This window comes from Rattus rattus, chromosome 15 (assembly GCF_011064425.1).
Source record: "Rattus rattus isolate New Zealand chromosome 15, Rrattus_CSIRO_v1, whole genome shotgun sequence".
NCBI lineage: Eukaryota > Metazoa > Chordata > Mammalia > Rodentia > Muridae > Rattus > Rattus rattus.
Window position 1 is genome coordinate 28,875,255 of NC_046168.1, and position 131,392 is coordinate 29,006,646.

The 131,392-nt window shown below is 41.1% G+C and overlaps 2 protein-coding genes and 1 non-coding gene across 4 annotated transcripts in view; 1 reads left to right on the forward strand and 2 right to left on the reverse strand.

The window, feature by feature from the left end:
• Kctd1 (potassium channel tetramerization domain containing 1) overlaps positions 1-1,796 on the forward strand; it is a 93,337-nt gene extending 91,541 nt beyond the window's left edge. For both annotated transcript variants that reach the window (XM_032885612.1, XM_032885611.1), the window contains exon 5: positions 789-1,796. In XM_032885612.1, coding sequence (XP_032741503.1) covers positions 789-947 — 159 coding nt within the window. In that variant the 3' untranslated portion in view covers positions 948-1,796. The remainder of the gene's footprint in view (positions 1-788) is intronic.
• Positions 1,797-13,601: 11,805 nt separating this feature from the next.
• LOC116885049 lies at positions 13,602-13,733 on the reverse strand. The gene has a single exon (XR_004385935.1). It is a non-coding gene; the product is annotated as a small nucleolar RNA SNORA17 (small nucleolar RNA).
• Positions 13,734-22,520: 8,787 nt separating this feature from the next.
• LOC116884949 (transcription initiation factor TFIID subunit 4B-like) lies at positions 22,521-121,262 on the reverse strand. The gene is made up of 9 exons (XM_032886154.1): positions 121,032-121,262; positions 120,364-120,475; positions 115,062-115,231; positions 110,527-110,657; positions 105,403-105,528; positions 101,629-101,685; positions 93,145-93,249; positions 38,478-38,586; positions 22,521-22,681 (listed from the first exon to the last, which is right to left on the reverse strand). Exons 1-9 carry the CDS (start codon positions 121,192-121,194, stop codon positions 22,521-22,523), a joined length of 1,134 nt encoding a protein of 377 aa, XP_032742045.1. The 5' UTR covers positions 121,195-121,262.
• Positions 121,263-131,392: the final 10,130 nt, after the last annotated feature.

Here is a 131,392-nt window from a genome sequence, read left to right on the forward strand (position 1 = left end):
TGAAAGTTGGTGATGAAAAACAATAATTTAAGAGTGGAAATGTAGCCCAGTGGTAGAGTGCTTGCCTAGCATACACAAGATCCTGGGTTCAATCCCCAGTGCTACAATTAATTAGAACTAAGATTGCTTTGCTTAGTGATATTTAGGGGTTTGCTTGCTTGTTTTCAGCCAAACTCTCACCCTGTAGCCCAGGCTAGTTCCACAGTCTTGGTCCTCCTGCCTTTGCGTCCCACATTACTGACATTTGCAGAGTTATTTAACAACATCCTACTCCACTCCAAAAGAGAAACGAAGCAAGTTTATTTTAAAAGTTCTGGTCTATGTGTCCCTTTCCTTTAGTTCTGTGGAATTTAATTATATCCAATGCACTGTCTGTGGCATTGCTGAAAAGCAGAATGCACCCAGCTTCCTGTGCTCTCCTATCTCAGAGGTACAGGGATGGCTTCCTGCACCAGTATCAGACATGTGCCAAATGCAAGGATCCGGCTAGCATTAGACTTCGGAGTTAAACAGTAGGTCATGTAGCCTACACCAGACCTTTACAGCATCTTCTTGTTTGCAGCATCGGGGCTCAAAGCACAGTCTTGTACATGCTGGGCAAACACTCTACAACTCAGTGACAGCCCCTGTTAGAAATAGATTAATTTGGGGTATATTTTCCAATGAAAACCCATTGCCTTCATTCTTGAATGTGCATGAATTGAGCTTTGGAACACATCTTTGGTGTCTTTATGGAGTCGATGAACTTGCCTTGCCCCTAAGGAGACTCCCGTTTTGTCTTTCTCTAGGTCCTGGAGCGGTTGCAGCAAAGAGGATTTGAAATTGTGGGTTCCTGTGGAGGAGGTGTGGACTCGTCCCAGTTCAGTGAATACGTCCTCCGACGGGAACTGAGACGGACACCCCGAGTACCCTCCGTCATCCGGATAAAACAGGAGCCACTGGACTAAACAGACATATTTCTTATGCAAAAAGAAAATATACACAACCAATAACAATATGAGAAAAGGGACATTTGTGTGCAGCTGGACAGTAAACCAAGCTCTGAACCTAAAATTGAATAAAAGACGTTTATATCCACTAGAAATCACAACCTGTATTCATATGGGAACAATTGGAATCATGATATCCTCAAGATGTAAAAAAATATATAAATATATAAATATATATATGTCAAAAGGTAGGAAATGCGGAGAGAGAGAGAGAGAGAGAGAGAGAGAGAGAGAGAGAGAGAGAGAGGGAGGGCGCTGCAGTGGGTGCTGTGATGACCATGGATGTCCTGGGCCTGTGGGGTCTCTGTCCAGTAAATAAGCCATGAGCAGGGAGGACAGAGTCTCCTCGCAGTTTCATTGCCAACTGCCATCCATCGTTTCTTTATCCTTTATCTTTCTTCCTTTTCTTTTTTTTAAACAAACAAAACAAATCACCTTGGCTGGTGTTTCTTTGCAAGTGGAGGTTTCATGTCTGGTCAGGTAGGGACCAGGAGGGAATTCAGAGAATTGCTTAAGAGCACACCGTACCGGACGTACAGTAGACAGGACCTCTGAACTGCAGTCCGCACAGGACTGACACTCTGTCCACCGCACGGCCGCGACATTTCCTTTGTTTTAAGCTGATCGTTTGGCAGAGGGGCCAGAGTTATTACTTGCTAGAGATCCCCAGTTTCAGTCTGCTGCTTTCCTACAATTTTTTCAGATTTTATAATGTATTAAATACAATAAACTCTGTTTTAAAAAATGAGATCTGTGTAGAACACACGTGTTGGGATGAGAATGAATTAAAATGAAATTTTTCCTTTTTTTTTTTTTCCTCTTGTGTTGAACATCAAAAGTCAGTCTTACCAGCTGGAGCTAGCTTTAAAGTCGAAAGCACAGAAAAGATGAGGATGTGGCCACTTTGTTCTAGACAGTTCTCTTCCAACTTAGCCAGAGTTTCCTATGCTTTGTTGAGTAAGATAAATCACTTTGTTTCTTCCTCACGAGGAGAATGAGAATGGAAACCAGAGCCTCATGCAAGCTAAGCATGAATTCTGTACCCCTGAGCTACATCCTCAGCCCCGTCTCTGGGCCTCCTCCCTGGAGGAGTTTCATGTGGCCCATGTAGGACTCGGAATCACTGTCACCCAAGGTCTTGACCTCTGATGCTCCTGCCCCCATTTCAGATTCTAGGACTACATGTTTGCACCACCATACCTGGACTCAGTCTCTGTTCCTGCAAACTTCTGAGTCTCACTTAGGTGTCTTGCTGCCGAGGTGGCCAGACAATTATTGGGTGGGTGGCCTAGCACATGTTCTTGCTTGTCATTCTGGGATCCTCAAGTGCACACTGGTCTCGGCTGGTCTGCCCCTGCTTTATATGATATCATCCAGGGAACTGGCAGGGCTATGATGTCCAAGGCAGCTTCTCCGGGTGGCTGCCAGTCGCATGGCCGTGAGGCTCCCTGTGGCTAAGACCTCTTCATCGAGTTGTCTCCTTAAGTACTCTGAGAAGCAAACTGTGGAAAGTGCAGTCCTGTAAGAGGCCACGCCCCAATCTGGGCTGTGGCTCTGTTCTGTTTTCTGAGAAGAAGGACATAAAGGCCACCTGCTGAGGAGAATGACAACAAACTTGCAGCTTTACCAGTGAGAAGGGAAAGGCTAGAGCCAAAGCAATCACTTTCTGACCAGCCAGAAGGGTACAAACCCGGATGCCCATCTTATTCAGAGCTAAGTCCTCAGCCTTTTCGGGGCACTGGTGACTCCAGTCTCTTCCCTGCTACCTTTCTCTCTTACTTCCTCCTTCCAGACACCCCATCCGCCTGGCATGCTGCTGAGATTGGCAGGTAAGCTATAACGTGGTTTTGGTGGAGCGATGCTCCTCTGGTGATGAGCTATTTCCATCCCGAACTCACCTTCCTGTTTTAAATTAAAAAGTCTGCGCCCGAGGACAGCAGTAATGAAAATATCATTGCTACTGGGATGAAAAGTAAGCGCTAATGTCTGCTGCCCCTCTCGGCAGCCCGAGCGTTGAATTTCTTTAGTGATTGCCAACAAGGCTGCCACATTCTTCCATAATGTCCTCTCAGATGAGACTAATAAACCACAGGATCCGACACAGGCAGCCAGGGCTGCCCTGCCAGCTGCTCTGGCATCCCCGTACGACTGCAAGAATGAAATTTCATCCTGGTTCTTACTAGCAATCTATTTTCATTAGACAAGACAGCCCCGAAACACTAAAACAAGGGCCCTGCTCTGGGATTCCACTGGTGACAATCAAGTTTGCATTCGGCGCTGGGGAGATGGCTCAGTCAGTAAAGTATGCCTTGCGAACGTGAGGATGAGTTTGAGCCCCGGAACCCATGCAAAAGGTTAGGCTCGGCCACAGCACACATAAGCCCGGCACTGGAGAGATGGGGACAGGCAGATTCCTAGAGCTTGCTGGCCAGCTGGCCTCATCAAGTCAGCAAAGCTCTAGGCCATGGAGAAACCCTCAAACAAAAAGGCTGAGAAGCGTCACTCTGCCTTCACACGAGCACACATGCACCCGCGCACACACGAGCACAGCACTTGATATTTACCCAGCGCCGTCTGCAGTTAGAACCGCCTCCCCCACAGAATTGTGTGCCCCAACTGTGACTTCTAAGTTTTTAAAGACAGTTTATGAGACTCCAGCCCCAGGAGACTGAGCTCAGGGGAACCGATTTCCTTTTTCTCTCGATGTTCTTAGTTCTAGTAAGTTCTCCAGATCCTCACTACTTCAGAAGCAGTGGATAAGCCGGCCACAGCCTTGGAGTCCCTCTCCCTTCTCATTCTCCAGTATACGCTTCATATGCAAATCTGGCCACCTGCACTTATAGCAGCCCAGACAGCTGTGGTCTGTCCTCCTGGAGGATCCGATCAAGCATTGCATGTGATAGACTCCTTCTGAGAAGTTTTCCCTTGAGAGGAGAGCTCTCAATGTCCCCACGTGGACCCATCTAAAGGGTCCTTCCTTTAACTCACTTCCTTGCTGACACAGTATAAAGGCTTGGTTGGATCTGCCTAACGGGTCCCTTGGTAGAGTCAGATGAGGATTTTCTTCTTCTGCACTTCGTAGCTGGTGCCGCGTCCTTCCTGCCTCACATCCCAAGACTTGCCTTGGTCCTTGTTAATGAGGACACTTTTGCTTTGGTTGCTGGTTTAGCCTGAGGCAAGCTCTCACCATATAGCCCTCAAGGGGCTGGAACTCACTGTGTGGAGCCTGCCTCTGCCTTCTGAGTACGGGAATAACTGTGCCACCACAGCTGGCCAGTTTTTGTCTCTTGCATAAAGTGGCCTCCACCAGATGTAAAACTTAGTTTTTCTCTTTATAATTGTTAATTAATCTATAGGGTATTAGTATAAGACTATATGAATCTACTTTTCCTCCACATACACTTCTAATGGTTTTACCATTCGCTGCCAGTATTTTCAATTTATTTTTACCTTCTTGGTTATAAAAATCTTAAAAGTGTACTTCTTTGAATAGCCAAACCATTGATTTTTAAAATAACTTTTTTGTATAAAAGAAGAATACATTTGTTAATCCTGGGGCAGACAGACCACTGTCTCTGACCTGCCCTTTCTTAAGAAATACTTTGGAAAAATAGAGCAAGCCCAAACTGGTTTCCAAACCGTTTCTCCCTAGAAATAAAAAGCACGCACCACCGTGCACTGAGCATGTGCAGTGTGCCAGGAGCTACACAGCCTTTTCCACTCCAGTGCTTCATTTCATCGTCTTGGGACTCGGGTGTTACATTGTTTCTCAAGTAACTAAGACTCTGAGATGTGAAGTAAACAGCACAGTGGAAGTTAAGGTTCCATTAAGCTTTTACAGGACGGCTCAAAAGAAACCACAGCATCGAGGGAAAATAAGTTTCAAGCGGAACATCAAAGGAATACAAACAGACTCTTTTTTAATTACATCTATTTTATTTATGTATTTATTTGTATGATGTTGTGGTGTGCATACCTGTAGTGTGGAGGTCCAGGAATAAGTTGTGAGAGCCAGTTCTTGCTTTCCACCATGTGAGGCCTGGGGCTTGCACAGCACCTGGCTTTTCAGACTTGATGGCAAGGACCTTTGTCTATTGATCCAACTCTCTGATCTTAAAGTGGATTCTTTAAGAGTTATTTCTATTTTTATCACATGTGTAGAGGTGCCCTGAGAGGCCAGAATTCCAGATCTCTTGGAGCTGGAGTTATAAACCACCTAACGTGGGTGCTGGAAACCAAAGTTCACTTACTTTTTTCAAGAGCAGAAAGCACCCTTAAACACTAAACCATCTCTCCAGCCCCTAAAGTTGGTTATCAATATATTTGTTCCTTAGTTGGGAAATGTATTCCTAAGGACAAACACTTTGGGCATCTTGTGCAATAGGCTGGACCCTTCATTTTGGTTCTACTTTGATGGTCATGGCACGGTTTCTGCCCTAGCTGCTGAGGTGTAGTGAGCAGGGTTCTCACACCCAGTGGCAGAATGCGGGTGTTTACAAACCTAACTGTAGTCCAAAGCACACTGGGCGCACTTCATTTCCTACTTACAAGCCATGGACTAGAAGTGTGCCAAAAAATAATCAGGGGTCACATTTAGGGAAAACAGAATCAGAGAAAACATCTTCAGGCAGCGGGCTGCAGGAAGGATGTGTTAGTAGGATTTGCATAGAAGAAAGCTATCTCTGAGCCTGGGATAAGTCAGGGATAAAACACTGTGTAGGGAGATAAAATGAATAGGCTAGAAAAGAGAAGCAGAATCCACTGGTGGAGGTGGAATTGAACTTGAGCCCAAATCCCACCTTCTGGAAAGTCACGGAAGGTGGCCCTACTCATCTAGGGCAGCCGTTCTCAGCATGTGGGTCAGATTTCCTGCACTACAGATATTTACATTACAGTTCAAACTTAGCAAATTATAGTTATGATGTAGCGACAAAGTAACTTTGTGGTTGGGGTCAGCACAACCTGAGAAGCTGTTATTAGAGGGTTGCAGCATTAGGAAGGTTGAGAATGTCTAGGGGCTCTGCAGGCCTGACTGGCTAGGAAGAGTCTGTTGATGCGAAGGACAATTAAGTGGTTGCTTTTCTCTACCCATCCCTCCATAATCTACAAACTGGGCTAAGAGCTGGCAACCATTTGGATGTTTGAGAAAAGGAGTCATTACCTTGGATATTAGGGAGACACTCGGGTGCCTCTGAGGCCAGGGAAACCATATCAGCTACTAACAAGAGGCATAAACTGTGTGGCCCATACAGAGAGCCGCCCCTCCTCAACTGCGGGAAGCTGCCGCTGTAGAAGACTGGGGTGCATTTCAAACTACTTTTCTGTGAAACCTAGAAATCAGGATGAAGAGACAGCTCAGCACTTAAGAGCACTGGCTACTCCTGCAGAGGACCCAGATTGGATTCCCAGCATCCACGTGGTAGCGCACCATAGTCCGTAACTCTGGTTCCAGAGGATCTAGCGCCCTCTTTTGGCCTCCATGGGAACTGCACACACATGGCACACAGCCGTACCTGCAAGTAAAACACTCCTACTCATACAATAAAAATAATAAAATCTCAAAATACATTTTTAAAACATAGAAATCTACTTTTGTGTGTGAAACACCTAGATGAGTAAGTATAGCAAAAAAAAAATTGTCCTTTAAAATATATAGGTCAAGCAAAGCATCTGCAGACTACCAGTTTATAACACGGTTATGAAATAATAAAACAATTTTAGACATTCTATAACATTCCACTGAGTGGAACTTCATGGTGACTGCATAAGAAGTGATGTCTGAGGGCATAACTTTCATAAAACGATAAAAATTTCCATGCTAACTCTTTTTTTAAAAAAAAGATTTATTTATTTATTATATAAGTACGCTGTAGCTGTCTTCAGACACACCAGCAGAGGGCATCAGATCCCATTACAGATGGTTGCGAGTCACCATGTAGTTGCCGGGAATTGAACTCAGGACCTCTGGAAGAGCAGTTAGTGCTCTTAGCCACTAAGCCATCTCTGCATGCTAACTCTTTAACATACCAGTTAATATAAAGATTGGAATCCTGGCCTAGTTCCTGACAACAATAGTAAGCTGCTTTACATTAGAGTTGTGTGCCGGGAAAGACACTGTCTAAGGGACTCGCCCATCTGTGTTCTGTCATTCCTCCTAGAATCCCAAGAACTCATTTAGCCTTATCATCTCAATTTTACATATGAGAACGTTGGTATGTATAAAGCATTGCCAGAGTCCACAAGAAACTTGAAACAATGTTTACATATATACATACACACACACACATATACACACACACTCGCACACATGCACACATGCACACACGCACACCTTTTGAGTAACAAACTTGGACTAAACTCTGGTTTTCCAATTAGTACAAAGGTGATTGTCCCCCTTTGCTGGCAACTCTGTCACTACACTATATGACCTTAGAGGAAAATATCTAAACAAGAATTACATCCTTGAGCACCAAATGTGAACTTACGAAGCTCTGAAGAGACTTGGCACTGACTCTGTCAAGCAGCTGTCTTCTTCAGTGGTTTACAAAAGGGATCTCAGTGTTCCCAAAGTGACGTGTTCAAAAGACACGCAGAGTTACGGGTTCTGGATCGGCACCAGTGCCCTCTCTTCCCCGTGGGTTCCAGAATCTCAGCCAGAGACTCTTTTAACAACGTCCAACCAGATGATGCTTGGATCGGACAAGCCTAGGAAGAACGGGAACGGCATCGTGCCCCTCCACCCCCTTAGAGTATCAAGAACCTTAAGGATCTTCTGGGCCACTTTGTGATGTGCCTTTTCCTGACATCATTGATGTCCCTTAGACAATGCTCAGTGCGTTAGCTTTCCTCCGTTCTAACAAAATACCTTCAATAACCAACGGTAAAAAGGAAAAGGCTTATTTTGTTTCGTGATTCAGAGATTCTGGTTCATAGCACTCGGTCCTGTTGCCCCGGACATCATACAGGAAACTTGTCACCTGACGGCAGCCAAGAAGCGAAAGGAAAGAAGGGACTGTATTCCGACATCTCACTTACGTGTACATCTCCAGGGACCAAACTTCCTCCCACGAGTGCCACAGGCTGGTGCCCAAGTTGGCGACATGCGGTCTTTGGGGAACAGACAAGTCAGCTGGTCTCTGTCATTCCTTTGAAAGCCACATTAAATCGAATGTTTTCAATGGGGGTTTTGGTAGGGAGTGATGATTTGGGGAAGCATTCAACCAAAACTTATCCCAACTGCCTTTACCCTTTCTAAACTCGGTAAGAGAAGAAGCTGATCATGAGACAATAGCCTCGTTATAGAATCAGCACAGAATACACCCAAATGCCTCTACCACCTGACAGTAGGTGGGCAGGGATCTAGGCACCCAGGGCCTCTATTTGCAGTCACTTTGAAACTTAAATGCTATTTCAAACTTTTAGAATCCGCAGGGATCTACAAGCCTAACCTTTTACCACCGCGTTTTTTGCTATGCTGTCACGCACGTTGGAGTCAGAGTGTGCAACCAGCCTGCCTCACACAGTTCTCCCTAACTCTGAGCGTGATTCACACCGTGATTTGCCATGATTCCCAATCCTCCTGTCAGGAGAAAGAACAGAGTGTACAGGCATTAAATCAGACTCTTGACTAATAGAACTGGCAAGGCTAGAAAAAAAAAAAAAAACCCTAAGAACACTCCATTGTGAACTTGGGGCCTCAACAGGGAAAGCAGGTCCTAGAAGCCAGAGATCAAATCCTTGTCACGGAAGAATTAGTTGGAAGAGCAGTAAGACCAGTAGGGACAGTTGATTGCATTAAGTGTGAGGTAGAGTTAAAGGCTCATGCAAAGGTCTGAAACTCATCTAACACAGCAGACAGGGCTACTAGTCCGCAGTGATGAGCAGCTAGTAAGAGAACTAGTAAGAGAAATGGTCAGAAGCAGATAGACCAGGAATATTAAAATGTAATTTCCTAATCGATGCTTTTTATTTAAGACATCTCACTATTTAAGGTTTTATTGTGGCTCGGCCTGGAAGGGGACACCTTTAATCCCAGCACTCTTGAGGCAGAGGCTGGCAAAGCTCCAGGAAATTGAGGCCAGCTTAGTCTTAATAGTGAGACACATCACACACAAGGGGGAAGAGACGGTCGTTCTGTAAGGCATACCTTCCAATGTTTGGTCTCTTAAGTACATTACATACAGAGAATTTGAAATTCTAACTTGTCAGCATATTCATAAAAACAACATACTTATGGCTCTTTAAACAGAGTAGATGTGTTTCTACAACAGAAAATCGATCCGCATAGCCCTTCTCTACTGACATTATAGTTTTCAAAAACAGGTTTTTTTTTTTCATAGTTCTAGGTGGGAAGGAAAAAATAAACACACACATATACTGTTGTAGAATTGGTTCATTGCTTGTATTATGTTAATTGGGGGGGGTCCCTCCCACTAGCTGGGCAGGGAGGCAGAGGTGGGACTTTTAGGATTCTCCCAGGAGAGGAGAAAGCAGAATCACCATGCCAGAAAAGGAATAAGATCCAGGCTTGAAGCTGCAGAAGAGAAAGCACACAGTGGTGTGCCCCACCCCTACCGGGTCTATGGTAGTGAAAGTTTTAGAGTGGCTCAGCTACTAAGCTGATTACGGCATATTAAATACAAGGCTGCATGCCTCTCTCTCTCTCTCTCTCCCTCTCTCTCTCTCTCTCTCTCTCTCTTTCTCTCTCTCTCTGTGTGTGTGTGTGTGTGTGTGTGTGTGTGTGTGTGTGTGTTTCATTCAAGAATTCAGAGCAGGTGTTAGAGCCAATTAATCACACACACACACACACACACACACACACACACACACACACACACACACCCCTCTTTGTCTCTCCATCCCAGCTACCACTTCCAATGACCTGTGCATTCCATTCTTCCTACGTGGTCCATTCTGCAGGCTCTCGGTCATGTGCCTGGCAAAGTCTGGCCCCTGCATTGCAGCCCAGCTGCTCGGGCTGTAGGTGTTTCCTTCTTGCTTCATCCCAAGTATGACATTCAATGGCCTCTCCAACCTAACACTAAAGACTCTCACCCCTTCTCTTCTGCTGGTCACCACATAACCTGCGTTTTACATGATTTCATCACATATCCGTAAGTGTTTCGGGATACAGTTATCTTCTGGTGGATTCAATCACCTGCCACCCGCACTTCAAGACCCTTCTGTCTATCACCAGATCTCTACTTCCTCCCAGCAAAATGGCCCATCTCTTCAGATCCAAAGCATTCTGTTTGTATTATATATTTACTAATCTAACAGCCACCCTCAAGATCTCCAGCGGGAGAAATCTGGCTTACCTTCAGTATCTAGCATGGGTTAAAGAAATATGGCTTTTGTACCTTAGAACTCTAACACAGTTCGAATCGAGGACCATCTGAGCCGTCCTTCCCCCTGTCTGTGATACCGTGCTTTGTGGTGTCTACTCCACCAAACTGTAAACTTCATGAGATCCAGATCTGTCTATGTCTTTACTGGTGGCACTAGGCTGCCCAGTTGTAAACAGAAAATCTTTAATTTCTTCAAAAGTTTGAGGAACAGGAATAAGATGCTCAAAGAGGGTCCAGTACACAGCAAAGCTGAAGGAAAGAAGGGCCTGTAAAGGTTTGTGTTGATGAATCGATGAAACAAGAGCTCCTCCTAGGACTGAGAAAATGGGACTCGAGTTTCTCTTTCCATTGCTTGGGAAGATTGTTCATAATCTTCTTCTTTTTAATTAAAACTGGATCTTACTGTACAGCTCAGCCTATCCCGGAACTCACTGTGTAGACCAAGCAAACCTCAAACTCACCGAGATCCCCCTGAACGCTGAGGTTAAAGGTATGTACCACTCAGCCTGGTTTGGTTGTGCATACTCTTAAGCACTAAATTACATAAGAATAAATTTGGGGCTGAAGAGAAGTCTTGGTGGTTAAGAGCACTTGTTGCCTTTGCAGGGAACCTGGGGTCTCTCCCAGGTTTACAACCATCCAGAACTCTTGTTGCAGGATCTGACACCCTCTTCTGACCTCTGCAGGCACCAGGCATGTAGAGTACATATATACATAGGCAAAACTCATACACATAAAATAAGATAAATAAATCTAAAAACGACTGTTTAAGAATACACTGAAAGCAAGAGGCACACAATAGGGAGTCCACTTATTAGTAAAGTAAATCTTTTCTACACTTTGGTCCTTTTAAATACTTTAGATTTTGCCAGTTAAAGGCCAGAGGGGTCTCCCACATTGAGCAACATAGACTAATAAACTTACACTTCCATTTGGAATAACTAAAAATACTAGTTAGTGAGACCTTGACTACCACACGCCAAAGGAGAAGTACCTCAGAGGGGCGAATGGTAGGCCTCCAGGCGCCCTGGCACCTTAGGGAGGGTCCACTCAGGGTGCAGAGAGAGTTAAGCGAGGCAAAGAACAGAGATCTCTGAAGCAGGCAGGGTCAGAGCTGGGACTCTTGGACTAAGGCAGCTTGAGTTCACAGACCAGGGGTCTCATCGCTGCGACCAAATGTTTAATAAGGAGCAACATTTTGGCTCTCAGTTTAAGGGTACAGCACATCACAGCAGGAAATCCCAACAGCAAGAATCTCCCTTTGTGGCAGCAGGAACATGAGTTGTTCGCTCACTCAATCTGGGCAGATCAGGAAGTTGAGCTACTCTTACTGACAAGATGGACAAGATGTGTCTTACTGACACAAATCATGTGTCAAAGCAAACTGCTCTCCCTTTCGCTGTATTTTATCAGGCATTTGGTCCCAGCGATGAGAAAGGTGGAGAAAACTTGCTAAAGAGGATTGGAGACATTGCTTTGATGGCCCAACCCTATGGTTGCAGGCTTAGGCACTGGCTTACAGGATGCAGGGAACCACATGGGTGCAGGCTTTGCCTTACATCCCCGCTGACTTCCTGTTCAGTCTGTTTCCTCCAGATAGGCTCTACCTTCTAAAGATCCCAAAACTTCCGAAACAGCAGCACGATCTGGGGACCCAGTGCCCAGGCGTCTGAGCCTGGGGAACATGCAAACCATAACAACGCAGAGGGAGTGGAGAACAACGCAAACAACATCTCCCCGGAGCCTTCAGTCAGTGCTGACCCAGCCATGGAAATGGCACAAGGGCAGGCAAACAACTGCGTGGAAAGATTGGAGACAGCGATACCCATATGGGCCTTGACCCATTAGGCCAGGTGAAAAGGCTCACTATTTGCAGTTATTAACTAAAGTATCCAGAATGCCACAACAGTAGGAAAAATTTACCCTGGACTCACCTAAACTCTAGGCTCACCTAAACAAAGCTTGATTGCATGTCCCCAAAGGAGCAAAGCCTTTCTAGGAAACTCAATTCTATTCCAAAAGGCAGTGAAAGGATCCTTATAGGGACACACACACACACACACACACAGAGAGAGAGAGAGAGAGAGAGAGAGAGAGAGAGAGAGAGAGAGAGAGAGAGAGTAAAATGTGCAGTACCTGACATCTCACCAGGGGAGCAGTAACCTATACCACCTGTGGTATCGGGTCCTTTTGTTCATTGCTGTGATCAAATAAATACCCGATGTGAAGAAACTTAAAAAAAAAAATACTTATTTGGCTTAAAGTTCAAGGGGATGCTGCCCAGTGGCAAGGGAGACGTAGTGGCAGAAGCATGGGGCAGCTGGTCAACTTGCATTTGCAGTAAAGAAGTGGAGAGGACAGGAAGTGGGGCTGAGCTAAAGCAAGAACTCCCTCAGCTGGGAACAAAGTGCTCCAAACATATGAGCCTACGGAGGACACTTCACATTTAAACTCCCGACATTCGGGGACATAACAAGATACTGTGTCCCAAAAAAGAAATATTAATACCAAAAAATGCTGTTCTCTCGAGTGTGGCAGCCAGTGAGGGACAGGGCCAGTTCTCCCGCTCTCATGACCCTGGGGCCAGCTCTCCCACCTGCAATAGGTTGCAAGGAATGAAGCAGGAGAAGGGCGTCCCTCCTCCATACCACTGCACAGGAGACAAGTGGCAGGACCAGCTCTCCCATGTTTATACCCTTGGGCCAGCTCACTTGCAACTCCCATGATGTGCTGAACCTGCTCTCCCAAGTACTGAAGCTGCCTAGGGCGGGGTCAGCTCTTTTGCTCTCAGGGCCAGCTTTCCCATGATGCCTAGGCAAGGGGTGGAGCCAGTTCTGCCCAGCTCTCAGACATCAACATGTCCACCAGCGACCACTCACCTGGCCTTTGGTGATAACAGGCTTCTGCTGCTGCTGCTGCTGCTGCTGCTGGGTCACAGACCCAGCCATGGCCCCAATGGCAGCACAGGTCAGGATTCCACCACGGTGTACCAGGAGGCATCACCAGCTATTTACATCAGGCTGAGCCTCACTCTCCTCGAGTCTCTAATTCAGCCTCTCTTCACTGGACCCACATCCTTCCGTTTCTCTTGCACTTCTCCACCATTTGCTTCTCAGGGGCTCTGAGTGTCCGGGTTGCCTCAGGAGTGGCCTCAGGCCCATGTATTGTGGCACCTGGCAGGGATCATTCCGAGCATGGTCTGCCCTCTCCCCAGGTCTGCACAGCACCGGACTGGTAGCCGTCTCGGGCTTGCTTTTTTTCAGGGAGCGTTAGTCTACTTATCGTTCCGAAGGTCACAGGTCAGAACGCTGAGTGTAGACACAGCCTCTTTCCTCTCTGCCGCCGACTGATGCACACATGACAAGGCGGTGACACCTGCAACTCCTCCAGGGGCTGGGAAGCACGATGTTTCTTTTCTGTGAGCCGTTCTCTCACATAAACATATTTTGGTTTTGGTGTGTTGGTTTTGTTTTCAAGACAGGTTTCCCTGAGTCGTCTTGACTGTCCTAGCGCTTACTCTGTAGACCAGGCTGGCCTCCAAGTCAGAGATCAGTCCACTTCCGACTCGCACGTGCTGGATTAAAGGTGTGCGCCACCACCACCTGGCATCCCTGACTTTTAACCTTAGAATAACTTTGAAAAGCAGTTTCTTCTATTCCGTAGTGTGGGTGATGGGGAGCAGGGTGGGGGGTGGCTAAGATAGGGCCTCACTCTGTAGCCAAGACTAGCCTGGCACTTTTCATGTAAACCCAGAATGGTCTCAGTGTGTGGCAATTCTTTTACCTCAGACTCCAGACTGCTAAAATTATAAGCTAGAACTACTGTGGTTACTTTGTGTTTCTTTCCAATGACAAGTATTTTTGTTGTTGTTGTTGTTGTTTTTAAATAAGGTAGGTGGGAAGGAAGAGAAGAAAGGATGGAGGAAGAAAGAAAGGGAGGGGAGAGGAAGGGGAGAGGAAATGAGATGCAGTAATTCTGGCTGGGTTAGCTTCAGGCTGGGCTGCGGTTACTGGCGAGGTGAGGACTGTGGTGTAACTGCAGAGTGACTGAGAGTGGTGAGGTAGAAAGGCAATGTCTCCCTTGGCCCCTCCTGTCTGAAATGTACACGATTTCACCTACCACGTGAAATTGCCTCTGCTTCTTTCTCTAGCTTGCTGGCTTCCTGAGACTAGGAGCAGGAAGGCACTGATGTGCTTTGCCTCAACTTGCCCACTGGACACTGGAGTTGCCCACTGTTGGGCTGACCGTACAAGTAGAGTCATTTCTGACATTCAGTTTTATTTCACAGCCAACCGTTTCCTAACAACCTCCATCTGAAAATGTTCAAACCAACAGAAAAACCAAACTGTTACGAATAACATTACACACTGTTCATCTGGATCCATGAGCGAACGTCCAGCCACATTTTCTACCCGTTGTGCACTGGTTTTCCTGAACTACTGAGAAATAAATTACAACCATCATGGTAATTTTGTCCAAGGTACCTCTAGGTGACATGACCCTAGAGCAAGAACATGCTCGTAAAATGTTGACAAGAAGTCTAATATCAATGTGACATTTTCTCTCGTGCACATGCATACACACAATGGTCAGTATCCAGATGTTCCCAGTTATCCAGAGCCCCTCAGTTATCCAGAGCCCCTCAGTTATCCAGAGCCCCTCAGTTATCCAGAGCCCCTCAGTTATCCAGACTTTCTCAATTGCCTCCATTTTTCAGAATGGCTTTGTTTTCTTTGCAGACTCTGGACTCAGTCAAGGATTAAACAAATCACTGTCGGGTTTTTAAGAACTTTCAGCCCACACTAAGTGTGGGTGTCTGAATTGGTAACTCAAAGAATTTAGTAAATGTCAGATAAATGAAAGCTTGGTTCTGCACTTAATCCAAAAGTAACAATCTATCAGTAAAGCCTTGAGCTGCAGACATGCTACTCCAAGGGCTGGAAGCCTTGTCACCAGGTCTGAATTAGGGCTGTAACTCACTCAGAAATGATGTAAGAATCACCCGCTTCCTTTATAAATGCTGTTTGCTGGGAGCTTGTGGGTGATATGGGAAAGACATCTGCTTACAAAACTTCTCATCATGTACATAGGCACGGAGAGCATTGTTTCCAGAGAAGAAGTATCTCGACGAATACCCATCTTGAGTATGTACGGTACTAGCACCCTGGTTCCTGGTCAGTGAGGCGTGAGCACACAGCTCTGGTTGCTACAGCCTTGAGCCTCTCCTGACACGATGCCTTTCAAGATGCACTGTAAACGCACGTCTTGGCATCCTCAGAACCACAGAGACTCAGAGCCATGCGTGGATGAGGATTGTGTCTTCCCTACCCAGACAGCGATCCCTGTCCCGACTTCCCCTTTAATGACCTGACTGTGCATATCTCAGTTCATTTAGACTTTGGACTAAATAGTTCAGGGTCCATCTGTTTAGAAACAGGAGCGCCTGTGTCTTGGCTTTGCTACTGGAGAGCGAATTGTGAGCATAGCCACACTGGCAAAGTACTCACAACCATGTGCTGTATTCAGTTAAGGAGACCGCATCATCTGCCACAAATCTGCTGCTAGACAGCTGCAAGTCACTGACTGTCACTTTTCACACGTCCTTGCTCTCTCCAGGAACACTGTCATTCGTTCCCTCCAGCTCCAGATGTTCTCCAGAACAAACGAGAAAGCCCAGCACATAGGCCAGCCTGCAAGTCCTCCTCCCTGCACTGCAGATCGCCACCCCGGCAGAGATTCTGTTTTATCCTCACAGTCTACAAATAGTTTGTCTTTTAAAATGTGGCTTCAATTTGGTCATATTAGTGCACTCCAAGGAGCAGATTTCGTCTAGGCCTTGGCTTCAGGGTCTTATCCAGCTTGAGAAAATGACCATTTTTTGGGGTTGGGGATTTAGCTCAGTGATAGAGCGCTTGCCTAGGAAGCGCAAGGCCCTGGGTTCGGTCCCCAGCTCCGAAAAAAAAGAACCAAAAAAAAAGAAAGAAAGAAAGAAAGAAAATGACCATTTTTGAGGAAATAAAGACCTTGCTGTGGTTCCTAGTGAGATTTCACACAACTAGTATTTGTCTTGAATATCTGCCCACTGGGTGCTTTGAAGGCTGTTACTCCCTTCAAGAGGATTCTATGGCCATGTTCAGCTTCACCTCAGCCACTGGCTTAATTGGTGAGAACATTATGGAAGTTCTGCCTACAAGTTACTCTGACTAGAAATGTTCCCACAACCTAAGCCTCAGAGGTTCCACACAGCCATGCACTCACCCGTTGACTTAAGTTCCTGAACATCTATTGTGACCAGAACTGGACTGCAGCACCAGTTCCTCAAAGATGAAGATGAATGGAGGGCCCTTACCCTGTTTCCATTGCCAGATGCTGGGATGGTAACTTTGCTGACCCAACTGATCAAGAAACATGCAGGGCATGAGTGGGCCATGCCTTTGGATGTGTGTCTGCAAGAGAATTTGTTGACTTGGGAAGGCTCACCAGGAGCAAGCAGCAGCCCATGGTTGAGTCCCTAACTGAACAAAAGAAAGGAGGAGGAAGCCCGGCATTCCCTTCTCTCTGCTCTCCAGATCACTGAGAATGAGCAAGCAGCCACACATTACCCCTGTCACAACTGCCAACTGCCTTTTGCATCATGGCAGACTGTCCCCTCAAAGCCAAACACACGCAAAGGGAAACTTCTTCTATGGGTGTTTCTCATTGCGTATTGGTCACCAAGACAAGAAAACACTCAGATGCTCATGCCATTCTGCTTAGCAAGTCCACTAGGGGTGAGAGGGCTCCTTAGGCTGGCCTGTAATAGCTGCTTTCTTTGACCAGCGATGTGTGAACACTTCGGACAGGATTTAACACACTCACCTCAGAGTGACAGATTCACAAAGTTCATCCCTGGCTTGTGCACACAGGAAACAGGTTCTGGGAAGAGCTTCTTGGTGGAGCTGCCTATAAACTGTGCAGGGAGCTCAAGAGATGCTGCTGCCAGGCAGGCTGCCTGGTGCCTGGGGGTGTGGCTGCCCGAGTCGGCGAGTTTCCATAAATAGACCCATGCTCCTGTGAGTGACCACATCAGATTTACTGGCACAAGCTGCATTTGGCGGAACCATTTCTTTGGTCTGTCATCAGAACCCTGTGTAGAGTGAAGAGATACACATTCACAGCTCCCCAGGAAAAGTCCCTCGACAAAAGAACGTACTGAAACAAGAGCAGTGCAGCCGAGCCTGCAGCCTCGGCAGAAGCCGTTCAGACTGCTCTGTGACAGAAGGAGGGACGCCGATGTTGATAATGAGGAGTCAGAGAAGGCCTTGCAGGGGTTGAAGTGAAATCCTAGATACCACCAAGAAGACAAGGACTGGGGGTAGGAGGGAAAGTGGGGCTTTTCCCTTCTCAAAAGAGAAGGGGAAGATGGAATGGGGGAGGACTTGCATAAATGAGTACTGGGAGGAAAAGAAGGGTTGATACTGGGTTGTAAAGTGAATAAATATATTTTTAAAGTTGTAATTCAAATACATGCATTCAGCTCAGACTCCATAAATATTAATGTAGTTTGTTCTACGATGGTCACCTGTTCTTTACAAGAAACCTCAGGAAGGAGGCAACAACAACAAAAAAAAAATTAACTCTTGAAACCAAAAAGGAGGAAGGAGAGAAGGAGGAAGATGAGGAGAAATAGGAGAAGGAGAAGGAGGAGAAGGAGGAAGAGGAGGAGAAGGAGAAGGAGGGGAAGGGGAAGGAGGAGGAGGAGAAGGAGAAGGAGAAGGAGAAGGAGAAGGAGAAGGAGAAGGAGAAGGAGAAGACAATGACCACAAAGGATGGTGACTGGGAAGTAGAAGGTTCAGGGGCAATAGCTCATACAGAACACAGACGCTTAAACAAGTATGGCACTGAGCTTGCCAACAGCAAGTTCCCTGTGGGGTATGAACAGGAAACCTATGGGGAGAAGTTAGAAAGAGAACCAGGCTGGCCTTGAACTCATGACCCTCTTGCCTTAGCCTGCCAAGTGCTGAGGTTGCATGTTTATGCCAGCTAAAGGGAACACTTTTGAATGTGATTCCTAGGCCCTACCCACTGACTGAGCATCCTGTAGTACACCCCAGAAAACTGTACCCAGTTAGCCCAGAGACCCAGTGAGCCCAGCATGAAAACCAGGAACTGGCAATAAGGAGCCTGGGACAATTTAGAGCAGAAATGCAAGGTAACCCAATTTGTTTTTAAGGAACACCATTTGGGATAGAATGAGAAAGGAAACGGAGCAGACAGAGGCTGCAAAAGAGATCAATCTGTCTTAAGAAGAGATGATAAATGGAACGATTGGGGCAGAAAAGACGGGTGAGTGCACGGGATATTTCCAAGATAGAAGCAAAAGGCTTTGGTGAGCGATGGGATGTGGGTGACAGAGAGAAAGATCCTGAAGTTGCTACCTTGGGCTCTCATGTGATTGAGACCACTTGGGATGGGAGGAGGGTAGGGGGAGGAACACGAATGCAAGACACAGCTGCACTTGCAGGCAGGTAAGGAGATTCCTCAACTGCATGTGTCTTGAACAGCAACTGGACGTGGATGGGGTGTCAGATGTGGGTCCTGAGTGGAGGCATGGTGACTGGTGAGTAATGGAGAGAGTGCAGAAGAGGAGTGGTTTATGCTGGGGCAAGCTGCCAACTTCAGACACGGAGACCCAGAAGGAATGACTAAATGAAAGGGAACACAGTGTGGAATAGAGGTGGTTTGTGCTGCAGGAATTTCAAGGACAGAATGACAGTGCCCAGCAGCTGAGAGATGGGGTGAGAGAGAAGGCTGAGTTAGGAAAGAAAGCACTGTGATATAAACATGACGATCAGAGTTCAGTCCCTAGGCGAATTTAGAAAGCTGGTTGGGTGGTGCACTCTTGAAATCCCAACATCGAGGAAGCAGAGGTGTGCAGAGTCCCTGGGCTCACTTACCAACGGTCCAGCCTAATCGGTAAGGCCCTGGTTCAGCTGAGCTATTCTGTCCCAGAAAGGCAGTTAGCAATTAAAGAAGACACCCAAGTCTGACCTCTGATGTTCACCCATTCACACATGTGCACCTGTTCACACGCGTGTGCTTGCACAAGCATGCACGCCCGAAAGGGTAGTCAGATAGAAGACTGGAGCCCTCATCAGATCTGTCACTTTTAGGCTACGTCCAATCTGAGGAAGGTTCTCTGGACAGCTCTCAGAGCCCACTAGGTTAAGAAGTGGATCAGAGGCCTAGATCAAAGCGAGGTAGCAACTGCAGTCAACTTTAACACCTCATGAAGAAAAGCGCCTGGGTTGCAGCCAGAGGAACAGCACAGGGGACCCTGTTGAGCCTCTTCCTCCCTCTTGACATTTTATTTTACAAAAATGTCATACCTTACCATGAATTATTAAATGTAGCTATCATTTCCTATATTCTATATATTAAGAAGCATTGGAAATATTCACTACTTTGGAAATTTCCAAAAATGTCCATATCTATCTTATGCCGTCTCATTTCTCATAGTAAGCATTTTAGCTCTGGGATTATATGGAGTTCACATAATATTTACATGTTGATCGTGTGGTGATGAATCTTCACTGTCAACTTGGCTGCATTTGCAGTCACCTAGAAGATACACATCTTGGTATATCCATGGGAACAGTTCTTGAAAGGTTAACTGAGGGGGAAAAGAGCCACCCTGTTGTGAACCAGGTGTCCAATGTGAATAGAATGTGAAAAGGGAGGAAGAAAGCCTGGTAACTCTAGCAATTCAATTCCATCACTGAGCCTACAAATGTAAACACCACTATTTAACAATAAGTTTTAGACAAATGTCACATATTCTAGGCTGGCCTCGAACTCCTCATGTAGCCGAAGATGACCTTGCACTTCTGATCCTGTGGTCTCTACGTTCCAGGACTGAGATGATAGGTATGTGCCACCATCCATACATGTGGTGATGAGGAATAGAACTAGGGGCTTTGAGCATGCTAAGCAAGCATTCCAGGACCAAGCCCTAGCCCAGGATAATCTTATGTCCAAATCGCACACTATCCTGACACCATGGGCCAAAGGTCTTTCATGTGTTTTTCACATATGTAGGGCACATAGCCAAACCTGCCTTGTGTATAGCAGGTCCTCACTGACAGTCCCCGAGTGGACCGTCTGCGGCGCTCTGCTGTCAGCAAGTGCCATTCTGCTGCACCTTCAGGACACTGGGCTGGATCTCCCCTTTCTGCTCCTCCCTGCATTCTCTTTCTCCTCCTCCTTCTCTCCCTTTCTCGTTCTCTTCTTTTCTCTAACCTTCCTGCAGGACTTCTTTAAGCTTATAAAGCCAGGACATTGGGCAGAATTCTTTCAGATGTCCTAACTTTCTTTAAGATGTGTGTGTGTGTGTGTGTGTGTGTGTGTGTGTGTGTGTGTGTGTGTGTGTGTGTTGTATTCTATGTGATTCTATGTGTGCAGGTAGGGGACATGGAGAAGACAGAAGTCAAGTGTCTTGGACTTTTTTTTTTTCCTAATGCTTCCTGAGCCTTACCTTCCTCTTCCAATGGAAGGTTGTGAGAATAAAAGTCTGATTATATCTCTCTCATATATATATATATGATATACATATATGGTATATATGATATATACAAATATATCTCTATCCTTGATTACTATTACTGTTTCATTTCCTCAGTAGGAGAGTCTGAATCAATGGTTTGAGGAGAAGTCTGGAACTCTCAAAGGCTGCCAGAACAATTGAGACATGGGCACCCAGGTAGCTCATCCTCCAAGATGCCTCCTTCCCGAGTTCCATTCTTCTTAGAGTTACAGAATGGAGTGCTGTGGGAGAAAAGGGATAATGTACATTTTCAAATTTAAACTTCTATTTTTTGAGAATTTCATACATGAGTACTGTGTTTATATTTTGTTTTATCCTTCCCTCTTCCCCTCTCTAACTCCTCTTACGTCCCATCTCAAGTTCATTATCTCTTCTTCTACAGTAATTTTAAACACACACACACACACACACACACACACATCTCTTACTAAGTCTGCTTAGTATTTCTCACATACAGGTTTGTCTAGGACTGAGCAGTTCTGATTGGACAACCTCTCATGGACTCGTCCCTGGAGAACAGCTGGCCCTCCCTCTCTCTGCAGCCCTTGACTGCCTATCACACTTCATCAGGCATTGGAGCCTTATGGAATTCCCCCATCCACACTGATATGTTGACATTCTGTATATTTTTTATGAGTGCATAAAATACTGAAGTAGATCATTGTAAAGCCTATGAACCTAATAGGAGACAGTAAGACCCCGTCCTTGAATCAGAGAAGCAGGCAATCCCACTCACCAGGGGAAGTATAACGCCCCTGCCCTCATATTCTGGACCCTACATGACCCAGGCTTTCTTCTGGGCTTCATCAGGAAGAGTGTTCTGCAGTCTTCTTGGGCTAGCTGCTTACCTTCTACATGAGAGGCAGAGAAACACCAACCTCTTCAAAAAGCATCTGACCCTACTCATGTGACAGCTCATCCATCTAGCTTGAAAGAGGGTCAGGAGAGCAGGGAAGCAATGACTAAGAGACTCTTTCATAGTAATGATGCTGCAACCCCTCAGCTTTCACCCACACTCTGCCCTAGGCATGGATTTGAAATGGCATTACCCCTAAGGTACAACAGAAACTCAATGCTCACAATGTTATCATGGGCCACAGGCAACCTTCTAGAACACTCTTCATGGGCACAGAGCTCAGGGTGTGGTGGAAATAGGCTGGTCCAGAAGTACACAGCAGACCTACTCCTTCATTGGTTGGCAGAGAAACTGACAATCCCCAAGCCTAAGTTCCCATTGAAAAGTAAAGATAGTCAATGCCCTCACTTTCCAGGACCTTAGTGAGGCTCACAGGCAAATCTGGGGGTGTTAGAATTGGATAGAACCACTTGAAACGAGAGGAGGGGGAATCGCCTAAGAGCCTCTGTGCCTGCAGGACACTGAGAAGGCCTGAGCTGGCTGGGAGCTGCCGCTCTCTGGATACACCTATGGTGTCCCTGGCATGGGCTGGCAGGTTACTACATGATCCAGCCGCACACCTGCTCTCAGCCATTCTCTCTCACAGTTTGGCCAGTGCCAGGCAGATTGGGACGAACATGTCCTGACTGAGACTCCATGCAGATCCCGAGGTTCTTCCGTGATCTGGCTGATAACAGGCCTCACTCCTACGGCCTCTCTAGTGCACAGCGGGCCCTCGGCTCAGGGGAAGCCCAGGCAGGCATGGGTGTGGGACATTTGCTTCCACCCTCCAGATGGACAGTGGGCACGAGGATTTGCAGGTAGACACTGGGGACACCGAAGGCATAGGCTGCCAGGCAGTGGAAGCCTAAGAAGGAGAGCGAACGGCACCTGCCAGGAGACAGGTGTGGCTACAGAGACTTTAAGTCTGATTTAGGAAAGTACTAGGCAGTACCAATGACATCCGGAGCCTCAGCGTATGGTCCTGGAGTAGGGTTTAGGAGATCCAGATGTCTTCTCTACGCTGGGCAGCCAAGTCATACCACCTCCCCAGGCTTCTGTAAACCTCCACATTGATGGAGTTGGGCAGAATCCCACTTCGCCCATGAACACACCTCGCCCCAGCTTCCGCCGTAGTGACAAACGGCAAATGCCTCGTCTTCCTGGAATGTTAACTTCACTCGGGAATTAGGAGGTAGTGAACGGTTTTTCACTTTCCAAACACTTTTGTGAATTCTAATTCGCATCCCATATGATCCACTTATTTGAAACATGCAATCAAATGATTTTGAGTACTCTCCCAGTTATGCGACCATCACCGCCATCCATTCTAGATCAGAGCTAAGGAAGAGCGAATGTTCCCTCAGCCACCACCTCCCAGCGCCTCCAGCCCTCCCTGCCTTGGCAACTACTAAGCTACTTCCTGCCTCTATAGATTTTCTCCTTTGAACATTTCATACAGATGGAATCATTCACGTGTGGTTTTGCAGGGATAATTATTACATTAAAACAAATAGTTCTGCCATGAAAGGCAGGCAGAAGATTAGACTCAGTTTAAATTACAAAGGATTTCATTCAAAGACATCCCCTTGCATCTGGCAGCTTCTTGCTAAGCCTAACTTTCCTTCGGACAGCAATTCACTCTCCCCTCTCCCTAGGGACAGTTCATGGAGGAAAGGATTTTGATGACCATTTTACCCCCATTCTGGCTTCAACCTTAGAAGACCCTGGAGCTCAGAGAGCACATCTAGGAAAATCTGTCAGTGACTTTCTCTCCTGATCATCTTTCCTTAGATCCCTTCTCTGTGGACACACAGAGTCTGTCCTTAGTCATTGAGAAAATAACACCCTGTCAGTCTTCCAGATTTCCATTTGTCAGTAAGAGGCTAAGAGATTGGAGCCGTTTCCTGCTTACTCACCTCAGAACATTTTCCCGGCCTTTTGGGAGGGGCTGCTTCTTGATCATTTACTGAGATATGATGTTCACACATCTTTCTGGAGAACACAGTGTTGAATTAATATAAGTACTGATCTGTTTGGGATGTGAGATGATCACATGGGATAAAGTGTTGGGAACATCTGTTCTTTGTGCCTGGCTACTTGAGAGGAGCATTCTAATCTTTTCGTTCACTGCAACGGCACAGAGGGCCATGGTGTGGGCAGTGCCAGTTCAATGAGTACTTTCTGGAAGAAAAGAAATGCCAGAAAGAGTGGAACATGGAGATGGAAAGAGAAAAGAAGGGAGAAAAGGAGCAAAAGATAAGGCAAGGGAGGACCACCTAGAAATCAAGCCATTACCATCTGTGGTCACTCAAATTAAAATGGCACGGTAGGCCCATAGGAAGTGGAACTATTAGGAGGTGTGACCTTGTTAGAGGAAGTGTGTCTCAGTCTCTTCCTGCTGACCTTGGATCAAGATGTAGAACTCTCAGCTCCTCTAGTACAATATCTGCCTGCATGGAACCATGCTTCCCACCATGATGATAATAGACTAAGTCTCTGAACTGTAAGCCAGCCCCAATTAAATGTCCTTTATTAGAGTTACCATATCATGGTGTTTCTTAATAGCAATAGAAACCCTAACTAAGATAGCATTGTTTGATGAAATAACCCCTGAACTTGCTTTTTCATACATCTTTTCTGACACAAATAAGGACAACAACACTAAAGACCTGAGAATAGAGAGGTGGGATGCAGGTTGAAGAGGTGTGAGGGGTGCCCTGAGTTACTAAACCTGACACAGGTGCTTCTCACACAGGAAGGGCTTTGGCATCTCTTTGCTCTTTAGACCTTTCTAGAAGTCAGTTGAGGATTCTTTAGGCTTTTTTGGTGAAGGAAACCTTAGGTGGAGTACAGTGCTCCAGCCTGCACTGGGTCCCTATAGCCGTGTCCTCGACAACCCTGCTTGACATTGGTTATTCTCAGGGACACAAACAACCAGTGGACATCACAAGGAGAACAGTCAGTGAGTTCCAGGGTCTGTCTGTCTGCTCTATGGCATCCTGCTTAAAACAATGTCTGGCGTTGTGCCATGACTGGATCCCAGACTGAGATCCTACCTCCCATCACTCTTCCTTTTTATGGAGTATGAAATGAGCCTGACTAGTTAAATCTCTTCCTGTAGGGGGCAGATCAGCAGTGTGTCTGCCCTTCTGAAGACCTGACAGTCAGAAGGCCTCTCAGGAGATCTGCTGCACCCTGGGCAACAGGAGGCAGGCTCCAGACAGAGACACCCACGCCAGCTAACACCAACGATAACCAGATGGCAAGAGGCAAGTGCAAGAACATAAGCAATGGAAGCCAATATACTTTGACACAATCAGAACCCAGTTCTCCCACCACAGCAAGTCCTGGATAACACCAACACACCTGAAAACCTGATGCTGACCTAAAATCTTATCTCATGAAGATAGTAGAGTCCTTTAAGGAGGATATAAATAGCTCACTTAAAGAAATACAGAAAAAACACAGGTAAATAGGTAGAAGCCCTTAAAAAGGAAACAAATAAATCCCTTAAAGAAATATAGGAAAACGCAATCAAACGGGTGAAGGAATTGAACAAAGCAGTCAAGACCTAAAAGTGGAAGTAGAGACAATAAAGAAAACCCAAACAGAGGCAAATCTGGAAATGAGAAACCTAGGAAAGAAGTCAGGAGCTACAGATGGACACATTAACAAAAGAATACAAGAGATAGAAGAGAGAATCTCAGGTATAGAAGATACTTTAGAAGATATTAACACAACAACCAAAGAATATACAAAACATAAAAAACTTCTAACCCAAAACATCCAGGAAATCCGTGGCACAATGAATAGACCAAACATAAGAATAATAGGAATAGAAGAGAGTGAAATTCCCAGCTCGAAGGACCACAAAACATCTTCAACAAAATAATAGAAGAAAACTTCCTCAGCCTAAAGAAAGAAATGGCCATAAATGACCAAATGCTCTGGCCTACAGAACACCAAGTAGATTGGACCAGAAAAGACACCTCCCCCATCACATAATAATCAAAACACTAAATGCATAGAAAAAAGAAAGAATATAAAAGCTGTAAGGGGAAAAGACCAAGTAACATATAAAGGTAGACCTATCAGAATAATAACAAGATGTCTCAACAGGGACCCTAAAAGCCAGAAGAGCCTGGACAGAAGTCATGCAGACCCTAAGAGAATACAAGTGCCAGCCCAGGCTACCATACCCTGTAAAACCCTCAATTATCATAGATGGAGAAATCAAAATATTCTATGACAAAACCAAATTTAAACAATATCTATCTACCAATTCAGCCCTACAGAGGATTCTAGAAGGAAAACTCCAACACAAGGAGAGTACCTATACCAAAGAAAAGACAAGATATTAATCATCTCACAACAAAGCTAAAAGGAGAGAACCACATACACATAAAGCCACCTACAACAACAAACAGAACAAAGTATCATCTGTCTTTAATATCTCTCAATATCAAAGGGCTCAAGTCTCTAATAAAAGGACATAAGCTAATAGACTGGATATGCAAACAGGATTCAGCATTTTGCTGTATACAAGAAACACACCTCAATGACAAAGACAGACACTACCTCAGAGTAAAAGGCTGGAAAAAAGACTTCCAAGCAAATGGTCCCAAGAAACCTGCTGGAGTTGCCATCCTAATATCCAATAAAATACACTTTCAATAAAAAGTTATCAAGTGAGATAGGGAAGGACACTTCATATTCATCAAAGGAAAAAATCCACCAAGAGAAAGTCTCAATTCAGAACATCTATCCCCCAAATGCAAGTGCACCCACATTTATAAAAGAAAATATACTAAAGCTCAAAAGACATTGAACCCCACAAAATAATAGTGGGAGATTTCAACACCCCACTCTCACCAATAGACAGGTTATTAAAACAGAAACTAAACAGAGACTCAATGAAACTAACACGTTATGAACCAAAAGCATTTAACATATATTTATAGAACATTTCATCCTAAAACAAAAGAATATAACTTCTTCTCAGCACCTAATGGTACCTTCTCCAAAACTGACCATATAATTGGTCACAAAACAAGCCTCAACAGATACAAGAAGATTGAAATAATCCCATGCATCCTATCAGATCACCATGGACTAAGGCTAGACTTCAATAGCAACAAAAACAACAGAAAACCCGCATACTCATAGAAACGGAACAACTCTCTACTCAATGATAAATTGGTCAGGAAAAATATGAAGGAAGAAATTAAAGCCTTCCTGAAGTTCAATGAAAATGATGACACAGCATACCCAAACTTATGAGACACGTGAAAGCAGTGCTAAAAGGAAAATTCATAGCACTAAGTGTTCTTGTAAAGAAATAGGAGAGATACTACATTTGTAACTTAACAGCACACCTGAAAGCCCTAGAACAAAAAGAAACAAACACACCCAAGACGAGTAGAAGGCAGGAAATAGTCAAACTCAGGGATGAAATCAAGCAGATAGAAACAAAGAGAACAATAGAAGAAAGAATCAACAAAACCAAAAGCTGGTTCTTTGAGAGAATCAACAAGATAGATAAACCCCTAGCCAAACTAACTAAAGGGCCCAGAGACATTATAAAATTAACAAAATCAGAAATGAAAAAGGAGGTATGACAACAAAAATGGAGGAAATTAAAAAAAATCATCAGATTCTACCACAAAAGCCTATACTCAAACTAACTGGAAAATCTGGATGAAATGGGTGAAAGTTAATACCAACACTCCTCAAATAATTCCATGAAATAGAAACAGAAGGAACACTACTTCATTCGATGAAGCCACTCTGATAAGACCTAAAACACTCAAAGACCCAACAAAGAATACTACAGCCCAATTTTACTTAGGACTATCGATGCAAAAATACTCAAAGTTCTAGCAAGCCAAATTCAACAACACATCAAAAACATCATTGACTATGATCAAATAGGCTTCATCCCAGGAATGCAAGGTTGGTACAATATAAAAAATGCACTAGCATAATCCACTATATAAACAGAATAAGCAAAGTCAAAGAAAAAAATCACATGATCATCTCATTAAATGCTAAAAAAAATCATTTGACAAAATATAATGCCTCTTCATGTTAAAAATATTGGAGAGATCAGGAACTAAGGCCTATACCTAACCATAATTAAAAACAACAGCCAATATCAAATTAAATGGAGAGAAGCAATTCCACTATAATCAGAGACAAGACAAGACTGCCCACTCTCTCTGAATTTATTCAGTATAGTACTCGAAGTTCTAGCTTGAGTAATAAGACAAACAAAGAAGATCAAGGAGATACAAATAGGCAAAGAAGAAGTCAAGGTATCACTATTTGCAGATGTTATGATGTGTACATAAGCAACACCAGAAATTCTACCAGAGAACTTCTACAGCTAATAAACAACTTCAGCAAAGCGGCCAGATATAAAATTAAGTCAAACAAATCAGTAGCCTTCCCTTATACAAATGATAAATGGGCTAAAAAAGAAAATAGGGAAACACCCTTCACAGTAGTCACAAATAATAGAAAATACCTTGGTGTGACTCTAACCAAACCAGTGAAAGATCTATATGACAAAAACTTCAAGTCTCTCAGGAAAGAAGCCAAAGAAGACCTCAGAAAATGGAGAGATCTCCCATGCTCATGGATTGATAGGATTAACATAGTAAAAATGGCCATTCTACCAAAACCAATCTACAGATTCAATGCAACCCCCATCAAAACCGCAACACAATTCTTTATAGACATGGAAAGAGCAATTCTCAGTTTCATGTGGAAAAACAAAAAACCCAGGATAGAGAAAACAATTATTAACAATAAAGGAACTTCTGGGGACAATCACCATTCCTGACCTCAAGCTATACTATAGGACAATAGTGATAAAAACCGTACGGTATTGGTACAGAGACAGACACAATAATCAATGGAATAGAATTGAAGACCCAGAAATAAAACCACACACTTCTGGACACTTGATCTTCAACAAAGAAGCCAAAAATATACAATGAAAGAAAGCATCTTCAGTAAATGGTGCTGGTCTAACTCGCAGTTGGTAGTAGAAAAATGAAAATAGATATATATTTGTCACCTTGCACAAAGCTCAAGTCCAGGACCTCAACGTAAAATTAGATACACTGAATTTAATAGAAGAGAAAGTGGGAAAGAGTCTCGAATTCATGGGCATGGGGGAAATTTTCCTAAATAGAATTTCAATGGCTCAGGTTCTAAGATCAAGAATTGATAAATGGGACCTCATGAAACTGAAAAGCTTCTGTAAGGCAAAGGACACAGTTAATAGGACAAATTGGCAACCTTCAGTTTGGAAAAAGCTTCACTAACACCGCATCCAGTAAAGGGCTGATGCCCAAAATATGTAAAGAACTCAAGAAGCTAACCTCTGAAAAAACCCAAACGGCCCAATCAAAAAATGGGGTTTAGAGCTAAACAGAGAATTCACAACAAGGGAATCTCAAATGGTGGAGAAGCACTTAAAGAAGTAGTCTAAGTCCTTTGTCATCAGGGAAATGCAAATCAAAACAACCCTAATCAAAAACCTTACACCAATCAGAATGGCAACACCCAAAAGATGCCCCACAATACCAAGGGGCACGTCGTGTTCCTCTATATTCATATTGGCCTTATTTGTGATAGCCAGAAGCTGGGAACAACCCGGATGTCCCATGACAGAAGAATGGAGACAGAACACGTTATAGACATGGCCACGAGGATTATCTCCTAGGGACGCTAACCCCAATGAAGCTAGCAGCCAATCGTAACGGACATAACCCAGCCTCTGGTGTGCCAACCAAGCTGTGTCCACACATCATGGCCTCACAGTGTGAGGAATCTGTAATGGCACAGGCAGGATCTGCAGAGCTTTGCTTTGGGGTGGGAGTCACAGGACGCTTTCCTTTCACATCCCACTGAGTCTTCAACACTGGTGAGCTTAGCCATGACCTAAGTGGGTCTGAGGCAGACGGTGTAAGGTACCCCAGACATAGGTAATGTTGTACAGATGGGCACTGACTTCTGGGAGCTCAACCTGTCTTTATTAATTGATCCTCCCTGAGTTAAAAAAATTAAGCGCACATGCACACACGTATGTACATTTGTACACACATGCACAATATGTTTTATGCTTTTATTGGTACGGACACAAATATGGCAAGCTTGGCATATACTTCCCTCGTGTGTGTGTGTGTGTGTGTGTGTGTGTGTGTGTGTGTGTGTGTGTGTGTTGGACATGAGTGAATATGATTATGACATGTACACACTGAATACATGAATATTATCCATTTTGCTTCCTGGATTGAAAGCAACTGAAACAAACATTTCTGTAGGCCCTCAGCCCAGTGATTGCTGAAGAAGCTGGTCCTAGAGCACACCACTCAAAGTGCCTAGGACAGTCACAGTCTGAAGCCAGTTCTTTTGAGACTGAGCCAACGACTCCCCCTCTGGTGTTCAATTGCTCAAGCAAAGGAAACCCTCTGTGTTAGGGCTGAAATAATAAATTAGAGATGAACTGTTTTAACAGAAGCTGAAGCTCCCCCACAAGCATAATGTCAAGAGAAGGAGGCAGGGCTGGGAACAAATGCTTCAAATCTGTCGGTTCTGGATGAACACACACAGGTACACCCAGGGACTAAGAAGCTGGTATTTGGTGACTGCTCTGGACTAGGAGAAGATTTGGCTTACGGGGGCCATGTAAAGAAGAAGTACATTCCCACTTAGCTGTAGAGAAGGGATGCCTCTCCGTGGAGTTTTCCCTGGGTTCTGGACAAGCCGGCTGACTCTGGCCAGGTGCGTCCCATGCAGTGAGAATGCTGGCATTCACAGCATGTCTGGATAGGCTCCCAGGCAGGAGCATGCCTCCACAGTGAAGGAGGACCCACACTACCTCCAGGGCCCCAGAGCAAAGATAAGTACGAGGCCTTGTTCAACCTCCAGATCTTCATAACAGTGAAGGGGTGGGCCAAGAATAGAATCCTGCCTTGGGACCAGTGTCGCAGCATCAGGGGAAGCAGGGAATTAGTCTAATCCAACCAATCATTACTTTCTCTGCCTAGACCGGCACAGACTTTACTTTTGTATTGTTGTATGATTGCTATTTTACTTGTTCTTCAAACATAAGACTAAATATACATGTATATAAAACATACATATATATTGGTAAATTTATATAATACTAAATGTATAATACTACATACATATAATACTAGGATGCTTCTAGGCCACACAGAAAATACGACTTGGTCTCTCTTGGCCTTAATTCACTCATCTGTAACATAGGAATCATTCCCTTTCCACACTTCAAAAGTATGCCGTGTGTGGGAAATGGGAAGACAAAGATGATTCAATCGGGAGAATGAGGAGATGGCAAGTAGATGAGGAGCTCACAGGCAAGTCTAAGGTCAGGTTTGGATTCACAGAACCCAGATAAGGGCTGGATGGGCATGGCATGCCACCCATAACTCCAGTGCTTAGAAGATGGAGACAGGACAGCTCTCACACGCTGGCTAGACTCACCTGAATCCGCGAGCTCTGGGCTTAGCTGAGATTTCCTGCCTCAATATAAGCAATCAAGGAAGACTTCCAGTAACAACCTCGGACTCTACATTAATAGACACACATGTATGTCCTCATACACATATTCTTTATTAAAAATACTTTATAGTATCATTCCAGAACCCATGGAGAATAGAGTTAATATTGCTAACTCAAGATTTGTACCTTGTTCTCTAATTTGAATGGATAATATAATGTCATAGCTTATGCATGCGATGCCAGCACCTGGAAGGTTGAAGCAGGAGGATTGAGAATTTTAGGCTAACCTCAAATGTAGTTAAGGTCAAAGCAAGCATAGATTACATGAGAACCCATTTCTTGATTTTTTTTTTTTTTTTAATGAGGTAAATAACATCAGGCAAAAAATTAGCAATGGTACGTAATAAAAGTCAGTCCTTCTCATCCCCAACAAAACCTTTAAGGAGATGCTTGGCCGTTGAGCCAGTTTTCTGGTGAATACACTGTCATGAATTTCCATTTGTGTCCTTGGGCCTGGATGAGCCTCTTGAAGACTAGAGTGTGCCCACTACCCACCCTTCTGTCCCATGCCCTCCACTCTAGAAGCTGCTCTCAAGCACGCTGACTCAGGTTGACCAGTGACCTCATGCCATGGCCAAACTGGCAGAGCTGTGTCCAGCAACATAGAACGATGGACTTCCCAGTTACTGGATTGAGCAATGTGAGGGGAAGAAAAATCCTGGGGTCTTAGATATGCGTGTCTGAGCCCTCTTGGTCCTGAGCGGTCTGGAAGGGGGAGTCCTCTCCTGCAGATACACCAGCTGGTCCATAGTGAGCGACACCCAAAAAGAATGACGAAAGGGAGCCCCTGGAGACGGAGTTTATCATTCTTTAAGCCTGACTGTTTCAGAGATGACAGGGCCTGAGGGTCAACCAAGAAGCACTAGCCTGGCTTTGACAGAGTTGCTAAAACGCGGATTCACTTTCTGCAATCGCTGTTCACAAGCTATTGCCCCAGGAAGGGCAAGCTCCCCAACACACTTCTCAGCGCTTCACCTGATGTTCATGAAAATGGAAGAGGAGGTGCCTTGAGCCATGGACCCAGGGGATTTGAAGCAAAGGTGGAATGGGCAGCTCCCAGTGCCAGGGATCCTGAAGGCCACTAGAGTGAAGCCATAGTCGTCAAAGTTAAACAGCAGGGTGCGTGGTCCCAGCAGCCAAGTGACAGGTGTTTGTCATGGACAGATGTGCACTCCCCCTCCTTCTGCTCTAGAAGCATTTCTAGAAATGTTTTCTTCTTTCTAGAAGCATTTCTTCTTTCTAGAAGCATTCCCATGGTGCTCTTGTTACTCTTGTCAGTTCTGTGTGGCCAATAGCCTCTCATCGCCTTGAATCAAGACTCATCTGCCACACTCAAGTTCACCATTGTCATGTGGGGTAGGGATAGGATTTATAGTTTAAATTTTCTTCTTTTATCCCAGTGTCGGGGCTGAGCCCCTGGGCTTGCCATTGCGAGGCATATTCTCTTGTCGCTCAGCTAAATCCCAACACCACGATTTATGGCTTGAAAGTGGTAGTCACCAGGGGCTTAGGGTAGAGTTTGGCACATTCTCTTAACTGCCCTACTTTGACAGATCTTCATTAAGAGTAGTTTCCCTGGACACACAGCTTTGAACCCAACACCATGACCATTACCTCCAGCCCTGCGCCTGCTCCTTAGTGCTGACCACGATGGGAAGTCCAACCCTCCTCCTTGTGTTCTCCTCCAGCCTTGGCATTATTGGCCTCCACTGCAGCCCTGCTTGTCTGCTAAAGCTTATCCCAGATACATTCCCTGTCATGCTCAGCATCTTTCTTCTCTTAGCTCTGGTAAAGTTGGGTGATTCCAGAATGGGTTGTGGCCATTAAGACTCATTAATTAATTAATATAGACAAATTAAAAGCTTAGAGATGCCTTGCTTCATGAAATGTGTGGAAAACACACTCTACTTTATAGGCTGTGACCATGAAAAATTGTTCAATTACTCTAAAATTGCTTATTGGTGTATAAAATCTTCATCTATACAGTTTTTTTTTTCTTTTTTTTTTTTTTGGAGCTGGGGACCGAACAGGGCCTTGCGCTTGCTAAGGCAAGCGCTCTACCACTGAGCTAAATCCCAACCCCATACAGGTTTTTTTTTAATGCATCACATATGTAGTAGTTTAAAATGTCAACGACAGGATCTAGAAACACCTCAGAGATAAATTTCCAGGCATGCCTGTTGAACAACTCAGGAAAAGTACCTTAAATGTGGGTGGCCACACCCCTTGGGCAAGCATCTTGAACGAGAGAGAGAGAGAGAGAGAGAGAGAGAGAGAGAGAGAGAGAGAGAGAGAGAGAGAGAGAGAGAGAGAGAGAGAGAGGAGGAGGAGGAGGAGGAGGAGGAGGAGGAGGAGGAGGAGGAGGAGGAATGGAATGGGTTGAGTGCCAGCATTCTTTACTCGTGTTTCCTGACTGTGGGTACAGTATAACCAGTTGCATCTTGTGTGTGGATACAGTGTAACCAGGCACTTCCTACTGTGGATACAGTGCAACAGCTGCCTTTAGCTTGCACTGCCCTGACATCCCCACTGTGATAGACTGTACCCTCAAACATCCAGCCAAGTAAAACTCTTTTTTATAAGTTGCTTATATCAGGTATTTTGTTACTGAAATAACATAATTAATGTAACATTCTATATGATATATATTACAAGTTATACAAAGGTAACTTTATTGTTTTGCTTAATACTCACCAAAATTCTATGAGACGGGTGACAGACATTTCTCTCACAGAAGTAAAGGACACCAATAGTATCCATTCAGTAAACAGTGTGAGAGAAATTCAAATCCCAGTTTGATCTCACACTTCATAGTCCCCCCCACCCACCCATGAGCTTCCGTCACAGCCGGAGGACTTGTTTGACGTGGTATGATGGTAACAGAAAAGTGCCTGGTGGCAGGGCAGAGTCAGAGAGCGGCGAGCCAAGGCCAAAGAATGAGCCCAGAGCCAGAGCAAAGCGGCTGGAGTCGGTAGACACTGTGAGGGCTGAACCAACTTGAGAACACTGAGGTACACGGAGAAAGAACCTGGAAAAGGTTCAGCAAGGCATATGTCTGAATCTGAATGATCCAGGTGACAGGGAGGTACTACATAAACACACATGAGAGAGCAACAAGCACCTCAAGCGAAAGGACTGAGGAAAAGATGATGCGCAAAGCACATATAGAAATGACTGTGTGGGAGTCGGACCCTTTTAATGGGAGGGATAGAGGCACTCAGAGAAGGTCATGAGGGGAAGAAAGACAAAACGTGACATGTATTATCTTACGTGCAGAAGGACCACTTGCCAGGAGAAAGAGAATGGGTAGAAGAGGGGAGGAGGGGCAGGGCAGTTATGGGAGGAGTGATATATATGTTTGAAAATGCCATAATGAAACCCATTATTTCTACCAGCTAAAAATGAATGGCAAAAAGATAATACAGATGCACTGTGAACTTGCGTGTGGTGGGATTCCGGAAGCCAAACACAATCACATGAACTATACAGAGAAGACTGGAGAATTTAAATGCCAAAGCTAGCAACTTCTGAAACGATATGCCAGATTGAGAGCACAGTTGTTCCTCCATACCTGAGGGGGATTGGAACCAAGACACTCCCAATCCAACCATTACCGAAGTCCATGGGTGCTCAAGTCCCTTCCATAACATGGCTTGTTAGATGGGTACTGTGGTACAGACCAGTAGTCCCAGCTACTTGGGCAGCTGAGGCAGGAGAAATGGTTAAGCTTAGAAGTTCAAGACCAACCTAGGTAATATAAAAAATAAAATAAAATGACTTAGTATTTGCATATCTGTGTACACTTTCCTTCAGACTGTTGGTCACCTCCGGGTACTGGTGGGTGCTATGGGATCTGAGCTCAAACTCACTGTCTCTTGCCTCAGCCTCACTAGTTCAAGGACTACATTTATGTGCCACTCTGCCCAGCACACAGTTTTTTCGTTTGTTTGTTTGTTTTGGTTCAGTTTTTTGCTTTGTTTTGGTTTGGTTTTGGTATATAAACCTACATTTTTTTACAAAAATATGAAGGAGGCACTCATGAGATTGAAAGTTAAGTAAGAGAAGTTGTCTTTCTGGGCATAGTGGTGCACACCCATAGAGTCAGCACTTGGCAGACTGAGGCAGAAGGATCACAAGTTCAAGGCCAACCTAGGCTATGCAGCAAGACCTTGTCTCAACAAGTAATGGTCATGAGTTTACAGTGGATGCTGGGCACTCAGCACTACTCAGAAGTGCACTGGATCACCATTCTTTTGTATCCTGGGATTGGCAATCAGCATGGTCAGAACCTCGGGACACCCCTTCCCCCTCCGTTCTAAGCATTGCCAGGTAGCTTTACGGCCAAGATTACAGTATTCTGTTTGCCTCTTAGAAACAGGAAAAGACCTGTTTGCCCTGCCTCTTTCTGCTCTGTCTCCCCTTTCTTCAACAGCTTTCCCATATGAAGCACATTCACAGAAACTTTCCCTGATTGATCAAGAACGACTTACGTTTGAGGGTGCTTGGTATTGGAGTGAGGGACTTAATGTAGAAAAAAGAGGGGTAGAAAGAGACGATGGAGTGGTGACATTGGTAAATGACCCAAAGACCGGGTCCACAGTGAGTGAAGTTATAACAAAGTTCACCATTGCACCCTACAAAAATGAGGACTTCTACTCCCTACACCAGCACTGGGTAGGGGAGCAGAACCCTCTCTGAGCATCCAGTGCCCTCCCTGGACTGTGCCCGGTGAACGAAGGGAAGACGGAGGGTTCTGTGGCTCTGCCACTCACAGTCTTGTGAATTTCTCCCATGAATTACAAATGCCCCCATCCTGTTGAACCTGTCTGGTGCTTGCCTCACCTAATACCAGACATTGCTTTGCCTTCATTCATCCTCAAGCAAAACCTGTCATCTGTCTCTCTTTTGGCAAAAAGACAAGTCCACTCCTCCCAGGCCATTCACTTTGGCAGGGCGGTGGTGCATGAGGCATTGCAGGGCTCCCTCTCTAGGCTTTGAGAGGCCCTTGATTTAGAAAGCTGGGCACCATTCACCCATGCAATTCCAACCATGCAAACCAGCAGCACAGATCCCAAACCCAAACAGAAAAAATTACCCATCTATCCACCCACTTCCTGCTAACAGCATCAGTTATGAGTGTGGGCCATCCTGTTGTTTCAGTAAATTTTCAGAGCTCAAGCACTCCAGGTCTAACTGGGCCTTGACTCTACAGAAGACATCGTAGTCTGCTGTATTAAGGCCTCACTCAAGTTGATGAAAATCTGAGATTGTTAGAACCAGGACGAGGAAGAGACTCCCAGGACTCTGCTTTAGTGATCTTGGCCTTGTTCCTTCAGACCCTACGGGGAGGGATCCAGCACTGGCCCCAGAAGTGAGCTCCCAGCAGGCCAGGTGTTTCTGTTTTGTTGTGCAGACTCCCTGCTTGGCCTCTTCAGCCCTTTCTGGCCTCCTCCCTGGGGACCCTTACCAACCAGGTCAGTGAAACAGGAGATGACCCATGTCCAGGAATTGTGGCACGCCCCTCCCCCCATGGATGTTGCCCAGATGGGAACATCTCAGACTGTGAATGTGGCAGCAAAGGGGCTGAACGTCACACAGGCTGATTTTCAGTAAGAAAGAGTGGCCCTCCATCTGACTTTAGAATGGATTCTCTCCTTGGATACACTCCCTGCAGCATACTCCAGAACAGATTCCACTTGGCCCCATCCCGAGACATGGCCCAGAAGTAACATATTCCCCCTCCTGTCCTCCAGGCTCACAAGGCTGGGCCATGAGTGACGTGGCTATCACCTGATCTTGGAGTCCAGCCCTATCCTGAAAGTCCAGCCACACCTTAGAAGAGGCCCAAGGTGCACAGCTGGTCCTCTGGTCGCCTCTGACCTCTACAGAGTTACCTATGGCCTGACCATCACTCAGGCCTTTTCTACCAGTGACTGTCACAAATGCAGGAGCACCGCAGGCCTGAGAAAGAGCATTAAACATCACATTCACAAATGCATAGCCTAGCCAGCAAGTATGTAACTTCAGACTCACTCAGGTGGCAGTCTCTAGTGACACTCTGAGGGGATGCCTCCTCTCAACCTTCACTCCCACAGCAGGCAGCTGAGGCTTCTAGACCACCAGACCCCTACCTCCCAACCCCCACAATGCTGCAGTTAGACAGCTGCTGGTCAATTGTCCTGTAGTGCTAGAGGATCACACTAGAAGTCCAGGGGACTGGGGTAGGAGGATTTAAAGGAAAAGGTCTATTCATATTGACTATGACCCATGTGACCTTGCTTGAGGAGTGGAAGGGGTGTGCTGCTGGCAGTCTTTCTGCTGTGGCCACTCCCTATCCCTTTTGAAGTGATGACTGTCACAGCATATTGCCCGTGGGGTGAGAGAAGGGGACCTATGCAGGCTGTACTCTGGGAAGTACTGCAGTGACTCACAGGGGCTTAGGAGCCCAGGGAGTCTTACTATAGAACTCACTGGAACAGCTTCACTAGGGAGCATGACTCAAGTGCTCTTGCAAGGTTTATGAAGCAAATAAATGGTTCTGCACCTGGAGTTCCACCCAACCATGCTGGGGAGGCACCCTGGGGTACAAATGACTGACTCAAAAGTTGGCCTGTGCTGCCACCAACAGTCAGAGGACAGCCGCCAGGTCCTTCCAGAGCTGGTGTGACTTCTGCTGATTCCAAAGAAGCTAAACAAAGACAGCCAATCCCTGCTGATGGCTTTGTAGATACCCTGACATCTGCCACCAGCTACCTGATAGTCAAGATGCTGAGTGCTCTGGGAGGGGCCCTGCAAGTGCTAAGACCTCTGTGCGGACATAGCTTCTGTCTTCCAATCTCTAAGGGACATGTGTGTCCTTCTGTGTGTTGTAGCGAAAAGGTTCCTGCTGTAAGTCTCCAAACACCAGTAACCTGGGGGATCAACTGCCCAACCCTTCATGTGAGACTATGTCTACTCCCTACCCTAATCCCTAAACCACCTGGGAGGAGAAGATGGAATGAGGTTGTAGAGTCCCAGGAAGAGGGTAAGGATTCTCCAAATACTATGGGCTCTGCAGGGCATACCTTCAAACCCTGACACGCTTAGACATGGAACAGAGAATGATACTGACTGGGAGCAAAAGGAGGTCACATAAAGACTCAGTCTCGACACGGGAACCATGTGCGTTTGCATCTGAAAGAGAACAGTAGTCAAGAGAATTAGCATCAGGGGATTGGTGGGAACAGACTATCCCTACAAGGCAAGTTGGGGGTGGGGCAGAAGTGAAAATGGAACAGAGGGTGAGGAGCAAGACCAGGAAGGGTGGCTTAAAGTTCCAAGGTCCTCCAACCGTGCTTCAAAGGAGAAGTACGATCGGATGTGATCTTCATGCACACAACCAGAATTCAAAACACATCAGCCGTCTGACTTGAAATTCCTCTCAGGTTGGTGAAAGCCTTCCTGCGTCCCCTTCCTAACCACTGCGACGGCTTTGAAGGCCAGAGCTCTGAAGTCCAGCCTCAGTCGAGTGCTCCCTTTGCCTTTTCCCTCTACGGACACTGAATAAGCAGAGACGCCGTGCTTCTTTCTGGCAGGTTGAAAGCGGCCTGCCATTATTCCAGTGACCTATCAAAGACCAGATCACTGGGTGACCACGGCAGGAATGGTAAGAAATCACAGGCAGAAGGGACACAAGGCACTGTTTCTTGTGGTCAACCTGCCAGGCTGTAAAAGTGTCTAGAATCAAGAGGATCAGAGACACGTGCTCTGTGACAGATAACCAGGGGGTCTGATTGATTCAACCCAGTTCACTCCTGCACTCCTTACCACGGCTTACAAAGGCAGTCACTCCATACAGCACCAGATATGTCCCAGCCTTCGCAAACTAACAACTCCCCCAAGAAAGATACACCACGGCACCTTAACCCTGCCAGGAAATCACACTCAACCTGAATAATGTGTGTTGTTTATTTTGCCATACAAAAGAGTGTGTGTGTGTGTGTGTGTGTGTGTGTGTGTGCGTGCGTGTGTGTGTGTGTGTGTGTGTGTGTGTGTGTGAGTGTATGTGTGTGTGTAATGGCAACTTGAGGACTTGAGGAAGTTGGCTTTCTTCTACCATGGTCAAACTCAGGGATCAAACTCAAGTTAGCACAGCTCTTGTCATCAGGCAACTTTACTCACTAAGTCTGGGCCCAAGCTTAGTAAACCCTTATTCTGTGTGAAGAAGATAAACTGAAAAAAGGAGGAGGCAGACAGTCACAGGGATGGCGGTCGAGGCCAACATCCCCCAGTGCTTGGCTCTTACTTCACCCTTGGCACACTGTGTTCTAACCAGCTGCCCACCTCACCAGGGCGGAGGTGCTCCTTTGGCAGGTCTGCCCTTCTCTATCCTGGACTCTGTTGTATGAGGTGCTCCGTCTGGTATGGAGGCCATCAGAGTGTGCCGCACGGATGTAAGGTCAATGAACACGAGAAGGCATGGAGTGGGGATGGTAGCACCCCATTTTGAGGTTGACTGGAAGAGTGGTGTGAAATGATCCAACTTACAAACAGGAAACCTATGGAGCACAAGGGGGGGTGGGTGGCTAAAGTTTAACCCTGTAGCTGGGGAAGGGGATCAGCTTGTTCCAGGGTGAACAAGTGCTCAGATTCAGGCAGCTTCCAGGCCTAGTCCTGAGGGCACAGGGGCCTGTGAGCAGCCCAGGGAATGATCCAGACCGTGCCAGCCCACTTTCTGCTTTGTCGTGGCCACGTATAACGCTTTGGCTTGGATCGTTGCCTCCTGTGGCCCATGCACTCCAGGCTGGCTTGACAGCATGGGATGAGATTAGTGGATAAAGTCTTTAAGACACAGCGGGGAGTTAGGTGAGGGATCTACCCTTACAGGAAGTTCTGGGACCTCACTCAGCCCCTCCCTGTTTCTCTTCACTTCCTGCCTGTCACGTTGGGAGCACTTGTTCCTATTATGTGTCCCCAGCACTGCCTTGCTCTGATTCCAAGAAACAGGGCAACCATTCAAGGACTGAAACTTGAAATATGAGCTATTATAAATCTTTCCTCTTTTTAAATTATCTTAGGTATTCCATTACAAATCGAAGACACACAGATATCATTTGCTCACCTGTAAAATGAGTCACTTACATTAGTGTCTAAAACTCCTACCACCCCAAAAGCCCCATACAGTTCTGTGGTTAGTAATAAATGACTAGAACACTTTCATGCAGGACCACTACTGAGCATAAGCAAAGCAGTTTCTAAAAATCAGAGTGACTCATGAATCAAATGGAAAATTCAGTGGGGGAAACTCTCAAGAACATAATAATATTTTTTAAATCATAATTCCATGCTATAAATTCCCCAAAAGCCCATTTAAAAATGAAAATCTTTAGTTATTATCATCACTACCAGCGTTACTATTACAATTACTTTCATTTCCATGCTGTCTGATTTGGTTGGAAAACTTGTGTGGGAAATTTATGAGAGGGTTGGGGAGATGGATCAACAGGTAAAATTGTTTGCTATACAGGCATAAGGATCCCCAGCGTCCACTGTAAAAGCTGAGCCTGGCTGTTGGAGCCTGCAGTCCCTGTGCTGGATAGGTAGGTGGGGACAGGAGGGGATAGTAGTTCCAGTCCTGGACTGTAGGAGGGTGGGGGGCAGGAGCGGACAGCAGTCTCAGTCCTGGACTGTAGGAGGGTGGGGGGCAGGAGGGGACAGCAGTCCCAGTGCTGGACTGTAGGAGGGTGGGGGGCAGGAGGGGGCAGTAGTTCCAGTGCTGGGCTGTGGGTGGGTGGGGACAGGAGGGGACAGCAGTCCCAGTGCTGGGCTGTGGGTGGGTGGGGACAGGAGGATTCCTGAGACATGCTGAACAACGGTAAGCTGCAGGTTCAGCCAGCCCTGTCGTAGGAATAAGCAGAGAGAATGCTGAAGAATGGATCCTCCTGTGGCCAGAGCCATTCTGATAGGAATTAAAGTGGAAAGGCATGTGTGCATGTGTGTGTGGTGAGATGGCTGTGTAGGCTTGCCACCAAGCCTGGGGATCTAAGTTCAAGCCCTGAGACCCCAAAAGTAGAAAAGAACAACCTACCATAAATCGTCTTCTGACCTTCACACACACGCACACACTGCACACAGACACACACACACATGCACACACACAGACACACACACACATGCACACACTGCACACACACACACATGCACATACTGCACACAGACACACACACACATGCACACACTGCACACAGACACACACACATGCACACACTGCACACAGATATACACACACATGCCACTGCACACAGACACACACACACATGCAGACACTGCACACAGATGCACACACACACTGCACACACTGCACACAGATACACACACACATGCACACACTGCACACAGATGCACACACACACTGCACACACTGCACACAGACACACACACACATGCACACACTGCACACAGATACACACACATGCACATACTGCACACAGACACACACGCACATGCACACACTGCACACAGACACACACACATGCACACACTGCACACAGATATACACACACATGCCACTGCACACAGACACACACACACATGCACACACTGCACACAGATGCACACACACCACTGCACACACTGCACACAGATGCACACACACACTGCACACACTGCACACACACATACACACACATGCACACACTGCACCCAGACACACAGACATGCCACTGCACACAGATACACACACATGCACACACTGCACACAGACACACACATGCACACACTGCACACAGACACACACACATGAACACACTGCACACGGACACACACACATGCACACACTGCACACAGATACACGCACATACTGCACACAGACACACACACATGCACACAGTGCACACAGATACACACACATGCACACACTGCACACAGATGCACACAGACACACACACACATGCACACACTGCACACAGACACACACACATGCACACACTGCACACAGACACACACACATGCACACACTGCACACAGACACACACGCATGCAAATAAATATAAAAATATAAAAGACACGTGAGGACCTGCTTAGACACAAGGCAAATAACGCTAATGTCTTCTCTGACCAAAACAAAACTAGAGGGCATGGCATGGCGTGGCACCGTGGCAGAGGCGGCATTTCTCTTCGTGTGAGGGTTCTTCCTTCATCTGAGTGCCCAGTGCACTTCAAATGCAGTTGAAGATCGCAGTCAGCATTTCATCTTTGCCTTAGGTCTATAACCAGCTCCTAAACATATCTGGCTTAGAAACCAACTTGTGTTGCCAGGTTGCTAATGATATTTTAAAAATCGTACTAGAATTTGTAATAAATTAAATTTATTCTAGCACCGTGTCTTTAGGCCAATGACCCTCACTCTCTAGGTTTGTGTTCCTGGGTCTGAATCCTGACTTTAGCCAAAGTTCAAGAGTGCTTTAAGATTCTGGATGCGGTCTGACTCACGCAGTTATGTAGTTACTGACAACGCTTTCATACTGAGAAGTCCAGGTTTACTATAAGTTAGTAAGAGCATATCTGTACTGAAATTCTCAGCATGTATAACACATATGTAAATTGTCTGGACATATTGCTAAAATTCAGATTCTGATAGAGTCACCAAGTGTTTACATTAATAGCAGTATTCAAGGTGACATTCAGAGTGCTGACCCATGGATCACACACTAAGTGACCTGCCTGACAGACAAAGGTTTCCTCCACAAAACACTGCCAAGATGTGTCCATGCCTGTGGTCAGTCTTTCCTTATGCCTGTGACACTGCCACCTAGCCAGGTTGTCTGCAACGAGGACTGTCTCTTGACTCCAGAGTAGTCATTTTTAGCCTGGCCAGATATCAAAGAGATCATTTAGTAGAAAAGCACTCTCGAAGGCACGGGTGTTCAACAGGAAGAACATTTCACAGGCTGAGGATTGAAGATGATATACATGCAGGGAGGGGTGGGGGACACGCAGTAGAGAATTAAGGCATCAAGCAAGGACGTTGGTCATAGACACAGAGACCAAGCACCTGGGCACCAGAGTTGGAAGAAAGAGATTCAGATACTGCAGGGAGGGACAAATGGTGAGCAAGCTGGGCTGATGAGAGGGCTCAGCAGGTAAAGGTGCTTGCTGCCAAGTCTGAGGACCTGAATTTCATGCCTTGGGACCTACACTACTGAAGGAGAGACCCGACTTCCATTGTTATGTTATTCTGACCTCACACGTATGCCAAGATTCACACCACACTAAACAAACATACAAGCAATGTAAAGCCATCACAGGTGGCTACAGTTTGTGCTCTGTGCAGAAAGGGTTTTGTGCTCTTCGAAGCCTGACTTAGACGTATAGAAACCATTTCAAGAGTGGTATGTTCTGTAGCCTTCCACTAAATGCTGTGAATGTGGACGTCTTGTGTGTCCACTGTACTTTGAAACCCCTCTTTTACTTTAGCCATGATTTTACTACAGAAAATAGGGCACAAAACAAAAACAAAACCAACAACAACAACAACAACAACAAAAACCCCTAAATTTAAAGGATGTTTTAAATGTAGACACATTTATGGTCACATTTACCTCCAGACAGTAAGATCCCATTCCAGACCATCCTGTCACACTAAGGGTGGCCAATGACACTAAAAGGCAATAGAAGAAGAATGGAAGGGACAGGCCTGGCCGCTTAACCCTGAAATTAACTCCTAGAGTTCTAGAGGCTAGAAATACAAAGTCAAGAGTGAACCAACCTGAGTGTTGTTGGCTTAAGATGGCTGTCACCTCACTTGTCTCCACGTAATCTTCACTCTATCTTCATCCCAATCTCATCTTAACAAAACATCAGTTGCCAAGCAGTGGTAGCTCACACATTAATCCTAGCACTCAGGAGGCAGGTGGATCTCTGAGTTTGAGGCCAGACTGGTCTACAGAGCAAGTTCCAGGCTAGCCAAGGCTACACAGAGAAACCCTGTCTCAAAAAAGCAAAACAAAGCAAACAAACCGGCAAACAAACAAAATCCCAAAACCAAAAACCAAACCAAACCAACCAAAAAAAAAGGGGGGGAGGATTGGAAGAGAGGAAAAAGAAGGCAGCAGATTATACAGGGTCTGTCCTCATGGCTTCATTTTAACTCTACTTTAAACCCTCGTTCTCCAAATACAGCCAGATTCTGAGTTAGTTGGAGCTTAGGCTTTCAACACAGGAACAGCTGTGTGTGTCACAATTCAGTCCCTAACCTTGCCATGTTCTTCCTTGAGATGGCTGCTTGGCTGATACCACGGCTAGGTATCACTATAGCAATTGCCATGACAACACCGTGAACCCTGCAACAGTATGGTCAATTAGATACAGTTACAGTTGGCCATGAAGGGATAGCAGGGCTAATTAGTAGATTAGTGTTGGAGGGCGGTGACATGCCTTGTGGTTTTATTGCCGGCCCTGTCTTGTTCAACACGTTTGTAGACAAGGAATGAATGCAGAAGGCATGCTTATGAAGTCATTGGAAGACGTAAAGCTGAAGCTGGGAATGGTGGCACAGGCTTGCAATCCTAGCATTCAGAATGCAGAGAGGGAGGATTAGGAGTTCAAGGCCAACCTCGGCTACACAGCAAGCCAAGCCAGTCTGAGTTAGCGAGACTTTATCTCAGAACAAAGACAACTTCTGGCCGAGAGGCATAAGGAACTACATAGTTGCCTGAATAGTTTTAACTCAAATGTCCTCATCAACCACAGCGCAAAGTCCTGGAAACATCTGCTAGAGTAAAGACTAAGTTGCAATTCCTGAAAGTAGCAAAGGGCTGGGATTGTAAGGAGGCTGTAGTGTCGGGTGCATGGCCTTTGCTGTGACCACTTATGGAGGAATTACGACGGCAATTGGATATGGGGCTTGTGCTATTCACAGAGGCCTCTGATGCAGCCTGTAAATCAGATGAGGGGGAGACAGAGGTGTTTGTCTGCTGTTTCTTACAGCTGGGGAACTGAATGAGAAAGAAAGGTCAAATCAGATCTGTTAAGAAGCCCCTCCCGAGACCCATCATCTTAGAACCAAGAATCAGACAGTGAGGAGAGAACACGGTAAAGTTGATAGAAAAGACTCCTCAGCTGCACTGGAGAAGGAAAATCCATGATGGACGTAGAGAGGAGCCTTTGCAAGGACCCAATACAAGGAACTGTGTTAGTCAGGAAACACTTGGCACCCGAGCTGATTGAATTGAGAAAGGCTTTTAGACAAGCAACGAAAGATCCTGCAACAGCCTAGTTGACACCATTGGGCCTTGATAACATTTATTTTTTAGCATCCTCTTAGCCATCCAAAGCCGAGTTGAATGGATGACAGTGAGCATTCAGAGAGGCCACCCAGACCTTAAAGGTTCTGCTAAGTCTCTGTGTCTTATACACTTGGGAAAGTGCATGCAAAAACAACAAGGGCGGCCATTAAAAGAGTTTAAATGTAGGCACTCCAAGGACTAGGAAAAGGCTGGGTGGAAACCCCAGTACCAGGGGTGGGCTATCTCCTGCTGAAAATTCATGAATCATAAAAGCTACTGATATTGCTACTGGATTCATGCCGGAACTAGATAGCCACCCCCTATTGCTAAAGGTATTTCCAACTTTAGCTGCAGGACATTTTAAAAATCAACCTGAGACTGAACTAGAAGCTCCCTCCTACTCGGCTTCCATCGTGCTGCAAGATAGCATGCAGGTTGCTCAGGGAGAACACTCAGTAATAGTTCTGCTTGGCTATGTGCCCTGCGTGGCTGTAGTAGCAACAAGCAAGGCAGGATGTACCCACTGGTGAAATAGTGGCACAACTGCTTTGGGTGGAAAAAAATTCATATTAGACTCAAGGTTTGCTTCCTAGGAGAAAACTCACATCTGCTAGTGTGTATTCAGGCTATAAACCTGTGGCTGGGAGGGTCATAGGCCCCAGAAGGGAGCCAGTGATAATATTTTTAAAGTGCATGTGCTGTACACACGTTTATGCTCAGAGGTCACTGTGTTTGTCAGTTTTAATCGGACATGGAAGTGGAAGGTACATTATAAGGAGGACTCCTTTTTCTTAATTTATTTTTTATTGGATATATTTCTTTATTTACATTTCAAATGCTATTCCCTTTTCCAGTTTCCTGTCCATAAGCCCTCCATCCCCTCCCCCCATTCACCTTCCTTTACCGCCGCCCCCCCCCCCGACATTCCCCTGCACTGGGGGTCCAACCTTGGCAGGACCAAGGGCTTCTCCTTCCACTGGTGCCCAACAAGTCCATCCTCTGCTACATATGCAGTTGGAGCCCAGGGTCAGTCCATGTATAGCCTTTGGGTAGTGGTTTAGTCCCTGGAAGCTCTGGTTGGTTGGCATTGTTGTTCATGGGGTTGCAAACCCCTTCAGCTCTTTCAGTCCTTTCTCTAATTCCTCCATTGGGAGTCCTGTTTTCAGTTCAGTGGTTTGCTGCTAGCATTCGCCTCTGTATTTGACATGCCCTAGTTGTATCCCTCAGGAGAGATTTATATCCAGTTCCTGTCAACGTGCACTTCTTAGCTTCATCAATCTTATCTAGTTTTGGTGGCTGTATATATATGGGCCACATGTGGGGCAGGCTTTGAATGGCTGTTCCTTCAGTCTGTGCTCTAAACTTTACCTCCATATCTCCTATGGATATTGTTTCCCCCTTTTAAGAAGAAGCGAAGCATCTGCATTTTGGTCATGCATCTTCTTGAGCTTCATGTGGTCTGTGGAATGCATCTTGGGTAATTTGAGCTTTTGGGCTAATATCCACTTATCAGTGAGTGCATACCATGTGTGTTTTTCTGTGATTGGGTTACCTCACTCAGGATGATATTTTCTAGTTAAATCCATTTGCCTATGAATTTCATGAAGTTATTGTTTTTGATAGCTGAGTAGTATTCCATTGTGTAGATGTACCACATTTTCTAAATCCATTCCTCTGTTGAAGGGCATCTGGGTTCTTTCCAGCATCTGGCTATTATAAATAATGTTGCTATGAACATAGTGGAACATGTGTCTTTTTTGTATGTTGGAGCATCTTTTAATCAAACTCCTAAGAAGAAATGATCAGTGTAGTGACATCCTAGTCTGGTACTCAGCCAGAGACCGAGAAAAATAATCAGACATTTTTATCACCTTCTCAAAGACTCAGGGAACATTATGAAGATGGGGCAGAAAAAAAGCTACAAGAGGTAGTGTTGTACAGCAATTTCCTCTGCGTTGAAACATTTCATCCTAGATTGACACTTGTTAAGACTTAAGAAATAAAGCTTACAAATCCCAGTGAACAATGCACAAGTCTCAGGAAGTTCCTGAAATTTATAAAATTCACAAGATCCCCTAACTAAGATTATACAAAGGACCTGATGAAGAACTTTCTTGAGACTAGAAGGGCCATGCAAAATAAAGTTTTCTGAAGATGTTCACTTGAAGATACACACACACACACACACACACACACACACTTTTTTAACCACAATAAAGACATTTCTCAAAAAAAGATCAATTTATGGAGAATTTTGTGTCTGACTTTAAATGGAAAAGAAAGGTAGAGCAAGTAATGGGCAGTACCTTTGCAGATCAAAACATTTTAAGTTTCTAGTCTAAGGAGACACAAAACACAGTCATATCTTAACAAACTTTAGATTTTCACTATTTCTGAAGTCATAGATTGAGAGTATAAAACCTATTAAAGATATAAAATCATATATAGTGTACTTCTATAGTTGGCTGAAGGGTGTCCTTCCAAAATTCATGTCCACTGGAAACTCAGAATGTATTGCTGGACTAAAGAGAATACTTGCAGATGTTATTTCTAAGAGTCAAGATGAGGCCATTTTAGACTAAGCACAGGCCTATAGCCTGAATACAGTACCAGATATGAGTTATCTCCTGAGAAGCAAACCTTGAATCTAAAGTCCTTTCAGGAAGAGAAGACATAAAGACTCAGAGAATCCACGTCAGGACGGGAAAAGTTCTGTCACAAGCCAGGGCCTACTAGTAGCCAAGAGACAATTAAGGAGTCCTCTAGAACCTGAGGAGTGAGTGTGGTCCTGCTTGGACTGAAGCCTTGCATTTGGACTTCTGACTTCCAGACCTGTGAGAGAATAAGCGTCTTTTCCTTTCTGATTTGGCTTCTTTTCCTACTGCTGTGATTATATACTCTGACAAAAGCAACTCAAGGGAGAAAGAGCTTATTATGACCCATAGTTCAAGGGAGTCATCCATCACAGTACTGAAGCCAAGAAGGTAGTGATTTGAAGCAGCTGGTCACATTCCTTCCACAGTCGGAAGCGGAGAGTAATGGATGTAAAGTGTGTTTCTTGGCAGCTCTCTCCACTTAAAGTGAAACTTTAACTAAAAGCGAAGATTTCTCTGGAGAGTGCAGGCATGGTGCTAGGGCAATAGGTGAGAGCTTACATTGGATCCGCAAGCACAAGGAAGAGAGAGCAAGATAACTTTCCATGGCTTGAGCTATTGAAACCTCAAAGCTCCAAGTGATATACCTCCCTCCAACAAAACCACAGCTCTCAATCCTTCCCAAACAGTCCTACCAACTGAGGACCAAGTATTCAAACATAGCAGTCTATGGATGCCAGTTTCATTCAAACCACCACAGGGAGACCCGCTCAGCCTTAGGATTGGAGTCTCAACACAAAAAGCTTTAAAGAGCCAACCAGCAAGTCCTTTCCTTTCCTTGAAAAGCCTTCATTAATATCACAACCAGAAAAGGCTCTGAGTCCCATGGCACCAACCTCAAGCTTACATTTTTATACAAGCTTTCAATTTGCTAAATAATTTGTATAGATAGAATTGTGATCACTTTTCTCCAACATTACTTCAACATGTAAAGACTACTGTTAGTACTGAGACAGAAAGGGCATATCCATCCTGTCCCTCAGGTAGGCAAGATGAAATCGTTTAAGCCGATCTGTGAGCTACTTGAGGGAATGAGAAACATGGCCTCCACACACATTGAGTGACAGAACCGCACGACTCTCTCTCTCTCTCTCTCTCTCTCTCTCTCTCTCTCTCTCTCTCTCTCTCTCTCTTCACACCTCCCTGATGTCTCCTGTGGTAATGGACAAAGGCCAGAGTGCTGTGTTAATAAATTGAAAATGCCTATGCTATTGACCAGAGAGAAATGCACCCCAAATACTGACAGTCATGTATTTTCAGGTTTCTTATGTTTTTATTTGCCAAATTCCTCAGTCAGACTATATTGTTCAAGGGAAAAAAAATCTTTGAGCTAAAAAGTTTACAGTTCCTTTTTTGTAATTTCTTGAATCACAAATTGTGAAGAATTTATGTAGACCAATGTTCTCTTTTAATTTCGGAAGTTTGGACATTATGAATATATGACTAAACTCTTCCTTGTTTTCAATGTTATCTCCCCTCCATGATTTTAAAGTCAGCCAAAGTAAATGCTTGCTCTACCTTATAATTAATATCAAGCAGTATGTTTCTGAACACTCTATTTTTACCTAAAATCTTAGGATATTTAACTTAAAACTCTCATGAGGGCCAGTGATAGAGCTCAGCCAAACAAACTTTGGCAAGCTTTGATCCCACGTAAAGATGGACAGAAAGGATGCGCTCCAGAATGTTGTCCTCTGACCTCCACGTGATTATTGTGGTACACATTTAAAAGAATTGAGACAAATTTTAATTTTTTCACTGGACATGAATGCTGCACTTCAGTAACATACTTCTCCTCTAAGGAGTCTCTGAAAACCCAGTCTCAGGATTGTTTTTGAAAGAGTATACCTGGCCATAAGCTAGTATTTATGCAGGCATTCCATATTTCTAAGAGAGCACCCTTCCAGACACATACTGCATCCTGCTTCTTTGTCCTGCATGTTATCTCACCAACAGATTATTAGAGGCTTGATAAGTGAGTAGTTGGGTATGCAGGCAATCCCACCTATAAATCTCAGAGAAGAGGTTGGAGTGATCTTGAATCCAGGTTGGCTCACAGTGGTGGGGGAGGATACTAGTGATGCTTCAGAGTCACAGACAACACAGTGGGTCCATCCAGTGACTGACCTTTCTTCCGTCTCACTGCCACCCTCCTCCACCAGTAATAGGCATAAGATACCCCTCTTCTGTTGTCCTTACGGTGCTTATTGGTGGAGGAATAGTGGAACCTACAGACAGATTTTGGTAGATTCTAATGAAACCATGTAATTTATAAAATGGCAAACAAATTCATGAAATTTACGTAAATTTCAAGTAAAAATTGTTTTTCCATGAATACTATAACAAGATTCTACTAGCAGACCTGAACTGGAAAAATAGGTAGGTGGACTTTAGAGTAATGGAATTGTGAACACAGGTTAAGTCAGTATGCGGTCATGTGCAAGTAAGAGGGTAAGAACATAAGGACTGCACAGAGTGGTATGTCTGAAACTAATAAACAAGGATAGATCTTGAGAAGGGTTGGAGGTCCTGGGGAACCTGTAAGAGAAGCATTTTGGTGTGTCCTTTTATACAGTTTCAATGTGCCCTATATGTTACTATAATGTTTCCAATTAAACACTTGGAAGGAATGGCAATAACTGCTCCCAATCCTACAGGGAACAGTAGACAAAGACTTGAATGGAGATGTCTTAGTTAGGATTTCTATTACTGTAATGAAACACCACAAAAACAAGTTGGGGAGGAAAGGTTCATTGGCTTACACTTTCACATTGTAGTTCATGGTTGGAAGAAATCAGGACAGGGATTCACAAAGGTCAGGATCTTGGAGGCAGGAGCTAATGCAGAGGCCATACTTACAGGCTTGTTAAGCTTGCATTCCTATAGGACTCATGACTACCAGTCCAGGGATGGCACCACCCACAATGGGCTAGGCCCTCCTACATGCACATCAATCACTAAGAAACTGCTCTAACAAGTTTGCTTATAGCCTAATCTTATGGATGCATTGTTTTAAGTTGAAGTTCCTTCCTCTCAGATGACTCTAGCTTGTGCCAAGCTGACATAAAACGATCCAGAACAGTGGGTAAGGATTGTGATAGTTAATCTGAGTTGTTAACCTGGCTTAATTTACCCTCCCTAAAGAAACAGAACGGATATGTTCATAAAAATGTTCTCAGAACATTTTTCAGAGAAGGGAAGATCCATCCTTGATGTGGGCTGCATCATCACACCTGCTGGGGGGGGGGGTTCCTAGACTAAATAAAGAGGGGGATGAACACCAACCAGCATTTGTGTCTGCTTTGACTGAAGACAGACATCATGTGACCATCTATCTCACCTTCCTACTGCCATGCCTCCTTGCCAACCTTGATGGATTGTCATATCTCTTACACCATGGGCCAGAGTAAACATTGCTCCTGAAGTGACTTCTTGGTAGGTATTTTGACACAGTAACAAGGAGCTCCTATAGGGTTGGAGCTGTGGCAAGACTGAGTTCAATCATCAGCACCCATCCTCTACACACACACACACACACACACACAGAGAGAGAGAGAGAGAGAGAGAGAGAGAGAGAGAGAGAGAGAGAGAGAGAGAGAGAGAGAGAGAGTCAGACTTTTCTTGTGGCTTCCTGCATCAGTCTCAACGCAAAGGAATTTAGCCAAAGTACATAGTTGGGTAGGACAAAGCTGTGTCACTTAAAATCTCCAAATAACAATAAGCATTACTCCTGTATTACGTCCGTTTTATTTGATAGGCTGATCTGAACGACTTACACAGTCACATAGTCTTTACTAAATTCTCACAGTTACCCTATAGGCCAGGTACCTTTTTTTTTTTAAGATGAGGAAACAAAAGTAAAATATTTTGCCCAAGGGAAGTGGCACAGGCTTTTTATTGCTGTTGATAAAACACCATGAGCAAAAGCAACTTGAGGAGGAAAGAGTTTATTTTACAGTTCCACATTACAGTCCATCACTGAGGGAAGTAAAGGCAGGAACAGGACAGGAACCTAGAAGCAGGGGCTGAAACAGAGGCCATGGTGGAGGAGTGTCGGTTACTGACTCACTCAGCATGCTTTCTTATAGTACTCAGGGCTACCAGCCCAGTGGTGGCACCACCCCCAGAGAGCTGTTCCACATCAACCATCAACGAATAAAGTAAACCACAGGCTTATCCACAGATGAATCTGGTAGGGGCATTTTCTGAACTGGGGTTCCCTCTTTTAAAAGGACCCTAGCTTCTGTCAAGTTGACATAGAATTAGTCAGCAGAATTGGCTGTGATTAACAAGAGACCAGAGCAGCTAAAGTAAAACCTTTGTTTTGTGCTGACAATTGATAATGGTCAACTGCAGCTGAGAAATTAGTGGTGATTTAGAAGAGACTGGCATCACTGAGGTGAAATCTTTTGGAAAGTGTTTCCTCAGGGTCATCACACAGAACCTGTATTCTTGAGGCATCCATGGCTGTATCATGTGCTGAAGTTGTCAGTTTAAGAGTTACCCAGGTAGTACTGGTTTGAAGGTGTGCAGGGTTCACAGACAGCAGCTGAGTCTTTCTACTGGGTGGTAGTGCAGCAGTCCCTGAGGAGAGGCCATTGAAGGTACAGATTTAGTTACAGTAGAAGATCCAGGAGAGAAGAGCTCGTGGAGAGATGTTGAGGCTTGGCACCATGTGACGGGGTCCGAGTCCTTGAAGAGAGCCCTGTAGAGGCCAGTGGCAAAGACTCCAGCATTTTGCAGATGCTAGTACCACTACATGAACACCAAGGACGTGCTGTAGAGTGGAACCAGCCTGAAATAATGAGAGATACCGTGTATGCTGCAGACTAGGCAATAAACCCCAGGAAGCTAATCCATCAGAGGCACTCCCAGAAACCTGTCTCTGATGTGATTCCGGAGCTCACCAAGTTGACAACCAAGAGAGAGAATTACAAGAAGAACGGTACAAAGTAAAAACTGTCTACTGGGTTATATTTAGACACGTGACACAATATGCTTATGCCCTGCAGAATGTAAATGGAACTTTTGAGGACAAATTTGTACACACACTTAACGGATTCATTCTACAACATACAAAGTTAAAATTTCAAGTCGGCATGTACCTTGGCCCTGTTATTTTCCTAAAAATTATGCAGTGACATTGCTGTGTTTTCTGCTGGAACCATGACATCACTAGTATGAAGCCATAAGTACACTGCTCTTGACAAAATTTTAATGAAACAAAACTTACGCCACGTAGAATTTTGAAGAATTTTATAGGTTTTAAAAATGTTTGTTGGGTCAGTGAAATGGCACAGCAGGTTAAGGACACTTGCTGCCAAGCTGATGATCCGCTCTCCAGCCCCACATAACAGAGCCAAGTCCTTGAAATTGTACTGACCTCTACATGTGCATGCCTATAAATCATTCACACATATAATAAATACAAAAAATCTTCCCAATGCTTCAGTAAAGTGGAGGAGGGGGAGGAGGAGGAGGAAGAGGAGGAGGCGGGGGAGAGGAAGAAGAGGAAGAGGAGGAGGAGACAACGATGCCTGGAGTTAGAGAGATGACCCTGAGTAGGAGTGTCTGAGCTGGATCCATAACACTCACGTAACAAAACAAACACCACCACCACCAAGAAAAAGGCTTGTTAATATTGTGTATTAAACAATGCATCCGAAGAGCAAATCTACCCGAGGTCTCCATCTTGCCAACTGTGTATATCTTGTATACACATTTGTCTTTCTCTGTATAAGACAGGTCTTGAAACCTGTACAATACAAGTTTCAAAATGCACATCAAGGAACTTGGGAACTGGCTCAGTGGGTAAAGCGCCTGCTACGATGAGCATAAGGACCCAAGTTTGGACCCCTAGTACCAACATAAAATGTTAGCCATGGTGGTACACTCCTGGAATCTTAGAGCTCAGAGGTGAGGAAGGAGAGAGCCACAGGGGTTGCTGGCCAGCCAGTCTAGACTTGGTACCTTGTTTTCAATTATAAGATGGAGAGATAAGAGAGGAAGACACCTATATATACATACACTACACATACGTATATCACAAAAGGTTTTATATTAAAAATTTTGGAAAAGAGTATCTTGGTAAGAAAAACTCAATGGACCAAGAAAAGCTTTCAGAATAACTATGTTTAGCTTTCTTTTTGATTCAAATAGTGGGCAAAATTACAACTATTTCAAAGGAAGTGATATAGAAACTTAGATCTAAGTGTGATTCCAGAACCCAAATGTCCACAGAACCCAAATGCAAATAAATAAGACTCTCACTGCCAGGCAGACCCGTGTCCTCCAGGGCCGGGCTGCTAATAGGAACTGGTGCAAAGGCAGGGACTGAGAAAAGCTTTGTTTGTTTTTAATCATAAAATAATTATTTTAATGATGTATTTGAAATAATTTTAAACATCTGATCAATAAGATTACACAAATGTGGGAATATGCTGAACTTTACAAAAAATAAAGCTAAGCATTTAAATACACAACTTTGGGTATAGATCTCTTGGTAAAGTTCTTTTTAAAGCATATACATAATTTACGGCATTTCACATAACTTGCTAAAACAAAAATTGTGGCCAATTAAAGTCTTACAATAGTATAGAATGTGGCCATAACAGTCCCTGTGGGAAGAACAGGACGGAGAGTGACATACTGGAAATGTTTCCCCGGGAGAATTTGGCATTCTTTTGTATGTGATTTCAATTTCACCATTATTTTTGTCAGCTATAATATACACAAGTAGACTTAAAAGGGAGAGAGGAGGTTCTTTGAATACCAGGTTCCTCCTCAGAGGTACATAATGCACTGCTCGCATTTACAGACACCCACCCCAGAAGAGCAAAATGCTGACAGCACCTCTTAAGTACACAGTTCAAAGGGACTCCTACTGGTCAAATGCTCTGACCAGCAGTTAGAAATATGAAAAGTACTGGATGCTTAAAACAGGGTAACTGGGAAAGAAAGAATTCCTTCTTGGGAATTAAAACAATACAAAAACAAATCATCCTTTTGAAATATTGTAACTAAGTATCTGCCAGGCTTTCCTCTTTGGTTGACCTATGATTTTTTTTTTTCCATCACTAAAACAAGGATGAGCTTTGGAATTCCCAGTGCAGCCGTCTCTCCTTGGAATATGGTACACGCATCAGTTTCAAGATGCCATTTTCATCCCTTGTCAATTTGAATGCAAGGCCTCATTCTTTCCAGTATGTTCTAGCTTTTCCACATTTCAGTGAGGTATTTGTTTTAAAACTTGGCTGACAAGACGGCCCTCACTAGGTATTGGAAATACTGCAGTGGGAAGCCATGGACTCAGCGACCTCAGACACCAATGGTCTCCACGGCTGTGCAATTCTGGCTCAGCTAACAAGTGGGCTCTGCCTCTATGTGTAGCTTGTCACACGTCAACCATGGATGGTGACTTCAGCATTAGCTGAGTGAGCTCTGACTGCAGACCATGAAGTCTAACGCTAGGACACAGGTTCAGTACAGGGTGCATTGTGACTGTGTCTCCTTTACTGTACATGCAGACGCAGCCTGCATCAGAGGAAGGCACCTCATTGCTACCAAGTGGAAAAACAACAAAAGCAAAGGAAGGCGGGTAAAAGGGAGTCCCTAAATGCAGGTCAGTAAGTGATACTTCTGCATTCCCATTGGCAAGAGTCCACAGAGCATACAGACAAAATGTAGTGAAAGCTTGTCAGTGTGAACAGCGGTCCTCCATACTGGTGACTACTTTCCAGAGCAGATTTCAGAACAGGGAGACAGCGAGCGCGCTCCACGTCTTCTTTGGCAGTAAACAGTTGCGTTGGATGGAGTGATCACTTAAGAAGGGCAAGGTACAGGGCTCGAGAATACTTCATCTCTCTTTCCTGTTCCATACAGAATATCAAGTCCCTGAGGCTGACTCTTGTGATTCTTGGACGAAGCAATGGTTTGGTGGCTGTTAGGCTGGAAGTCCCGGAAGTAGAAGGGTTCTCTTTGAAGCTCTAAACAGGGAAATAACAAGAAGTGTTTAAAATAAGGACTTTCGTAAGGGAAAGAAAGCCTGTTGCTGTGGCACATGTGGCACTGTCCATTGAGAAAGTATTATGAAGGCACAACCCACTGAGGTCATGGCCTCATTCACTCCTCTCCTGACCTGGCAGAGCCTGGAAGAGAGATCTCGTCTCTTCTCTTCAGGTGCTCCTTTCCTCCATTCCCCTGCCCCCCCCAGGTCAGACTTCCCACTCAAAAGACTTTACAAAAAACTTCAAAGTGATGGGTGAATTTATTATTTTGATCATGGTGCTGAAGGGTTATATACACGTAAAAGGCCACTGCCACACAGCAGTCTTTTGTGCGTCAATTGTAAAAATAAACATAACAAAAGCCCATTATGGTTCAGATCTCATCAAGTTACAGTGCCAAAAAATCTTTAATGGCTCCCCAGAGGCCAGAGCTCCACTTGAAAATTTGTCTCCTTTCCTTTATACAACATTGCAACAAGGTCTGTGAGGGCTGCCTCCCACTGCTTAGACCACATAGGAAAATGATTCTGGCCTCGGGAAGTCATGTGTCATAAGCCTCACAGCAAGGTGGAATAGGATTTCATTTTTAATTTGATCTGAAGTCAGTGTCATTAGCCACTGTGCTGTGTGGTATTATTGATGGTGCCAGGTAAGCACCATCCGGGTTCCGTCCAATCGCACACTTGCTGTTCTCTTTTACAATGGACTTTAGTTACATGCAAAGGGCAGAGATCTCCAGAAGGCCACTCAAGGGCAATCTATTCATCTAATGAGATTTATTAAGAAGATCATGCTGTACAACAGTGATTCATAGATGGTTCCACCACACAAACTCACCAGACCATAAACTAAGGAAAATGATTATTATTTATGGCCCCTCTGGAAGACCAGCATGGACTATCCATAGTATTTTGTTGTTGAAACAGAGTCTCACTATTTAGCTCTGGTTGGCCTGGAACTCACTGTGTAGGTCAGACTAGCCTCAAACTCAAAAGATTTATTTCCCTCTTCCTCCCAAGTGTTGAAGTGCTGGCATCTAAAGGCATGTACTACCACACCAGTCTAATATTTCTTAACTGAGTTTACTAATTATAAACAGACCAGCCAATGTGAGATTCAAATTCATCTAAGAATGAACTGAAAGGCGGTATTCCTGCAACAAGACAGTTCCTTAAACATTGACATCTATGAATTATTTTGTCAAATTTTTCTTTTTAAGAGTTTACTTATTATTATTATTGTTATTATTTTTGGCTGCATGATGTGGGACTGAGTGAACAGCACATGCCTGATATGGTATGTATGTGGAGGTCAGAGAACAGCTGTGGAATTGGCTCTTTTGTATATTTATGTGGGTCTCAGAGCCACATTAAGTACTTAATGCCACTTAGATGACGAGGGCAACAACAACAAAAAAGGCAACCAACAGTCTTACCGAGTTTTGCCAGCAACCAGCCCTCTACAGGTGCAGAACTGCAGGTGCAGTAGTGGCACACACACTTTGGCAGTAACCAACAGCTCTGTGATTGGACCCATTCAACAAGATCGATACCATGTCTGGTACTAGAAACAGCTAATTATTCAGTACTAGAGAAATTATAGTTATTAAAATAGAATCTACAACTAACTAAACTAACTACTAAATCCCTAACAATAATCCCTAAACATTGTGTTTTTATAAGGGTAGACTTCAGCCCTCATCAAGGGAATCTCTTTGCAATAGTAAGGGACCACTGCAGAAAACCACAACCAATAAAAATGCAGAGTTGTGGAGTCCCGTCCTAACAGGTACATCTACAAATGTGAGCAATGATGACACCAATAAACAGGTCAAACTAGATGGGGAAAAGCCTATAAGGCCTCAATCCAACACAAAGAACTATGGATAACTGAGAAAAGAGCACAGCAATTGGCTGTCCAGTGCCAAACAGTGATTCCTAAACACACACACACACACACACACACACACACATACACACACACACACACACACACACACACACAAAAAACAATTATTGAAAAAGAGAGGCCATTAATTTTAAAAAGAGCAGGGAAGAATATGTGGAAGGATTTGGAAGGAAGAAACATAATTCAATTATAATCTCAAAAATGAAAAATAAAGCCAGGCATGGTAGTGTATTCCTTTAGTCCCAGCACTCAGTGGGGAGAAGCAGGTGATCTCTGAGTTGGAGACCAGCCTGGTCTACACAGTGAGTTCCAGGGCAGCCAGGACTATACAGAAAACCCTGTCTTAAAAAATACCAATTAATTAACAGATCAACTGATTATAAAGACGTTTAAATTGCTACCACACATGTGTGCATGGTATATATGAGCGCTGGTGAGCGTACAGCACATCAGGTGTTCAGGTGTCAGGAGTAGGCTCGCTCCTTCTACCATGGATTCCAGGGATCAAACCAGGCTTGCTGGACTTGCACAGCAAGGCACATTCACCCACTGCATCATTTTGCAAGCCCCAAATGAGAATTTCTTGGAATGATAACTGTTTAAAGGGAAACCCTCGTGTTGTGTGGGGGTGTGGGGTGTACTATCATAGCCGGTACATCATAGCAGCAAGGCCTTTATAGAGAAATAGCTGTGTTATATCAAACACAGAAGAGAGTCGAGGGTCTGCACGTGATTTCGTTCAGCTGGCATTGATTACACCCCTTTCTCAGAGAACGATGTCACCCAAACTGAGCATGCCTTCTAGTCTTCAGTAACATTCTGAGGACAGATAACCCCACAGCAGGCCAGCGTGATCACTGAGACTCTCCAGGGCACATACACCTTTTCGCCCTTTACTTCATTTTTTAAAACTTTATTTTGTTTTGAAATGTATTTTCAGGATGGCTCAATGTATCCATATTTGGTACAAGCCTGAGCCTTGTGTTTGGTCCCTGGAACCCATGAAAAGGTGAAAGGAAAGAACTGGCTCTTCAAAGTCGTCTTCTGACTTCCATGTGAAAGCAGACCATGCATACCCATGCACGTGCATCACGGACATACATTCAATAAAGAATTAATTTTGTAAAAATTGAAGTATAAAAAACCATTTTGACAGGATTGGTGAGTTTGATAGGATGAAGCAAGCCTGTGGAGACTTACACAGAGGTCCTTAGGTAACATGGGAATCAAATCTTCCCATTCTGTTTTAATAACACTAAATTTTAATTATTCCCTTCACAATTTTGGTTTGTTTTGACAGGGCAGGGCATGGTGTATACAGACTACAAAACATCAAGGTCAAAACCAGTCAACCTAATTTCATGATATTCATATCATGACTTTAGTCAAACACATTTTCTTATAACATTCAGTTTTTGAGAGCTATAACATCCTAACCACATCAGTCCTTTCATTAGGTTAAACTTGCTCATAGGACCCTATGGGAAGCCCATGAGGAGGAAGGATGCAGAGTATGATCTGTGCATGTCCAATTGGTGAACTGTGACTGAGCAAGCATGGCAGTCCAGTGAACAACCTGGTGTCTTCCTTTTCTGTGACCTTTGCCACTCAGGCATCCGAGAGACGACACTTTACTGCTGTCAATTACTATCACTAAAAACGATTTCTGCAGGATGGTCTCAACAACTCAGCTTTGGAAACAACAGATACATACAACAGCAAGTCAGTAAAATGCATTATTGACAGTGGCAGGCAATCTTGCTTATAAGGGTTAGAGTTATTTAAAACTTTAGTGCATTCCAAGGAAGTAAAGAAGGAAGAAGAGAAGGAGGTAGGAAGGAAGGATAGAAGGGAAGGAAGGATCTGATAAGCTCTCTACCCAGAGCCACAGATTTTTATTTAACCTTAATAACTTCTATAATATATGTCTGCATTCACTCTGCCTGGTGTTACATTTATCATAACTCTCTACTTGGAGTCAGTGACCAATTTTTCCATATTTAAGTTCCGAACCATGGATGAAAATCCCCACATGATTCGGGTAATCTCTTTACTCTCTTCTTTCTAAAAACAAACTTAATCACATTTTAATAATACCTGTCATTAAGAAGTAGCTTGTCTAACTAGGATTTCATCCAAAATTTTCTGTGGAGCCCATGTTAGAAGGAATATGAGTATCCTGAAAGACTTTCTAAACAACTTTCTTTAAAAAGCAGCTTTTAATTTCTAACTCTCTGATCTGCCATTACTTATCACACAGCAGGGGACCTACAGCCTGCCAGCCCAGGCTGCTTCCATGTTTCTTTGTTTGAATTCCCACCCTTGAGATATCACATGACTTAACATGGCACTGGCCTCCTCTTAGAAAATAAAACTTTCTCTCAATTCTTAGGATTACTAGTGGTTTCTAGCCCACAAGTTGGTTCACCATCTGTTGTTGTAAAAATACAAAAAATAAAAAAGTAGAGTTGTCTTTTATCCCCACTTAGGTCTGGCACCTCAGTGCCCCAGGATATCTGCTGGATATCTTGCCAGAAGCACACATTCCAATTCTGTGGTGGCCCAGACCAGCTGCCCCATACTCCATTACACTTAAATCTACATATGAAAGACCACACAACACATACACACACACACACAAAAAAAAAAGGGAAGGAAGGAGGAAAAGAAGATGCAGGAGGAAGGGAAGATGGATGGATGGACAGATGGATGAATAAATAGATGATCTTGTATAGTTCGGGTTGGTGCTCAAATCACCTCAAAGCCTAGGATAAACTCTGATTTGGGCCTTCCTATCTGAACTTCCCAAATGTTAGGATCGTAGCTGTCTGCCTCCATGCCTAGTTTATATGGTGGTGGGAATCAAACATAGGGCTTTCAGCAAGCTGCCCCAGACTTACTGACATAGCTACATTTTCAGCTCAAGAAAGGTTTTTTTCAGTCATAAATGATATATTTTTGCTAATTCTAACTCTATACATATATATTTACAGTGTTCACACCCCTGCCTGAACCATGTTTACATCTTACCTAAGTCTTAAAGCTGACTAGTGAGTATGTCCCAGCAATGCTGTCTTTATGAAAATACCTAGAAATGTCATTTTTACCAAAAGGCACACACGTTTATATTTTGTACTAGTATTCACAGTAGTCCTAACTGGAAACACAGTGGCTATTGTAAGTGGGGTAAGTTATAACAACTGAGAGGAGCCAGGACACAAAGAAACAACTACTGTACGGTGACCTTCTTGCCATGTTTCCAGACAGGCAAGCCTGCAGGAGTAGGGGTCAGGGGTCAGGCAATGAGTCTTCTTGGGGATCCAAGGAGCTGGGAGGACACAGCCATTTTCTAAGACCCCATGATGCTTCCTTCTTATCTGATTACTGTCTAGGCGGGACCATTCCCTGTCTAAAACCTGAGTCAGCTTATGCTTTGGCTTTGTTTCTTTTGTACCAAAGTGGTGTTTTGATTAAAAAAAAAAAAAAAATTAAACTGCTAGCAAAAATCCCATCTCATCTCTGTAGGAAATTAAAAGGAAAGTGCAAAAGGGGGAAGAGAAGATGGTAAGATGGTTAAATGCTAAGAAAATAGAGACCCACTTATCTGGGCTAAAGAACAAAGGGCTACGGTCCATGTCTGCCACATGCAATCCTGAAGGATCCCAGGGAAGAGCTGTACTACAGCTGCCAGGCCAGGGTTGAAGAGGAGGTCACTGCAACAGGATGCAGTGGAAGGCCTGAGGCAACGTTATAAATGAAACAAACCCCAAAGGACACTCCAACCCACCACAACTGTCTTTCATAATTCACAACTTCACTCGCTTCCCCCAGATCATGACTGACTTAGAAAGCCAGATTCTTGAAACTGAAAAGTAAATGCCTACTGTTCTGTAAGTGGGGTACTTAACAATAGTTAACGATGCTGACCAGTTAGTTAATAAATGACCAGTTAGTTAAATAAATGCCTAGTGTTCTGTAAGTGGGGTAGTTAACAATAGTTAACGATGCTGACCAGTTAGTTAATAGATGACTAGTTAAATAAATGCCTACTGTTCTGTAAGTGGGGTAGTTAACAATAGTTAACGATTCTGACCAGTTAGTTAATAAATGAATAGTTAGTTAAATAAATGCCTACTGTTTCTGTAAGTGGGATAGTTAACAATAGTTAACGATGCTGACCAGTTAGTTAATAAATGACCAGTTAGTTAAATAAATGCCTACTGTTCTGTAAGTGGGGTAGTTAACAATAGTTAACGATTCTGACCAGTTAGTTAATAAATGACCAGTTAGTTAAATGCCTACTGTTCTGTAAGTGGGGTAGTTAACAATAGTTAACGATGCTGACCAGTTAGTTAAATGCCTACTGTTCTGTTAAGTGGGATAGTTAACAATAGTTAACAATTCTGACCAGTTAGTTAATAAATGACTAGTTAGTTAAATAAATGCCTACTGTTTCTGTAAGTGGAGTAGTTAACAATAGTTAACGATGTTGACCAGTTAGTTAATAAATGACCAGTTAGTTAAATAAATGCCTACTGTTCTGTAAGTGGGGTAGTTAACAATAGTTAACGATTCTGACCAGTTAGTTAATAAATGACTAGTTAGTTAAATGCCTACTGTTCTGTAAGTGGGGTAGTTAACAATAGTTAACGATGCTGACCAGTTAGTTAATAAATGACTAGTTAGTTAAATAAATGCCTACTGTTCTGTAAGTGGGATAGTTAACAATAGTTAACGATGCTGACCAGTTAGTTAATAAATGACCAGTTAGTTAAATAAATGTCTACTGTTCTGTAAGTGGGATAGTTAACAATAGTTAACGATGCTGACCAGTTAGTTAATAAATGACTAGTTAGTTAAATAAATGCCTACTGTTTTGTAAGTGGGATAGTTAACAATAGTTAACGATTCTGACCAGTTAGTTAATAAATGACCGGTTAGTTAAATAAATGCCTACTGTTCTGTAAGTGGGATAGTTAACAATAGTTAACGATTCTGACCAGTTAGTTAATAAATGAATACTTAGTTAAATAAATGCCTACTGTTTCTGTAAGTGGGATAGTTAACGATTCTGACCAGTTAGTTTCACAATGGCAAAGCCATAGTAATCAGAAAATTCTTGGTTACTGAATGACTACTTGTACTCATCAACACTAAACCTGCCTCTTAGTTTTCCTTTCCTCCATGCCTCCAGGTCCTTTCCCCAAGTTCACTCAGTTCAACAGTGCCAAAGCTAAATGAAAAATTAATTCAGGGAGAATATAGAAGAAAAACTTTGGATCATATAGAGTGCACTGTTTCTGAAACAGGACTCCCCAATCCACTTCTCACATGAGGATATTCTTTTATATGGATTGTTAAATTGGAGAAACAACCAGCTCACCAGATGCCTAGGCAAACCTAGTATCAGCACCCTCTACAACAGACCATGTGAACTAGCGTCACAGATTTGCTAGGACTACATTTGTTCAGTGAACAAAGCTTCTCATTTCTGTAACAAAACAGCAGAGATCCTTTTATTCTTATAAGGAGAAAGTGAGTTCCAGTGGTTACAGCTTTAGATGCAACATCATTTAACAATGCGGTGACTTGGTGTGCCAGGATGGGGTGACACCCAGAGGGGGTTGGGGGATGGGCTGTGGTGAGTGGTGGGACTGGGAAGTGGGCTGCGATCAGGATGTAAAGTGAAAAAATAAATAAACGAAAAAAGAAACAATGACTAAAAACAACCAGTCATAGAAATTTTTATTCCCATCTACATAATGGAGCAGGTGGTATAAAAAAAAAATTAAAGGTCTTTCAACTTTTCCTTAAGTTCTATCACTTCTACACCAAGTTAGAAGCCAAAACAAGAGCTGGGTAACCAGAGTGGCTTTAAGAGTCCTGCCATACTTCTCTCACTTCATGCAAACCTTTATCCAAATGTCACCACTCTTACAGAAGGATGGAAAAACTCTTAAGTGTCAGAGGTCAGGAAGAACTTGAGCAAAACAGTGTCACCTGGACAGGACGGGACAGGACAGGTACATAAGAACTCACAGCAGCATGGGGGTGGGGTGGGGCTCATGAGCTGCTTGTGAGAAGCTGAGAAGCTGTCAGTAGTAAACTGTCTGCATTGCTAACCCACACTTTGATGAGTTCAAGTATTGTGTCACAGGCCCCTATGCTGGGATGATATGGTACAGAAATAATGCCAGCTGTCAGCTTCATGAACAGTCTCAAACAAAGCACTTAACTTCTCTGCCTCAGTTTCCTACATTGAGCAAGGGAGCTAACCATAGTCTTCTGGACATACGGGTCTGTGTGCTGTCTCACTGGGTCGGGGTGGGCAGGTAAGTGTGCACCGTATTCACCTGTGCACATGCTCATTAGAGAGGTAATCGTTGGCTTCTTTGTTTTGTTTTGTTTTTTAGCCAGCAATACCACCTCCGCCCCCAGAATAGCACTGGAATGCTATTAAATGAGAATAGCATTGGAAGCACAGTATGCAATCTCTAAATGCTGGTCGGCCTTTCTCATCTTAATGAAAATAACTGGTCACATGGGAGGCAATGAATGTTTGCAATCAGGAAAAGGTATATATAACTAGCTCCAGACAGAACCTTTCTCCTAATCAAACTTTACCACCTGTATCCATTCTCCCAAGTTCTTATTAAATCACAAACTCACTAAAGTTAGAAAAGTGATGGTTTGTTATGCTTCTCTTGCTTCTCAGTGAACTCTTTAGTGGAGCTTTCAGTACTTAAAGCTAAAATGTGTGCCAATGGCCACTTCTGCATGCAGCAGGCGGACAGAGGACACATGCACAGCTAGACATTCTCCCCACACTTCTCCAATGAAGCCGCGTGCGCGCACGTGCGCGCGCACACACACACACACACACACACACACACACACACACACACACACACACACACACACACAGTCTGTACAAGTCAAGTAACTAGAACATAAACTTCTGTACTTTTCCCTGGATTGTAAGAAGACTAAGAAAACACAAATGTTCTTGTACAAGAACTGGGGCATCTTTGAGAGAAATGGAAGTAATGGTACACGCACACACACACACACACACACACACACACACACACACACACACTTCTCAGAGTGGAGTAAGGTGGAGAAAGATAGAACAGGACACCCATCTTCTTCTGACCATGAACATGAACACAGGTGAACACAACTTCATACTCCCCCACCCCAATAAATGAGTCGTGGCCTGACGCAGTACAACAACACACAGAACTGTATGCCCAAGACTAAGCTCTCACGTCAGACACACGTCAGTCGGTACAGTGCTTGTCTAACACGCAGGTAGCCCTGGGTTTGACTGGTGGCACCACTAGTGGCTCAGACCTGTAAATTCAGCACTAAGATGGTGGCGGCAGGGAGAGCAAAAGCTCAATGTCAACCACATCAACACAGAGAGTAGGAGGCCAGCCTAGGCTAATGTCAACCACATCAACACAGAGAGTAGGAGGCCAGCCTAGGCTAATGTCAGCCACATCAACACAGAGAGCAGGAGGCCAGCCTAGGCTAATGTCAGCCACATCAACACAGAGAGCAGGAGGCCAGCCTAGGCTAATGTCAGCCACATCAACACAGAGAGTAGGAGGCCAGCATAGGCTACACGAGACCCTGGCTAAAAAACAAAAAACAAAACAAAACAAAACAAAAACCCAAAGACTAACTTTCTAAGCCTTGAGGGGAACACAGCAGAACTTACTGAACTTTGAGGCTGACTGCCCTCTGCTGGTCAAGAAACAAAACTTTTGAAGCTACAGTGTCTGACTTTAACCCATTCATTTTATCCTTGAGAGCTGTAGCAAGGCATAGGCAGTCAGACATGTCTGTCTCTGCCCAATAATTCTGGTGTGTTTCATAGGAAGGAAGCCGTCATAAGTGATACTGACCCACAAGCTTTGAGCTATGATTACGTCAGCTGTTAAAGAAATGAACTGGTTGTCAAATGTACTAACCCTAATTATTACTTCAGGCCCCATCGTTTTTTAGCAAATTTTTAGCAAAGTTTCCAAATGAATGTACTACACATATCCTACATTCAACATACTTTGAACCATATTCCTTTCCTTCTTCCTCTTTTATTTCAAGAAATGCAAGCATATATACATAAAATACCTAATGCAACAATCTAGATGAGCCCCAGTCTTTCCGTCCACGATGCTGTGGGCCCACCACACTTCCCAACCTCACCTCTCCTTAACACACTTGAAGTCACTTACTTCTTTCAATCTTCTCACTTCTACTGTCTTCTATTATTTGAAATATACTAATTTTTAAACAGTCTACTCTTGTATTACTATTGCTTACACTGCAGCGTGAATAACTGTTCTAAAACAACCATCTGGCAATATGATTATTCTGTTTAAATGCTCCGATGACTAAAAATCTACAGGACCAAATACAAAAACACAAGGATATAAACAGACATTTACATCCACAATGAAGCCAGTCTTGTCTCTCATGTCTTTATTCCTGTGAAGTAATTTCTCCCCTGGTGTGGCCAGTTAATAACAGTGTGCTTTCGTCCTGGCGGGGCATTCTCCAGTCCTGCTGTCCTATCCTCAGGTTCCAGCACTGAAATGCTTCAGGACTGAAGTCAGGGAGTATATTTCCCCAGTGCCTACAAGCACTAATGTGTCCAGTTCTAAACTAGTTGCAATCTTTACACTTCCTAGGATTCTCCTCAAACTACAAGCCTGCTGTTCCGTAATCTCAAAGCTGCCCCTCACTGAACTGAGGAGGATGACTGAGACTATGAAGAGTTTTACAGTCACGGAGAAGGCCCTGGTCGGTGTGTGCAGGCCCAGTGTCACACAGTAACACAGCTGGCATGAATGAGCACTGAAGTCGAATCACCACAAGCCTTGGTCAAAACTGTGCTGCTTCTGAGCTTTAAACGCAAACAAATCTGGACGCAAACCGTCAAGTCCTTGGGTATATCTGTGAAGTGTTATCCCGTCCTCTAAGACTGGTTCACCTACTTACTCCTGCCAAGATACCATCAGCTGGAATTTATCCAAAACAATGGTCTTTTTAAAGGTTTTCCCTTACATTCTCAAAACAGTGAGAAGGTGCTTCAGCCAGCCAAGTAGTTTAAACACGGTGAGAACATCAGATAGCCAACTCTAAAAGCCATAACTCGACTGCCTCCAGTGGCCAATTATAAAAATACATCTTAGGACTTCTCTCAAAGTCATTAGAAAACTCTGCAAACTGTCTAGGTCTCAGTTTTCTGTTTTGTTACAACGTCTTTACAGGACTGACAGTGAAGTAACAACAAGCAGGTCTAGGTTCATACGAGAACTGCGACAGCTGCTGTGGCAAACAGCTGAAGGTACAGATTTACTAGTAGTTTTGAGTGTATTAACAGATTTGTTTAGAAGTTCAGCAATTATAGAGTTCACGAGCCCCATACAGGATGGAAAATACTCCTATAAAAATATCTGGGCTGACAGGAAAACTGAAAGAGCCCAAGCAGTGCTGCTTTTCCATCCATAAGCTCTGAACACGACACACGGCTAAGTAATGGCAGTCGATGACAAAGCGGATTCAAAGCTAGCAGCAGTAACACAAAGAACAGGGCACGTGGTGGTGGCTGGGAGGAAGGGCTTCTGTGTGAAATGAATGATACTAACTCAATCTCGGCAACAGTGAAAAGTGCATGTTTTATACTTAAAAATCACCGGGGTTGCAGATTTGCAGTGGTAGGTGCTTGCCTAGGAAGCTTTAAGGCCCCTGGGTTTTAAAAAAAAAAAAAAAAAAAAAAAGCAGATCTTGGGGTTGGGGGTTTAGCTCAGCAGTAGGCGCTTGCCTGAAGCGAGCACAAGGCCCTAGGTTGGTCCCCAGCTCAAAAAAAAAAAAGAAAAAAAAAAAAGATGCAGATGCTACTTTAAAAAAATGTATATCTAGGGGTTGGGGATTTAGCTCAGTGGTAGAGCTCTTGCCTAGCAAGCTCAAGGCCCTGGGTTCAGTCCCCAGCTCCAAAAAAGAAAAGAAAAGAAAATGTATATCTAAAAAGTTAAAAAATAAAGAAAAAGGATACAGAGTAAAATTGTTAAAATAATACTTGACTAATTCAAATGATAGCATACAGGAGAAATAAAAAAACACAATTTCTTAAAGACGATGAATAAAAATACAAGTTAGAACTACATATGTGGAAAAAGGAAAACCATGTAAGTTCTAGGCATAAGAAAGCTATCACAACTATAAAATATTAAAGAAAGCAGGTTTATACACAAAGAATATTTTTAGAAATGAAGATTATTCCATAATGATAAAAACGGAATTTCTGTCAGAAAGACATTGCACGTACATGCAAGCCATTCAGTGAGAGACACAGAAATTAAAGCAGACACAGGTGAACACGTATATTAGTAGTCTCACCCTCTTCCTCAGTGCTTCATGGAGTAAGCACCTCCAGCCCCAAGTAAATGAGTAAGAAGACAGAGATTACAGACGCCATACTAACAATGGCAGAATATATGTTATAAATATTCATCTAAACTGACCAAACACTTAAACATAAGCTTCAACAGATTTAAAAGGACTGAAATCATACACTATGTTTCTCTGTCACATGAAAACAAAATCAATGTAGAAAGGAAACACACTTCCAAACTGCTGGTATGTGAAAGCTATCAGGAAGGAAATTAGAGTTAACACAAGCATATTTATACAACATATTAAAGTTTGTACGGGTGAAGCCAAGACAGAAAGATTGTGAAAATTCATAGTAGACACTCACTGTTCAGATGGTTGAGCGCAGGCCTAGCTTGCATAAAAGCTTTTGTTCAATCCCTAGTGTCCAACAAATGTGGTGAATGCTCCAATCTGTACAACTCTTAGGAGGTAAAAGAAGGAAGATCAGAAGTTCCTTGATGATGAAGTGAGTTTTAGGTCAGCCAGGTCTACATAAAATCATGTCTCAAGAATGTGTTCAGTAAGTTGTAAATTAGTGTTTGACTAATAAAACCAACGAGGCCTTTCTAGACTAACGAAGAAGTGAGAGGAGGGGAGAAAAAGGGTAACACCCACTGTTTATCAACATTGAGAATGAAAAAGAATATACTTTATTACAGACATTAAGATAATAAGACATGATGAATAACTTCATATTAAAAACCTGAACAACTCAGATAAGACAGAGTCTCTTATGGCTGAAAGAGTACAGTGACAGGAACAGGTGGCGCTGGTCAAACTTCATTCATACTCAGGAAGCAGAGAACAATGAATGCTAGTGCTCAGCTAGCTTTTCCTTTTGTAGTCAGTCTTGAACAGCGCCACTGCCTAACTTAGGCTGAGCCTCCCCCCTTCAATTAACAATCTAGATAACTCCTGATAGCCCAGAGATTTGTTTCACTGATTCTAAATCCCATCAGGTTGACAATCAGATTAATCACAAGTATAAAAACTGTACAAGAAAAACACTTTTACCAAGCAACATAAAGAGAAAATCCTATACTGACTTTCCCCACACTGAGCTCTCTGTAGACCTGGATAAGAAGAAATAAGTAGTAGCTATGATACAGTCTGAATACGATGCAGTCCTGACACCAAACCAAATCAGTCCCTTACTCCTGCGGACTGCTTCACTCAAAGTCAGACATGGACAGAATGCAGTCAGAATGCCATACAGATGACTGCTAGCCCAGTTCAAGAAAGTCCTTGCTCCCTTTAATATCTTTCTGCTGCACGTTTTGTTCTCGTGCTCTCTTTCTTTCTCTCTCCCCGACTTCCCTTTGCTTACATGAGAGCAGTAAGCAGTAGCCTTATCACTTCCCTATAGCCTGAACACTACTGTTGAAATTTCCTATGTGTGTGCACGTGCACACATGGATATACTCATGGAGATTAAACCTAGGACAAGCAGGCACTTGATGACAGTAATATTTCCAGGGCAATTTTTATTTTTTTTATTTTGGCACACTGTTCAATAAGTTATCAAGGTTGGCTCTGAACTTACACTGCAGCCTAAGCAGGCCTTGAAAGTACCATCCTGATGCCTCATATTCTCAGGGAGCTGGGATATAACATATGCTTATCAGTAGTATAAAAAACAGTAGATAACTATAAGTATGACAGACTTAGAGGAAACTAAAATATTATAAGGAAATAAGGATGGTAGACATAAATCAACAAGACTACAATACTCATAGGTTAAAAAGGTAAGATGTTCATTCCCCACCATCTCTAGATTCAGTGCCAGCCTAACTGAGGAAAAAGCCACACAGGCATTTTTGTAACACCAAGGATTCTAAAACTCATGTAAATGTATATAGTTCATATAAAATTATACAAAAAAGCTTTTTAAAAAATTAGAAGAACCATATAGGCTGACATCAAATCAATTAATGAAATCCAGCAAAGTGGCCATATATAAAATTAACTCAAACAAATCAGTAAAACAGGCTGAGAAATAAATTAGGGAAACAACACCCTTCACAATAGTCACAAATAATATAAAATACGTTAGTATGACTCTAGCCAAGCAAGTGAAAGATCTGTATGACAAGAACTTCAAGTCTCTGAAGAAAGAAATTGAAGAAGATCTCAGAAGATGGAAAGATCCCCATGCTCATGGATTGGCAGGATTAATAGAGTAAAAATGACCATCTTGCTGAAAGCAATCTACAGATTCAATGCAATCCCCATCAAAATTCCAACTCAACTCTTCATAGAGCTAGAGCAATTTGCAAATTCATCTGGAATAACAAAAAGCTCAGGATAGCGAAAACTATTCTAAACAATGAAAGAACTTCTGAGGGAATCACCATCCCTGACCTCAAGCTGTATTACAGAGCAATAGTGATAAAAACTGCATGGTATTGGTACAGAGACAGACAGGTAGATCAGAGGAATATAATTGAAGACCCAGAAATGAACCCACACACCTATGGTCACTTGATCTTTAACAAAGGAGCTAAAACCATCCAATGGAAAAAAAGATAGCATTTTCAACAAATGGTGCTGTCCAACTGGAGGTCAGAATGTATAAGAATGCATTCTGATCAATCCATTCTTATCACCCTGTACAAAGCTTAAGTCCAAGTGGATCAAGGACTTCCACATAAAACCAGATACACTGAAACTAATAGATGAAAAAGTGGGGAAGAGTCTTGTACACATGGACACAGGAAAATTTCCTGAACAGGACACCAATGGCTTATGCTCTAAGATCAAGAATTGACAAATGGGAACTCATAAAATTGCAAAGCTTCTGTAAGGCAAAGAACACTGTCAATAGGACAAAATGGCAACCAACAGATTGGGAAAAGATCATTACCAATCCTACATCTGATAGAGGGCTAATATCTAATCTATACAGAGAACTCAAGAAGTTAGACTCCAGAGAACCAGATAATCCTATTAAAAAATGGGATACAGAGCTAATCAGAAAAAATTCTCAACTGAGGAATGCCGAATGGCTGAGCAGCAACTAAAGAAATGTTCAACATCCTTAGTCATCAGGGAAATGCAAACCAAAACAACCCTGAGATTCCACTTCACACCAGTCAGAATGGCTAAGATCAAAAACTCAGGTGACAACAGATGCTGGCAAGGATGTGGAGAAAGAGGAACACTCCTCCATTGTTGGTGGGATTGCAAGCTGGTACCATCACTCTGGAAATCAGTCTGGAGATTCCTCAGAAAATTGGACATAGTACTACCTGAGGACCCAGCAATGCCACTCCTGAGCATATATCCAAATAATGCTCCAACATATAACGAGGACACATGCTCCACTATGTTCATAGCAGCCTGATTTATAATAGCCAGAAGATGGAAAGAACTTAGTTGTCCCTCAATGGAGGAATTGATACAGAAAACGTGGTGCATTTACACAATTGAATACTACTCAGCTATTAAAAACAATGACTTCATGAAATTCTTAGGCAAATACATGGATCTAGAAAATATCATCCTGAGTGAGGTAACCCAGTCACAAAAGAACACACATGGTATGCACTCACTGATAAGTGGATATTAGTCCAAAAGTTTGGAATACCCAAGTAATTCACAGACCATATGAAGCTCAAGAAGAAGGAAGACCAAAATGTGGATGTATTAGTCCTTCTTAGAAGGGAAAACAAAATACTCACAGGAAGAAATACAGGAACAAAGAATGGAGCAGAGACTGAAAGAAAGGCCATTCAGAGACTGCTCCACCTGGGGATCTATCCCATATGCAGCTACCAAACCCAGTCATTATTGCTGATACCAAGAAATGCTTGCTGACAGGAACCTGATATGGATGACTCCTGAGAGGCTCTGCCAGAGCCTTACTGATACAGATGAGGATGCTTGCAGATTATCATCAGACTGAGCACAGGGACCCCAATGGAGGAGTTAGAGAAAGGACTGAAGGAGCTGAAGGGGTTTGCAACCCCATAGGAAGAACAACAACATCAACCAACCAGACCCCCCAGAGCTCCCAGGGACTAAACCACCAACCAAAGAATATACATAGGGGGACCCATGGCTCCAGCTGGCTGTGTAGCAGAGGATGGGATTGTCTGGGATAAAATAGGAGGAGAAGCCCTTGGTCCTATGAAGGCTTTTTTCCCCAGTGTAGAGGAATGCCATGATGTTGAGGTGGGAGTGGGTGGGTGGGAGGGGGAGCATCCTCATAGAGGCAAGTGGAGGGGGGATAGGAGAGGGAAGAACTGGGAAGGGGGATAACATTTGAAATGTAAATACATAAACTATCCAATAAAAAGACATAAAAACAAAATTTAGAAGATTCATATAGGCTGACTTTAAATCATTTAATAAAGAAAAACCTGTAATATAAAAATAATAGATACAGAAAATAATAAACTAATACAGAAAAAAAAGGTCTCATAATTTGAGGCTCCAACCCATGATAACCTGGACTGGTTAGTTTTGCATCATAGCAAAGCAGCACAATATACCTGTAGGCTATGATGGGGCAGAATCCTCTCAATTCAAGGTCAGGGAGCAAGAGAACAGGAGGGGCAAGGGTCCCCAAGTCCCCTTCAAGCCACACAATTAATGGCCACCTATTCGGTCATTTTTCTCAAAGCCTATACCATCATCCTATAGATATACTCCCTAGGGATGAAGGCCATATTCATTGACCTCCAGAAGATATTCAATCTATAATTAATATGTTAAACTTTTTTCAATGTAAGATATATGGTAATAAGTAAAATGCAATGGAGGGTTTTTCCAGTAAGTAAGGTACAGTAAGGATATCTCTTGTGTGAAAAAACCCAGTCCATGCCTTACACTAGACAAGAAAATAGCAAGAAAGGTCAAAGACCTTAAACAGCAAAGTGAAATCCATAAAGCTTATAAGAAAAAAGAATAACAACAACAACATAGTAAAGCTTTACAAACATGGGGCAGAGCTTTTTATTTTAATCTATAAAAATTACTAATCATAAAGTGTTAGACTTTGTGATAATTAAAACCTTTATTTCTTTGAAGACAGTAGAATGAAAGTACATTGCTCAAAGGAGTCTGAAGTAGTACAGCCAGTCTGTTGAAGATCACACAGAGCTCTCTGGAAAGTTAAACATGCATCTTGTTTACGCTCCAATACTTGTCAAGGATGTTCATAGTCACTTTAGATACCCTAAGCAGAATGTATAAACCCATCAAATACCTACTGCATAAGCAAATTATAGTCTTCATACACTGCTCAGCACTGCCAGGAATGTACTCCTAATGGTCAGTCCAAAATCTCAAAAACATTATGCTGAATGAAACTATTCAGATACAAAAGAGACCATTATTCCACAAGTTTCAACTATTCAAAACTCTACAACAGGCAAACCTAAGCTATGGTAATAGACATGAAGGCCTTGGACCTCATTGATCGACAGTTTGTGCTACTTTTGCTGAGTACCTGAGTACCAGGTTGCTTAAAACTACTTATAATTCCAGCTCTAGATGACACCTTCTTCTGGCCCTGGAGGGTACCTGCACTCATGTGTGTCCACAGACACACACACACACACACACACAATTAAATAAAAATAAATCTGAAAAAAATTAAAATAGTAATTGCAAAGGGGACTGAGGTTTGCAGAAAGAATGCATGATGAAATTTTCTATAGGGTGATTAAAATGGTTTTATATCTTGATTTTAAGAAATAATTATAATAAAACCCAGCACATTTTACAGCATAAATTACATCTCAATCTAATAAAAAAAAAAGCTCAATTAAAATTTAAACTTAAAATTCAGATTTATTCTGTCAAGGTGTCCTCAGAGGAGCCTGGTAACTCAGCCATGTAGTAAGGTGCACTTTAATAAAAGACTGAGAAGTTAGTGATGCTAGAATTTTACATTCACAACTACAAAAAAACAAAGTGTTTACGCTAATACCTACACAGAAAACTTGTAAATTAAATCAAAACAAAGCAAAAAATTATCTGGAAGATGCTATAAAATCCTAGACTGTGAGCTAGAAATGTATCTCAGCTGACAGAAAGGTTTCCTAGCATACATAAAAATTGAGTTTGATCCCTAGCACTGCATAAAACTGGTCATGAGGGTTCACACCTGTAATCTCAGCTATTAAGAGGCAGGAGGATCCAAAATTCAAGAACACCCTCTACTACATAGCAAGTTGGAGGCCAGTCTAGGCTACAGGAGCCCTGTCATAGCAAGCAAGCAAGCCCGACCTAGAATATGGCTAACTCCTCCAAGAATCACTGAGACACTTAACTACCTATTGCTCAATAGGAATATCAACAGAATTTTGGGTAGCTAAGTGGGTGAACCTGACCCCTGACAATGCTCAATGCTTCACTTTAGTGGAGCACACCTACTAAATTCTAGTAACATATTTGAAGGGAGTATCACAATGACAAAATGACATTCAGAGTTGTGGTGTCAAAATAACATTGCACATATTTCCAAACATTCCACAGGAGAAGGTACGGGCCCTATCTTAGGCTAATGATCAAAAACATTAAAAAACGAATCACCCAATTACTAGACTTAACCTACGTTACCATTCTAACTCTGAAATTGATGACTTACCCAGCATTACTTGCTTAACATCTAAGAGGATAAAATACATACTTTTATTTGCTATGTCTAAGACTGATTCAAGCAAATGCAGAATTACTAATTTTGTTGACATTTCTAATTAGAGAAATTAAATATAACCAATGAGAGCAATGGACTGTAACAAGTTAGAAATACCATTAGAAATTAAATTACTGAGTGGAATAATGTATCTCCAAGATGACCTCTATGAACAGACATTATGATGGACCCATTTATATATAACTGGCTCAAACACACAAATACATGCATGGTACTCCCATAGGGTCCTCCATAGCAGCACTTGGTAAATAACTAAAACCTCCTTGAGTAATGCATTCTAAACTAAATCAAGCACAAATTACCTTTCTTCTGGTCCCTAGCTGGATGGTACTGCTTTGGGAGGTTATGGGAATTTTTAGGAGGTAAAATGGGACCAAGCTGGAGGAATTAGGTTACTGAGGGGCCAACCTCAGTTGGGATGTATCCTGTCCCAATTCTTAACCCAGTTTCTGCTTCCTGACAGACACCATGTAAAAATCAACAGCCATCTATTCTGACACATGGACCAAGCCTTCTGCTATGCCTACCCACCATAATGAACCCTAATTCTCTGAAAATGTGAGCAAAAAGAATTCCTCCCTCTCTTAAGTTGTAATGTATCCCATCACAGCAATGAGAAAAGGAACACACACATACACCCCCACACACAATTGGCTGGAATATTTGATATTGTTAAGATGGCGGTATTATTCAAAATACAATTCCTATCAAAATAACACTTACAGTTTTGGATGAAATCACCAATCTGATCCTAAAATATGTGAAACTTTAAAAGATCCATAATTTAATCCAAACATTTGAAACCAGGAAAACAAGGACAAGATATAGGTTCACATTTCATTACTTCAAGATTTACTATACAGAGTTATAGTAATGAAGTAATCAAGTAGAACATATGGATATAAAGATGAATAGTGTGATACCAACAGAACAAGAATAACCTTGACTATCCATTGAGTCTGACAAGCTTCTGAGAACCTTCAATGGAAAAAGAATGGTCTTTTTTAAAATGGATGCCAGACAACTGGATGTCATGGCCAGGGGAAAAGATCAATGGCTTGCTCAACAACAGTCAGAACGGTCCTCCTGAAGCAGACAAATAGAGACAAAGGATGTTCAGAGTGAGAGACTCTGGAACACGTCTCCACCACAGCCTTCCCTTCTGGCTCAGGAAACCCTGAGGAAGAAGAGGTGAAAAGAGTGTTCAGAGTAAGTGGGGATGGAGGAGTCCAAGGAAACAGTGGCAGGCAGCGTGCACAGGACATGCGTGGTCTGTACCAGATGGAGTCGCAGTGCTGGAAGGGGACCTGAACACATGCCCCCATGTGTAACCCAAGAGCTAGCTCCAACTGATAACCACTTGCAAATAAACTATTTTCTCCAAGGGACTCCCAGTGCAGAAACAAACAATGCTAAGGGCAGGCCCTGTGCTCAGCAGGCAAACACAAATGAACTCAATAGCATCTTCGGACATTCTTTGTTGCATAAGGGCTTTTTGTTTTTTTAAAAACCTTACAGGTGCTCTGCACATATATTATGGTTTCTGGTGCTGTGTTTTTATGGCTTTCCTGTGTGGGTATGCAATGAGTATGTCTCTATGCCTATTTGTGTTTCTTTGGCTCTTTTTCTTCTGTTTGTTTTGTCATATTCCACTTGTTTGGGTTTTTTTTAATCTTATTTTACTTTATTACTTATTCCTATAAGCATCTGTTTTCTGAGGAGAGACAGAAAGGGTATAGACTGGATGGGAGATAAAGTGGGGAGGAGCTGAGAAGAGTTGAAGGAGGGAAAACCATAATCAGAATATATTATATGAAAAAAAAATAAACCTATTTTAATAAAATTTATTTCTAAACTATTTATTGATTTATTCATTCATTCTCTATTGTTGTGCATATGTCTACACCATGGTGTGTGTATCGATGTTAGAGTACAGCTAGAGTTTTTCTCTTTCTTTAAAATGGGTCCTGGGCAATGAATTCAGATCCTCAGGACAGACACACTGGCTGAGCCATCTCCCTAGCCTAGAAGAATGAATTTGATGTGAGTCACACCAAGTCAAACAAATCAAAGATAGAGTAAAGAGTAAATATAAGGGATAGGACATGGTAACCTTTAAGAAGTTAAAGATAGATATAAATCTTTGTAGAACTGTGTTAGATATTATTTCTCAGCTGTGATCCTCAAAGTATAATAATCAAATCAAGACTAGGCTAGACTTTATTTCTACAAATGGATGGATGGTCAGTAAGCACATAAACACATACTTAACAGAATTAGTCATCAGAGAGATGCAAGACAAACCCGCAAGTGAGGGACACTCCACACTCACTAGGATCGCTGCAGATTTGAAATATAGTCAACTGCAGCTATACCAAGAGAAAGGAAAACCAAGTACACATGAACACATATAGACCACACAGACCACACACACACACACACACACACACACACACACACACACACACACACACACACCAAAAAACATGTTAAGTGAAAAAAAGCTGAACACAAAAGTCCATACCTCATACAATTCTATTTATAGGAATGTCCATTTGGATTATATGAACACTATTTCCAACACCTCCACCCCCCCCACCCCCGCCTTTGCCCCTTTGAAGACAGGGCATCTCTACATGGCCCTAGATGTCTAGGAACTCATGTAGACCAAGCTGGTCTCAAACTCAAAAAGATCCACTTGTATCTTCCTCCAAGTGCTGGGATTAAAGGTGTGCACCACCACAGCCAGTTCAAACAGGAAAATCCCATGGGATAGAGAGCTGAACACTGAGAAGTGCAGGCAATCCTGAGACTGCAGGGCAGGACAGACTGCCACTTCTGTCCATCTTTGCCCACAACATCCCTGGCCCAAGAGGAAACTGCATAGTGCCTCTGGACACAGGAATATAGGAACAGTCAGATGCAGGAGCCCCTATTAAAAAATGGGGTACAGAGCTAAACAAAGAATCCTCAACTGAGGAATGTCGAATGGCTGAGAAGCACCTAAAGAAATGTTCAACATCAGGAAATGCAAATCAAAACATTGTTGGTGGGATTGCAAACTGGTACAACCACTCTGGAAATCAGTCTGGAGGTTCCTCAGAAAATTGAACATTGAACTACCTGAGGACCCAAATATACCTCTCCTGGGCATATACCCAAAAGATGTTCTAAGATACAACAAAGACACATGCTCCACTATGTTCATAACAGCCTTATTTATAATAGCCAGAAGCTGGAAAGAACCCAGATGCCCTTCAACAGAGGAATGGATACAGAAAATGTGGTACATTTACACAATGGAGTACTACTCAGCCATCAAAGCAATGACTTCATGAAATTCATAGGCAAATGGATGGAACTGGAAAATATCATCCTGAGTGAGGTAACCCAATCACAGAAAAAACACACATGGTATGCACTCATTGATAAATAATCATTTTAAAGCTATGTAATTTTAAGCAAGCAAGTTCTCAGCATAAGTTTACTATTAAGCTAACTTTAATGAATACACTTTGAAAGAAAAAATTACAATGTAAGTTCTTAAATGCCACATATAAATACCATGTGCCCTCAGGAGAACCTTACCCAGAACACTTAATGTAGCAAGAGTGTTAACTATGAAAAACTCAAGAGCAGATGGAATTCCTACAGTCCCACAGACTACTCTATAGAGATGGTCCAGAATTTTTTTTCCTAGACTACACAAATTTCCAGTTTAATCACAACCATCTATAGTAAACTGCTAAAGGGAACACAATACTTTTTTACCATTTGTTTGTATCCATGTCATAGTTCTTTAAGTTAAAGAGCAGAAAAGGCCAGAACACAAAGCCAGTACTGCTTCAAAAAAAGAAAGCTAATTTTTAGATTTAGATGATTACTTTCCAAGAAATTAGAAAACCTTGTTCTGTTCTTTCCACCACCCACTATTCCTAACGGACCTTTCACTTTGAGTCAACTTGTCAGTCTCAAGCCATGCAATTGTAAACATTTTATTTGTTTGCTCATTCGTTCACTGGGAGAGGGGTACGCTCTAGTGCTCCCGTGGAAGTCAGAGGACACACTGCAGGTGTGGGTTCTGCCCGCTTCCATCATGTGGGGCCAGGGAATTAAACGAAGGTCATCAGGTTTGACTGCAGGTCTATTAAGCCACCCCCCTTGGCTTAAAAAGATTAATAATAAATATCCATTTTCACTACCAATTCTACTTCTGAAATTTGAAAGAATAAAAAAGCAAAGCCATGGCTAAACATTTAATTTCAAAAAGTATCATACATTGCACTAGAAACCAAACATACTTAACAAAAGAGATGGGTAAATTGTGCAATAAAATGTATAAAGTAGCACTTAATGACTTGGGAAATGGATAGATTAGATCATTAAATTAAAAGTAGATTATAAAAAACAACATAACAACATTAATTTTGTTAAGTCACGACAGAAGCTGAGAGTGATGGTACCTACATGCCTGTAACACTCAGGAGGTGAAGGCAGGAAGACCACAAGCTTATAGCCACTAAGCTTCCATAGCAGGTTTAAGGCCAGGCTAGGCTACATGAGACCCTGTCTCAAAACAAAAACATAAACAACAAGCAAACAAAAACAACAAAACAACTAACAATAGGATAATTAATTTCCCATAAAACTTTCTTTAGATCAAAGTAAAAGTTTTAGCTTTAAATCTTAAAATGAAATAGGAAAAGGAAGCTAAAAAAAGAAAAAAAAAAGCAATCTAAAGACTTAAAAATTATATATCAAGAAAAAGAAAGTGGTCGGAGAAGACTGAGAGTGAACGTCCTGCGGGGATTAAGGTAGGATCACTACAGTCACTGACCAGAAAAGGTCTGGCCTTGGAGTCTCTAGTGACAACCATGGGGAAACAGACTCAAAGGAGCACAATTACTGGAGCATGCTGCCTTTAACAATCCTCCTTGGGAGGCCAATAGCTAGATTTATTAACTCATCTTTATCTTAGAGAAGGCATTTCAACAATTCCACCCTGAGAAACTTATCAAGAATTTTGGACTCTAAATTTTTCTGGGGTTCAACATTTTTCATTCATACATGTACCTTGCCAAAATGTCTACCAAAGTTGTTACATATTGCTTACCAGAGCAATCAACATGGTATCCATATGCTGGAATATATGTTCAGACTACCCTTACACATAAGGCTTCAGGTAACCCTGAGAATAGATGACACCAATGAAGGCCTGCTGTTGATCTGTCTGCAGAAAACAAATTGTTCTGGCAGTCTTTATAAGAGGTATGGAGGGGAAAAAGAGGACCCTCAGATCAGTACCTACATGTTAACGGCTGCACTCATTTTCTTCTGCAACAGAATCGCATGTGAGACCACTGTAATTCAAATGACCTTAGGAATAAAGGTGTGACTCTCAAAGACCCCTTTTACTCCTGCAAAGTCAAGGGGACTAGAGAAGTGGTCTGTGCATCATGATTTCTCAGGTCTCTGATAAGGGCTCTACAATCCCTCCAGGAGGACAGTTTGCTATATTGGTGGGTAGTTAATTCTAGTTGCTTTCACTCGCTCTTCTTCACTTCCACAGCCCAGTGAACCAATATAAAAACTTGTAAGTTGTCAGACTTGTCCATTAAAATGATGCATTCCAGAAATGTGCAAATGTGCGGTGGACCAAGGCCTAAACGCCAGTGACACTGTGGAAACCAACAGTGCTTTGGATCTTCTAGATTTCATGTGTGGTTCAGAATCACTGTCTAACAATTCCTAAGAAGTCCAATTTTTTCCTTCTCTGATGCACAATTGTAGGGAGCCGTATTGGATTTGGGCCTGGCCGCTTTGTGACTGTATGGCCACAGTTAAGATGACTGCCATAAAGTCTTGAGATTGTTGGACAAAAGCCTCTCCCATGAATTTACGGCACAAGAAGAAGCCTGAACAAGACCCTTCTGGGTCTCTAGCAGGGTTTGAACCCTGCTGAGCCCTGCTGATGCATGTGGAAGCCTTTTGTTCCTAACAAAGGAGCAGTCCCGCTGGTAACAGCACACCTGGGTGTGGTCAATTCTTCCCTGCCTTCTGTCTTCTAGGTCTCTGTCTTTAAGATTTAGGCTGGTCTTCCTGGATATTTCCCTAATTTATTCAGGTCACTTAGCGGTCTTTTGTTACCGAAGTCTCCAGCCAGGGTTTCCCACTGTGCTTCCCAGATATTTTCTACCTGGTGTACTTGGGATGTATATTTTGGTGAATAAAGTTACAGGAGGCCCTTCCTCTTCTGGCTTGACAGGAATAACCTGTGTGTGTGTTCCTTTAATCCCACAGGCCCGATTCTCGGTACTGTGTGTCAGTGCGGGCATGGGGCACTGACACACAATCACACTGGCAAATGGTTTCAGGTCCTAAGTAAAGGCTAAGAAGTCACATTTACATTTCTGGCTGTGTGGTACGGTCTGTCTTTCAAAGGGCTTCATGTCTGTGAGCCGGCTTTATGCATGGGAGTCGATTGAGGGCTTATGATTTTACCAAATTAAGTCATACTTCTGGTCACTAGACCTAGAGAACTCTTGTTTATCAACATTAAGAAAGATTTAACGGGCTGCTTTAGTCTCATAGTTGTAACTGCATTGGCTTTGCTGGCCATTAAATTCACTATACATCTCTCTTTAGTAAGTTGGAGCCATTACTGGTTTCTGTCACCTGAAATTCCATTATTACCAATAAGATCAAGGAACAGAGTCTGACAGTGCAAACTCCTGTCATTAACATCAAGCAAAAGAGCCAGAAGGACTTTTCAAGAATAAGAATGTTGAGTCTTCAACCAAGTACACATTCTCTCAGTTACGATTTTTAAAAACACTGTCCTCAAGAGAACGAACTACACATTGTTCTCTGGCATCCACAAGCATGCCATGGCATGCACATGTACAAATACACATAAAGGTTTTAAAGTGTCCTCTAGATCGACCCAGAAGACAAGTGACCAACTCTAACATGACACACGCCCTCACGCATCCTAATCTCTCCAGCCTCTGTAAACTAGGACCTGTAATAAACAAAGAGTTCTGGTGCCTACTCCGTTTTGCTTGATATAGACCTCCTACCAAAAAGTTGTTCAAGCCTCTCCTAGCCCTCTCAGAAATCTTTGCTCAGCAAGCTTCTATCAATCAATTTGTCCTGATTCAATCTATATAGTCTTTCTACCACCAATTCAAATCCATTCTTACAGTATCTCTTGGGCAACTGCAGGCAAAAGAAGAAGCGGTGTTTCTCATATCTTCTCAGGGGTCATGCATTTCACCTTATGGGGGCTACTGGAGCCTGAGTTTGCATAAGAGCAGTAAGAGGTGGCAAAGGCCAGTTCTAAGATCAGTTAACCTTTACAAGACAATCACCCTAACTGATTCCTTGGGAGGCTAACCTTCACATACCGCTAGAAGGATTGGTTTAAACACAATGAAGCACTGAGTTGTTCAAGGTACCCACTACTTATATTCCCACCCCTATATTTAGTTTTCCACCCTTTCTCCCAAAAGCGTTAAAATGTTAACTTAAAAAGATGCTACATGGCTGGATATTCAATTTGAGTTGTAACTCAAATCCTTATAGACTCTGGATTTGGTTTCAAGAAATCTGTGCCTCTGGCTAAAAGAGATAAAAGTTTCTTTTAGGGTAAACAGGAGCTTCAACTTCCTTCTGCCATTTGTGAGCTCAGAATTTATAGCTTCTTTCCTCTTTAAGTACTTCAGTACTTTCAAGGAAGCAATATATACCATTAGTCTTGGTTTTGTTAGGCCAGACTTGCTCTCCCCAAGCCTAGCCTTCCTTATCTGTAGTATGCAAAGTGTAGAAAGTATTTTGTTTGTTATTAGACGCCATCTGTGTCTCTGCTGTCATTAAAAACAGGGTGAAAGTGGCCTAATTAAACTACAGAACAACTTTAAAAATCAAGGACTACCTCAAGAACTCATCCTTATAGTTCTGTTCCTTAACAGTATTGATGTACACATTTTCTGACCAGTACTTGGTAAAAGAATTTTAAACATGATATGGGCAGCTCCTCATAACCTATACTAACCAGGAGCTGTATGAGAGTGGAATTCTGGGAGGTACAGTACCAATCTAGCAATGCAATACAATGCCGGCACCATCTTGAACTTTTCCTTTCTTAAATACCTTTGGAGTATCCTAACTCTTCTATTCATGTATGCATGTAAGTGTGTATGTGGTGCAAGCAGAAATCAGAGGACTGTTTCCAGGAACAGTTCTTACCTCTTACTTTGATGAGGGAGGATCTCATCCCTGTTGTTGCACTAAACACACCAGCTAGCTGTCTGGGTCACAAACTTCCAGATGTCACTCACTGTCTCTATCACACTGCGGAAGTGTAGGATTACAGACGTGTAGGATTACAGACGTGTGCCACAACAGGTTTGTATGTGAGTCCTGGGGGACCAAAATCAGGTCACCAGGCTTTGAATGCTAGCACCTTTATGAGCTGAAACAGTTCCCCAGTCCTTGCTGCTTATTTCTGTCACTACTTTCTAAGGGGAAAAGGGGGCTTATGAAGAATTGTGTAATGTTATATCCATGAGGAACATATAGAAAACTAGTCTGGACTGCTGGTGAAAGTAGATGGCAATAAAACGTTTGTGCCCTTTGAAAAATAAAAATTAAATCTAGACTTTCCATGTCAAGTGTGTACCTTTGAAAAGTCAGTGAGCGATGGGACCCATTGCTCTCTGTCTCTGATGCTCCCTCCCTCCTAGTCCGGACACATCAAAGGTGGAAAGAGCTCTATCCACCTTGGTACCATCAGGGCCTTTTCTGCCCTGAATTCTCTTTTGGTTCTGAGCAGGAAGTCACGCTGCCCATTTTCTGTGCATGTGTGGAGAATGACGAGCATCCTGTTGGGGCCCTAAGATAGCTGGCTTTCACTCCCAAAGCACAGAAGTCACAGGAGTAAGAGGTGGCAAGAATATTGCTGTAAAGATGAATGGTGTGGAGTGCAGGGATTATCTACTCACAGATTTCTTGGCAAAACCAGAGTAGTTCTGCGCTGCGACTCCAATTAGCAATTCTTTATTAAGTGCCTACAACATGCTAAAACATTGAATTTGTAGAATAGCAAGGAATTAGAAAAGTTTGTACCATTATGACTGAAAGGTTTTTTTTTTTTTTTTCCAAATTAGACTAATGTTGTCCAAGAAATTTGGGATTATTAATGACACTTCAAATACTATTCTCTTTTCAGAACAATAAAATTGAATTTTTCTGGTTGAGGCTGTAACTCATTGGTAGAGTGGCTTCCTAGCATACAGAAAGTCTTGAGTTCAACTGCTAGCAAAAGAAGCAATTAAGTCATTAAAGATTTTAAAATAACAAGCACTCAATACTAATTTGTCAAATCAATGTTAATTACTTTACTCAGCTATTTCAGGGGGTCAGGAACTAATAAAACTAAAGAAACTTACCCAACATACAAAATATTGTATTCCTTTTACATAATTCAACACTGATTCAGAGGTAACATTCAGTTTTTCTTTAACTAATCTCAGTTTATTTCTTTATTAACGAATTGTATGCTTGCCTGTGTCTCTATGACCGTAGTCATTCTTTAAGAAGCCTGGTCTACAGACTGCAGAGATCAGGCTATGCTTCTCTGCAGATTCTTCCTAACAGAGAGTTAAGAAAGCTCTTTGCCTATGTCCAACAGCAGTCCCCGATTAATGTTATTAACCAGGTCCATGGTTATGCCATGCTCTTGGTTATATACTCTATGCTAAACCAAACCATATGATATGAAATTACCCACCAGACCTGAGAAGACTTCTATTAAAAAGTCTGATACTTCCCTCTCTCTTCCCTCCTTCACCCATCTCTATTTCTCTTATTTTCATTCTTTATGAAGCTCCTTTCCTGGCTTTAAATGGAAGCTGCTGTTTCCATTTAAGTCTCTCATCATGTTTTGGCCCTTCTCATATATTGTTCTGTTTACTGTTTAATGCTTCCCCTCCTACCTTGAGGCCCCACCATGGCCTGAAGGCCCTTTCTCCAAATAAACCTCATTCCTCAAAGACCTCATGTATTGGCTTTCCCTTTCCCCAGACTGACCTCTGTTGTTTTATCATTATTTCTTTATTATTATATTTAACACATACCAAATGCAAAATAAAGTTCTGGTAGATTTTAGAATCCTGGTGCATTTTAATTTAAAGTAGAGTATAGTCAAATAAGATTACCCCAATCTCCATAGGACTAGAGGTGTTTAGTAAGAGAACTGCATTACTTGTGTTTTTAGGGGCCCAGGTATGAGGACCCAAAAACAACAAAGAAAACATGTAGGAAGGACTCTGAAAGCATGATTCTTTTATAACATCATTATTCATTTGCTATTTCCTCATTCATAACAATTCCTAATTAATTTGAAAATCTTCTTCCTACTTCCCATGATACTGCCCCCAAACAATCTATACTATATTCTAATAGCTTGAGCATCACATCAAGTCAGAGTTAGGGGTAAAATAAGCTACTATAATCATTAATAAGACCCTAACTTGTATTCTGATTATTCTATCTGAATACTTACAACAGAAAATGCCTAGACAATCTGTAGTATAAGTTTTTCAAAAATAATCTCTAAATATAGAACTACTAAAAAACCTAGCCAGCAGTCATTTCTCATTATCTAGACCAATTCTCAATGGTCTCTCTGATCTTCTCTCTCCAATATCCATGAACTTATAACAAAACACTTCAATGTGATGATTCCAATTATCAACCTTATAGGTAAAACCACTGAACATAAATAGTTAATAGAGACTCATTTTTGGAACTGCTGTCCAAATACAATTTGTTGAGTTTGATAATATTTAAAGAATGGTTGGTTTAAAAATAAGAACTTAGAAGAATGACCAAAATTAAATAAATACCTTCTTTTCAAGGCTTAGAACATTTAAAAGGCACCAATATTAAGACTGCGCTAATTTGTGGGGCAATGTAGGAACACAATATTTTCACATTGCTTTGTGAATTAAGATTTGAAACTAGACTCATATAATTCTAATTATTAATAACAATTTAATTTATTTATAAGCAAAAAGTCAAAACAGTCTTAATTTTTATTTTATCTCAAGAATCAGAAATTATAGGAAAACCCCCATTTCCAAGAGTAACCGTACAGTCTAAAGTTAATTCAGTTCCTATCTTTAAAGAAACAAAGTCCAGAGAACAGAATATTAAAAATTATTTCATATACCATTTCTATTCTATTTGTTAGAGAAATGGATTTAGCAATTATTACTGATACTATTCAAGTTATTGCAGTGGCCAATAAATCAGTATATACAATACCAAAAGAATATGAAATAGAGTTCTTTCCAATAAATCAGTATATATAATACCAAAAGACTATAAAATAGAATTCTTTCCTATTTCCTTCTTTTAAAAGAAAAATGCCTTAAATTACTGTGGTAGTTTAAATGAGAAGGGCCTTTATAAGTTCATATATTTGAATGAAGTTAATGGAAATGTTTGGGAAGGATTAAGGGGTGTGGCTGTTGGCATTCTTTCTACTCTCCACCTAACAGTTACCTGGCAATGGCCAGGTAGGCCTGGCTTACTATAAATGGGTCTGTTTGGCCCCTCCTCACCATCTTCCCTCTCTCCCCCCTCTTTACACATGTTCCTCGCTGGCCTCTCCCCCACCCGTCTCCAGTGTCTGTCTGTCTCTACCCTCTTTTCAACTCCCCTTCCCATGCCCTAAATAAACTGTATTCTACACTATATCCATCTTATGACTGATACTCAGGCAGAAGTGATGCCTCAGCTCCTCCCACCTCACCATACCTCATTCTATAAAACATATACTTGGCTTTTTATAAAACACAACAGTAGCCTCACTGGGAGTGGGCTTTGAGGTTTAAAAAAATCCCTGCCATTCCCAGTGAGGTTCTCCCCCCAAGTCCCCATGTTTCTGCCTCACAGTTGATGTCTGAACATGTAAGCCCTCAGCCACTGCTCCAGTGCTACCATGCTGCCCATCAGGCTGGTCATAGACCTATTTCTCTGAGATTTCTCTGAGATTCTAAGCAAGCCGCTGATTAAATGCCTTCTTTTAAAAGTTGCCATGGCCATGTCTCTTCAAAATCATAGCAAAGTAAGTAAGACAATTACCATAAGCAAAAACCAGCAAAAAGAAAACAGTCTTGAATTTCAGAATAAAAATTTTACTAAAATACTAGCTGATTGCAGAATTCAGGATAACATTACTTAAAAATCTAGCAACCACCTAAGCTTAAATTCCAAGAATAGGAGAAACCTGTGTCTTAGTTCTTAAAAAAGCACCATATGTACAGAAATTTCAATGTTTATATCCAAGGTAAAGAATATCTTTTGAGAGTAAAAATTGGTATCTTGTGTTGTAATATTGACAGTTTGCACAGTCATTTTTATCTCTGTATGATATGTTGCCATCTTGGACTTTCTTTGTCCGATTGCCATAATAACTAAAACAGAATAGAGGGGAAAAGGAGAGTTATAAACCCCTCATCTGGAATCTCAGCTATTAGAGATGCTGTATTATATAGAAATGCAAGGCCAATAGAAAGCATGGCTCTGTGATACAGCTTGGAGGAGGTTGCCATCCATAACTGGATGGAATTTTGCAATGATGCAGCTGTTTCTAGACTCCTGTAAGTAACTCCTCACTTGTACTATGTAAGCAACCCCCAAAAGCTCAATGGCCTAAACAAGCTGGACACTGGTGAAAGTGTACTTTAGTATATCAATGGTACCCATGTAAGGTGGACCGACATTTATGTCTTCCCAGAAAAATTAAGCCAACAGACAAATTGCATAGACTGACTTTCCCACTGGAATATAAAAGGCACATTCATTTCCTACCAAACATCTGAGGACATAATATATAATGGAGGCAAAACAATGTAAAATTCTACTGGGGCTGGTGAGATGGCTTTATGGCTACAGATGCTTGCCATGCAAACCTAGAGACCTGAATTCATCCTGAGAATCTGTGTATAGGGAGAAGGAAAGGGCCAATTCTAGAAAGGTGTCCTCTGATCTTCAAAGGCATGCTATATTATGTGCACATGCATAAACATGCATCCTGAGTCCTGTATGGTAATGGAAGGTATTGTGTGATATGGTAGCCACTTCTAGAACAGAGCTAGCAGAGTATGAGTCTCCATGAGGGGTATAGGCTTGTTTGTATATTTTTTATGGTCCTTCTTCCAGGAAATGTCCTCTCTGCCAAAGTTAATGACTCCAGGATAATCAAAGTATGAGTTTGGGAGGCAAGTGTAGGTCTATGTTATTAGCAAGAATGGCAAACACTGTGACCTTCAGGATAGCCCTTAAGGCTGTGAGAAAGAACTCTGTGAAAATGAGTTCAAAACATACACTTTCTCAACTATATAACTACTACAAAATATAAAGATGCAATATGAAGTATATGAGGGGCTTCACGGGCCTAAAAGAACAAAAGCAGTTACACTATGAGCCAGCTTGTCAGAAAGATATTAAGGAAGGGGATAAAGAGATTTGGGGAGTGGTGATCTCAGAGCCAGATCCCACCCAGCTAGCTTATTGTCTGTGTTTACAAACACAGGCAGATCTCTGAATTCATTTGCAATGTTAAAAAAAATTCTCTTCTAAGAATCAATGGGTTGGGGTCATAGAATGCTGATTTGTGAAATAGACAAAAGGGAATCTGGAGTAAATGACTGCACTGATATGTAAATAGAGAACCTGGCTTTGGTCTGTGAGAGTTGAGCTATCTGGATGAGCTGTCTGGAGATCTCCAGAGAAAGCTTTCTCAAGCAGAACACAAGCCGTCAGCTTGTCAACCTATGATTGACTTCCAGTTGTTCTTTCACTGCTCCTGAACATCCCTTCCTCAGAATCCCTCTCCAAGCTGCATGCAGCTGGTCCTTGGCACATACATATTAAATAAATTTAAAAATAAGTCTTAAAATAAAACAAGATTTAATATTTTTAACATTTATGACAAATCCAAATTAAACTGAAGGCCTAGAGCCATGGTTCTCAACCAGTGACTTGTAACACTTTTGGAGTGGAATGCACCTCACAAGGACCACATATTAAATATCATACACATCAGATATATATTTACATTATGATTTATAGCAATAGCAAAATTAGCATTCTGAAGTAGCAATGAAGTAATTTTATGGTTGGGGGTCACTGTATTAAAGGGTCCTAGCATTAGGAAAGTTGAGAAGAACCACTGACCTAGAGAGTTTAATGGTTAGCATTTCATTTGGGGTCATTTGAGCTAAAACAATAGTATTTCTATAATGATGACAAAAATAAAACATTAAGTACTTATTTGTTAGTAGAATTTACATAAAAATTAATCCATAAACTATTACAAGGCAAGTGTTATATCTTTTTAACCTATTGGGATACTTTAGAATGGGGTTTAAAGGACTTGTCCAAATTTAAAAGCTTACAGGTTTAGGATCCAGCTCAGACCTGTGTTGTGTATGTACTTACTCATTACCCCACGTGCTATGGTGAGTTCTCTTAGGAAAACATTTAGCAGACTCTGTTCTGGGCTAGAAACGTAGGTCAGGAACTTAAAACTCTTCTTAAATGAGGTACAATACTAAATAGTAAGTGGGTGGAAAACTGTATAATATTCCAGATGGGAAAGGAAAAGAATGCTAAAATGGTCTGTTCATGGTCACTTGATGACTTGACCTGTTCCACCTAGATATTTACCCAGACTCACACACATGAACAAAAACAAAGGGTAGTGGGTTGTTCAGTGCCAGACAGTAAAAAGTAATTTCTTTGCTATACTAGCTTTATCATATTTTTAAGTATATTAGGATTTGAAACATTGAAGACATTATGTTAACTCAAACTAGTAGTGAAAAAAAATACCATCGAATTACACTTCTGTGTGATGTCTGAGTAGTTAAATTTATAGAAGCAAAATGGAGTGAAGATCACATGAGAATGTAGAGGTGGAAAATTGTTTAATCAGTATAGTGTTTTAGTCTTACAAGATGCATAAGTATGAAGATCTTTCAATAATGTGAATATGTTCAATAAACATTACCTATACACTTAAAATGGTTCAGATGGTTTTTAAGAGGTTTTGGTATTAAAATACTTTAGATATATACTGGGTCCAGGGTGTACCATCGCTGACAGTCTATGTGAGACCCTAAGTTTAATCTCTAGAACTACCAACAATAACTAAGTAAGTAAGATATATGTCATGAGAACAGCCTTTTTGTATTGCCCAATAATATAGTCAATAGCCACAAGTAAATATTAGAATTCATGTTCATTTAAAGGATGAGAATTTCCTCCTCTAGTGCTAGCTGGCTTCATTTCAATAGCTCAATAACCATATGCAACAGGCATAAATTATTTTCATATTCACAGCAAATTCTATTAGGACAGGTTCACAGTGTGTAAAAATAACATTAATACAAATACAAATGTATTGGATTTAAAATTGTGTATGTTCAAGGTGGCATTTCAAATTAATGAGGTAAGAATCACTGAATAAATGGTGTTAACTAGTTATTAGGACCAAGGAAATAAAACTAAAGGCACATTAAAACATTCCCTCCTCTTTGATACAATGTCTTACTAGACAGCCAGAGAGGTCTCAATCTTGCTATGTAAAGGCTGGCCATGAACTGGCTCGCTGAGAAGATAGGTATGCAGTGGCTAACCTACAGTTAAACTCTTATTTAGAGATTTAGGAGTAAACCTAAGCCACACCTTTCTTTTTGAGGAGTGCAAAGATGCATGCCAATTGGAGTAGCCAATTCATCAGGGCAGGGAAAACGTGGTGGGACAGAGAAGTACATGTCCCTGAGCCAGAAGGAAACGCTGGATGATGCACAACGCCATGGGTACGATATCCAGCACTGTGAGAAAAGCTAGAACAATGGAAATATAGACCTAAAAGGTACAATGTAATTCTAATTAAGAAAGAGCGTTCATACTCAAGATGGCTGCAATGCCTGAACTTAGGAAGCTGTGGCAGAAGGATCCAAGTTCAAGGTTAGCCTGGGCTACACAGTGAGAACCTGTTTCAAAATAAAACACAAAGAAACAAGAAACAGAGATTACAAAAGAGAATATAAACCTAAAAGACAATAATGGAAGATTGACTTTAAAAAATAAACAAAGCTGTCAAATGTAAAGCAAACAAGCAAACTTTATAAAAGAAAAGGAAAACAGAAAGGAAATGATAGAAAAGGTTTTCTTTCTTTAATCAATTGTAAAGCATAGTTCAGTGGAACAAAGAAAAACTGTCTCTAAGTTTGTGTATGTCTGAGATTTTTGGTAAATTTCTAGATATGGATATTTTCTAACCCAAGTTTCCAGAATCTCACTCACACAACAATTTAAGTCAAAGGAAAGCCTGAGAGGCAATGAAAGCAAAGACCTGGAAAACGACCTGAGCATTTATTGGAGAAGTGGTTGAATAAATCAGGATTCATTTAAGCACAGGACTACCATGAATCCAGGTTTCAGAAGATCCAGGCTATGAAGGCGCGTGTCTGTAACCCAGCATTCTGAGGGGAGGTGCTCTAGAATCATCAGCTGGCAGCCTGCAGGCCACACAACCTGCAGAAAGCACAAGAGCAGCGGATCCCAGAGCGAGCCTGCCTGAGAGGGTGGAAGGGGAGAGCGGAGTCCTGCCAGCTGCTCTCTGACAGTGTGAGCATTTTGACTAGAGTGTGCATAGCCCACTCACATACACAAATGTGCACAGAGTGATTAAAATTTAAAAACAGAACTTAGGAACAAATAATAAATAGGCTGTGATAGTTTGAACATGCTTGGCTCAGGGAGCGGTAATACTGAGGTGAGGCCTTGCTGGAGTAGGTGTGTCACTGTGGAGGTGGACTTTGGAACCCTCCTCTTAGCCTCCTGGAAATCAGTCTTCTGTTTACCTTTGGAACAAGATGTAGAACTCTCAGCTCCTTCACTAGCACCATGCCTGCCTGGACACTGCCATGCCACTAACACGCCCTGATGATAATGGATTGAACCTCTAAACCTGTAAACTAACCCAAAGTAAATATTGTCCTTTATAAGAGCTGTTGTCCTTTATAAAAGTTGCCTTGGTCTCTTCACAGCAATGGAAACCCAAACTAAGGCAGCCATATAAACACATTTTGTGCTCAGAAATAAGAGGGCTGATGAAGTCTTAGGAGATAAGATAGGCTTAGATAAACAAAGGGGAGATTATATAAAAATGTTGGAAAGGGAAGTACAGTGAGGTCAGTCTTTGAGTATATACAGCTCTTACAGAAGAACCAAGTTCAATTTCTAACACCTATGTCAGATGGCTCAAAAACACCTGTAACTCAAGCTCCAGGGGATCTGACATCTTCTATCCACGATGGTCATCTGTATTTCCATGCCCAAACCCATATACAACACACCCCCATGCCCTCAACACACACGTTAAAAATGAGTATTTACAAATGTTAGAATACACAGAGGTGTTTTAAAAATGGAAATGGCATACCTGGAGATCAAAATGGTAATTAAAAATAGAGTTGAAAAGATACACATGTTTAAAAAGAACTGGCAGAATAGATTTTATAAAAATATATAGAATTTATATAAACAATTCTGCAAGGCAGAATTTCAAGAAAAATTTGGTATCATGCAGAACAAGATAGATGATTTCCATGCCTCTTGCCTTTGTTTTCTTTTTGGCTTATGTTTTTGACATAAGAACAAAAACAACAACAACAAAACCCAACAACAACAAACACTATTATCAGTACCTCATTTCCTGATTCTAGTGGTCTCTTCTTCCGTGGTCCAATGGCTGCAAGAGCTGTGAGATTAGCATCTCTATATTGGATCTGGGCGAGTTCCAACTGCTGCAACTAGAACATGGGGGAGGAAGAGTCAGTGTTTGCATAGATGCTCAGAGGAAAAAATGATCACAACGCCAATTCTGTATTATTCCCAAATAAAATTATATTAACTCCCTTAGCCAAGGGCATATTCCTGATGTCTTGACTCACTAGCTCCTAATCCTTAATCTTCACACAGAAGAAACCGCTCAAAGAAGAGGAAGCACAGACAGAAGAAGCCATGTTTGAACATTACCGAGCAAATACAGTTCTAATGTACTGTATGACTTATAAACGACTCTTAACTCTCACAACCACACTAAAAGGATAATTCACTGATTACTCAAAATAAAAACAACTGCACAGTGAGAGTCTAAGAGAGTAGGGCAATTTCATAGAAGCCACCCAAAGACATGGTAGAACCAGCAATCAGAGATCAATGCTCTCTGTAAAAATATTTACAAATAAAATTTGTGGATTTATTTTGTATTTATCTTCATGGTAAAAATCTTAAGTGATGTACATTAATCTTTAATGGTCAAAACTACAAGGTACAATTTTTCAGTCTTAGGGCAATACAGAAGGTGTCTTATTGAAAAGGATTTCAAAGTATTTACGTGTGGAAATAGTGATGCATTTTTTTATAAAGACAAAGTAAAAATAAAATATCACTGCATAAACCCTTCAGCTTTTCCAGAAGAGAAAAAAAATTCAAATCTCATGAAATTCTACTGCTGTGTAAGACAAAAAGATAGTTGTTGAGTGTGAATGGTGTGAATGAAAGTCATAGCCAACAGGATCAAGAGAGTCAGTCACTAAGAAACACTTACACTAGGAAAATTCTTTAGGAAACAAAACAGTAACCAAAGATCAAACATTATAAAAACAATAAGGACAAGCACACAGCACAGGGACCTCATCCATGAGGAGTGGGTCCCCATCACATACAAACCAGCCCTCATTTTCATGTTAGTTCACCTAGTTTCCAGAGCTGTGAAAAATAAAATCCTGTTAAATATATGCTATTTGCTAAGTTTTTTTTTAATGTAGTAGCATAAATATATTTAGAAAACCAATAGTCAAAGTAAGTAAACTGAAAAATATTCTATCTGCACTAAACTTTATAGGATAGAAATCCTTTTAAGCTGTAGGCTTTCTTATAAATAAATTGTTAGATAAGGGTTTTCAGAAGTTATAAAATCTTTTGTTGCTGCTGGCCTTTTTAATAAAAACTATAGTCAAGAGTCTGATGCTGCCACAATCCAGAACTTCTATGTAACAAAAAATCTGGTTCTAGTTAATCTACCCTACAGCACAAATCAAATAAAAATATATTTTAAAGGCCTTCCCTATAGATACATGGTATCTTCAAGGTAAGTCATACCAAATAAGGGTCCCTTCCCATACCTTGCAAGGAAGGTTTTTAAATTGACCATGTTCATATATGTTTTAGAAAACGTTCTAAAACAAAAGAAACAAGCAAAAACATCTGAAAAACTGGCTATAGTTTTAATTTGTTCTTTAGTTATAACACATTCTCAAAAGCAATACTGTTTAACCAGCACAAAGCAAAGAAATCAGACATAACTAGAACAAGAGGAAACTTTGGGTATTAATACAGATTTGGCGTCTGTAGTTGAAGATGATGACAACATGAAACTCAGAAAAATTTTCAAAAGGATAACATAATTATGTATGCAGGAAAGTTAAAAGTATCAATGAAAAGCATCATCAACACCACCACCCACCTCTCCCAGTCATGGCTGGCAGGCAAAATAGCTCAGATGGGTGAGAAAGATGCTTGCTTCTGAACCTGATGATCAGAGGCTCGATCCTTGGCACCCACATGGTAGAAAAGAGAACCAGCTTCCCAAGTTGTCTTCTAATCTTTACTTTTATATGTACTGAGAGTACACACACGCATGCGTGCACGCACACACACATTGTCACACACGAGAAAATGTAAGTCAAAAGAAAACAAAAAAAATTACCCTAGTTTTAATGAATGCATATGGCAAAATTACAAGATACAAGTTGCCACAAACAATAATCATCATCTCCCCAAATATTAGTAAGGAACAGGTGGAATCAGATACACTGAAATGAAATGCTGAGAAATAAATTATTTATTTGTATTCCTTGCGTCTCAAAATATCACACAAGAAAAACGAATGAAGACATGACTGTGTTTATGAATTACTAAATTGGACTTGATAAAGATTTTGAAAGGTAAGGATACAGCTTAACAGCAGAGAACCTATCTAGTATGTGTGAGGTTCCGGGCTTAATCCTAGTAACCAACTCCCCTGCTTTATATACTGAAAGGATTTTTGCAAATTGACCCAAGGATCTATCTCCTGGAATGTGGGTGTTAATTAAAGGACCACAAAGGATCAGAAGTCCTGTGTCAAGACTGAGCCTCTGCCTTCCTAGCTAACTAATTCACTTCCTCTTTGGGAGTAACCTGTCCCTCACTCTTAAAGTAAACTGCTTCTTTTCTGTCGCACACACAAAATCTATCTTTACCGCCTGAATGTCTATTGAAAAAAAAGAAAGGGAATGGAAAAATAGGCAGAGGTAGTTCACATTTTGAATATAGCATTTAGGAAGCACAGTTGAGTGGATCTCTCAGTCCAAGGCTACAGTGATCCACAGAGTCCCAGGACAGCCAGGGTTACACAGAAAAGCTCTAATTTGAAAAACAGGAAGGGAGAGAGGGAAGTAAGGAAGAAAGGGAGGAGAAAGTGAACATTCATGTATAAAATAAAGCTTAAAAACATCCAATCTGGACCTAAACTTCAAATGTTATATACAAAAATAAACTCAAGGTATAGAAACATAAACTTCTATAAAAAGCACAAAAGAAAATCTTCATGAGTTGGGAGTCTAGCAAAGATTTCTAAGATGTGACATATTTATTCACAAAAGCACTAACAAACTGGTCTTCACTGAAATTAAAATCTTCTGATCTGTGACAGACACATTTGAGAAAATCAAAGGCTAGTTTTATGTCAACTTGAAACAAGCTGGAGTCATATTGGAAGGAAAAACTCTCAGCTGAGAACATGCCTTCACCAGACTGGCCTGTGGGGCATTTCCTTAACTGATATTGATGTGGTGGGTCCTGGGCTGGTGGTCCTGGATGCTATACTATAAAAAGGCAGGCTGAGCAAGTCAGTGTGGAGCCATCCTCCATATCCTTTGCTTCAGTTCCAACATCTAGTGTTCTGGTTTGAATTCTTATCTCAAATTCCCTTCTCGATGGACTGTGATTGGCATGTATAAATGTTGATGCCTGCCTCCTGCTAGCATAGCTGAAGCCATTTTGTTCCATGTCTGCCAGCTATTTCATACTGTTGCTGTAATATGTCTGTCAGTCACTGTCACTGAAAAGTAACTTGACTCAGAGCAGGGTCATGTTGACTGCAGGTTTCTTATTATTATTCTTTTTTTAATTGGATATACTTTTTTATTTACATTTCAAATGTTATTCCCTTTCCTGGTTTCCTGTCCATAAGCCCCCATCCCTTCCCCCTTCCCTCTTCCCCCCCATAAGGGTGCCCCCATCTACCCCCTCTTACCACCCCCCCACATTCCCCTGCACTAGGGGTCCAACCTTGGCAAGACCAAGGGCTTCTCCTTCCACTGGTGCCCAACAAGGCCATCCTCTGCTACATATGCAACTGGAACCATGGGTCAGTCCATGTATAGTCTTTGGGTAGTGGTTTAGTCCCTGGGAGCTCTGGTTGGTTAGCATTGTTGTTCTTATGGGTTGCAACCTATCTAAAGGTCAATACGAACTGTTAAAGTGTAACAGTCTAAAGTGGCTTGAGTCAGAGCTGACTACCAGGCAGCAGCACTTCTAACACCTGTGTATGAATTCATTGTGGTTTTGTTGTTTTAGCCTTAAAAAGCTGACATATAAAAGGTTCGGGGTCATAGTCTCAGACTCTGAATTCTGATCTATGGCCCTGATTGATCACTCTTAGGATGTGTCTTAAATAAACCATCCCTGTGTGACTGAGTTTGGTGTGGTTTGTGGGGTGACTCCTGAATTCCAATCATCAGCTTAAATAAACCCTTTCTTCCCCAAGCTGCTGTTTCTGGTCATGGCCTTAATCACAGCAATTGAAAACTCAAGTTAAAACAGAAATTGGTACCAGGTCATGATGTATTGTATGACAGATCTGGTCATGTGTTTTGGGGAAGATTGTGGAAGGACTTTAGAATTTCTGGCTGGAAAAGTCAAGGAAAACCAGGGGCTTAATGGGCTGTTGTGGGAGCTTTGAAGACAAGAACACAAAGAGCAATGAGGGTGATGGAGGCCTCGATTGTGAAGTTTCAGAGGGAAACAAAGACGCTGCTGAGATCATCTATGTGAGTTCTGGTGATCCGGGGCTGAAGAATCAGCCATGGTTAACAAGAGACAGCACCACTAGTGAAACCTTACTCTACTAGGACAACTGATGTTGGGCAGTAGGAACTGAGATGTTAGTAGTGCTTAAGAAGTGACTAGTGCCATCAAAGACTGTAAACCTGGAGTATTCACTCAGGGTAGGCAGACAGGCTGTGATCTATTGAAGGCTGTGGCTGCTGCATCTCAGGCTAGCAGCTAAATCTGGAAACATGTAAGAATCATTCAGATGTGCTGGACATAGTGGTACACTCTTTCGATCCCAGCACTCAGGAGGCAGAAGCAGGCGGACCTCTGTGGGTTTGAGGTCAGAACAAACAGGTATACACAGAAAGTTCCAGGGCTACATGAGGAGACCCTGTCTCAAACAAACAGAAGAAAACAAAACAATGTTCTCCCAGGTGCAGTAGTGATCTAAACCTTTAACTCAGAATTTGGGAGGCAGAGACAGAAGTATCTCCATGATGGAAGTCAGCCTGCTATACACAGAGTGCACCAAGGCAGCCAGACTGAACAGTGAAACCCTGCCTCAAAGAAGGAAAACAAAAAGTAACAACGGCAAAGGACCAAATAACAAAGTATACTTTCTATTCAGAAATGAGGTCTTATGTGCAATACTCTATTAATTATACAATAATGGTCTGTGGAGAGTTGTACCCCGAGTTTTCAGTTTCATAATCTATTTAGAAAAACAATCCTATTTCAGAGTATATGTTTCTAATTTGTCATGCATTTTAATCACTTCCCCACAGGTTTCTATGCAAAGTCAATGTTCTAGCACATACATGATTGTAGTTCTTTTCTTCCCCTTTATTGTCTGATATAAAATGAAACTGAGAATGCCTTCAAGTGTTAAAAAGAAAATGAATGAATTTTTTGTTACACACTGCACAGATTTACAGAACTCATATTTCTCAAAGGACAAAAAAAGAAATCCAAATGGTTATAAGGGTTATAAAATATATTTTAAAAACTCTTTAAGAAATCAGGATGTTTGAACTTTAAGGTCAGATGGCTTGCTCTGCAGAATTTGGAGTGATGTACTAAGGGAAAACACTAAGGGCAAGATAAATATTAATCGACAACATACAACACACATTTCAGACAAGTCTGCAGCTGTACGAAGCCTGTTTATTTGGAATTAGATTCTGACAATTGCTAATATACTTTAAAGCTTCACAAATCAAGGATAAAATGGAAGCAAGTCACCATTTATATTTCAGAAAAAAATATCTATTAATACCTAAATTGTAGCAGTGAAAATTGTTTTTAGAGAGAGAAACAACAACAATCCAAAACAAACACACAAACAAAAACACTCTACACTGAAATTGAAAAGATACCCTTCAAGTTTAAGAAAAAAATGTCCGAATTCCATGGGTGGCCCCAGACATTTTGCTAGACAGCAGTAAGGTTTCCAAATGGATAACCTGTCAGGTCAATGCCAACAGTGTGCAGCAGGAGCCATTGCGATGGGCTGAGACGAGGCTGCAGGCAAACCCAAAGGCAGCCAGATGAGAACAGCATCACTTGAAGAAGTCAATAGACGAATAAAAGCAATCACTACAAACCTTCATAAAAACCTGTGAATTTAACAGATTGTCATATAAACTAAACATAAAAATATGAAGTTTCTAAAACTATTTTAGGGGGGGAAAAGGAAAACCATAGGAAAACTATCAATATCAACACTGTAGTCATTAACAATTAGAGTCTAGATGTAGGCATGACTTGAAGCCTGATGAACACCCTTGCTGAAACATCTTCAAGCATAAACAAAGTTTATCACTTCTCTAAGCAGTTCTTTTGTAATTCCATATTTATAATGCTGTCATTAGTCCATTTCCTGTGAGCAGTGTGCAAAGGGAATAAAGCTGTCCTAACAGAGCACTGACTACAAAACAGCACTAATCTGCCAATGAAGTCAAGAAAACTCCCTCGTTAATACCAAAATAACAAACCACAGCATTACAGCTTCTACAAGCGCATGCCTTCATAAATTACTTTATAAGAGAATATTTCAACTCCAGAGTAAAGTAGGGATATTTCTATAATCAAAATACCCATATGTGTGGCCTTGAAAGGGACAGAAGGAAGACAACGATAAATACTACTATATATAGAACAGCTCTTCTTCAACCCAGGCTAAGAAATTTGATTCCTTTTGATTACAGTAGATTTACTGTAGAAGACTTTAAAACAGTCTAGAAGGAAAGTACATTTCTTTTAACCTTTCTTAGAAAAGAAACAGTAAATAGAGAGCAAAGGAAGGAACAAGAAGCAGGTCTGTTCTTCACTTCAGTAAAGAGGCTGCGCCTTGCCCTATAGTGCTGTCTGAGGATTGCTGTCTACATACTGACTTCATGTAACAAAGTCACCTCTTTCAAAGCTGAAGGAGGGGGGAAAACCTAAATACCCATGTTTATGAAGCAACAACACACAGGGTAAGATAATTAACTTCCCAAGATAGAAGTGTTCAAGAAGAGATAGCCAGGGCTCACAGCAATGACAAGTGGCCTAGCTACACCTACCTATCACTAATCTAGGTTTGCTTAGAAAGAACGGTAGACATGGTTCTCAGTTAGATACATTTCCACTGGAAGGAATTTAATATAAGAAACAATTTGCTTAAAGTGACTCCAGTTCCAACACTTTAAGCTCCTCCTTTCTTGCCCTAATCATTATACCCCTTTACCCAGAGTTCATGTACTTTCTTTCTCTATGCTACAGAAAATACACATTGATTCTAAGAATCTTACTAATTTCCATGTGTTTTGCCTCAGCTCCTACATTAATCCAAACAATAAAAGCCTTAGAACATTAATAAATAACCTGCTGCTGGCACCCAGGTGTCAGTGCTGCAATGCTGCAGACAACACATTTCATAGTTCAAAAGGCACAGCTAAGGAAAAGGTTGCTCAGGAAATCACTCTGATTTAGCACAAAGATCCTTAAAAATTGCATGAAATCAGTCAAGTAACTATAGAAACCGATTTCTTCAGCTCCATATCACACATCTCACACCTCAATTGTCTTTATTATCATCTGCTGTCAGATCCTTAACCAGGAATGTGAGCCGGCTTGATGAGTTATTCAGGAGGGAAAAGAATCTGTAGGTCAAGTGAAAAATTTCACACACACACACACACACACACACACACACACACACACACACACACACACACACACACTCACTCACACACCCTTTCAACCTTAGGTACCTTCATTTCATTCTGTTCTCAGTAGCTCTGGGGGCAACTCCAGTGAGATCCAATATTAAGGCTCAATTAAAATAAGCTCCAATTAGTGGAGCTTTTTTCTCTGAGGCTAGAGAAGTCAGGAAATGGATATTGGGAAATGTAAAAAGTCAGCTACTGAGAGGAGACTGCAGACATAAATGAACTTATTTGTTGATTTCTACAGTTGCTATGCAGAGGCCTCTGGGAGTAAAAGCTTAACCAGTCTAAGCTATAAACTAAAACCCCTGCAGCTAAACATGAACTGTGTGAAACAAGGGCTCCATTCCAGAACAGAAAACTGCTGGGCTCAGAAAATTAAAAGCCAGAGGCATTTTCCATTTAAAACTAAATCCCAGTACCGCCTCCCAGCCAAAGAATTATAAGCAGTATCAGATTTACAAAACGAACAATTACCCTGGAAAAATGTAGCCTATTGTACAGTCCCAGATGCTAAATCTCAAAAGTTTCTTTTTTCTTTCTTTTAATCCCACACTATATTCCTCCAAGTATATGGTTGCAGTTTACAAAGAGCCATTTCCAGAAAGGCCTAAGCCTTGAAAATAATTTTAAAAGGAGAGCACATAGCTCACTGACCTCGTTTGAAGCACTGCCCTTGCCTTCAGCAGTTCCTGTCCTTCCCCAAGGCTTCTGCAAATGCTATGCAACAGTAAAATAAACCCTGACCTAATTGCCAAGAGTGAGGCTGCCAACCTTCCCTCAAACACAAAGACCAGCGCAGTAACTTGAAAGTCCTACCTCTTTGGCTTTCTGTTTTAATCTCAGCTGTTCTGGATCTTCTTTATTGGAGCGGCTCTGTCAAAGGAAAAGAAAATTTTAATAGAAATCATCTAAACACGAGCATTGCTATTAAATATTTAATAAATGATGATTTCTCCTGTGATTGAAAACCCTAGCTCCAGGGGCAATGCCTGGGTCTAGGCTAGCTGCTCTCCAGTCCTCGCCCCTCCCCCTTGTCATCTGGCTGCTGCTGCAGTTAGCCTGGAGGAATGGCACACTGAAATGATGCTAACAGCGTCAGTCAGGTCTAGTCAAGGCATGACATTGCTCATGCTGGAACATGGCAAAATGAAAACTGGACTGCACAGAAGAAAAGGAAAAGAAGTTTGGGCTCAAATGGAATGAAAACAAACAACACTGGATCATCCTTAGAAGACATTTTGGAAAAGCATGTGGTATTTTAACTACTATTAAAATCAAGAACTCACCCAACCTTTAACCAAATCTTTCAGAAAAGAGTAATTTCTGAAAGTACAAGTAGGAAACACACTCCAATATTTTTATTAGAGTTTTAGGTCTGATACTGCACTTAATAAAATGATACTACTGATACTTATACATGCTATAAAAAAACCAAATGGTATGAGTGATCATGAGAAATGTGGTAGTTGTCTTCCTTAGTTAGGTGGTGGGTTAGACATTTATCTCTGAGAGGAACATTTGAGTAGAAGTCTGAATAACAAGAAACAGGAAATCACATCAAAACATTAGGAAGACCAGTCTAACAAAAGAAACAGTAAACAAAGCCTTAAAATTACAGCAAGAATGTTAACTGACAGGATGACCATGTGTTTAAAGCATACAGAAAGTATGATAGAGAAAGGAAGTCAAGTGTTGTCTTAACAGTCAGCCATTGGAGGAAGACTACTATTGAGAGCACAAGAGTGAGAGTACACTGGAGCAACCCTTTAGCAGGGGCTCAACCAGGTATACAGAGCATTTACTACACAGAGCTATGACTGAAGGCACAGAGGCCACATAATGACTAGACTACTCTCAAGCAACTGCCATGAACAGAGGTTGACGGAGAGAATGAGGGTAGGAGCTTAGAACAGCAAAGATGACAATGATAAATTGATTAGCATTCCATTTTGCAAGTCAACCAGATTTGTGGGGGGCTAGATAAGGGGTAGAAGAATATTTAGACTAGTATTCAATAGTTTATAATGCTATTTATTGCACAGTAATTAGAAATGAAGAACCAGTAAACTGTCTTGTAACAATAGCTAAGTTCTTGCTTATAATATTTCAAGTTCAAGAAGGAATCCTTTCCTGTCCCATCTCCCTGCCCTTCACAGCACAGTGGTCAGTGCTGGGGCTGAGACAACAGAGCAATAGCCAAGCTATGATGCTCACATCCTTGTGGTTTGAGATGTCTCAGTGAGGCATAGGCCACTGGAAGTAATGGCAAGGAGCACGGCCAATAAAATGGATCTGAAGTAAATAGTAGTAGGCAGTCAATCAACCAAGCTGGTGACATATTAACTTTACTAATCAAAGACATACACTGATTGAGAATATAAGTGAGATGTTCCAAGGATAATAACAGAGACAAACTGACTCCAGAAGAAAATAATTCTGCAATTATTTGGAGAAGAGAGGAAGAGAATATGAATGAATGAACGAACGTGTATACACTTGAAGACCATTGAACAATTAAGTGTACAAGTCAGAGAACAACTTATGGGAGTCGGGTCTCTCTTATCAACGTGTAGAACCCAGGGATCAAACTCAGGTCATCAGGTTGGCAGCAAATGCTCTTATTTCCTGAGAAATCTTTCAAGCAAGAGAAAGATTTTAATATAGAAGATAGGTTATGGATATAAAAAGTGAGGTACAGGATTAAAGTTAGAGGTAACCATATGAATTCATGACTTTATAATACATATAAAGATACAGAAAACATTGTAGATATTTATACACGAGTATATATAGAGCCATCATACAAATATTTCCTAGAGCTATCCACTAATACATCCTATATTTAATGACACTGTTAAGCAATGAACATAGCATGTGCTCTTATACTGGTTTCTGACCAGCATCTTCAAGTAAAAAATAGAAGAATTTCTCATAGAAATGGTTGATTCCAGGATGGAGGCAAGAACAGTAAAGGTTGGCTCTGGAATACATAATGACAAAAAGTAGGACACCCTCAGTGAGTAACAAAGACACAATGAGGAACAAAGTGGGCATTCAGAAGTGTCTCCCACCTACAGGATTAAACTACTGAACGAAATACTTATTTCTGAAAAGAAAAATGGAACCTGAAGAAGAAGAAAGACAAGTAAGATGGTTGATGAACTTTGAATAGGTATCTCTTGCAATGGGCAGCAGTGTTATACTACCAACAACCTTTCACACACACACTAGACTGTTTTAAAGTAGTAGGCCAATATGCCTCAGGACTGCTCTCCAGAGATTCTCTGAATTGTATAGTACAGACAGCTTCATAACTGTAAATATACTAAAAAAAAATCCTTCTTAACTAAGATGGAGGGTACATATTATACACATATACACATACCGACTAACCAAAGTGTGTGTGTGTGTGTGTGTGTGTGTGTGTGTGTGTGTGTGTGTGTGTGTGTGTGTTAGTGTGTTACATACAAAGAGTAGGGAAAGGAGTAGAGATGGAATAAATGCAAGAAAATGTGAGGATATGAGGGAATCTTTAAAAAGGGGCAAAAATGTATAGTTTGATACTATTAGTTTAAAATTGTTTCAAAATAAATCAAAGAAGCAATCAGAGCCAAGTATCAGGACTGACCCCTGCATATCCTAGCACTTCAGAGATGGTGACATGACAGTGAATTCAAAGCAGCCTGAGCTACATACCACACAGACCCTGCTTCATCCCAGGACAGACTGAAAACAGAAAATAACAGTTGGTGGGCTGGCTGTGATGGTGCATGTTTTTAATGTCAGCACTCAGGAGAAGAGGGATGCCAGTCTCTAAGAGTTCAAGGCCAACCTAGTATAGACAGAAGGTTCCAGGTAAGCCAGGGCTACACAGTGGGACGCGGTTTCAAAAATAAAGAAGATATTAGTATGTGGCTGAGAAAAAAAATCTTTCAGCAATATGAGAAATTAAAAGTAAGGTCCTCAAAACAAAATCTAAGACTTTGGTGGTCAGCCTTCATAATTTCTTACAAGCTTCAACTTCTATGAAGAAGACTGGAGGTACGAAGCATAAAACTGGAGTGGACTGAACTTTTATGTGGTACCCAGGTATTACTCGTCCTACAAAACAGCTTAAAGGAAGAATACAGGTCTACTGCTCCACCTGTCTCCCCTCCTACTCCCCCCTCTCCAATTCCTTTTCCACAAATTTATGTGTGTTCCATATATTCCAAATTGTTCTTAATGTTACTATAATCCTCTTGTGTTTTAAAAAGTGTTCTTGTTAACTTCAACTTAGTACATACCAAATATTGTCTCAAAAGTCTAAATTTTGTATAATATTCTAACTGCGGTTAGGGGCAGGCGAATAGGAATGAGATCAGGCACACCAGAATATGAGGGAGGAGACAAAAGATTAGGACTCATTAACTAAAAAACTGAAACGGCATACCACATCATCTTGGTTGAGAAACGCCCTATTAGTAAGTTCATTTTAGGAAATTCAGGAGAAATCTAAAGGCTGAGTAAAAGCAACACTGTCAATCAATGATGAAATCAATTATGATCACTGTCAGACAACGTCCCTAGAAAAATCACACGGGGCTTTACCTTGGCTGCCTTCAGTAACATTTCTCTCTCTTCTAAATCCTTCCTCTGCTTCTCCAATTGATCCAGCTTTTCAAGAAATTTGAGCTGTGATCTGGTATCAGTAGACAAGATGTAATTTTCACTTCCCTGGGGGAGAGAAAGTCTTATGATTCTGGTTCTGCGTAAGGCATAACAATACAAAGAGAGCAACTCCAACACACATAGGAAACTAACTTTTTCAGAAGACAATGTTTTTTATTCTGTTAAACAAGCAAACAAAATAGAAGCCAGAAATTTTAATTGACCTTAAAATTTGAGAGATGATTAAGCATTTATATTAGCAAGCCTCTTTAGAGACAGGGAAAGTAATTAAGTCAAACAGACCCTAACAATAGGAAAAAGAACACAGTAGAATATACTATTACCTATAATTCAATCTCCCTTAGTCACATTATTTCCTATCTAAGTAGGCATAAATATGAGTAATTAAACCTTAGATGAAAAGCACGGAACAATCACCTCACTGAAAATGACAGGGAAAAAAAACTAGTTAGATTGGCTTGCTCTTAACAAACTAAAACACTTCTATCCAAATAGAAGATAAAATGGCGAACATTAAAATCATAAAGGTCTGGTTTGAAGATTCCCTTAGTCTAATTTAGACAGAAACGTTACTTAAAATAATCTTAATACAATTTTTTATTTATAATTTATCTATTTATAAGTAGATTCTCACTACACAGACTGGGCTGCCGTGGAACTTGGGATCATCCTGCCTTAGGACTCAGAAGTAGTGGGAAAGCATATCATTTACAAATGAGAGCTGTAACAAGAAGCCTATAATGTCTTATTTTAAGTATTCTATAAAATGACAAAATTCAAACTGTCTCACTCATCCTAGTATGCTAGAGTACAAAAACAGTGCTTTCAAATGGAACTATTTTCTAGTTTTCCTCACCCATGACCATGTAGCTGCCTCTACAATACAAATATCCGTGTATGTGGTTCACCTGGGACACAGCGGAAAGGTCTTTCCCAATCTGCACACCCCCTCTACTTGTTCTCAGCAGTCAACACCTCCCCTGGGGGAGGCTCTCACAGCCACACTGGAAACACTGAGCTCAACATGAGCGCCAGGCTTGGAACGCAGCATGGCACTACTGCGTTCCCACTCTATCCTCAAGCTTCCGGCTGCTTCAGTTCACTCAGACTAAGAGACTTCATATGCCCAAGATTCTTTTTAAATTAAATTTTTATTGTTGGTATTTAACTAGATCAAAAGAGTATTACATGGTTTAAGGAAGAAGGATGTAGTAGTTGCTACTTATTTTACTTCAAGCTTAATACAAGAATCCTCCATGGTCTTTAAAGTTAAATAATACAAGATAAAATGTGGGATGCATTGTAGGCCATGCATAGAGGTTAAGTACAATAACAGTTTCCTTAAATACTTCATCTTTACCACTTCTATGTTCAGAAACTCTGGAGACATTTTACAGACAGAAATTTAATTTAGAGGGGACAATAAGCACTAAATTAAAAAGATGCACAAGCATTCTAAACTTTAACCGTATCACATCTGCATGCTGTTTTCTTTACCATTTTGGATACAACAGTCTGTGGCATAATTTCCCCTTCTCTTCCAGTTATTGCAAATAAATGCTTTTCCCTAACTCCTAACGCCCGACTACCATTGTAACAGATATGCCTAATATCATCAAGCCCTTCCTGTTTCTAACGCAGTCTTCATGTACCAAAAGAATGAACACCACTAGACACCCAGACTCAAGTTATATTAGCACCATCAGGTGAATCCCACCTAAGATAGTTGTAATTCTGAAGTAAACTTGAATTTGTAATTAAGTGGTTATTTCTGCTTAAAGAAGGAGAATATTTGTCTTTCTATATAATATACAGACAGTAATTCTAGCTTTGCTAAAGAATGAATGTAGGAGAATGTATAGGATAAATCAATAATAGTAGTAACTGTATAATACAGTGCTTCTCAACCTGTGTGTTACAACCCCTTACAAGGGCCTTATATCAGATATTCAACATATCTAGTATTTGCATTATGATTCATAACAGTAGTAAAATCACAGTTATGAAGTAGCAAGAATATAATTTTACTGTTGAGAAACTGTATTAAAGAGTCACACCATTTGAAAGGTTGAGAGTCACTTATACAATTAAAGTTAAAGGATCCATAAGTTAAATGATTAAGGTCTTCCAGGTCGGGTAAACACTATCCATTTTCTTAGAGCTATCAAATATAGTAACATATGCTCTTGATAAAACAGAAAGATGCTACCTGAGGGCTATACAACAGAGCTGTGAATGGCACACTCAACTGAAATCTTTTGGAAGTATTTCCCGGGGGTTAGCACGTAGAAGTTGTGGTTCAGAGCAGGCCAAAGATGGATCTCGTGTTGACAGCGGAGCTTGGTGATGTGTAAGAGTCAGTCAGGAAGGGTCTTGGAGTTGTAAGGGCTGTACAAAGAGAGCTGGAGTCCCTGAAGAGGCTAGTAACTACTAAGCTCTTTTTCTTCTGTTTGTCTTGTCCAGTTCTGATGTGGTAGTTTGTTTTATCTTATTATGTTTTATTATAGTCTCTTAGAAGCCTAATTTTTTTTCTAATGAGAAATAGAAGGGGAGTGAATCCATATGGGAAGGGAGGAGGGGAGGAGCTGGAAGGAGAGGAGGGAGGGAAACTTTAGTCACGATATTCTGTATGAGAAAGAGCCTGCTTTCAAAAGAAGACGTTGGATTGTTTAATGTTGTTGTACTAATATTAAAGAGGTATCTCGGGGTCAACAACAAAGGACAGATTATAGTAACACTAGGTACTCTGGAGGCCAAGGCAAGAGGTCTTTTGAATCCAGGAGCGCAAGACCTATTTGGGTCACATAGGGAGTTAACTGGAGACGAGGAGGAAGAATGAGAGGATGCACATTAACAGAAGGGTTAAGAAGACTGTATTACTCGATGGCCCACGTGCTGCCTGCTTGGTCACAAGCCAATGTGCTAATGGAAGGAGGTAGAACAGACCCTAGGAAATATGAGGACACAGCCTCCCTTCTTCTTCTCTTTTACTTCCTGGATGCCTTGGGCTCAATAGCTTTGCTTCACCAGAAATGCTACTGCCATGAATCCTTGCCATGGAACCAACAGCAACGAGTCTAACCCACCATGGACTACAGCCTCCCAGTCTGTGAGCCAAAAGAAATGTTTCTTTATTTTGGGCTAATTAGCTTCAGCATTTGTTTTAGTAACAGAAATATGATAAAAGTTATATAAACCCAACAATAAAGGCCTCAAATGCAAAGCAAACCTAGTTACAACTTTTTGATTGGTATCAAAGATTGAACCCAGAGCCTCATGTATACATCTTCTATTACTGGACCAAACCCCATGTTTCAATACCAGACTACATGTAGACTGTCAACAAAAAACAGATGGCAACATTTAAAACCAGCTAGATAATAATCATGTATCAAAAAATATATATTCTATTCAACACATGTGGGACATTCTCTAGGAAACACCATGTTAGGTTATATTAGGTTATAAAAGAAGCCTTAATGAATTGAAATAATTTCAATCATATGAAGTTTCTTCTATTATCACAAAGAAGTGAAGAGTGAAGTTAAAAAAAAAAAAAAGTACTGAAAAAAAAAAGTCCTGAAAATTTCACAAAAAAATGTGTAAATTTAACAACACATACTCAACTAGTCTGATCTAGTGAGTCAAAGGGGAAAGAAACCAAACCAAACCAATAAACAGACAGACAGAATAAAAGACAACACTCCAAGGATATGAAATACAGTGATCTCTTACGTGCAGAGATCCATAGTGGTAATTGTCTACCCAGAAGAGAACAATCCCAAACGAACATCTTTATTTCACCTCCTATGTAATTAAAAAAAAAAAAAAGGAGCAAAGTAAACCTAAAGCTGGTAGAACAAAGGAAACCATACAGACCAGAACAGAGATAAATAAAAATCAGAACACACAAGCAAAGTCAGTGAAATGGAAATGTTCTGGTTCTCTGTCATGACTAAGAAAGTAGGGAAACATTAGCTAGAATAACAGAGAAAGAATCAAAACACACAAGTGCAGTTAACTAACACGGACTGAACTGACAGATGGGTAACCTGCAAAAATGGGCAGATTCCTAGACTCTGTAAAATGAAATACTGATGCTTTGTTCCCACAGCTTTGTCTGGTGCTTATTCTGTTTTGTTTTTTTTTTTTTTTTAAAGTCAGTCTAACAAATTGTCACAAAGAATTTTCAAGTAAAAACCTTGACCACTATAGGTCTTCTGCAATGCTACGTGAGGAAGTAAGATGATTTCCCCTGCAAGTCTACTAAGGAGGCAGTGGCAGATACTGGATTTCCTTTAATCTGTGTGGCTTTGAAGATTTGGCAAACTTAAAATCTCATAAAGTTACCTGTTCACCGATATGCCGGAAATCTAGCCCTCAGTACTTTTTAATTAAAAAAAGTGTTATTCCTTTTCATTCCACTATCTTTTCTTAAAATCCATAATCATTCAGGGTATCTGCCCACCTCTGAAATTTCAGTCCACAACTGATCTTACCCTAAAGACCGAAAAGCAATAAAAACTACAATTTAAATACAGTAAGTGTATTATCTTTTATCTTGGTAAGTTACTTGTTATACCTAGACAGGCTCTTCTTGCATTGAGCTTTTCCTAATAGCAGCTAAGAACAGCAACGCATGACACCAGGGTCAGTACTCACTGTTACCATGTAACTAACTAAAACGCATATGGTGGCTAGCAGAGTCCAGACCACCAAAGAGAACACAGTAACCAGTATTCTATCCTAACACAACCTTCTTCCTAATTAAGCCTTGAGGAGGAAGGAGCCTCAGGTAAAATAGGTGCATGTTCCAAAGTACAACAATAAACTTACTCTGGACACTACTTAAAACCAATTTTAATTTGATTTACTATTCAAGCACATCTAAGTAAAACAATTAAGGAAACTGCTTTCCTACTAACGTGAAATATATTTCTCAACTATTCTAAAAATACATGCAGATATGGAGCCTTGTCCATGGAACGACCTTTACTGTTACTCAAGAGGTGACAGTCTGTATTTCCCTAATGATTCCTTTACCTTGTAAATAGTCATTCGATGCTGAGCAATTGCAGTTAGTTTCTCTAGAAGGCCTCGTAATCTCTCCTGTGTTGCATGGGAGATCAAGTTCACAGCATCAGAGTTAAGTTCCGTAATGTCATGCTTTTTACCTGTAGAGGCAGAGAAAATCCATTACATGTTTTAGTAGTGGCTTATAATTGAAATAATTAGCACAGCAGGTATTCAGTTCCCCCTGGAAGTCATACCCATTATGAATAAAGGTTTGGAGATTATGATTTTCCTGGTAAAGTCACAACTTCAAAGATCTTAGACATTACATTAATAAAACCTAGCCTGGAGCCTCAGAAAATATAGACATTGTTTCCCTTAGCCTCCAGAATCATTCTCCTTGCAAGGTCATTTATAGGACAAAGTTAATAAGAACACAAATCAAGTTTAGTGTTCAGGGAGGAAAATGGTAACTGCAGAAATTAGTGCTATATTCTGTTAATTTTATTAATTAAAAAAATGGAAAGTCACATTTTACCCTGTTTGACACTGTTAATAATTCATGACATTTATTTCAGTGAACTCAAATTATAAGTCTGTTAATTCCTTGTCTATAAAACATACCTATATACTTCTTGTCCATTTCCAATTATATTTTGCACTACTCGTGTTTTCAATAAATTAACGTGTAAAATTACACTGAAATATGCTCGAAGCCTCATCATTTCATTATTAATTCCAATAACTTCCTGTTTATGAACAAATTGTTTTATCTTGGTGGTAATGAGGAAGAAAGATTTAGGGAAAAAATTAAAAGGTAAACACCAGAGCAGTAGCTGTCTAACAATCAACCATTATCAGTGCTTAAACTCTTTCTTAGGGGCACATACCTGGCCGCCTCAGTAGATATGCAAAGGTAAACATACAGGCATCCAGTGATCTAAGGTAGATATATTGTTAAAAACTGTGTACATGTGTCTGTGTTTGCCCAGGTGTGTGTTATACACGCATGTATGTGTAGTCACATGTGTGTGAGGTACTAAGGATCTAGTCCTCATAGTTGCAGAAGTGTCTTATCCACTGGGCATTTCTCAAGGCCTCTGTGGTTATTTTAAACACACACACACACACACACACACACACACACACACACACACACACACACGTATGTCTTCATAGTAATTTAAAAATAGTGTTTGATTTTTGTATGCTAATTTATATAATAAATACTCATATTCTCAAAGGCTGAACTATAGCAAAAACACAGTTTAATTACAACTTAAATACACTTTGACATTACCACATAGTAAATTTACATTTTAATTTGAAATGTAGTTCATAGTAAACTAAAAAGGAAGAAAATTTAAAATTATCCAACTTATTTTAAACTAAGCCTTCAAAATGTAATTCATTATTTTGTAAAAAACTGAACTCATTTCCAATTTCAAACTGAAATAGAAAAAAAAGGAAAACCCATTACCAAGATACAACTTCATAAAAATGTTCAGCATAAACAATTAGTTGGGCCTTCTATACAAGGAACAATAAAATTTCAAACCAGTCAATGGTTAAGATGATATCCCCAGCTGAGTTGGTTGGGGAGATGACTTAGAAGCCATTCACTGCTTTTCCAGAGGACCTCCATGTGATCCCTAGCACCAGTGTCCATGGTTTATAACATGTAACTCTTGTTCCAGGGAATCAATAGCTCTGGCCTCCATATGCAGCAGAACTCACATACACAAGTATATATACACAAATAAAAAAATATATAAATTACAACTAGATAGGGTAGCCAAGTTACTTCATGATTCTTTTTTTTTTAAATGAGCACTTAAAATTAGTGCTTGGGAAAGATTTTTTGAAAATAATAACTATTATTTAAAAAACTAAATAAAAACAGAAGTAATTTATCTATTTAAAAATCTATACTGTTATAGAAGGCTCTGAGTTTAGTTCTCAGAACAATAAATTAAAAACTAATAATAGCTCGTGTTCTTTTTTTAAAACCTGTAATATTTAAGTATTGGTAATGAACAAGTGTTAATAAATAATTCCTGAGGGTATACAACAGCCAATGTTCAAAAATACCTCCACTAAGTTAGAAAATCTGAGAGCACAAGTTAAAACTATTCCCACTTTTAACACATTTTAAGCAAAGCCAACATAATTAAGGAGCGCTAGTTAGTGACTGCCTGCTTACCACTGACTTTATTGTATGTTTGCGATTTAATTTAGGATATTAGAGGGAAAATGAAGAACAGTGACATTTAACCTAACCTTCACACAGGAAAAACATTGTCAAATATTCTTTCAGAAAATGTATAACTTCTATTGTTTTTAAAAATGTTTCACTGATTCTTTGTGAGTTTCACATCATGTACCCTAATCTAACTCCTCTCCCTGTCTCTTCTTATCTGCACTCTGCCTTTGCAACAACCCCATCCCTGAAAAGGAAAATAAAGAAAATAAAAAAAAAATCTCTGGGGCAGGGCCTGCTTTCCCTCCTACTTGCCAAAGGTGGCAAGGGGCAGGAGCAGAGGGTATCTCTCCCTAGCTCAAACCTCTTAGCAGACGAGCATCGGGCTAGTTCTCCAGTGCTCAGGCCCTTGGGAATGGCTCACCTTTACCATCAGGGCCAGCTCAGCTGTGCTCCCTAGGTGAGGTGCAGAACCTGCTGTCCCTCTGTATTGCTATATCTGTTGAGGAACAGGGCCAGCTTTCCTGCCTGCTGTTAGATGGTGAGGTGGAAGGCATAATTTCTACTTTTAAGGAATGGCCTCAGATGATACCTCAGAAGGAATTTTATTATAAACAGAAAATATCTCTAGAAATAAATTAACATTCACTTCTTGGCTTTCTCCTTTAAGCTTAGATAATTCAAAGAATTTTTACAGTTTACATTTTGTATTATATTGTTTGTGTTTCATTAATAACTGAAAATAGAAATAGTTTTCCAATGTTTCCTAAAACAGAGGTTGCCAAACTATAGCCAACAGGTCAAAACTCATCTCTCTGATTTTATAGGAATCAACCACATAGAAGTTTATACCTTCCCAAAATGCATGCAGAAACTCTCCATGATTCAGTTAGGGTAACTGGAATGGAGACCTTTGGGTTTTACTAATTCATAAAGAATAAGGTAAATCCCATGAGGGTTCAACATTAAAGAAAGCTGTCCAAGGATCACCAAGAAGGCCCTGACTTCCCTACTCCAGAACAGTGTCAAAAATTACAAGTTATCAAAGCCTTCACGGCTGCAGTATTCTGTATGGAAGCCAGGGCCCAATAACAAACAGTCCTGTCCATTTGTTCATATGAAGTTCATGTTTGCTTTGGTCTGGACCAAGAGAGTTCAGCAGCTGCGGCACAAAGTAGCCCTATCACCTAGACATATGTAGGCAAATGTTGTTCATTAGTATCTTAACCTTTCTTCAAACCTTGAGAAAATGATCACACAGGGATTAATACATGGCTCAGTAGTTAGGAACACTGCAGAGTGAGTTCCAAACACTCACATTGTAAAGCTCACAATCACCTGTAACTCCAGCTCTAGGGGGACTCTACACATCTGGCCACTGCAGGTACAACACACCAATGCATAAACTCACACACAGGACACATATACACAGCATTAAAAACAATATTTAACATTTTTAAAACTGAAAGCAATCATTTAATAAAGATTTTAATCAAACTAAAAATAAAATGTGGAAGGGAAAAAGAGCTGAATCAATGCTTTGGATAATGTGGCACTCACTGATGGTTAAGATTTTTCTCAACAGAGGCTCCTCTCCCCATATAACTCTAGGTGTGTCAAGCTGAACAAAAACTAACCAGGAGAAACTACTGCTAATTCCTCACTAAAGACAGATAATAAATATGGCCTTAAAGTATTCAACATACCATACATAAAATATTCATGTTAATTATGAAGTAGATCAAATATGGTACAATTCATACAAAATTTCCAATCTTCTCTATTGTTATATTTAATATGAGGTCTTATAGTCTTTCACAAATTGAAATTTAGTTCCAAATAATGAGTACATTATCTTCCATTTTCTTCCACTCATTGCAGCTACCTAAAAACCATCCTGCACCTAGAGAAAAATGTTAGAATTCTAGCTCAGCTTTCTTCTACAATAAAAGTAAAAATTAAATTTTCAGGTTGATACGAGAAAAAAATTGACCCTCATTGGGTACTCCTATAATTTATGACCTCAGTATCTAACATAAACTTTTATTTGTATACACACATATCTAAAAGCCAACAAAAAGTAAGATTTTAAAAATAAGTTCACATTAAATATTTGTGTAAAATATGTATCTCTATTACTCTTGTCATAAGAATGAATAAATTATTAAGCTATATTATCTAACCAAAAACAAAAGGCTGTTGTAATGGATTTTTTCAATAAAATGCTTTATTCTGTAATATTGAAGAAATCTTAGAACATTTTTAGAGCCTCATGTAAGCTTTAGAGTCCCAGACCATCTCTTTAAATAATACTTCCCCTCAACAAACATTCCTATTGGGTCAATAATCATGATTCTATACTTACCAATGTCTAAAATTCTCTTTTGTAGAGCTCCAATGAGAAGAAAAGGTTCATCTTTGCATGACTGAATGAGTTTGCCAACAAAGTCAGAATGTGTTGCTAAGATACAGGCATTTTCCTCATCAAGGTTGACCTCTGCCATGCAAGTCACATCATTGATGTCATCTTCCCCTCTAAAGGGAGAAAAAGTTAGACTTGTTTGCATCTTGTAAAAAGTATCTTGTTTTTCTCTTAAGAGTGCCTGTATAGTTCCTAAGAGGAACTCAAACCAGCTTTAGAGATCAGTTCTATGTATTACAAGCTCAATCACCAGTACTAGAATTTAATTCAAAGATAAGCTCTTTCTGACAAATAAATAGGAACTTGACTACCCAATAACTACTTTTTCTCCCAACCTAACCACAATCTCTTTGGGTACAGCTACTGGTAAGCACTTCCACAGGAGCAGGGAGGACCTCTATTGAGGGAGGGCAAAAAGAAGGAATCAAAGGGGCAGACAGAAGGAAAGCAAAGGCACCATGGGCAGCAGCACTGTCAACAAAAGCAAGAAAGAACAGGACAAAGGCAGAGCTATCATGTCCAGGAATGTTTGTGATCCTGTTTTGGTTTTATTTCATTTTAAAGGAACAAAGTGGAAGCCACTGAGCCAAGGCTTCAAGGGTAAGGCAGGGCCTTCTAACAGAGGTATTGTGTGAAATGGACTATTATTTTAAAGACACTTAGAAAACTTAGTGTCTTAATAAAAAGCCTTCAAGAATCTGTGGAGTGTCACATTATACAAACTAGGTACTACCCACTTGTTGTGTAGTCTGTCTTCGGAAACTCATCAGTTTGCTTTTGATAAAGTTAACTACTACTTTTTTTTTTTTAAAGATTTATCTATTTATTTCATGTATGTGAGTACACTGCTGTTGTCTTCAAACACACCAGAAGGGGACATTGATCCGATGTCCATTACAGATGGTTGTGAGCGACCATGTGGTTGCTGTGAATTGAACTCAGGACCTCTGGAAGAGCAGCCAGTGTTCTTAACGTCTGAGCCATCTCTTCACCCCAACTACTTACTTCTTAATGTCTACTTGCTTACATTTTTCTACCATTAAGCTCTGCATTAGACTAATTCTTCCTTAGGAGATTGAATTATATTCCTATCCCAATCCAGTTGAAATAAGGACCCTAGTTTTTCCACTTCCTCTCTCTTCTATCATTATCAACAGCTCCTCCTGCTTCTAACCTCTGCTTAAGGTTGCCTTCTTGTCTAATCTTCAATTTGCCTTGATCTCTGATTTTTTGCCAAAGCCCAATCTATAAGCTAGATTAACTTTAAATACTAACTTTTAAAACATCTGCCTAATTTGTTTTTAAATATTTCAATTACTTCTCAAATTGGTATTTTCTAACTTCTAAGAACATATTTTTGCCAATTATAACAGACCTTAATATGGTATCTAATCTAATGTTCAATGTTTTTGTCTCAATTTCCAAAAAGACCTAGCTTTATTTATCATATTCCTAACAAGGCAGTATATAACTTGCCTGTAGATATTTGTAGATTTTTTTATATGCCTTAAAATAATGTGCTAGCCTAGGACAATATAATAAGCAGGAGAAACTAGAAGAAAATGGCAGTTCTGAATCACTTTGTCTCGGTAATCCTGACTCTACCAATTACTAAGTAAACTAAAGTTTCAAAGTCTCTGAAACTGTACTTTCAGTAAAAGGGGAGAATACTAGTCCCCGCCATTAGACCGAGGACTAAGAGGAAATTTCTATCATACAAATAGGAAGTCCACATGTTCCTTAACTTACGATGGAGGTGACATTCCCAGTAAGTCCTTTGTAAACTCTAAGCTTCTGAAATTGAATGCATTTAACATACTTGCTCTACCAAACATCGTAAGTCAGCTTACCCTCTGCTAACACGTTCACAACACTTTGTTCTACAGGCAGGCAAAGCGCACTGCAGCAGCAAAAAAACAAAAACAAACAAACAAAAAAACCCCATATATATATATATATGTGTGTGTGTGTGTGTGTGTGTGTGTGTGTGTGTGTGTGTCTCTATGTATATGTGTGTATGTATGTGTGTATATATGTGTATGTGTATTTATGTATGTCATAATCGGCCCTGGTTTATTCCTTAAAAAGCACACACACTTGGGTAATATGAAGCACACTTAGGAATGTGAGGTAGACACCAAGGTCTCAGGCTCTGCCCTAAGAGTTTGTGAGACAGCTGTGATCTGTATGACTCTTCTACTCATCTATCATCCCATCTAAAAAATGAGAATAAAACTTGATAGGAATATCAAGTGTTCTTGAATGAAAGCCATGAGATGCTAAAACTATATTAGAAATTAAGCATGAATATTATTTTGAAGAATGAAATAAAAGGCTATCATGATAAATAACTTTAAATGTAAGCCATATAAAATTTAAAAATGAGTTAAAGAAAGGAATCCCTGCCAGCCTCTCTCCTCATAAAGCCTCCCTACCTACAATGCACTGTGAGCCTCTTCCTTTCACTTTACCAATACTGTGCAACACCCTGAACGAACAGGTTTTGAAATTCTTTTCTTCAGATTACATTTGAGAGCAGTAGGTACTTATTAAACTGTGGTGACTGTCAAAATACTTTAAAACATTTCCAAAACAAATTTTAGCCATTTCTTGTCTCCAGGCCTGGATCCAGACGTTTAGCAGTTCACTGGGTAGTTCTGAATTGCTGATCTATATAATGTTGAGGTGCTTTCAAAAGTATCCATTAGTCCTTTCCTATATCTGTACTTCTCACCTGGTTCTGCTAAGAAGTTTGTAGCATGAATCACAACAGTTACCAACCTCTTTGGTTCTCCTTGGTGATAGGCATGACCAATAAACCTAACTCCAGGCCTCATTTTAACCTTTGTTCACTGTGTGCTCACTTCTAAAGTTTTTCATCAATTTATTTTATGTGTAAGCACAAAAATAACTTTCTGAACATCATTTACTATGATAAACTAGGTCTGCATACAAATTTTATTAATAAACTACCATGTGCTGTATGTCCTTGGTGGAAAATACAAACTCTGAAAGCAAAATGGGACCCCAACCTCAGACTCATGCACGCTTAGCGCCAGTGCTCACAACCCTGCCGGGGCAGGTTGGCGTCCTCCATTTTTGACAAGAAGAAAGAAGCCTAAGATATTAAAAACACTGCACCCTTGAGAACAGCTGAAAGGTAAAATATTTCTAACGGAGGCTACAATTGGTTATCTAATGTTATAAAAATCCGTTCAGTGGAATTGAGTAGCTGGGAGCTTATTCAAGGAGAACACTGTCTGCTCTGTCTAGGATTCTCAGTTGGTTACCCCTGTATGACTATCAGGCCTTCTATAGCCATTTCTGCTGGGTGCTGTAAGATCTGATTTGATGATGGCATTTAGCTGCTACTTATATTTGTTCTTTTAATTGCTATATAAGCAATAAACTTACTCACTCAAAAACAAAGATATGGAAACAGTAAAGAATTTTCTATACAGATTAATATTTAACAGCTTTGAAAGACTTCATGGTGTCATTTCTAAGACACTATGCATAGCTCCCCGTGCAGCATGACAGGCATTCGGCTGCCATCTTTTTCTGGACTGTAACACTGTCTCCTGTGAGCCTATCTACCATGATGTATCTCTCTCTACCAGCTCAAGGGTGGGAGAGCTGGTTTGGCCACCCGACATTTTTTGGCTCTTTTTAAAAATCGCTATCCTAAAATGATAAGACATGTATTAGCAGCACATAAACCATACATACTACTGATGTATTTATATAAACCATACATACGATTGATGTATTTATATATACAATACATACTACTGATGTATTTATATGCACGACACACGGCACACAGAACAAGATGCATACGTTTAAAGGTAAACACAGTCTAAAGTGTTTATATTAAAGAACTTGATTCCTTTTGCACTATGAAAATAACTGAGTATCAAATTTAGAAGTAATACAACACATGACATAACATTATTACTTTGTTTGCGATGAAGCCTGAATCTCTGGTGCCCTCTGGTGTTTTAAACACCACACAACTTCCAAGTTTCATCCCAGATACACCAAGAAGCTAAATGCAAAATATGATTTTTTTATAGTGAAAAAGTCACAAATTCACAACAAAAGTTTAGATTGACCAGATATCTCTCAACAACAACAAAGCAGGTATCAAATATTGTGAAATGCAATCTAGATTAGTCAAGGTGGCCGAACATCACATATGACTTCTTTCTTAGTTAATACAAGTCAACATTAAGAGTCTGATTTTAGTTTCATTTGGACTAAGGTAGCAGTAATGCTGTTTCAAAACTAAACTCTATATAAATTTCTTAATACAGTGTAATAGGTGTAAGATTACATATAACCCAAATCACCGAGAAGTATCATTTAAGAAAATCTTAGTGCAAAATTAAAGACACCTAATTTAAAAAAAAAAAAGACACCAAAAAAATAAACACTGTAGAAAATTCAGCCATTTCAACAAATGGTGCTAGGAACTGAATATCCACAAATGGAAGAATGAAAGTGATCCTTATCTCTTAATCTCTAAGAAAATGAACTCAATCAAAAAAGAAATGGATCAAACATCTTAATGTAGACTTGAAATTCTGGAGAAAATTTGGTACATCTATACAATAGAATACTATTCTGCTTTTAAAAACAAAGACATCATGAAATTTGCAGGCAAATGGGTGAAACCTGAGAATATCACAGAAACTGAACTGCAGTGCAAAGACTGACACTGGATCCCCCTCCCCTTCCTGGACTGCTCAGTTAGGCCTCGGTGGGAAAGGATGTGCTTAGTCCTGCTGGGTTTCATGGTATAGGGGAAGGGAGGAGGCTTCCCCCTCTCTGAGAAAAAGGGGTTGGGGTAATGGAGGGAGGGATTTGTAGACTACTAAACAGGTTTTTCAAAATGGATTAAAAAAAAGCGTGTACAATATATAAATTATACTCAGTAATTTATACTGTTAGAAATTTTTAATTTTTAATTTTATTAATGTATATGGTTGTTTTGCCCACATTATGTCTACGAGTTGCATGTATGTGGAAGGCCAGGAGAGGGCACTAGATCCATTAGAAATGGAGTTACAAAAGATTATGAATTGCTATGTGGGTGCTAGGAAACAAACCAGGGCTATCTCTTATTAGAATATTTTAAAGGCATTCAAATCTGTTTATTTAGACATCATTCTTTACAACATTTTTTCCCCTGAAACTTTACTTCCATATATCAGACCAAGTTTTAACTACTGATTTTCTTTACCTGAAGCATGCTGGTCCATTTTCTTTTATTTTATTGTTCTGAATAGAAGTTGTTTGAGCTTGAAGCGACAAAAGTTTATTTCCAGGCAGACTAATTTGCTTTATGATGGAAGCTGGAAAAACAAAACAAGAAAGAAAAATGTAGAATACCCTCCCCCACCCCCTTACAAAGGCAATTATGTCACATTAAGAAAAATTCAGAATAGTTTTTAGTAAATACAAAATAATCAAAAAAATGTCTTAAGCTGCCCAGAACTATGTTTAAATTTAAATAGGCTAATAAATGTAAACCCTGCATAAGAAACCAGCTTATAAACATCTCTGGATTATGTTTTTATGTAGTCTCAAATTGTCTAAAATTTAGCATCAGTACAAAAACGTCATGTGTGAAAGGCAACTGTTAATATTTCACTTGTATTCATGTATCATTAACACATATTATTAACACATATTAACACATAACACTTCTAGAATGGTTTATATAATAATACAATACTTTAAGCAGTCATTTATTTTGAAACAATGCCTAAAATGTACTGTTTATGTAACTGTAACAGATCATTTCGTCCTCTCAATTTCTCTTCCCTTAACACAGCAGGTGCAAGTCCCACCATGCTCCAGACGCACTGGGATGACGTAGGACTGCCAGCAGGTACGGAGGGAACTTACCAGTAGGCATTACAGCAGTCACTGGTGCCTTCTGCCCACAGGTCTGAGAGCTCAATGGTGAGGAATGGGAAATGGAGGTCACATGATTGGCATTGCCTACTGAAGGCTGCTGGACTATCTGAAACAATGAGAGCTCATTACGGTCACTCAAGGAAGCAAGCATGCTTTAGCAATGAACAAGAGCTTCTATTTTTAATAATTTGGGTTTGTTCAGCTATTTATACCTCTAGCTAGAACAATAAGAATGCCTACATAAAATTTAATTTTTTTATTTTATTAAGACAAGATCTCAGGCTGCACCCAAATTCTACAGGGGAGAGGGCTAGACCCTCAGAAGTACAAACAACCCTAGGAGCTCAGGGGAGACCCTACTTCTGATCACATTCCTCACCCAAGAGGAACCTGCCTAGGAATGTAGGAGCTGTCAGGGGCAGGACCCTTTGGGTTTCTGCCTGCTGCACCAAGAGCTGAAAGCCAGTCACCAAGCGTGCCTACACACCTGAGAGCAGAGGTAAGACCAACTCTTCTTCAACAACAAACCTCCTGGAGCTTCAGGTCACACAAACCCAGGAGCAGTTCTCTGTTCCCATATCTGGCTGAAAGGAAACAGGTCTACAGAAATGCTGACACACAGGTCTACAGGAGGGTGGAACCACTGTCAGAGACAGCAAAACAAGCTAACACCAGAGACAAGGAAATGGTGAGAGGCAAACACAGGAAGCTAAGCAACAGAAACCAAGACTACTTGGCATCATCAGAGCCCAGTTCTCTCACCACAGCAAATACTGGATATCCAAACACACAAGAAAAGCAAGATTTGGATTTAAAAATTGCATCTTATGATGATGATGACTTTAAGAAGGACATAAATAACTCCCTTAAAGAAATATAGGAGAACACAGGTAAACAAGTAGAAGACCTTAAAGAGGAAACACAAAAATCCCTTAAAGAATTACAGGGGAAAAAAAAAAAAACAGGGGAAGGAATTGAAAAAAAAAAATGCAGGATCTAAAAATGAAAATAGAAACTATGAAAAAAGCACAAAGGGAGACAACCCTGGAGATAGAAAAACCTAGGAAAGAGATCAGGAGTCACAGATGCAAGCATCACCAACAGAATATACAAGAGATAAAAGAGAGAATCTCAGGGGCAGAAGATACCATAGAAAACATCCATACAACTGTCAAAGATAATGTAAAATACAAAAAGCTCCTAACTCAAAACATCCAGGAAATCCAGGACACAATGAGGAGATCAAACCTAAGGATAAGAAGTATAGAAGACAATGAAGACTCCCAACTTAAAGGGCCAGGAATATCTTCAACAAAATTATAGAAGAAAACTTCCCTAACCTAAAGAAAGAGATGCCCATAAACATACAAGAAGCCTAAAGAACTCCAAATAGATTGGACCATAAAAGAAATTCCTCTGGTCAAAACACCAAACCCACAAAACAAAAAAAGAATATTAAAAGCAGTAAGGGAAAAAGGTCAAGTAACATATACAGGCAGACCTATCACATTTACACCAGACTTCTCACCAGAGACTATGAAATCCAGAAGATCCTAGGCTGATGTCATACAGACCCTAAGAAAACACAAATGCCAGCCCAGGCTACTATACCCAGCAAAACGCTCAGTTAACATTGATGGAGAAACCAAGATATTCCATGACAAAACTAAATTTACACAATATCTTTCTACAAATCCAGCCCTACAAAGGCTAATAGATGGAAAATTCCAAAACAAGGAGGGAAAATACACCCTAGAAAAAGCAGGAAAGTAATCTTGCAACAGAATCAAAAGAAGAGAGACACACAAATATAATTCTACCTCTAACAACAAAAATAACTGGAAACAACAATCACTGTTCCTTAATATGTCTCAACATCAATGGACTCAATTACTCAATAAAAAGATATAGCCTAACAGACTGGATATGTAAAGAGGATCCAGCATTTTGCTGGCTCTAGGAAACACACCTCAGAGACAAAGACAGACACTACCTCAGAGTAAAAGGCTGGCAAGCAACTTTCCAAGCGAATGGTCTCAAGAGACAAGCAGGAGTAGCCATTCTAATATAGAATAAAATCGAGTTTCAACAAAAAGTTATCAAAAAAGATAAGGAAAGACACTTCATATGCATCAAAGGAAAAATCCACCAATATGAGCTCTCAATCCTAAATATCTATGCTCCAAATACAAGGGTACCTACATTCATAAAAGAAACCTTACTAAAGCTCAAAACACACATTGTACCTCATACAATAATATGGGAGACTTCAACACCCTACTCTCATCAATGGACGGATCATGGGAACAGAAACTAAACAGAGACACAGAGAAACTAACAGAAGTTATGAACCAAATGGATTTAACAGATATCTACAGAACATTTCATCCTAAAACAAAAGAATATACCTTCTTCTCAGAACCTCATGGTACGTTCTCCAAAATTGGCCATATAATCGCTCACAAAACAGGTCTCAACAGGTACAAGAAGACTAAAATAATCCCATACATCCTATCAGATCACCACGCACTAAGACTGGTCTTCCATAACAACAATAATGACAGAAATCCGACATACACATGAAGTTGAACAACACTCTAGTCAATGATAACTTGGTCAAGGAAGAAATAAAGAAAGAAATTAAAGACTTTTTGGAATTGAATGAAAATGAAGGCACAACATACCCAAACTTATAGGACACAATGAAAGCAGTGCTAAGAGAAAAACTCATAGCTCTGAGTATCTCCAAAAAGAAATTGTAGAAACCTTACACTAGCAGCTTGACAGCACAAATAAAAGCTCTAGAACAAAAAGAAGCAAATACGGGGCTGGAGAGATGGCTCAGTGTTTAAGAGCACTGACTGTTCTTCCCGAGGTCCTGAGTTCAAATCCAGCAACCACATGGTGGCTCACAACCATCTGTAATGAGATCTGATGCCCTCGTCTGGTATGTCTGAAAACAGCTACAGTGTACTCATATATAATAAATAAATAAAAATATTAAAAAAAAAAAATCAACAAATCCAGGAGCTGGTTCTTTGAGAAAATCAACAAGACAGATAAATCCTTTGCCAGACTAACCAGAGGGCACAGAGAGAGTATCAAAATTAACAAAATCAGAAATGAACACATAACAGGATCTGAGGAAATTAAAAAAAAACAAAACTGGAAAATCTGAATGAAATAGACAATTTTCTAGACAAATACCAGGTATCAAAGTTAAATCAGAAACAGATGAAACCCTTTGAAACAACCTCATAACTCTTAAAGAAATAGAAGCAGTTATTAAAAGTCTCCCAACCAAAAAGAACCCAGCAGAATTCTATCAGACCTTCATAGAAGACCTCATGACAATACTGTCCAAACTATTCCACAAAATAGAAACAGAAGAAGCACTATGCAATTCGGTCTATGAAGCCACAATTACGCTTATACCTAAACCACACAAAGAACCAACAAAGAAAGAGAACTTCAGACCAATTTTCCTTATGTATATCGATGCAAAAATACTCAATAAAATTTGTGCAAACTGAATCCAAGAACATGACAAAATGACCATCCATCAAGATGAAGTTGGCTTCATCCTAGGGATGCAGGGATGGTTCATTATATGGAAATCCATGAATGTAATCTACTATATAAACAAACTCAAAGGGAAAAAACACATGATCATCTCCTTAAGATAATGAGACAGCATTTGACGAAATTCAACACCCCTTCATGATAAAAGTCCTAGAAAGATCAGGAATTCAAGGCCCATACCTTAACATAGTAAAAGCCATATACAGCAAACCAGTAGCCAACATTGAACTAAATGGAGAGAAACTTGGAGCAATCCCACTAAAATCAGGGACTAGACAGGGCTGCCCACTCTCTCCCTACTTATTCAATATAGTACTCGAAGCCCTAGCCAGAGCAATCAGACAACAAAAGGAGGTCAAAGGGATTGGAAAGGAAGAAGTCAAAATATTACTATTTGCAGATGATATGATAGTATACTTAAGTGACCCCTAAAGTGCCACCAGAGAACTACTATAGCTGATAAACATCTTCAACAAAGTGGCTGGGTATAAAATTAACTCAAACAAATCAGTAGCCTTCCTCTACTCCAAGGATAAACAGGCTGAGAAAGAAATTAAGGAAATGACACCCTTCACAATAGTTCCAAATAACATAAAATATCTTGGTGTGATATTAACCAAGCAAGTGAAAGATCTGTATGACAAGAACTTATAGTCTCTGAAGAAAGAAATTAAGGAAGATCTCAGAAGATGGAAAGATCTCCCATGCTCATGGATTGGCAGGATTAACATAGTAAAGATGGCCATTTTACCAAAAGAAATCAACAGGTTGAATACAATCCCCATCAAACTTCCTACTCAATTCTTTATAGAGATAGAAAGAGCAATTTGCAAATTCATTTGGAAAAACAAAAAACCCAGCATAGCAAAAACTATACTCAACAATAAAAGAACTTCTAGGGGAATCACTATCCCTGAACTCAAGCAGCATTACAGAGCAATAGTGAAAAAAAAAAAAAAAAAACAAAAAAACAAAAAAAACTATATGGTATTGGTACAGAAACCGGCAGATAGATCAGTGGAACAGAACTGAAGACCCAGAAATGAACCCACATACCTATGGTCACTTGATCTTTGACAAAGGAGTTAAAACCATCCAATGGAAGAAAGAGAGCATTTTCAATAAATGGTGCTGGTTCAGCTGGAGGTCAGCATGTAGAAGAATGCAGATCGATCCATTCTTATCACCCTGTACAAAGCTTAAGTCCAAGTGGATCAAGGACCTGCACATCAAACCAGACACACTCAAACTAATAGAAGAGAAAGTGGGGAAGCATCTTGAACACATGGGCACTGGAGAAAATTTCCTGAACAAAACACCAATGGCTTATGCTCTAAGATCAAGAATCGACAAATGGGACCTCATAAAAACGCAAAGCTTCTGTAAGGCAAAAGACACTGTCATTAGGACAAAACAGCAACCAAGAGATTGGGAAAGGATCTTTACCAATCCTACATCTGATAGAGGGCTTATATCTAAAATATACAAAGAACTAAAGAAGTTTAACTCCAGAGAGCCAAATAATCCTATTAAAAAATGGGGTACAGAGCTAAACAAAACATTCTCAGCTGAGGATTATTGAATGGCCAAAAGCACCTAAAAAAGAAATGTTCAACATCCTTAGTCATCAGGAAAATGCAAATCAAAACAACCCCTGAGATTCCACCTCACACCAGTCAGAATGGCTAAGATAAAAACTCTGGTGACAGCAGATGCTGTGAGGATGGAGAAAGAGGAACACTCCTCCATTGTTGGTGGGATTGCAAACTGGTACAACCACTTGGAAATCAGTCTGAGGTTCCTCAGAAAAATGGACATTGAACTACCTGAAGGACCCAGCTATACCTCTCTTGGGCATATACCCAAAAGATGTTCTAACATACAACAAAGACACATGCTCCACTATGTTCATAGCAGCCTTATTTATAATAGCCAGAAGCTGAAAGAACCCAGATGTCCTTCAACAGAGGACTGATTAAAAACGTGGTATATCTACACAATGGAGTACTACTCAGCTATCAAAAACAAAAGAAATTCATAGGCAAATGGATGGAACTGGAAAATATCATCCTGAGTGAGGTTACTCAATCACAGAAAACACACATGGTATGCACTCATTGATAAATGGATATTAGCCCAAATGCTTGAATTACCCTAGATGCACAGAACACATGAAACTCAAGAAGGATGACCAAAATGCTAATGCTTCACCCTTCTTAAAAGGGGAAGAATATTTGGGAGGGAATAGGAGGCAAAGTAGAACAGAGGCAGAAGGAACACCCCATTCACAGCCTGCCCCACATGTGGCCCATACATACAGCCACCAAAAATTAGATAAGATGGATGAACCAAAGAAGCAGGCCGACAGGAACCAGATGTAGATCTCTCCTGAGAGACACAGCCAGAATACAGCAAATACAGCTTAATGCCAGCAGCAAACCACTGAACTGAGAATGGGACCCCTGTTGAAGGAATCAGAGAAAGGACTGAAAGAGCTGAAGGAACTTGAGACCCCATATGAACAAAAATGCAAACAATTCAGGGCTTCCAGGCTAAGCCACTACCCAAAGACTATACATGGACTGACCCTGGGCTCCAACTGAATATGTAGCAATGAATAGCCTAGTAAGAGCACCAGTGGAAGGGGAAGCCCTTGGTCCTGCCAAGGTTGGACCCCCAGTGCAGGGGAATATGGGGGAGGGCAATAAGGGGGATGTATAGGGGAATACCCGTATGAGGGGGGAAGGGGGAGGGAAGGGGGAGGGAATAGGGCTATGGACAGGAAACCGGGAAGGGGAATAACATTTGAAATGTAAGTAAAGAAATATATCTAATAAAAAAATTTTTAAAAAGCTAAGTAAGTATAGTATTTATGTTGAGTATACAATTAGTATATGAAAAATGATAAAGAGGCAGTAAGTTTAGCCATTTATAGAAATTTGAATTCTTACAAAAATTTCCACAACAACCAGTAGGTTCACATTTTAAGTATTTAGTACAAAACAGAAGACCTACACCAAACAAAACAAAACAAAACAAACAAACAAACAAAAAAAAACACTGAACAATTTTAGTTCACAGAACCCCTGAATATAATAAACAATAGACACAAGGGAAAAAAGGTAGAATGTAAAGAAAAGAGCACATGCAGTAATAAATCTACTTTCTGAAAGTGTTGGTAGGTAAAATATAAAATTTCATAAAATAATATGAATTGAAACGACATAATGGTAGTTTGCAAGAATTCTTACAACTTGAAGTTTAGTTAGAGATATTACTCAAAAGTCTAAAGATATAAAATTCTCCAGAATTATACTAACCAAGAATAAATATTAAGAAAATCTTAAGCTCATGATTAATTATCATAGCATCATCAATTGGCTGACTACAGAGCAAAATCTAAAAGACACCATTGATGCTAAGCTTATTAAAGAGAAGTGGTACTGAGGTAAGGCCCTATTTTAGGCAGGTGAACTTCTCCTTAAAGCTAGGCTGTAAAGCATCACCAAGCCTGACAAGCTGGACACTGCTCACGATTGAAGGAGGAAGGAAAGAAGTGGCAATGAAGCATGTGATGAAGAAGGCCTGAAGAGAGGGGAACTGAGTGGAGTGTCAGGGCCCACAAGGTGGTCCAGGACTTTTGCAAAAGTAGCAGTGACCACAGGTCATCCAGAACACATGACAAAACTAGAAACTGGTATAGTTTCAGGAAAGTAAGAATACAGTCTCCTTCAGCCAGTCTGCTTTTGAGTTTTTTATTTAAGTCCCCATGGTGTAATTTGCAGATATATGATCTGATTAGTGAGAAACCACACTTGTTTCAAAGCCAGATCCTCTTAAATCACTGTTCCAGAACCCATGAGGTAATTATGCTCTGTTCTCCTCTTGATGTAAGAGCTGCTAAGAGTCTGATCTAATCTTTCTCAGACGTTTAGTAAATGTAAGTAAGAAATCAGAAACAATCAACTTTGTATCATATTCTGTCAAATTGTGTCAATGTGGTTTTAATAATGTTGAGATTATATTTTAAGGCAGTGACTGGCAAGACATGCCCTGAATTAAATAAAGTTATCATTTGTTAAAAAAAAAAAAAAGATAGGATCATTAAAGTAAGCTATAAAAACTACACCTGGCAGCCAGGTGCATGCTCTTCATGATGTAACCTTTTCATAATGAGCAGCTTGACCGAGGTACCATCCAATGTGGAGATTTTTCTTTTTAAATGACCATATGTGCTACTTCTTAAACTATAAAGGATGTTTACTTGCTTGTTTCTTTTTAACACTCCTATGCATTGTCCCCTCACCCAAACATAGAATTAAACTGGATTGTATTTTATAAAAGACTCGATGATATTTTTAATTATTTTCAACTTTAAATTCAATTTAATTTCCAAGGCTATCAAGGAGACACTTGTTGCTCTTACCTATGCATGACTCCCACCAGCCATAGTGGTTCACCACCCTCTGTAACTCCAGTTCCAAGGACTCCTGTACCCTTTTCTGATCCCCAAAGGTACGAGGCACACACATAGTGCACAAACATAAACTCAGAAAAATACTCATAAACTTAGATTTATCTATAAACTAAAAAACTAATGCCAATACAGATTTCTAGAGTTGAAGTTACAATGCCAATTTTTCAAATCAACTTTTGAAGGCATGTCCCAGCTCAATCTAGAGCATTATGATTCTAGTTGTTGGAAGTAAATGTTATAAAATGAACTTACAGTATAGCTTTACTATTTCCCACCATATTTTTTTTTCTACCTAACAGGTGTGAGGCTAATCTGCTGCCTAAAGAAACACTTTAAAAAAAGCAGACTTTTACATTTTAAAGAATAAAAACAAAGAAGGTTTACCATTAGATTTTCTGTTATACTTTCTTCTGTGATTCTAATGATTTCCAGTAAACAGTATGTCAAACCTCCAAGAGGTACATGCTGTCAAGATATTATCACCAGCATCTTTCTAATTCAGGACACTCTAGAAAACTCCAAAGTTTTTTCCAAAAGAATAAGCTAACGGACTACCACTTAGTATGTCTTAATTCTTCATTTTCTCTTGCCTTTTCTTCATCATAAAAATTAGCTTTAAATTCATAACACATTAACTAAAAATTCATAGTACTTTTCCTAAAAAAAAAAATTCTATGCAAGTTACCATTATCTCAGTTCATGGACCTTTATGCTCTAGTCAATCAATAAGATTCACCAACTTAAGAACTAATAATGGCCAATAGAGAAGATTCTAATTCTGTCAAGTTCTACCAAAGAGAGACCTTTCCTTGGAACAGTTTCTCAAATTCTTTGGTTCTCAATCCCATTGCCCAGAGCAATATTAAAGAATCATTGAAAAGAATGTTTCATGCTGGTGGTGGCTCATACCTTTTATACCAGGACTCAGGAGGCAGAGGCAGCTGGATCTCTGAGTCTGCAGCTAGCCTGATGTACATAGTGAGTTCCAAGAGAGACAGAGCTACACTGGAAGACCCTATTCCCTGCCCTCCTCAAAGAGAATATTTCATAACCTGGTTTAACTTCAGTTACCCAGTAAAATTCTCCCTAACCTGTACATTGCTCCACTTGAAATTCAAATGGAGAGTGTAAGATAAGAAGATGAGAGGTCTCTACAGATGGATATCTTGACTACCCAACAATTAGACTGGCCTTCCATCTGGTCACTTTCTGTGCCTGAAGCTGCCTTAGAAGGTAATCGTGTGAAGAAGCTGCCTCTACCTCTCCACACAGTATGATGACGAGGCATACACAAGACAACTAGAGTAAACTCAAACTGAGAGATCCAAAACACACATCTACCACAAACATTTATAAAAGAGAAGAGCAATCAAACAATCAAAAGAACAGCAAGCGGTGTTAAGAACTGTACTTAGAAAAGTGATTTTAAATTAATTCACCACGTAGTATCCCCATGGGTCAACAACATCTTCACAGTCTGATAAGAATGTGTCTTTTCCTGAACAAAGTAGAAAATTCTAAACAATGTCTAATCAATAAACAGCTAAAACTCCCTTCTTTTACCAAAGAATCTATTCAACCTACCAGGAATAAGAAAAAAATACACCCCTATTCACTCTACACGCACTCTCTTTTACTTCTTAGCATTTTCTAAAATATTAAAAGCAAAATGCAGCACAAGAGCTACACCTAATGGCACAGGCCTATGACAGTAGTTACTTGGTAGGACAAGGTGGAAGGATTAAAAGTTCGAGGTGAGCCTGGCAAATGAGAAAAAAGAAAGAAGGTGCTGGAAAGATATCTCAGCGGACAGTCACATAAGGAAGGTTGGGAAGAGTAGAGCATGCACCTACATACATAAAAGAAACCTTAATAAAGCTCAAAACACATTGCACCCTCACACAATAATAGATTTCTACACCCTACTTTGTACTGTAATGGACAGATCATGGAACAGAAATTAAACAGAGACGTAGACAGACTAAGAGAAGTCATGAGCCAAATGGACTTAACAGATATTTATAGAGCATTCTACCCTAAAGCAAAAGGATATACCTTCTTCTCAGCTCCTCATGGTACTTTCTCCAAAATTGACCATATAATTGGTCACAAAACGGGCCTCAACAGGTACAGAAAGATAGAAATAATCCCATGCGTGCTATCAGACCACCACGGCCTAAAACTGGTCTTCAATAACAATAAGGGAAGAATGCCCACATATACGTGGAAATTGAACAATGCTCTACTCAATGATAACCTGGTCAAGGAAGAAATAAAGAAAGAAATTAAA

Bases quoted from the DNA above. Each gene is read 5' to 3' on its own strand.
- LOC116884949 (XM_032886154.1), bottom strand. From the start codon at position 121,194: ATGCTTGCTTCCTTGAGTGACCGTAATGAGCTCTCATTGTTTCAGATA. The intron at 93,250-101,628 runs GTAGGACTTTCA...CCCATGTTCTAG, and splicing joins TAAAACAGAAAGCCAAAGAG to TTGCAGCAGTTGGAACTCGC. The intron at 22,682-38,477 runs GTATGCCCTGCA...TCTCCTTCTTAG, and splicing joins AAGCGTGTCAGGGTTTGAAG to GCTTCCACTGCCTGGCAGCC.